Raw genomic sequence first — 125,000 nt, 5'->3', positions numbered from 1 at the left:
ACAATGAGAAAGCAGCAGTTCAATACTAACCATTTTGTTCCACTTTGTATGTGCATGTGAGTGCAGTGATGCATCGTATAAACACCAAAAATCACTTTGCAATGGCTTCTGCACACATCAATGCCCCCCCCATGTGGTAAGCTGTCTGCACTCCTAAATCTGTCATCACTTCTACACCTTATTCTCACTGTTTTGCCTAAGTAGAGCGCACTTTGCTTTTATGTGTGTGTGTGTGTGTGTGTGTGTGTGCGTGTGTATGTGTGTGTGACTGTGCGTGTGCGACACAAAGACTTTTATCCAAGCAGGGACTAGAATGTCTACAGCTGTTTTTACCTATAAAGCTGCCTAAAAATGAGATTACAGCACTTTAAACTTCCTTATGTGGTTCTCTTTATGACCTCTCCCTGGTTTATAAGAACTTTGTGGAATCTATCAAAATACACCGAGGGAGGGGAAGTCACACTCCCTCCTAATCACACAAAGTACGTTTATAGAGCGGATAATTTCATACCCGCGGTTCCACTGAAATACAGCAGCCTACCATTAACGTCCGACAGGCCCGCAGCACAGCATCACACAAATGTCTAGAATGTAGAATCCATTTCATCCATTTATATGTATGGCATAATATTTATCCTTCAATTTGACTTTATATAATAGCATACACAGATCAAATTATTTTAGCAATGAACCAAGGTCTTTATGAACAAATCTAGCAACACTAGAGAATTGGAGAGATTGGAGAAATTCCCTCCATTTTATTTGTGAGATGATTAAATCTAATTGAACACTTCAAATGTTAAAAATATGTTCACTTTATTCTGTGCAAAAGATAATTTTATCTTTCTCTTTTCATTTTTACCTGCTCTGATTTGGGGGTAAAAAGCCCAAATAAGACCCCATTTACTTTGAAGTAGCTATAATGTGCAGCAAATTGTTCTCCACTTGCAGTGTTACGAAGTGTTTGGTGCCAATGCAAATATAGAGGCAATACCCATAATCCAGCACGTCCGGGGCTAAAGTCAGACATTAGCATTTGTTAGCATTCCGGTTTTAGCCTCAGAGGACTGTAATCTGTGTAGTGTGTGCGTGTGAGTATGTGTGTGTGTGTGTGTGTGTGTGAGAGAGCGAGAGAGAAAAGGATGTATACAGGGATAAAAAGAAATAGGCAGAGGAAGACAGTGTGTGTGTAATTATGAATGCAGCTTTTCTTTTAACCTTGAAAGAGGGAAGAAAAGGAGAGAAAAGCGTGTCCAACAACAATAACAGCAGGTTGGGGATGCAAACATAGAAATCATACAGTTTTAACACGGATAAAGCTCTGTGCTTCTGGTTCAATCCCATTACTACAGTCCACAGACTAGCCTCACCGAAACTCACTAAACTGTTTAAAAGTCTCTATGAATATATGTACTGTGTTATGAAAATGAACCACCTCAAAGGTATAATTACAGCCAGTTGAGCGCCAAAGTCCCAGCCTCCACCATTATAAATGCACCTTATTGAGTTACCTTAAAAGTACATTTTCACCCAAAAGATAAACACGTTCCATAGTTACCGGAGACATGATTGATTCAGACACACAGCAGCGCAATGATGGAACACTTTATCACGGTATGAGGAAGGAATCAACAAATGCTTTCACACATAACAACAGGAACAGATGTTGCCTTTAGAGAGAAAAAGATTACACAGCCTTGTATTTTCACACCAAGAGATAAAAACAACCAGAAGCCAAACGTCAATTTCCCTGCTCTTTTTTTTTGTGTATTCTTTCTCACTTTCTCTCTTCCCTCCAGTAAACGGATATTTTAACTAAAGCGGGGAGAAATCATGCCTGTAATGTCTGTGCATGTGTGTGTTTGACCCCATCACTCAAACCGTAATATTTCAGTGGTTGTGTTGCAATAGAAGCTGCTTTTACTGACAGCTTTCCCACACACACTTTCTCTGTATGTTTACATGTGTAGTGATTCCTCACCCGACCTTTAACTCTTAACAGGTGTGAAGACACAGGAGGATAGAGGCTAATTTTTTAGTCAAAAACCCTGTAGGTTAATGCCAGTGGCAAATCTGGCCAACTTGAAATTGTTTTCTGTGTAGGTCCTGATACTGAGTCAATTTGCCTCTGAGAATGGGAAAGAAAACTGAAACGGTGCTTGCAAAATAAACTTTTTGTCTATTTTGTTTTGTTAAACATTATAAATATGAAAAATGGAGGATAATTTTTCATTGCTGTTTCCACCGCTTCGTTGTATATAGAAATGGAAGGAGGCGACTGCAAAAAAGAGCAGGGCAGATGTCAAATAAGGAGAATTTTCCCATCCACGCCAATATTAAAATTCACCTTTTCTGCCTCTTCTTACTCAAGCTGTCATAACTTGTCCTGTATTTTGTCCTCTGTCACATATTTTGTTGTTCTTTTTGAGAAACTAATACATGACCATTAAAATCCAATTGTCCTAAACCACTAAAATGCTAACTGGTTAATGAAGCTACAGCTAATGAAACCTGGTTGCATACTGTGATGTAAGTATATATTTTCTCACACTGTTTTTTAGAGAGTTTGGTGTATTTGCAGTGCAGAAAGGCGCCCAACAGCTTATTTGGCATCTTAAAACTGGCTGCCCAAAGCCAAAGGAGAGGAGACTGACAGCATGTTCCCGGCTGCTAACGTTAGCTAGTTTTGCCTGTTTTGACGTCACTACTGGGTGATGCAACATAATTCCTGGCTTCTTGGCATTTTGTGACCGGAAATCAAGTCACTTATGGTTGTGCTAATGTCTGACAAGAGAAACAGAAATGTAAGTTCAAGACAACATTTGTATTATAAGTTTCACCGAAATTCAAATCAAGTGATGACAGACTGAAGGTGACAGAAAGTGTGCTTCTTAACATTACCGGCCATGGACAGAACTGTGAGTGAAAGGAGAAGAATCCAAAACAAAATATTTAATTTTCACTTCCAAAAACTTTTTTTTCCCCCACTTTCAAAATAAAGATACAAAAGTAACTCATTTACCCTTCACCGTATTTACAGTTTGGACCTCTATCTGTATGCCTGCTGTCCAGACCAAGCTAGGAGGAGAGCTCCGGTGGAAAGGCACATGCTGCCCCCTGGTGTTTATATGGTGGCAGTGCATCGTCACTACAGCAGTTTCAGTAGTTTATGTGGCCGGACATAATAAAAACTTCATGGGGCCTGAATTGAGGCCACCAGTAAACAACTACAGATTAATAATCAACATAATACAGACTATGGGTATCATTTTTAATCCTGCAACACATTTATGTAAGAAACAAAATACATTAAACTGCATTGACTTTAAGAGGGCAAGTATAAGAATAGGATGATTTCAGTTGATGGAGTTTGTAATATTTTAGTTTGGACATTTTCTTTAGATTTGAGCAAATCTCACTATAGCACACCACCGTAAACCAATGATGTTATCTGTGGCAACTCTTCATAAAATCACTATAAATTAATTCCAGTAATTTGTATAAAAGTCAGGCCACAATTTGCAGACATTATAGAAATAGGTGAGAAGATGGGAAATATACATACAAGTATTTTTTTTTGTACAATAATGAAATTTAATAGTATTTAAAATTAATAGTAACAGCACAATGCACAAATACATTGTTACATTATACGTACTGTCAAGCAGTTCTGTTGAAATTGTAGCAGTTTGGACACACAACATAAAAAGGTGGTTCAGTGCTTCTGTAAAAATGATTACAAATTGTTTTTAAAAGGCTTACACAAAAAATAGCCAATATTAACTCTGAGAAACTGCATTACAGAGCATACCACACAAATACTGAGTTATTTCAGCTTTGACATTTTTAAAACAAGTATTGCTCAAATCCAGATCCAATATGGACCAGTTCTTGCATAGACAGCAATGTCACACCAACAGACTCACAATTACCCAGTCAACTCAATTTACTTTAGCGTGAATACTCCTTCCTGTCAGACACACCACACAAACCAGAATCATTCCCTTCCTATAATAATAAAAACATAAACTTTCTCTACACATGATTCAGAAATTCAGGTACAACATGTGAAGAATAAGAATCTAAAACGGGAACAGAAAGGAACAAAATATAGGAGAAAAGCCATGAGAAGAGCATGAAGTCCAGTGGCTTATTTGCAATAAAGGCGTGAGCATCAAATACGGATAATCATGAGTATAGTTCTAGTTTGAATCATATGTGTGTTGTGTTGGGGAGAACATAAGCTTTTAAAATGTGCGTCTAGATGATACCCATATGTAAAAACATCTCTATGATGGGAAGGTAGCAAATTAAATGTCATCTCATCAATGGAAAGAGTTGTGAGCGGCTTGTCATGCTCAAAAAATATACATATATGCCATGGTGTAAATGTCTGTATGCCATAATTACCCTGTGTAGAGAAGTCTCTTACACAGAGAGACCCTTGTGAGTGAAGGCGTAGTGTCGCACAACATCCAATCGGAGGGTGTGACAGGGTCAGAAAGTAGACCCCGAAGTTAATGACCCAATACAGCCGCAAGTGATTTGTAGTGCAGACTGAAACACGGTCAGAGAGAGGGAGAGAGAGAGGGAGAGAGAGAGGGAGAGAGAGAGGGAGAGAGAGAGAGAGCTCCGACAAGAGTTGGCTGACCCCTGTAATGAGTCTTGTTCTCCAACTCCTATAAGCATCAGTGTGCTGTATATGCCCAACGTTTCAATAAGTTACACAAGTAAGGAGTATTAGGCGACTGTGTGTGTGTGTGTGTGTGTGTGTGTGTGTGTGTGTGTGTGTGTGTGTGTGTGTATGTGCGTGTGTTAAGTAGACGGATTAAGATTAGAAGGGGATTAAACCAACAACTGGAGCACTGAACCCAATCACATCACGGCTGGTGAGTCATTAACCCCTCAACATCATTTGTGTGTGTGTGTGTGTGTGTGTGTGTGTGTGTGTGTGTGTGTGTGTGTGTGTGTGTGTGTGTGTGGTGCTGGTGGGGCGGGGGTAATGTCAAATCTTGAGTGATGAAGTAGACAGAGGGAAGGGCATTTTTCTAGAAGCATTGAGAATGACAGATCACACACGCTCACTCGCACACATACTGTTCATACACACGCACACACACCATCAATGATAGCCCATGAATCACAAGCCAAGTGAACTGGCATTAAGACTACAACAAGAGCAGCAGAAACATCAAAGGAAGAAGCAGCATTGTGTTTGCACGAGCCCCAGAGTATCATCCCTCCTTCTTGTTCCCCCAGCCGAAGAACTTGGACATCGGAGACTTTTTCTTGGGCTTGTCTTTCTTCATGTCTGAGAGGGAGTGGGGGGTGGGGGGGTCAAGGGGGGTGGAGTGGTGGGGTGTGGAGGGTGGAGGTAGAACAATACAAGATGACACAAAGCTATAGGTAAACAGGAATGCTATAGGTAAACAGGAATGCTCAATAATAGTGATCCTCTGATTTCACTCATTAAACTATGGTTCACACCCTCAGCACAAATGCACAAGCAAAAGGAGTATATAAATATATATATCTAAACTATCAAATCTACTCAGAGTGGGAATGAACTGTGAAACTTTGGTATTAACTTTATGAATACATTAAATTGAAATGGCTAGTCTTTAGCCCACGGTCGACATTCGCGCGCTGTAACATAATGACCTTTCACTGAAGTTCAATAAATCTCCTCGATTTCAGCCCTGCTTTCCCAGTCATGAATTGCAAATGAAGCCGACTTTAACTCCATTCTATCAGAAGGTCAAATTAACACAGCTACATTATCCATTTGTCTAATAGGAACTCCGCTGACAAAAAAGAGGGGGAACATTTTGTTTGATGCTTTTTCCATTAGTAGTCATTAGATCAAATGAAATGAAAACATCACCCAGTGGCACCCTCAAAAGGCAGCGCGCGCACACACACACACACACACACTTCCATAAACCACAATATGAGAATTCTATCTACTTCAATTAGAGGGGTCCATGATGGAAATCCTCAATTGGATAATTTATAGGCCTACTAAGTTGCGGTGACAGAGAGGTTGTAATAACTAATGAACACAATGGAGGGGGTCAGACGGCCTGTGGAGGAGGTGGCGAGACTCACCGAAATTCATCATCATCTTGTTTAGTTGCTCATCCTCCTCTTCCTCCCTGGGAAAATGAAGCGCGAGAACACAAAAACGAACATGGATGAACAACAGTACATATATGAATACATACATACAGTACATACAACACAATGCATACACAGTACACACACATAAAATACGTGATTTTCAGTGTTATCTGACATTATGTAAGTACAGTCAAGAAATATTGGAGCGTTACCTCTTTAAAAAACAAAACTTGAGTTGTACACACACCTGAGTCTATCCTCATCCAGACCATCTACGATAGCGTTTCTGTCGTTGACAATCTCTACCAGTTTGGACATCAGCTGCTCTTCTCTCTTCTTGTCCCAGAATGTCTTCAGATGTTCTGCAGGGACACACATTTTAGTCCCAGATTTTGGTTCTGTTTCATAACTCATGTGTTGTGTGGATTATACCACGTGTTTCTCCCCCCCAGCACCACAAGTCCTCACCTGGCTTTTCCATTAGTCTTCTAAGCTCCTGTTCAACACTGGGCTGCTGTTCCTCTAGGTCCTGGGTTTTTGCTCTACACACACACACACACACACACACACACACACACGTAAACACAGAAAAAAATGAAATACAGAACTGTGGATTCCATTAATTTTTAACCTTCATTTATCTAGGGAATGTTTCTGGTGCATGCATTCTCCTTTTCAGCAATGTCCTGCATTTGTACAGTTACACACTAACCAGATGCCTGGGTCCAGGGAGTGGGGGGCAGGAATTCAAACTGTCAACCGTCTGGCCACTAGTCTGTTTCACTGACCTTAGGCTGCCGTCATCTTTGGAAATAGTGGTATGCCCCTTGTCTAAGTGTGTGCGTGTGTGTGTGTGTGTGTGTGTGTGTGTGTGTGTGTGTGTGTGTGTGTACTCACATGTAGACCAGTTCAGACTCACGGCGCATGGCCACCTGCTTGTTCCTGATCAGGTTGAACCACTCAACCATCAGCTCATCCATGACAGAGTCATCTTCTCCCTCTGACACATAAAGACACACAGTTAATTCCATATCCACTCCTTCCTCTGATTCTATTCTTTTTTAGTCCTGACTAGAAGGGAGGGTTGCATGTGTGTGCATTTCACCTCCTTCTCTATGGCGAAGCCGCACTTCCAGATCGACTCCTCTCTTCTCCAACTCGTTCAGATTGTCTTCAATCTCCTGCAGCTCCTGCATAATCTTGTCCTTGGGGATGTAGTCTGGCTTGGTCTACCGATGTGCATAGATGCACACACACATAAACAAATGGAGGATGCAAATCAAAACACAGCCAACATCACAAAAACACTGAGGTGAACGTAACTGATCTCAGTGCCTTTAATGAATGACATACTACTTATATCCTACAAATTCCCTTTCAGACATTTTAATAAAAAAATAATTCAAAGCTACCAAACCATATTCATTTTCCTTATGTTCTTAGCTACCTTGGAGGTCTTTGGCTCTGGCTTGGTACCATTTGCACTTAGTGAGCTCTTTCCATTCAGAAAGCCTGAGAAAGAGACAGGGATAAAATAGAGCAAATAGACAAAGAGATAAAGTAAAGAGTGAAGACAAAAGCCAGAGGAAACCCTGAGATGTTGTGGATTTTATTGTTTCATCTCAGCCCGTTTCATATTTAAATGGAAGATGGTGACAATACAGGAGTCAGTGTGTTATTTCTTACCCTTTGACCCCGGTGCAGTGACAGTAATGCTTGGGCTGGGAAGATGAACGGAGGAAAGGCCCACTGCAGGATCTGAAGCCTGGGACTTTCCTGCTTCATTAGCCCATGGCTTAGAGGAAGCTTCTGTTGGCTTACTATTGTAGGGGAGAGGGGATGCAGTAGGTCTGGAGAGAGAGAGAGAGAGCGAGAGAGAGAGGTAGTGTAGGTAGAGAGGAAGTGAAATTATTTAGTTAGGATTTTAATTCTTTCACAGGTCCTTTATGTGGTGCTCAAATTACTCTTGCTCCCTTTTTTCTCTTGCCACGTTCTCTAGTTTTGATTCATGAGAGCAGGAGGAAAGGTCATCTGGGGAGAGGAGCTGTGAGCACTGAGCATATGCCGCACCGTGGAGGACTCTACCCATTCTTGACACCATTTGGGTCTCACATGCATGTGGCGGAAGGGGAGAGTCTGAAATGTCTGACCACAAATCATGGCTGAGCCATTTGGAGGAGCAGCAGGTACAGACTTCCTGTGGGATGAATGGTTGGTTGGATAGATGGATGAAAGACTGGATGGAAGAATGGATGGAGGGATAGGACATTAGGGGGAAAAAAAGGGAAAAAAAAAAAAGCGCTATCTCTTGAGATTCTCTAGAGAACACAGACCATTTCCAATGCATATTCAGGGTTTTGTTGACATTTACAATATCTAGTCAAATATGGACTACACCTTTAGGACATATCTTTGGATGGGACATAGATAATTAATGTCTATTGTTTGTTGTCCGCAAAGTACCTGGATTTAGTATCTCCAGCTTCTAAAGTGTGAAAAGTTCAGATCGGAGTTCAGATATTCTCTGGATATGAAGTTTGAAAAAGACATGATCAGAGAGTATCACTTTGGATTTCATCACAACCGTAACATATTAGGCAATATACAGGCAAGGATATCTTTGAGTTCAACCAATGAGGACTAGTTGGAATACTGTAACAAAAGGTGGGATAAGAACAATACAGGAACAAAAACTAAAGAAAAGGTAGATTCACTGAGGTAGACAGCAAAATCTTACTTTGTTTCTTTGGAGACAGGTTTGAGTTTAGATCTCCAATCTGCAGGAGAATCGCTGTTCTCTGATGCTGCTGAGAAGGAGGAAATTAAGGAAAGCATTAGTGCTTTTCACTTTTTGGTTCAGTTCCTTCATCGCACCTGTATTTCATATTACCCATATGCCATTTCCTATTATATGGCTTTGTTGTTATGCCATTTGCTACTGCCAGCAAGGTCAAACACCTAGGAGAGAACAATATAATCAAGGTCAAAATTACATTTATCCTGCTGTGTGCTTTGATTCCAACAACACTTGCCAATGTTATAACTAGAAAGGAACATGGGAGCTCTTTCGTTACACAGAAGTGATACTGTAGAATGTGAAGTAATAGACTGACTTTACATTGGCCAGGAGGTTTGTCAGTGGGGCATCTGATGTAGTTTCATGCTGAATTAAATCCGATGAGCCATAGAAAGTAATGTGGTCAAGTCACAGATAAATTTGGGTAAAAAAAAAACCTGGCAGTGTTATTTTTTATGCTTGTCAGAGGGGCAAGCATCTGCATGTGCCGATGTGGTTAACAGATTGTGGATTTTCAGGAGGTCTTTGTTGAACTGCTGTGTCTGAAATGCCTGTGGTAGCAACCTTTAGCTGATGACCCAAGTTACCGCTCCTGCTGCAGCTATTTTTCAGTGCAGTACATTGGAAGATTGCTTTTTCCATTTCACATTTCTCTGCAGTTCAAACTGTTTGTGGAAACCTTTCACTAGCTAGTAGAACATTCATTTAAAAGGTTCCTGGTTTCTTGCTGAGGTAAGTTGTGTCATTTTACATTAGATTGTTTGGTTTACATTTGTTTGTTGGACTACTTAAATTACCGCAGGCCTTGCTAAGTAGCAGTTGTTCATTTGTAGTAGTGAGCTACTATTAGTCATTATTATTAGTAATTTGATTTGATTTTTCATAGTTATATTATATTATAATTTGCCAGCTGACAAGTATGTAACTAGTGCTATGGTAGTTTTCATTTCTTTTCTTTTCTTTTTTTTTTTAAACAAACACTATCAACAGTATCTCACACTATCCCCCACATCCCACCTTTTCCAAACATGCATTATAGGAGGACAAGCCACTCTTTGTACAGTTATGGAAGTGTTTCAGTTTAACCTGCAGTGTTGGATGATGCACTGGTAGGCTTAGCGGACCCTTTGTCTGGAGTTCTGGCACCCAGTCCACTCCTGCTGGGTGGGGTTGGAGTAGCGTTGGAAGTGTCCATGAATGGAGTCTGCATGTCAGCTAGGATCGAAGGATCCACTTTAAGCTTCACTCTTCCTCTGACAACCTCTGTCTCCTTCTTAGGAGGCTCAACCTGAGAAGGTCTGACAAAAGTGATTAAGTATTAAATACCATTCTTCACCAGTAGAGGTCAGGCTCAAGCTATGATAACAGCTACTCTAGTCAGGTGTGTGTGTGTGTGTGTGTGTGTTTAGATTACTTACTTGTCAGTCTTCTTCAGCGCTACAGTGGTCCACATTGGCTTATTGGTGTTATTGTTCTTCTCCTCAGCCAGTTTCTTGGAGATGAAGGCTGCTGCCTCGGTCTTACTACTATTACTGTTCTCTTCTTTCGACCAGACCTTTCCTGAAGCCCCGCCCAAACCGGTTGCTTTAGCTCCCTCCCCACCTGTGACCCCGCTCACACACACATCCCTACTGCCCACACCAGCAACATTTACAACCACAGTCACACCCTGACCAGCCCTGACTTCCTGGCCCTGACTGACCACATTCAACCCTCTATTTGTGTCCAGGTTCTTGGTTGGAGTCTTGTTCTCTGCGTCAGTAGCAGTTTGGAAGAACCTGAGCTTGTTTTGCTGTGTCTTGGCTGCGATGATGGAGGTCCGTGGGGCTGCAGTGGGCCTGGTAGTGATGGAGGTGGTGGTGACTGTGGGGTCGGAAGTAGTCCGTGGGGCTGCATTCATGAAAGTGGGTTTGTGGACAACAGCGGTCTGACTCCCTCCACCCGAGGGAAAGAAACCTGAAGCAGGCCGCAAAGGAGATGTGGAGAGACTGCTGGAGGTGGTGGCTGGTTGGCTGGATTTCTCTGTCTTTGAGGTCAACCATGAAGGTCCCAGCTTGGAAGGAGCAGGGGTCGGGGTAGCCGTTTTGGCTTTAAAGGGGTCCGAATGTGGAGTGAATTTAGAAACAGGGGTGTTTTTGGGTAAGTCTAGGAGAGGAGTGTTTGTGTTCAAAGGCGACAGAGACCTGAAGGACAGAAAACACAAAGGAACTCAACTTCAATCAGGACAGGCTTAATAGAGACAACAACTGTACATAAATCTTTGAATGAAGGGAGTTAAAGTAATCTGCAAAATCTATTGAACATTTCATAGCAAGGACTGTCAACAGGATTATAATTATAAAGATTAGCTACGATTAAACTAACTTAAGCTAAGATTACTGTCGTATTAGTAAGGGCCTTACTTTGCACAGTTTCTGTGATAGAGCTTCCCATCCACTAGATGTCGCTGTACCAAGTGAACATGCTTGTTACAGGACACACATTTATTACTCAGGGTGCCTGTCTGATGACGGGGTTTCTCAACCAGCACTTCCTTCTGACAGAGGGAGATAGCAGAGGGGGAGAGAGAAAGTGTGTGTGTGGGGGGGGGTCAGTTACGCAACTCCAACAAAGACATTTTAAATTTATGGAGGCTTTAAAAAGTAAATTTGATTTATAACTAGAAATGCTTATGCAAATTAGTGGGGCTCAAGTGATATGAGAAATGAGACAGGAGAGGTTACCTGTGCTGCCTTGCTGGCTGGTTTTGGGGAGGATGTGGGGTTTATGATCTGGGAGGAGGGGGGAGGCCGGTTCTCCATGGTGGGTTTGGAAGCGGGGAACATCTTAGAGACCACAGGCTGGTTCTTCTTCCCAGATGGTTCCTCTGTAGAGCCCTCTGCTGGGCGCTTCACCCCTGCCATACCACCAACTACATGCAAACACGTAGGCGTGCACACACACACACACACACACACACACACACACACACACACACACAGATCAGAGGGAGAGAGAGAGACAGAGGCAGAGACGGAGACAGAGGGAGACTGAGACTCACTGGGGGAGCGTCCATGGAAGTAGTTGTAGTACTGGGAGACATATGTCAGGATACTGAGGCGGTCAGGAACCTTAAGAGCCACCATGTCTTCCGCATCCAACAGGGCAGGAATTCCCAACTCCTCCTCTGCAACCCCGAAAGCCTGGAAATAACATTGGATTCATCCAACAAAATAAAAGACGCTCAGCTTTGATTTTAGAATCTAGAGTGGACAGGAATGGAACTGCATGTAAAAACTAAATAAAAAGCAGACTGTCTGACTCAGCGAGGTTTCCAAGACAAACTGATAGACACACAGATTTGCTCCGTCTTTACACACCTCTAACTCAAACAAGCCTCTACTGTAGTATATGTGTGTGTGTGTGTGTGTGTGTGTGTGTGTACAAGAGAAAATTGTATGTTATGTGTGCTTCTATCCTACATATCTAAAATAAATTCCCTTGTTCTAAACTATGTTTTCTAGGCCCAAATTATGTCCACAAGATAAATCTGCACATCATGTGTAAGAGGCAGAGAGGAGAGTAATTTAAAACAAGAAATGCTGTGTGCAAGCCAAACCAGGCTTGCATACAGCAATTCCATGGAAGCAGAAAGAAATAACAAGCAGAGGCAAGCCACCAAACAACAAGAGACAAAAACTGGCACAAGCAGAGGCACAACTTTATCAGTAATCAGATGATCAACTGAGCTATAAAACACTTTGCTGTGGACTATGGTTACTGCAGTTTTATTCAGTGCAAGCATTGCAAGTCTTCCTTTTAGCATAGCTGATTGTTACCGTTTGTCTTGTTCCTTTTACTAAAAAAGACTTTATGACTGCTAGATTTAAATTTAATGATGTCAAATGTGTACTATTATTATTATCATATTGTTATAGTTTTAGTATTTCAGTGGCCATGCTTGTAAATGAAAATGATAGTTTCAGTTTTACTTCAGATTTTTCCAGCAAATTGTAGCTTTTATTCTTATTTCAGTTTACCAAAATGCCTGCTATTTTCACTCTTGGTGTCACTGCACAATGGCATTATATAACTTCACTGTGATGAATGTTTCCCTTTTGAAAAAGAGGCCAGCCAAGCAAAGCATGCACACACGCACACACACACACACACACACACACACACACACACACACACACACATAGGTCTTTGTGTGTGAGTGATCTTCCATGGTCTACATTCATTCCCCAACTTTAACTCTTACCCTAACCTTAACCCTAAGACCAAATCCTAATTACAAAACTAGCTCCTCAAAAAAAATGAGGACTGGCTAAAATGACCTCACCTTGCAAAAATGTCCTCACCCCAAATGTCTAAAAGATAATGAATAGAAGTACAACACACACACACACACACACACACACACACACACACACACACACACACACACTGGATAGAAGTACAACACACACACTTTAAAAGAGCAGATGTTTGTGTTGTTATTGTTATTTTGTGAGTCAGTCCCAGACGTCTAACTCCAATGTAAATACTCCAGAGAGAAAGTGAAAGTTATGAACCAAACAATGCAGCCCACCTTAGAAAGCCCTGAATGAAACTCAGTGTATTTGGCATTGACTACTCCTTTCAGCTATGTTTTGAACCCTGCCACTAAATCATACCATTTTTTTGCCAGTTTCTATTTTACACTCCTGCTGGATGAGAACTGCACAATCTCCCAATTCCAGCATCAGGTGGTGCTGTACTATTTTCTATTCAGAAACAGAGACAGGCTGAAACTCTCACAGGCAAAAAAAAAGCTCTGTTGTTAATCTGAGGGTCAGGACTGAGAGACCTAAACGCTGTACGCATTAAGGAAACATGCAGCATCATCAGTCTGTAAGACAAATTGATTCTTCAGGTAATTGATGACCCGATACCTACAGATGCCAGGAACAAATGTGCACAAACCCAACATGCCTTACCAGTTTGTTGTTGTCATAGACATTGTCTTTCTTCAGGGAATCAAAATTGCTGCAAGAGAGAAAGACAGATGACCAGAAAATAGTTGTTACACAGCCAACTTCCCTTCCTCGTTAATTTGCTTACAAGTAGTGTTGGCCAAGTATATGCCTTATTTAGTCATCCATGCACAACCCCCTCCTGACCCTTGACCATATATCATGATATCAACAATGTCACAGGACTTCATTTCATGACCAATTTATCACTTTGATCTGCCTACACTGTCATTTTTTACATGCCAAAGCCTTCATTTCTAAAACTCAAAGTTACACAACCAACATCAAAGCATAGCCTACATTTCTCACTCGATTAAAGTTTGTCTGTTTGAATGGTTTATATTGAGTAAACTTGAGATAAACATTTAACCAATGTTTAGTGCTTGAACCCATGTAAACATGTAATATGCCGCCACGTTGGTCTGGGTGTGGGTAAAAGCTGGAATGGAAAGGAATGGAACAGCTGTGTCTCTTCTTGAAACGAAACTAGATTTTCTGCCTTGAGGCGACCACTGGAATAAAACCAGGCATTCATTTGACTAGTAGCACTTTTCTAAATCAAGACTTAACTTTGAATATGTGAAAAATAGTTCAAAATTAAGACATTTTGGAGCAAGGGCAGATAGTATTCAGAGTCAGACGTCTTGTAGCAAAACACTTTACAGCTGTCAAGTGCAAACACAAACAATTACTCCTGCTGTGCACTTTAACCCAAATGTTACTTCACTGGGAATTCCCTGCTGGCTATCACAAACTAGTGCTGGAAAAGAATGAAGGAGCTATTTTTCCACAGAAACTGAACAAAGCTAAATCCCAAATGATGAATCACGCCTCCAGATTGACAAGCATGTCCATCATATGTGATGGGAGGGGGGGGGAAACTGGATGAGATCCTATGAATAGCAGAAGTTCATGCGACTGAAATACAGCTCTAACAGCACATGCTATGATCTAAATAACAACTTAAATGAATCATAAGGAGTGTAGAGATGAGTAACACACTCAGTCACACTGGTCAGTACACAGTATCACAGTCAGGCTAATGTAAGGACATGAAATAAAATCCAGTCCAGGTGTACAAAAGCAGAATTCACCATCCCAGGCCATGGTTATCTTCATACACCCCCCCCCCCCCCCCGACCTGTTGGGGGGCCACAGCAGTTATTATTGCCCCCCTTTTGGCACCAAGTATTATCATCCATGGAGAGCGCAGTCCTCAACTTTGCTCCTTCCTCCTATTCCTGCTTTCACTCCCGACCCATGTGGCTGACTGCTATTATCATATAACCCAACAGGGCTAGAGAGCAAAACCAACCAGACTTCTATTTAGATGCTGCGACAAAACAAATGAAGACAGTTATTCAGATATGAAAGATGGGTTGTAATAAATCGGGAACTTCATCGGCACAGTTCCCTTTGTTGCCTGTGAACCAGCGGTCTGACAAGTCTGTCCGGTCTGCGTGTTGGTTGCAGCTGGAGTCCTACTTACATGAGGTCGGGTCTGTGTTTGTGTATGAGGGCACAGAACGCCAGTCCGTCCCTGAACGACGTGGTCATGTTGGTGATGGAAACATCCCGGTAGCCGTCGCACTGGATCTTACACCACTGCTGCAGCGCTTTCACAGCCGACATGCCCGAGCCGAACCGACCGAACTGCTGAAGTTAACGTCGCTGTAAACCGTAAACCGTAAACCAAGCTTCCCCCACCCCCCGCGCGGATAAAACGTAGGCTCACAGAACTTTCAAACGTCTTCCCAGAGAAACTCCCGTAAAGCCGTATCCGGGTAGTGACAGTGGGAGTCACCTTTTCTTGTTTGAGAAAGTGGAAAGAACTGGACTTGACACCTGCAAAGGTCTCCAATGACGCGGCATGGGTGGAGTTCAGTAGCCTGCTTTTATGCTCTTTCCCTTTCTGTCTCCCTCTCCACCATGCAAGTGTGTGTGTGTGTGTGTGTGTGTGCAGGTAACTGCTATATAGGCTACAGCAAAATCAGATGGGTATGTCACATTGATATACATATAGGTCACTCCTAACTAAAAATCACTATGATAGCTTATTCCTATAGGGACTTAACCTACATTGTCGTGTATTTTGAAGTCACTTGTTAATTTATAGTGACCTTATTGTACTTTATGGGATTTTTATCTCCTATGGTATCACTATAGGATATCATAGTTAATAGTTTTCCTATGATCTTTGTACAGTGTATTTCTAAAATTGATTTCAGGTTATTGTTGTTCTCTTTGTAAAGGGAAATGTGAAACTATTTAGCCAGGTGTGGCTGCAGCCTGTGCTACCTGTAGCCAACCTGCCCTGTCCTGTCTGCTGGGTGTGTTTAGGGAGGCGGGCGGTGTCTGTTCACAAAGCTACCTGACACCAGATATCATATCAGATATCTTAATGCTGGCAGGCCTACAGAACCTTGTTTTGTTGATTAGGACAAACACACCAAGTGTTTGTCTGGTGAGTGCCCAGAATTTGACAAAGATGATAGAAAATAGTAACATTTTCTTTTAAAGGAAGAGTCTTCCTGATCACTGGGGACTGTGTTAAATTGGCCATGTCCAAGAATTTGATAAAACATTAAACATGTTTTCACAGAAGTACACAAGCATGGTTTAATTATGCTGTCAAAATGTGCTCAGCATCCTCTCAAAGATCAGTATATACATATATAGCCTATGTATTGTAGTCTGTCCATCTATCCCCATGATGACCTCACACCCACACACAAATAGTTAATCCCCCCAAATCCAGACAGGAAATGCCCCAGTCAGTAGAGCAGAATGCGTTTGACAGACCCCTGCTGCTCTGCCTCTCTCTCCCTTGTTGTCGCTCTCTTGCTCTCTTTTTACACTCCTCCCCCGTTAAATGATATATGTGCCCTCCAGAAACTCCCATCTGGAAACAGTTAGCCTGTGAACATTTGCTCTGAGCCAATGAAAACATGTCTATCAGTAGTGGAACTAAACTCAACCCCCGCTATCTAACACGGAATAAGGTAGAACAGTTACTTGCTTTCACTTTCTGGAAATTGGCAGTTGATTGCTCGCTGCTGAGAAGGATATGGTCTGTGTGTGTGTGTGTGTGTGTGTGTGTGTGTGTGTGTGTGTGCTAGGGAAAAGGATTGTTGTCATGACTTATCCACTTAAGTTTGGCTCAGCTTCAGTGTTTCTCTCTCTCTGTTCATTTCTGTCCATCTATTCACTGTAGCATTCTCATCCATTGAGTGTCTGTAGAGAGAGGGAGTTGTGGGAGAGAGGCATGTACTGGAGATGAATTTAAGTTATGAGAGACAAACTAATTTAGCCCAGTGCTCCCGAGACCACACTATCTTAATGACACACATCCTGAGACTCCCCTATCTTAATAAGCACTGGGTTTGAAAAGGCTGGGACAGGGCACCATAGTCAATAATAAGACAAACAGAGAGATAACCTCCTTAGGGATGAAGCAACATTTGACAGAGGAGAGGCTAGTGAAAGCAGAGGAGGTGATAGGAGAGGAGAGTAGATAGAAAAGCCCCTGATGCTGTGAAGACACAGCAGGAGGAAGGAGGTGGATGTGAGGAAGGAGGTGATAAAAGTGTAAGGCAAAGAAAGACGAGTTGAGTGTAAATGTGTCTGTTCATCTGAGCCAACAAACACTGAGATTGCAGCCTGGGTAATGAATTTTAAGACTAAATATACAAATATAGACAAGATAAACCATAACAACACACTGTTTCTCAGTCCACATTGCTTGTAATTCATACTAGAAAACAAGTATGATTTCACAGATAAAACGGCCATGCTGAGATACTACAGTGGAATTGTCAATAGTACTGGACTGACAGTAACCAGGCTTTTTTTTTTTTTTTTTTACAACATACATGATCATTCATACTTGGCAACTGCCAGTACAACCAAAGTAGCATTTCTTATTCACTTTCTCCACTAAGATTTTCTCTTCTCGGGTTCAAACCAGCAAAACCTCTTTAAAGTATTAGGTTACCACAATCAGTGCAGTGTGCTAAACAAGTGTTACACAATACAAACTCTTTTGGATAACACACTGTGTAAGTACACATTTGGGAAATGGTACTTGACTGTTGGCACACCAGCTCTGCAATTAAACTTGACCAACACACAGGATCTGACGTGACCGTCCCTGTGCCATAAAGGAAATGATAATACTGGTTACGCAAAAGAATACAAACAAGTACTTCAACAGTGTGTAATTGTGTCCTCTAGTGGTAGATATACTCCAGTACCTGGGAAACAACACTCTGGATTCAAGATCAAAATGCAGTCAAGATCAAAAGAACATTTATTAAAATATAATCTATTCGTAATAGGGATCAAAATAAGTTGGACATAATTTCATACATTTACAGTTCAAAAAAAGCTCTTTCCCTTAAACCTTTAAGGTGGCAATACACCGGGCAAGACAGCCCAAAATTTAACAATCAACAAGTTTCTTTTATTTTTGTTATCATAACCTGCTCTGAATCTCACCCAATTGCTGGCAAAGCTGGCCTAAAAGATGACCAATCATAATGTTTAGTGTGCTGAGAAAAAAACGACGGTAGAATTCAAATGGTTTTCACACCTTTCAAATAAAATCTGAACAATCACACAAGTAACACACCAGGCTTAACAATAAAATATTGCAAAATAAATTGTCAAAATTTCAGATCTGAACAATCACACCAAAATGTAAACATTCTCAAACAATAAAATACTGCATGATGAAATTAAGTGTTCAGTTACCTCAACTTAATCACATTAAAATATACTGTAATTTCTTAACTTTTCTTTTTTTTTTTTTAACACAGATGCCTACATTGTTTTTACAGACCTTTTCTTCTAAAGCTTCGTTGGGTTTTGTGATTTTAGAGCACACGCATACAAGATTTCTTGAACACACTATACTCCCAAGTTGCCTTGCAATGCAGTAGCATGCCAACTTTTCAAGACTGCGAGAAAGCCTATAAAGAACAATCACTACTATGAGATTCTCACAGCATCATCAGATTTTAGGCAGAATCAACTTCCCTGATCTTGAAAATTTTGCTGGGTTGGCAACTTTACTCAACTGGCTAAAGAAATTTAGTGGGCATCTGACCTCAAGTATTAAATTCATTCTGTTGCCAAAGGTGTCATAAAACCTGTTCTGAGGAAATTCACAGTAAAATGGTTTCTGAACATTTATGTCTGTTCAACGAAAGTTTTGCAATTAAAGCTTTTCCTCAGGCATAGCATGACTATGGCTCGGGAAAACAGGTTTACAACATAAAGTTGATTAAAGAATCTTCAGGAAGCACTCCAGAAACACTCCAGAATAAAAACCTAGATTTATAAGGCACCTGGAACTACCTTCACAATACTGCAATATTCATTAGTGCAAAACAGGCTATAAACAGCAAGCATAAAAAAACCCCAAAAAAACCCCACTATGGCTATCACTGACGCCATTATCATCCTGAACTAGCCTATATTCAGCCTCTAGTCCTGCAGTTAAACATTTGTGGGAAGGTAGAGTATCTTCCCTTAAATTTATTGCACTTAATCTTTCTTCTGAGAAGAATAAAAACATGTAGATTGTGATCTAAGTAGTAAAGACTGTTACACAAGCCCAGCCAAGTATGACTTTTTTTTTTAAGTTAAGCTATATTCACAGACCTTTAAAGCAGTTTGTAGACTAGGACAACAGCAGTGCATTGTGGTTTTATACGTATGCCTTCAGTCTTCACCCTCTCCCCAGAGTTGTTCCACTTTGCGTTATCTATTCCTGTTTTTCTCACTACATGTATCTCAGCTTGTGACTTCATCAGCCAATGGAAAAGAAACCCATCAATGAAAACATCAGACATGTTACATCCAGCTGATGGTGAAGTTCTGACTGAGGTTGAGACCAAGATCTGCAACGGTTAATACCTGTAAGAGGGGCAGGAAAATAAAGATCATTTAAACATAATGAATTTCTCTTATCTGAGGTAAAGCAAATGCCATTCTGTGAAAGACATGCTAACTTTACACAGTATTATTTATGAGAGAGATGCACAAACTCATATATCATTACATAAAAAGGTTCTTTACAGAATTGAACTTCCTGTGTTTGTCTCGTAACCCCTGACGCTTGTCTCACCTGGTTGGTTCTGTAGGTGAACGCTGCATCCTGGGAGTTCACCAGCACCCTGCTCGGCTTCTCCTTTACCCCATAGAAGGAGGCTGACTGCACCGTGATGTATGTGGCCTCCAGGTGGCTATGGAGCACCTGAGACGTCATCACGTTCTGGAAAACAGGCGGACGGACAGATATCACTCACACCTCAATACATGCCTCGATGAGTATTGCTTCAACACTTGAGATTAAAAGGAGAAATTCACACTAAAACACTTTAACAAATGTTAAAAATCAGTATTGGTGATGCATCTTGCATTTCTGGGTCCATTTTGTTTTTTAGTATTAGTTTATGCGTTGCTTTTTTCCGTGGATGACTGGCCAAACTTAGATGATGTGACGTCATATTGATATATTTCCAATGCGGCTACAGTGAAATAACTTTTCTACCATCTAAAACATTAACAGTAAACATCAGGTTTTGGCATCAGACCCTAAGAATCAAAGAGCAAGGGCTTCTTTCTAGACTCACCATTTTGCACCATGTTCAACAATCAAAATCCATCATAGGAGAGACAGATACACCAAGTTTCCACCAACTGTAGCCTCAAAAGTCCATAATGCAATGCAGCCACAAGACTAAGAGTTTTGAGTAAAAAACGTGACTAACTTTTCTTAAAAGGTTTCACCCACTTGCTCTACTGCAATTGCTCTCTCCACCTACTCCTATAACCCACAGCTGAATGGAACAAGTTCAGCCATGTTTGCTGGGGGCTGTCGAAAGGGAAATGTAGGAAATCACTGACTTAAGTAGAAATAGACGAAGCAGGTTGAGGGAAAGTGGATGTGCCAAAAAGGTAAATTATAACACATCATCACAAAATACCTCCTGGAATGCATTGAACATCACAGATTGACGATACATATAACGATAGGTTTTTTTTAGTTAGGATCACATAATTTAAAGTAGCTGATGGGATTTGAGCTTGCACTGGATAGGACTGGATGTTTGTGTACCTGAGCTACATTGAAGATGATGTAAGCATACTGATTGGTCTCATAGGTGTCAATGCTCTCTCCGTCGTCCCAGAACAAATCTCCACTGGCTGAGCCGTCCTCAGAAAGGGCAGAGACTAGATGGAGAGGCTGACCACTGCTTACCCATAGGGTAAGGTTGGGCCTCTACATACACACACACACACACACACACAAAGAGAACAAGGAAATAGTAAACATGTTGTCCCCCACCAGTGATGTAGTTCCACCCTTGGGTCAGTCAGTGATTGCTGAGTGTACTTGAAATATGAGTGAGATTGTATAAGCATTTTCGTATGGGACAATGAAAGGACAGATTGACCATATATTTCTGTTGCCTACTCTCCTCAGAATTAGGCTTACGAGTTATATCTTGAAATGTAGTAACTGTAATTGTCCTGTTTTTACTCAATACAGTGCAAAATATAAGAACTACACTACGCAATAAATACAATCCGTACATTACACAATGTACACTACAATACAATTTATAATACAATATACAATATAACATACAACACCAGGAGCGTGAGTGTTATGAATAATATAAATGCTAAATGATAAGTGATATATGGTATTGCACAGTAGGTAAGTGGTAATATGATATAAGTAGTAGGGCTGGGCGATATAGACCAAAAATCATATCTCGGTATTTTTAGGCTGAATGGCGATACACAATATATATCTCGGTATTTTCTACAAAGTGGGCTAAATGTTCAGTTGTAAGTAGGGCTGGGCGATATGGACAAAATCAAATATCACAATATTTTTGACCAAATACCTCAACATCGATATTGCGACAATATTGTAGGGATGACTATTGGTGCTTTCACAAAATATTTACACAATGAGATTTTTGATAAATAATCATCAGTAATATGGATATAATTACTAAGTGGGTAAAGGCAAATAATAGAACAGCTAGAACAGTCTGGAAAGTTCAGAAAATTACATCACTTTACTGTAATGCAGCCTTTAAAACCAGGAAAAGACAACACTTATGCCATATCACGATATCCAAAATCTAAGACAATATCTAGTCTCATATCACAATATCGATATAATATTGATATATTGCCCAGCCCTAATAAGTAGTCAACACTGACGGCACAGTGGTAGTGCAGTGATGAGTGCAATAACAGTACAACAGTCCAACAACTGTACAATAACTACAGTGTCTTGTGGTTAGAGGTTTGCCCAAAAATTCTCCATTGACTCTCACTTCAACACATCAACCCAGTCTGACTATTGTGTTACCTATGATAACTTTAACTGTATTGCTTTACCACTGAGTCCCCATTCATTGTATGATAACTTTAACTGTATGACCTGCTTTACCACCGAGTCCCCATTCATTGTCAATGCCGCCCCCTAGCGGCACAAAGTCAACGTTGCAGTGTGACTAAGGAACGAAAGAACGGACGGAGACCGATCCATAGTCCCCCCTTTGGTGGGGGACAAAAACACACATTACAAACAATTGATGTAAGGAGTGCAACGGTCAAAGCCACAGCGCTCTTACATTTGTGTGTCCCTAGAAAGATTATGTATGAAAGAGATGTGACGGGTGAAGAAAAAAGAACCAAGGAAAAAAGTTATTTCTTCTTCCAGGTTTCACCCAGTTCACCAAGAGCATCTCTAGAGATACGTTAACTTTTCCCAGAATGTGTTCAAACATAAAGAAAGGTAATTTAGAATTATAGAAAAAGAACAATGTCTGACAAATGCCACAGAGTAAACTGAATTGTCCTTTAAGTAAAATCATATTCACCTGTGTAGGTACAACTGTGCCCTCGCGCAAATGCAGGTTGATCTTATCTAGAGGTGCCTGGAGCCGCAGCTCTTCACCCTTACTGCGCACAGAGTCACCCTGGGAGAGGAGGGATAGAAGAAATGACAAGAGAACTTTAAGCCTTTCTTTCTCTGTCCCGCCTTCTACATCATTTTATACTGAACAAAAATATAAACGCAACACTTTTGGTTTTGCTCCCATTTTTCGTGAGTTGAAATAAAAGATCTAAGACTTTTTCTATGCACACAAAAGGCTTATTTCTCTCAAAGTTTGTTCACAAATTTGTTTAAATCAGTGTTAGTGAGCACTTCTCCTTTGCCAAGATAATCCATCCACCTGACAGGTGTGGCATATCAAGATGCTGATTAAACAGCATGATTATTGCACAGGTGTGCCTTGGGCTGGTCACAATAAAAGGCCACTCTAAAATGTGCAGTTTTATCTTGAAAAAAGACATATATTAGGCACTGAACTATGGATCTCACATGACTAGGGCTACAGATATGCATTTTTTGAAAATCAGTCAGTATCTGGTGTGACCACCATTTGCCTCATGCAGTATATGGATATTGGCAGGAATTGGAACACGCTGTCTCTGTGGCCTTTTATTGTGACCAGCCCAAGGCACACCTGTGCAATAATCATGCTGTTTAATCAGCATCTTGATATGCCACACCTGTCAGGTGGATGGATTATCTTGGCAAAGGAGAAGTGCTCACTAACACGGATTAATTTGTGAACAAAATTTGAGAGAAATAAGCCTTTTGTGTGCATAGAAAAAGTCTTAGATCTTTTATTTCAACTCACGAAAAATGGGAGCAAAACCAAAAGCGTTGCGTTTATATTTTTGTTCAGTATATATCATCTGTGTACTAGTAGCTGCAGAATTGAATTCAGACAATTTAATTGAATGCTATATTGTGCTAGTGTTTGCGAGTGTGTGTGTGTCTTACCATGTAGTAGTCATACCACAGCCCCTCTGGGAAGTAGCCAACCACGTAGTCTACACCAGGATCCAACACTGGTGTCACCAATAAACTCTTCCCCCACATGAACTGTTTGTCAATCCCATATGTTCTTACATCCTTGGGGAACCTAAGGAGAAGATGCAGGATACATGTAGTAGGGCTAGGATAAAAAAACAAACTACTGTGTCATATGCATTACTCACTCAAACATCATGGGTCGTGCAACGGTGTGTCCAAGCACATGTGCGTGATGGAAGAGTGTGTAGAGGACAGGGAAGAGAGAATAGCGCAACAGCAGAGCCTGCTTCATGGCTGTGCAAGCCAGCGGGCTGAAGGCTGTTGGGTCTTGGGGCTGCAGCATGCACAAGAGACAAAGAGAGGACAGACAACTCTAAGAAATACAGTCAGTAGCTTTTCTAGAAGGAGTGAATGGCACATGCTATAAAACAGGAATACAAATAGGGTATGAGTTGATACTACACTGCTTTCATGGTCATTTGTGCATTTTTTTTAGGTTGGAGTGGTGATGTTAAATCCTACCTTCATGTCTATGGCATTGTGGTTGCGTGTGAAGGGATAGAAAGCTCCCAGTTGCGTCCAGCGGACACATAATTCCTCCTGTGGCTCCTCACTGAAGCCACAGACGTCGGCTCCCACCAGTGGAATGCCCAGAAGGTTAAAGGTCAAGATACCTGAAGGAGAGGAAATAGAGGAAGGCAATGTTAGGATGACATGAAAAAGAGCAACTGAAGTGAGACAAAATCACTAAGACCCACAGGTCCATAAGAGACAAGAAAACCAACAAGAGATGTAAAGAATCTAGAAATTCATATATTCATAAATTCAAAAATAAACTTGCATAACCTTCAAATCAGCAGTTTCATGACAATATAATTATGTCACAATATCCGGCAAATATATGCAAACTTGCTATGCATCAGATTTGTTGAACAATACTACAATATTTTGATCATCGCCTTCCCCCTGTCCATCACAGACAGGAAAGCACACCGCATCAGAGGATGTAGATCTAATATTTGATCAGATTTTTCTTCATAAACAAGAACGTTTACAAAAAGCTGTCCTAAGACAGATACAGTGGACCTAGTAACATACTTGCAAGACCTTGGTCAGTTGAACAAGGTGTGTGTCTGTGTGTGTCTGCATGATCTAACCTGCTATAGAAGTATATAGGTCTTTCCACTGGCTCCTGTTGTCTCCCAGCCAGTGACCAGAGTACATCCCCTGACTGGGGAAGGTGGAGCGAGAAATGACAAAAGCTCTCTTCCCTAAAATACTCTTCAGTGCACTGGAGAAAATGAAGGAAAGGGAGAAGAGCAGAGGGAAGGACAGGCAGAATGGAATATTTAGAGGGAATGGGCACAAATTGTTCAAATAACAGAAGAGTCTTGTACAGTATTAAATCTTGTGTGTGTGTGTGTGTGCGTGTGCGTGTGTAGAGTATTTGAGTACTGACCATGCAGAGGCCTTAGCTTCCATGAGTCCATAGAGGCTGTGCATATTATAGTGGAGGGAATGCTTCTGCTGTGCAGATGCGCACACAGTTTTGGCTCTCAGCAAACCACCTAGGATACCTAAAAGATACAAATTAATTTAATGATAATCATGTGTATGTGTCTGTGTGTATGCGTGTGTGATGTGCAGTGATGTGCAGTGTTGGGGGTAACACATTACAAAGTAACAGTAATCAGATTGTGGTAACGAGTAACTTAACGCGTTAGTTTTTCAATTTATGTAATCAGTTATTAGTTACTTTCTCAAAGTTACATTTCACTACTTTTATTTTTCTTTCAAATGGTTAAATGTTTAGTTAGTACAAATAAAAAAAATAAAAAATAAAAAACTGGTATTGTATGCTACATGATGTTATTAAAAGCAGACTATACAGCAGGCTGGCGGTGGAGGCTTGTAGGTTACGACTCGCTTTCAGCATGAACACAACAATAAACTGCAGAACTTGGAAATATTAACATTACTTTGATCTGATCAAAGAAGGAACATTATTGCTAACGGTAAGTTTAGCTTTCACTATCTAACCTGAAGAGTTGAATTGAAAGCACTTCTGAACGCAGTCTGACGTTTATTTTGAGACCAGACCGGATCAGTTCAGGCTCCGTTGATCACCGGGGTGAAGTTAGTTCGAAGTTTGATATTCACCGGTTGATGTGCCTTTTAATGTCAATAGTTCCATGTTGATAGCAAAGTCTCAAATTAGAGACTCTTTTTTATAGAGAGGAACACAGAGCCAATGTTTCACAGTGTTGATAAAGTCAAAGTCACCTGCGGTTGTGATGCAGTGACCATCAGTCAGTCGGTCCAAGCCCCCACTGAGTATTTGGAACCAGGTAGCCTAACTGAAAGCTGCCTTGATGTTTTCTTTAGACAACGGTAGATTGTTACTTAAGGCTCTGTACCAATTAGTGATGATTTCTGTACATTAAGCGTGATGACATCAGCAGAAGCCGCATTTTAAAGGCATGATTTTACGTGGGTAACGTGAAAGTACTCTAACGCATTACTTTTAATAAAGACTAACTTAGTAACGTAACTAGTTACTATTTAGGGCAAGTAACGAAGTAAAATAACTAGTTAGTTTCAAAAGTAACTTTCCCCAACACTGGTGATGTCTGTGTGTCTCCCACCTGGTGTGTAAGGAGGATTTTCAAGATTGTTTGATGGACAGCCTTTAGTCGACCCATCCAGGAAATTCGATGGCTCATTCATATCCTAAAACAGAATGTGACAAAGGTCGAGGGAGACATCTGATCAGAGATGACACAACATTGAGAGCCATTGCATGCTGCATTTTTCCTTTTTTCACTGTCTCTCATACCCATACTTACAATCCACAATCCATCAAACGGCACCTTTTCATGGAACCTCTTGAGGTTGTCATACCACCATTCATGAGTCACATGATCAGAAAAATCGGGATATGCTGTCAGACCAGGCCACACCTGCAGGAAGGAAAGGAGAAATCAAAAATTCTCATCCATCCAATCCATCTGAAAACAAGTAACATTACGGGCCAAAATAAGATATCCCCACACAAATACCATGCTGTAACCAGAGAAAAAAACAAAAAACAAGAACTAAGGGTGTTTTCACACTTGGTCCCTTTCAGCCCTCCAAACGAACTCAGAACGATTAGTCAGCATTTTTTGCGCATATGTGAACACTCCAAAAGAACTCAGACCCCTCTGAAACGAACCGTACTCAGACCTCCTCGGGAGGTGGTCTGAGTACGGTTCACTTCAAGTCCGCGTTGCGGTTCGCTTACCCTGTGCATTGTGAACACAAAGCGCTCCAGGTTCGCTTCGCCCTTTGCCATTGTATTTTAGCCCTCTAGGCTTGCCGTAGACAAATCACATGCTATTGCGCTGGGACGCTTGAAAAAACAAATAGACATAACCATGGCAACCATGGTAACGCTAGCAAGACTAGTGGACGAGGACTAGTTTGGTCCGAGGATGGAACTACTGCACTTCTCCAGATATGGAACGAAGAACACATCAAACGGCAACTGTCTACAACGCACAGAAACACTAAGGTTTTCCTCCAATTTTCAGTTCATATGAAAGCGAGGGGCTTCATTAGGACCGCACTGCAGTGCCGCGTGAAAGTAAAGAAAATAATAAAAATACGTCAAAAGTACTTTACCACATGCGATCAAATGAGAAAAAGCAGAGAATCCTCTGAAATAAAAGATCTCTCTCTCTCTCTCTCTATGTATTTAATCTACTTTTATTGGCATGAAGTACAATTGATTATGTCAGAAAATTTGTGATAATCGAGGATGATGGTAAAAGTAATAAATGAATAGCAAATAAGTAATAACAGTAGGCTAATAATAATACATAGCAGTAAATACATAGGCTACATAGCAGTAAAGGTCTGAGCTCCAGAGGAACTACTATAGTGTGAACAGAAAGAGGACTGAGGCCCCATCAGAGCTGAAGTGAACCAGAAAGAGAACTGAGTCCTCTTTCAAATGAACTGACAATGTGAACGCAAAATGAACTGAGTCCCTTTTCTGTTGGTCCACTTTTTGGTCCACTTTAAGAGGCTCAATGAGGTCTGGCCCCAAGTTACATCTCGGACCTTTTGACCCCTTAGAAGCCTGACATAGCCTGAGATTGGCAGGCAGCGCCCTTGTAGCTGTCCCTAGACCCAGGTTTAAAACTAAAGGCCTCCCTAAGGAACTCAAGCTAACAGAGTCTGTGTTATCTTTTAAATTCCTGCTTAAAACCTAACAGAAAAACATTTTTGTAATAATTTTATTTCACTCTGCTGTTGTGTTTTTGTTGCTCTTACTTCTTTTCTGTTGGCTCTGTTTTTATTTGGCTTTGTTCTAACTGTTGTCACTTTTATCAGCTTTGTTTGATTTTTCTTTCTTTTCTGTGCTTTTGTCTGATTTTATTAACTCTGTTTTCTTTCCTTGTCTCTGTAAAGCACTTTGAGCTTTGTTTTGTGTTATATAAGTAAGTGCTATATAAATAAAAGTTCTTATTAATATTATATTACACTTAAGATAAGATAAGATATACTTTATTGTCCCGCAGGGAAACTTGTCTTGGGCTCCAAGCCACTGCATCACACAACACATTTGTCAACATCATCACATTGCACATGCACGCAAGTACATAGATCATACATACAAACTCATGCAAAACGTGCTTCAATTCACATGTTGAGTGTGAGACAGTAGTTCTTTAAAATAATAAAAGGTAATAAAAAAGACAATAATTTCAAATAATAAAACCAGGTATAATCAACCAGTGGTTCTTTAAAATAATAAAATAATGTAGTACTCCTACTTGTTGCTATTTAATATCTTGATGGAGGATGGAATAAATGAATTCTTGTAACGGTTCAGTCTGCAATTTGGTATCCTGAACCGTCGGCTTGAGGGCAACACCTCGAATTCTGGGTTCAGGATGTGTGTTGGGTCATTCAGAATCTTCTGTGCCTCCCTGAGCACAGATTTTTCATATAAAGACTGAAGATAGTGATGTTCTTTTTTCCCTATGATTTTCATGGCCGCTTGGATGAGACGTGCGAGCTTAGACTTTAACTGTGCTGACAGGTTACCATACCATACTTGTATGCCATATCGAATTACACTCTCTAAAATCATCATCATACTATAAAGCAAGGAATCTCTGTCTGTCTGTGTATCCATCGCATATCTCCGTTCACCCGATCGATCCGATCACTTGGCGAGTGTATTGCTGGGGACCCAAGGACGTGCAGTGTCGGATTTGGTGCAATTTGGACACACGACACGTTCAATATTAATAAACTTTGAATAAACAAGTGAACAGCGCTCTGTGCAGCAGCGGGGTGGGGCAAACAGCGTTCTGTGCAGCAGCGGCGCAAACTGCACTAGTTTGATAAAACAAGAACATAAGTTTACTATTTACACCATAGAGTCTAAGCCTTCTCAAAAAGTACATCCTCTGTTGTAGCCTAGAACAAAGGTTTTCAACATGAACATGCCAAGTGAGCAAACTGTCAATGTGGACACTAAGATATTTATATGAAGGAACCTGATTTATGGGTACATTGTGAATGAGTACTGGACTGTGGTCACCAATTGACTTTGGGTCGAATATATCAGTTTTCTTCACATTCACAATAAGGTAGTGAGCATCACACCAATCCACAAACTGTTTGATTTCGGAGTGGTAAAGTGATGTGTCTTGATCTCTGTATAATAAGCCAAGAATGGCGGTGTCATCAGAGAACAGAAATTGAAAGTTACTCCGCCTCCTACCCATCCACCTAAAGGAAGGAAGGGCAAGGAGTGAGCAAGACAAAGAGAGAATGAGAAGAGTAGGTAAAAAGAAGAAGGGAGTGAGTAGTAGTCAGGTCTTGGAATCGTCTCATCTAAGATATGCCACCAGCTGCTGTGGTACATGTGTCTCACCTTCCCAATAAGCGTGTTTCCATCAGAGTCATTAATAAAAACTCCTCTCCTCAGCCCTTCATCATACGGCCAGTACGCCCCCTCAGCCTGCGTGCTGCTGATACCTGGGTCCTGGACATAGAGAAACAAGGTTCACATATACAGGCAAACTCAGAGACAACACACATGTAAACACAGTACACACTCCTATGTACCAGGATCATGACATAGCGCTGGTCATGGGCGTGCAGGTCCTTGACCAGGTCAGGCAGTGTGGCAAAACTTGCAGGATCAAAGGTGAAGTCCAGAAAATGCTCCATGTAGTCAATATCATTCCACTGGGCATCCTGCAAACACATCAACAACATACACAAACAATTACGTTACACAAAAAGCACATATGAAATCAACACACATAATATTAGTTTATACACAGTGACACACACACAAACACAATTTGTTGAGTCCACTTTACCTGGGGTATCCCATTATTTCTCATATTCTTGACAACCTCCCAGGTAGCATTGCTAGTGCTGTAACCCCAGCGACAGAGATGGTAACCCAACGCCCAGTAGATAGGCATAGCTGGGGAGCCTGTGAGATGATGAAATGATTAGGAGAAAAAGTAAATATGACAGGAGATGGGGTGAAGAGCAAGGAGGGGATATCATTAGAAAAAACTAGATAGCGAGGACAGGCACTCTGGAGCTGAAGGAATATATTAAATTGAAAAAGTCATGCATTATATAATTTATCTTCAAGTAATTCTGTTGGACAACAGCGACCAAACGTTTTGCCATTGTTTATTCACTCACATTATTGCCTTTGCTGCTATGGCGCACTCGTGGGCTACACTGTCACTTAATCCACAAGTTCCTATGCAATGTTCCTATGTTCGAAGCATAGTTGCACACTTTGTATATAAACATCAAGTGATTTTCAGCTCTATTTGAATGTATTTAGCAGGGTCTTCATGAGAAATTTAGTTGGAAGGCCATGCACACAAGTCAACATACTCGGGACGCTAAATGTTAGCATCTGCTCTGGTGTACAGTCACTGGCAAAGCTAGCTAACATCAAAAGGAGGCTATGGTTGCTACAGTCCGACAGAAGTGCCTTGGAGTGATACAGCATGTGGAACTATCTTTTTAAATGAACAAGAGTTGCAGTTAAAGCCTACAATAATTGTATTACATACTACACAGGAATATGTACAGTATGTACACACATCCTCGTGCATATACTGTACACTACATTCTGACATGCCCAGTTCCAAACAGATTCCTAACATACTGACCTATGACTTCGAGGTACTGTCCAATCACTGAACCAGGATCAGGACCGAGGAAAACGTAAAAGTCAAGGATTCCACCAATGGTACGCCAGGTGAGGGCTGGGGCAGGCTGGAGGGCCACATCTGACAAAATAGGAAAACCATTTATATATATATATATATATATATGGGATATAATGAGCAAGTGAGAATAAAATGTAATGGAAATGTTTGTAGTTCTTATATTTTGTACTGTATTGAGTAAAAACAGGACAATTACAGTTACTACATTTCAAGATATAACATGTAAGCCTAATTCTGAGGAGAGTAGGCAACAGAAATATATGGTCAATCTGTCCTTTCATTGTCCCATACAAAAATGCTTATACAATTTCACTCATATTTCAAGTACACTCAGCAATCACTCACTGACCCAAGGGTGGAACTACATCACTGGTGGGGGACAACATGTTTACTATTTGCTTGTTTTATAAGGAACTACTACCTTCACCACTTCTAAATTAACCTTAATCTCAATGCTTCCTTGAAGAGTGACACTACAATCACGCTACTGTAAAACCTGTGACATTGCATAAACAAATCATGGGACATGTCCCATGAGGATCCATTTGGGACTTCTGCTTTTATGAAACTGCTGAATGTTGTCATCCCCATAGCTGTCAGCATCAGCTATTTTTCCATTGTTGCTGTCCACTAATGCCAACACTGTTATGGCACGTGACAAAAACTGAAATGGAATTATCAATGTAACCAGCACACTGACCCATAGCATTGCTATTCAGTAGGAAGAAGCCATGTGAATTCCCTCCCTCCTCCATGGCTAGGTAAAAGGGGTGGGCTCCATATAAGTTTGTCAGTTCCTATAGTAGAGAGGGAGACAAGGCTTTTAGTATCAACTTGGTATCTGCTTGGTATCAAAGGTACACTGTACACTCAATCAGGGAAAGTAGCAAGAGGTTGAATGTAATGCCTCTAATGTTATTTGAGAGCATTTTTTGTCTATGGTTAAAATATTACAACTACAATATTATGCAAGCCAACAGAGTGAGTGTCATCATTACCATAGGGGGCACATCTCTGGCCCACATGGTGAGGGTGTTCCAGTGGATGTCATGCAGAAAGGAGGAGCGGTGCTCCCCCAGGCCATAGATGAACTGGCTGGGCAGAGCACTGGAGAACTGGAGAAACTGATCCGCATAGAACAGAGGAGCCACCGTGGTGTTCAGACTGGCAGGAAATGGATGTGATGAGGTATGGTCAATATACAGCTCAGGTAATTTTGAGAACTGACTGTTGCAGATAGCAGATTTTCTACTGTAAAATATCAATACAATTGTGACCATAACTTACTTAACCTAAATTAACCCAATGTAACCTATTTGAGTCAAACTTACAGTACTGCTCCTGTAGAGCTCCTCTTCACTATGAGACCAAATGGCTCTTTGGACAGCTCTACAATGTAGGCTGGACTTTCTGCCTTCTTGGTGGCGTTGGGAACCGTAATTGGCACCTCAAACCGTGAATTAGAAGGGTCGGTAATCTGGATTGAAAAGAATATATGGGAATAAAGGACTGACAATCTGTAATTGGAGAAATATTGTCAAAATGTCAGAGTAACAGACAAGAGAATATACAGCAGGCCATTGGACAATAGGGATACCGCTTTGTATTGGTTGTGGGCGATTACACAATATGATTTCCTGACACCTCTGCGTAACATATCTGCCAAAAATGCTCCTCAGGCTCTGATTCATATTATCAGACTGAATCAGAGACTGACTGAGCAAGGCACATCATTTAAGTCACGGACACTTCAGGAGGTGCATGGATAATTGAGCATCAAGTCAATTTGGACCAGTGTGTACCACCACTGGATCAATGGGCCAGTGGAGCAATTTCACAAAACACTCAAAAAATGATCCCTAGGTTTGTGCACAAGGAACATGGGTTCACTATAGTTTTACCAATTTACTTGTTTACAAGTCAGTCATAATGTCCAATTCAATTTCATTGCATGCTGAAATGAATGTACACTGGGTTATTTGCCATAGTTTGCCCAAATTTGCTTTGCTAGCCATCTAGCACTCTATTAGCTATGACCACTAGTATGCAGATCAATGAAATTTCTCTCTGTTATTTTCGCAATCTCCCATGTAATGATTTGGGGTTTTTTTTGTTTATGTGATAAGTCGGTTTTCCATGAGACTTGTCTCCCTTGTCAAACTCTGTAGCAATCTTCAATAGTTGGGGGCTTGATCAATGTGCTTACATGTTCCTTAAATTCATGTAAGATTATTTATGACGTTAAAATTCTTGCACACAAAGAAAGAAAGAGCATATGACAGACATGGGGTTCTTATGTGACAGAAGCTGCATACCATACGATTATAAAATATGACTGTAAGCCCATATGAGCACTCCACTCACCCTGACACGTAGCCGTGTCTCTGTCTCGTGACGTATCTCCAGCTCTAGAGTAAGGATGTCTCCAGGGTAGTAGGTCTTCACCTCCTTCACGAGCCTGCCTTTCTGTCCCAGGGAAGTGTCATTCATCGACACAAGCGAGTAGGAAGGGAACTCTGGGGGGTAGAAACACCAAGGAACGCCATTCTTCCCTGATGGGCGGCGGGGAGAGGAGGAGGAAGAGGAGGCAGGGATAAAGCAGCAGTTCCTTGCCTCACACATCTCTCGGGTCACAACTGCCCCTCTTTCAGGGTAGCAGTCGAACCTCAAGGCCTCAGGGATTAAACTGCAAGCCTCAGGGTTGGGAGCGGCTGCAGCGCTGTCTACCCCTGTTCGTCCTCGAGAGTCTGGTGTTCCTGCCGTGGCAGGTGGCGGGGGTCTGTGTGGCTGTTGGTTGGACGGACTGTGCAGCCAGAACATGGTGCCCAGGAGCCAGCCTCCACAGAGGAGCAGCAGCAGGCAGCCAAGCACCAGGAGGCCTGTAGTGGCAGAGCATGGTGGCCTCTGTGGAAGCAAGGGATGCTCACATTCCTCTGGGTCCCTCACCTTGGGATACAGCAAGAAAATCAGATAAACAGAAAAATCAGATAATCAGATAAACACATAAAACGACAATCCATAAAAATGGCCAGAATAGTTCCCTCTCATTGTAAAAATAAAAACAACATGCTGATCCATTCTTAATCTGGGGATTAATCTAAGCTACAACGTGGGAATGTCTGGACACATTAACTCACCGTCACCCCTTCTTGGACAGGAGCAGGTTCCTCTGACAACACTGCACTGGAAAACTGCACATCTTCAGGGTTCAGGCGCTTGTATGACACCATCCTGATGTCGATACCGATAGTGTTTGTCTGAGTGAGTGATATTGAGCATGTGATAGAGAAATACAGACAGAGATAGAGGGACAGAGTACAGTTTCGTTTTATACCTCAGTTCCTGATGTTTGTGGCTAGTGAGACAGAGAAATGCAGAAGTGTGCAAAAGAAATGCTGAAGAGAACGTTATGGGGGCTGTAATGGGAAATCTAATTTTAATAGCAAAAGTAGGGGATTGCATTAGGCCTCATGCACAAACATCTTCTTGAATTTATCTTAATGATCTGTTAAATTGGCTGAGAAATTGTCTATGAAAAGAAATTGTCTATGAAAAAACAATCTAAAGTGAATCTAAAATAAACCAGGCCATAAGCCATATACAGTATATGTATATTATTTACAATCACACAGCCTTATAAACTCAAGTCCACACAAGTCAATCAACTCAAGTATATTCAATTATTTTAACTGGAACATAGGACCATGCAGCACCTTTAGTTACATAAAGCCTAGATTTCCCCATTTTGGCAGATGTTGAGTTTACACACAACACACAGCTTTTTTTTTTTTTTTTTTAAATCAGCCATAACCTTTTGAATAAAAAGTAATTTTGATTTGGTGTGTGCCCTCCAAATAACTTTCCAAAACAAGGCAAAATCCACCTTAAAATTTGTTGAACTTTTATTATGTACATGTTATTCCAATTATCGTGTACAGTTACAGTAGTACCACCGCTCGTGCTACTTTGAAATTGTGTTATAGGGTGGATATTGTGTTTATCGTGATTACATACTGACAACTAATGTAAACTAATAATTCAGGTTACTGGCTTACTTAATGCAAAGAGAGGCATGTTCTGGCTGGCTATGTTGCAGCTAATGTTAGCTAGCCTCGGATATATTCACGTTAATGTCAAAGTTCACCAAAGGAAGCGTTAAACACCTCTTTACGGTTTTGCAGGCTAGCTGACTGTGTCCAGATGACTGCAGAGTTTAACAAAAAAAAAACCCTGATCGCCTGAAATCGACGGAGTGGTAATGCTAGCAAGCTAGTTAGCCAACTTCAGCAGCAGGGTAACTTAAGCTAACGTGGGCTAACGTTAGCTGACAAGGGCATTCAAGTTAACGTTGTTTACCTGAATGAAAGGCGATGTCACTTGAGTTTTACAGCCGCGGTATGAAGTCCAGGACAAAGTGCAACATAGGATAGAGCAAAAGCTTTACCTATGTAATTCGTAACGTTGGCACCTGGCTTGCTGTCTGCGTGGTGTGTCTGTTTATCTCCAAGTTGCATTCCGGACAACTCGTAATCTCGAAAACTTCGGACTGAGCTCGTTGAACATAATGCAATACAGCAATACTAAGAGTTCGGAGAGTTCAGATTTACAGTGGATCTACGCTTTATAACAAACTATTCATGCTATATGCTGTTTTTTAAACGCGATGTTAAAAATGAAAAAAATAAAAATAAAAATAAAAAAGAAGAAATCAAGTCAGGATATTGCGGCTTTATGAAAAGGCCGACTTACTAACTTGGAGGCTGATTATCAGATGGTGTTTTTTCTGAGTTGGAGTCCAAACCCTGTCGTCCCATCTTCCAACACACCTTGAATTAACCAAAGAAGTCATGAGTTACTAATGTGTTGCCTTCAGAACCAACTGCGAAATTCTATCGTCCGACTCAAAAAAACTGTAATTGAACAGCCTACTAATCGGCAACTAGGAAGGATGGGATATTTTTTAGAGGTCATCTTCTTGACGTCACTGTATATACATGTAGCAGCATTTGAAGTCTCAATTTTGGGTAATTTTGTCCCCAAAACCTTGGCTATGTTGTACTTGTTTAACAGTAAGTTGTCCATATACATCTAATGTGCAAATGTTCATCCAATGTAAGCATACTGCAACTATAACTTTAACCCCAAAAAGGTGAACAATATCCCCTATTAATATGCATCATGGGTGATGGCAAAGGAGCTTTAGCACTTAAAGAATCATTGGTGATAATAAAATGATCCAATTATAAAAAAAACACCATGGTTCTATAAATTCATGATCACTTCCCTATAAATTAGCACAGCCCACCTTCAACAGAGGGATGTGTAGATGCATTATTTTCAGACTTGGGTTTTCAAAACTGAAGTGGTGGTGACCAAATGTTCCAGCATGGTCAGTGTTGGAGGTTGACTATTTGTAGATGTAGAATAAAAAAAATGAAGTTCTACAAAGTTTAAAATCTCTTCACGAGCCATTTCCAAAGTCAAGATTAGAAATATGACATTCAACTCAAAGTATTTGAAACAGGCAGAGACAGACTTTTTAAAATGTGATCTAAGCTGGAGGAACTTTTCACAATTGTCAGTTTGAGATTTGATTCAGAATTAAAAATTGACCCCTATGAGACCTCTGTGACCCCCCCCCCCCCTCCCCCCACACATGCAAAAAGGAAACTCCACCCTAACATTACTCATCAGCCTCATTTATGGCTACAGTCTTGGAAAGTTCAGTCAACATTTGTGGACAAATTAAGTGAAGCATCCCAAACAAATATTCAGTCCTCAGTCATTTTTATTTTTTTTATTGTTCAGTATAACACATGTCTCATACAATTAGATGGAGGCAACGGTGGGCAAATTAACCATCTACATTGCTTCAAATTATTCATATTATTGCCTTTGTATCACAGCCTTAAAGGATGATTCCTTTTTTCACAATGGTTCTTTGGCCCTAAGAGTTGTTTAAACCAGGTGAATCTGATTCAGGGTTAGGTTCTCTAGTAATTTCTGCACAAAACATTAGAAAAATTAGCCACCAGTAAGGCTAAAGGATTTTTTTCTTTCAGCACTGGCTAAATTTTGCTGATGTGTGTAGCCATCACCACAGACTCAAACTGTGAATTCCAGTTTCTCCTGTTTGCTAGACTGCTTGTGGGCCGTCTTAAGATCTCATATTAAAAAAACATGATTATTCTTTGAGAATCCAATTTCCACATACACAATTAGTTTGAATGACAAATACTGCAAAAATGAAATCACAGACCTAAAATGAGTAATTTATACTACCATAAATACTCTAAATATGAGTGTGATATTTCAATTCAACTAACATAGATAGTGATAAACAAGAGATAATAGGACCTCTAAATTTGTAATTTTAAGACAGTTTCTAAGGTTTTAGGAAAGCTCTGTTCGTAGTGAATATTGGTCTTTTGTTTTTGGGTGCTTAGTCTTGAAATCATATTTTGAAAGCACAGTGTCAAGGTTCTATGATGGGCTTTTCACAGAGGCAACCCCTTACCGTTCCCTCTTTCAATTCATATTTGAATGCCTAAAATCTTAGAAACAGTAATATTTTTATACTACTACTCCTAGCTCTATGGTTTATATGAATACATAATCAGTCATTATGCTCTGTCATACACAAATCAATTGGAGAGGCATCATCACTCTGTGAGGAATCATCTTCATTCTTCACACTAAGTGCAGACTCGTTCCCAGTCTCAGCCTGCTCATGCTTCCGTTTGTGGAGCCGCAGGCTTTGGGAGCGGCTGAAGCCCCGCCCACATATGTCACAGCCATATGGCCTCTCTCCTGTATGGAGCCTGAAATGGTTCTTGAGGCTCGACGCTCGTGTGAAACTCTTCTCGCATTCAGGACAGTCAAACTTCTCCCCAAAGTGAATTTTCTCATGTTCCCTCAAGCGACCGGACTGGTTGAAGCTCCTCTCGCACACGGAGCAATGGTAGGGCCTCTCCCCTGTATGTGTGAGGCGGTGCCTGTTCATAGCTCCCGAGTGGGCGAAGCTCTTCCCGCAGTCTGGGCAGGAAAACGGTTTCTCTCCTGTGTGCACTTTCTGGTGACCTTTCAGCTGACCTTTCTGGGTGAACTGCTTCCCACAAAGTGTGCACTGATAAGGTTTCTCTCCCGAGTGAATTCTCATGTGTATTTGTAGCGCAGATAGCTTGTGACAGTCTCTTCCACAGAGTCCACAGCAGTAGGAGCTCTTTGTCAAATTGTTGTTCAGCTGCTGCTGCAGTGGCGATGTTGGAGGACTCTCATCTTCAGTGTCAGCAACATGATCAGGATCCTCACCTGAGACTATGGAAACAGAAATATGACTGAGTGGAAACATGTCATCAAGCAACATTTACAGACCAGCAGTGTAACAAGGGCCTATATGAGTTAATGTTTATGTTTGTAAAGTAATATGTAAACTGCACTAAATGCCTCATCTCACTGATGATGCACCTGCCCATAGACTTAACACTATATTATGGTCAGATCACACACCAGCAATATTAACTTCACGACAGCTGTTTCTTAGCCAGTTCTACAGGTGGCATTTAGGCCTATGTAGCCATAATATATGGAGTATTCCCATGAGTTGGAACAGGTACATACAATGTCCTTGGCAGATGGTGCAATTCTAAACAGTTTGTTAGTCGGTCCCTAAAGGAATTTGTGCTTTTGATATTTACATTAAACGTTTTGTCACATTAATCACAGGAAATTCTGTGAAATCACAAAGGAGCCGAAGAAACTAGATACCCTGATTAATGACATTTTCCTAATGCGACAAGTGCTTTTTTTTCCCGTCTCTAAAAATAGATATTTAACCTACCACAGTACTTTCAGAAAGCAACATATCAACTGTTGTTAGGCAATACTGCCAGCACCTGTACATAGTAGGGTTGCGAATTGATACGATTTTATCAAAGAGGATTCCTTAACAATTCCTTCTTAACAATCTAATTTGTTATCGTTTCCTTTCTTTTATATGTATACACATGGGAGCAGTTGTCTTGTACCTGAAGCACATAGCAACAAAGACTCTTTGAAAGTGTAGCCACTTCCCATTATCCACAAATTGCTAATGGGAATTGATACCGCAAACATGTTTCAATCCAGTCAGTTCTGGAAACCACTTCTAGTTCCTCAATGGAACTGGGTCTCAGTTCAGACAACATTTTACAGTATCTGAGGGGTATTTGATTAGTATGAGCATTATCTTGAGCATCATTTTAAATTTACAATCAACATTTGCACTCCTGTAATGGATTTTTCCTCAGCTTACTGTTAACAAGTTCCTCTTCCTCCTCCTTAACTGTAATCCGAATTTCTGTGTTGTTCTCCTGGTGTTGTTCAACTCCCTCTGACATGGAACAATCCTCACTACCAGAGACTCGGTCCAGACTTTCTGCTGTTACGGAAAATACAACACATGAAATAGTTCAGGAAAGACAAAATCATCATTCCAATGTGAAGAGAAGCATTTTTATACTACTACTCCTAGCTCTATGAATATTGTATGAATACATAATCAGTCATTATGCTCTGTCATACACAAATCAATTGGAGAGGCATCATCACTCTGCGAGGAATCATCTTCATTCTTCACACTAAGTGCAGACTTGTCCCCAGTCTCAGCCTGCTCATGATTCCGTTTGTGGAGCCGCAGGCTTTTAGAGCGGTTGAAGCCCCGCCCACATATGTCACAGCTGTAAGGCCACTTTCCTGTGTGGAGCCTGAAATGGTTCCTGAGGCTCGACGCTCGTGTGAAACTCTTCTCACATTCAGGACAGTCAAACTTCTCCCCAAAGTGAATTTTCTCATGTTCCCTCAAGCGACAGGACTGGTTGAAGCTCTTCTCGCACACGGAGCAGTGGTAGGGCCTCTCCCCTGTATGTGTGAGGCGGTGCCTGTTCATAGCTCCCGAGTGGGCGAAGCTCTTCCCGCAGTCTGGGCAGGAAAACGGTTTCTCTCCTGTGTGCACTTTCTGGTGACCTTTCAGCTGACCTTTCTGGGTGAACTGCTTCCCACAAAGTGTGCACTGATAAGGTTTCTCTCCCGAGTGAATTCTCATGTGTATTTGCAGTGCAGATAGCTTGTGACAGTCTCTTCCACAGAGCCTGCAGCAGTAGGAGCTGTTGTTCAGCTGCTGCTGCAGTGGCGATGTTGGAGGACTCTCATCTTCAGTGTCAGCAGCATGATCAGGATCCTCACCTGAGACTATGCAAACAAAAATAGGACTGAGTGGAAACATGTCATCAAGCAACATGCAAAAAAAAAAAAAAACTGATTTAAAGGTGTTAAAAACATCAAAGATATTCTGTTTCCATTGAAAATTTGGTTCTTAGGCAAGTAAATATTGCCAGCACCAGTAGAGACTAAGGTTGGGAATTGATCAAATTTTATCAAAGAAGATGGGGCTAACCCTAACCCAAACATGTCAGTTCTGGAAACCACTTCTAGTTCCTCAATGGAACTGGGTCTCAGCTCAGACAACATTTCACAGTAACTGTAGGGTATTTGATTATTATGAGCATTATCTTGAGCATCTTTTTTAATTTACAATTAACATTTGCACTCCTGTAATGGATTTTTCCTCAGCTTACTGTTGACAACTTCCTCTTCCTCCTCCTTAACTGTAATTCGAATTTCTGTGTTGCTCTCCTGGTGTTGTTCAACTCCCTCTGACATGGAGCAATCCTCACTACCAGAGACTTGCTCCAGACTTTCTGCTGTTACGGGGGGAAAAAACACATGAAATAGTTCAGGAAAGACAAAATCATCATTCCACTGTGAAGAGAAGCATTCCTACAGTATATAACAGAGAAATCTAGTAATCTCATGTTTATGTACTACACAAAGGTTCTTCTTCCTCCTCTTCTTTCACGATGACATTCATATGTGGACTGGAACCGCCATCCTCTAGTCTGTATTCTGATTCTTTCAAGTCAGTTTCACACTGGGATGCTTTGTCGCAGTTAGGTCCCTCTGAGGTATGGGCCTCAACATCACTTGGCGTATCCTGACTGGCAGAAACCTATTTAAACAAATTGGAATTAGGAATCAAGAGCTCAGTTCTACCACTTTAACCAGAACAAATGGATACAACTCAGCTGAGTGTTCCCATCTGGACGTGACTGTGATGTTATGAGGTTTGAAAGCATCGTTTAAAAATGTTTAGTTGCAGAAGAAATACATCAACTGAAACAATTTACCAAAAAAAGTAAACTGAAACTGAGAAACACACATTCTACTTCTTTTCTGAGATTGACTTGTATTTGCAGTACCTCAGAGCTGATGTTGTTGGCCAGGTCCTGCTGGGATGATTCCCCAGCTGTAGCTTGAATTGAGCCTGAGATGAGGCTTGTGGCAGATCCATTCTTGGTGTAACTACATGACCGTTTGTGGTTTCTCAGAGTTCCTGCCAAAGAGAAGTGCCTCCCGCAGTCAGCGCAGGTGTACGGCTTTTCCCCAGTGTGGATCCTGGTGTGCCTCCGCAGCTCTCCTGGGGCAATGAAAGATTTGTCGCACTGTGTGCAGCTGTATGGTTTTTCTCCTGTGTGAGTCCGCATGTGTGTCGTTAGGGTCCACTGCTGCGCAAACGTCTTCCCGCAGTCAGAGCAGCGGTAGGGCGTAATGCCAGTATGGAGACGCTCGTGTCTCACCAGTGTACCTGACAAGGCGAACCTTTTGTCACAGAATGAGCACTGGTAGGGCCTCTCTCCAGTATGAGTTCTCTGATGATCTCTCAGCTCTGCTGCTGAGTTGCAGCTCTTCTCGCACTCAGAACAAGGAAACTTTTTCCTCGAAAAGCCGGCAACGACTTCAGAGTGCATTGCCTCTAGGTGCGTTTTCAGGTGCCAGTGGCGAGAGAAGCTCTTTAAACAAATGGAGCAGTGATATGGCCTCTCGCCAGTGTGTGTCCGCCGGTGTAGTCTCAGCTCCCCCTGGCTAGCAAATCTTTTCTCACAGAAAGTGCAAGGGAATGGCTTTTCCCCAGTATGAACCCTTTCATGAATCATGAGCAGTCCCTTCTCCGGAAATCTCTTCTCACACATAGAGCAGGGGAAGGGCCTCTCGCCTGAGTGGGTTCGTAGGTGGCGCTGAAGTTTAGAGGCATAGGGGAAATCTTTTCCGCACACTGAGCAGCTGTGAGTCGACTGCGGTTTTTCATTCTCACTCTGATCAAATGTCTTTGATGGAGTCTCCTCATCTCCAATAGTAGGGCTACCACTCTCTCCTATGTGAATAACAAAATGAGAACAACAGCATTATCTTTTGGAAAAAAAAGTTGAAGAAACATTTTCAAAATAATCAATCTCTGACCATGCCTTCCACACCTGTCCGTCAGCTTAATCTTAGTGCTACGATTTCAGTCTTGATCTTCAATTCTCATTTATGTGTGGATGTGCATACGATATGATTAAGTTTCTACCTAGCCTGAGTGTTGTTTACTTGATATTTAATTGTAGTACTAAGTTTCTGTTTCTAGTTACTGATGTCTATAGAAACACTTTAAGTTTTCATAATTATCAATACTTGTCTGATGTGTGTGCCACACCAGGGGTCTTAAACCATGTGTCATGGAGGGAAGAGAGACTGCAGGTTTACAATCCAACCACCAATCTTTACATCAGCTTTTTTCAGTAATTAACATTCCTTCAACCAGAGAGAGGGAACTAATCAGTGAAATCACCTGGGGCCTCATGTATAAACGTCTGTGTGGATTTCATACTGAAAGATGGAGTAACTTGTACGCCAGGTTGTGCGCACCTTTCCTTTGTACATCCCAATCAATGTGAAATTGACCACACATGCACAAGCCTCAGTCTTGGTGGTATAGAGGGTTTTTATGCAAATTGCAAAAAGTACCTGTATCTATTTCCTAAGTTCCTAACTAAAATTACAAAAACACAGTTATATAAAACCCTCATATTTAAGAAAACTTATGGAAGGAGGAAGAAATAGCATTTTCAGTGTTTTCATAGACTACTTAGACAGAGCACAGTGAATTGAGTGAGAATGTGATTTTAAATGGGATGTGATTTTCACTGTGGTGTTACCGGTGGCATACGGTCTCGGAGTCCACACCAGTGGCATTAGCCCCACACCGGGAATACCGTTATTTTGTATTTTGTAAAATAAAAGCACATATTCAGAGCTTCCATGTTCAAGTTAGGCTACAAAATGATAAATGGACATACTAACAACATACTGATCACTAAATCTGGTCACTAACATGACAGATTAGGATGAATAGGATGAATTATTTGTCCTTACCTAGTGACAGTAATGTGTCCAGTACAATCCAATGGTAGCGTAAAGAAGGGCAATATGCCAGAATCTGCACTGCACTCACATTAACTACCCGAGTGTTGAGCAGTGTTATAAATCGCTGATTAAAAAGTGTTACCGTTTACAAATGCCGTTAACGTGGGTTTGGAGAGGAATTTTAAGTTTCACTTTCATTGACAGGCGGTATAACTGGTATGGCCGGTGTTGAGGAGGGAAACGACACTCTAGTTGGTAACTGACAAAACCAGAAGAATGTGCGTACGCATGTCTAAAGTTTGTGGGACGGCACACATTCTCACGTCAAATTTATTTTTATACATCCCGATGTGTGCGTGAAAACTGGTGTACGCAACCTTTTTGTGCCTACTCAACATTTACACGAGGCCCCTGGTGTAGTTTCACATCTGTATGACAAGACTTCAAGGGCATATTATATGCTGCTTTTCCACGGTATGGTACCGGCTCGGCTCGACTCGACTCGACTCGCCTTTTTTGGTTTTCCACTGGGCAAGTACCAGGTACCAGGTACCATACTACCTAGTACCTGGTACTTTTTTTTGTAGCACCTCCGTCGAGGTTCCAAGCGAGCTGAGGCGATACCAAAAGGCATTGTGACCCCACAGAACTTGAATGGATAGAACGGTCATTCCCATTCAAATCAATGCTCCTGGATGGTCAGAGCGGCGGCCATTTTTATGTGTACCGTTCCATAATATAAAACCTCCTTGTTACCGTTGGCCTAGCATCCGCATAAACCGACTTACGCCAAGTCGCAGAGGTGAGAGGTTTTGCAGTAAGGACCAAGCAGTGGAAAACTGCCATCTTGTGCTATCTCCGTCGGTTTGCTGTCAGCGGGGAGCTACTCAAGGATTTTTGGACCAACTGGGTTAATTGCTCTATATTACTGTTGGTAAGTCATCACATTTTATTCATTTAATGTTAGTCTTGTAACATTACAAAGCTAACCCACGCTGTGTGGCAGCCAGTGTGACACACTTGGCCTTAATGGCTAAACCTCCGTTGTCACCATAGCAACTAACCACAGACGGCATTTTATGGTGTACTAGCCAAAATACCCTAGAAAAAAGTGGAAAGACCGTTCAATCCATTCAAATTCTGTGAGTGCCCCTGTGGGCCAATCAGCACCATTCTTTGTATCCAAATAGTGAATAAACAGAACTACCGGTATGTGCCAAATGAAAAAGTTACCGATGTATGCCTGAGTTATTGGACTGAATACAGAGTAATAATAATAATAATAATAATATACAGAATTCCCTCGTCGCACAACATACTCTGCCCCTTTAAGTCCTCAATCAACCCTCCTTGAGTACAGTTTGTGTCTCTCTATATGGCGGCCATGTTGTGAGCGAGCAGGGGAGAATGATCAGTTCAGCACTTCTGGTCACATCTCTCCCTCAATGTTCTTGTTTGTCAGTATGCCTCCATGACGAAGTAAGTTTGTCAAGCCAACTACTTGACTACCTTTATTGGATAAAGGGGGAAGAATGTGATGTTTGTAATGTGCCAATAGTATTGAATTAGTACTGAAGTACTGTTTCATTAGTTGTTTGTATACTTTCTTTAACTGGTGGTTGTTAATTATTTGAGTAAGGCCATATTAAGGTGAATGTGTGATGTATATTTCTTAAATCATGTTAATCTAATGGCCTTTAACGCTGTTTCTTTGTTAGGTTAAATATCTCCATACAATCACTGATTTATTAATCTTTGTTCTTCATGCTACTAGGTGTTAAGTTTATGTTAATTAATTTATTGACTCGATGATCAGTAATAATGTGTTCCAGCAAGTTTGTGCAAGAATTCTACAGCTGGCATTTTCAATACTTAATCCCACCCCTCCAAAAAACACATAATATTACACTGTGCTGCTACACTTCATTTACTTACTGATATCTGAGAAATCCACCTCTTCTCCATCAGAGTTGATCAGGCCTCCTATTTCTTGCTGATCTTCCTCAGCCAGGATCACAGCTGGGCTGAAGTCCACTGGGTTTTCAGAGCCCATCTTTCAATTGATGAATAACCTTGTAGTGCATAACGATAGAGGTGAATACTCAAGTGGCAGTGAGTGGAAATTTAAATAAAAAAGTCACAGCGTGGGCCTGAATATCTTGGGCAAAAAATGTGCATAGAGGCTTTGTAGTTGCACCAGAAATCTCTGAACAACCACGGCTGGTGCCATCTTGGGAGAACTCTTTGGAGAATTTGTGCATTCTGCTGACAGTTCACTAATACTAATCCAACTCTGATTTTAATTCAAATGTTGATGAACAAGTTAAAGGGGTTGTCCAATCTTGCTTTTATCAGTTTAGAAATATTAGCTATGGCGAGGAGTTAAAGTATTAGAAGGGACAACCACTTCCATGTAGGCTGAGTCTTCTGATCTCAAACCCAAACACCCCGTGCTTACGACTCTAAAAGTCCCAACTAAATGGGGTTTTTTCTGACCTCCTAAAGGAAAATTGGAAAAATGCCAGTTACACAATGGCATGCAAAATACTTTATCTTTTCACTGCATAAGGCCACTGAATGACGACTTCTTGTGGCTTTGCCTTGCAAATGTGTTAGCAAGGTGGCATAGTAAGTAGGAGAGAGGCCTTCAATTCCTGGACCTGGGTTCACGCCCCCCATGTCAGCAAGCATACTCCCTGCTGACGTGTCCTTGAGTAAGACACTGAATCCCAACCAGCTCCATGGGTGCCGTTTTGTAGCTGACCCAGCGCTCTGCCCTCCCTGTGGAAGGGGGGCAAGCGTAAAGAGAATTTTTCTATGGGGACCAGTGAAGTATCACATTCCTATTATTATAGGACTGTGTTTCCAATCACTCTGCAGGAGAGCTGTCCCAAGTTACTACATCAACAAGCACCAGCTTTAAGTGTCACTATGTTTACATGCACACAGTGTTATGGATAATGGCTTAGACAGTATGCCTATCATGGTCTTATTCCAGATACATTGGTTATATGCATCCTCATATCCCCATCACAAATATCCCTGTGTGCATGTATATATTACATTATATTATATGATATTACATTATATAGGCCTATAATTTTTGAATTGTATTGAGGTGCACATTCTATAATGTAAAATTGTCAGTGGACACCAAGAAGAGAATTACAAGGAAACCAACAGCAAAAAGGGATAAAGATTTTAGATTCCCATTTCCTGAATATCAGCATATTCAGCTATTATATTCATAACTGTGATATCATCTTATCAGGATTAGGCTATTTCAAACCAGATTTGCTGTGTACTGGGGGTGGGTGATATGGGAAAAATATCATACCATAATATTTTCTGATATTTTCACAACACACAATATGCATCACTATATTTTGAATTTTGCTTGCTTTTAACACAGATGTGCTTTATTAGTGGTCTTGTCAGCTATGCACCAGCCCCCCACCCCTAGACACACTGATTGATTTCGATCTTTTTCAATCCGTTCTCTAGCAGCTTTAGACTTTACATCTTCATAACATTAGTTCAAACCATGGTTTTTCTGTGATACTTTATCGATCCACATGGGGAAATTCTCTTTTCACAGGGAGGTTAGTGCAGGGTCAGCTGCAGAACAGCGCCTCCATGCTGGTAGGCATCCAGTGCCTGCTCAAGGACACTTCAGCAGGGCGGATGCTTCGCTGTGTCGGGGGCTTGAACCTGGGCCTTCCAGCTGAAGGACAGTCTCTCTGCCCTTAAGAACTAGTTGTCCTTAAGATGTTGTTACATAACGAACGACTCCTCGGGGGTTGCGTTACTGGTTATGTAATTACATTTTTATACTAACATAACGTAAAATGTGTCCAAATATGTTTTTTTCCCAGAGGCTTGGATGTTTATGGCAAGCCCTCCGGGAAACCTCTCATCGGGCATCTGCACTGTGTAGCCTAGCTATGTAGCGTTAGCTAGCTAGGACTCATATTTGCACCATCCATTAAAATCCCAATTAGTCGTGGTTAAATGTAGCTACTTGCCTAACCTGTTGGCATTCATCGCATCATAATAATCCACGTTACACCAGAAGCAATCAAGTGCGCACTGCAATAAACCACTGCATGACCTCTCAATGAGATGTCTCATGTGGAAATGCAGTGGTCAGTGACTGTCCACTGCCTTTGAGAAAACGGCATTAGCTGCTAACATGGCGTTAACTAGCTCACTTAGCTGATCTTAGTAATTAACTTTCTTAGCCTTCTACGCCCCTGCTGGCTATCAAAAATCAGAGCTCCAACAGAGATTTACCGTTGAGTCCGAAGTGAAAATCACGATAACATCACTAACGCTAACGATGCTGCAAAATTCGCCGCCGACTAAGTAACATTAGCTAAGTTAGCTAGCTAACGTTTAACAAGAGACAATAGATTTTTGACCAACCTCAGCATGGATTTCCCCTTAGGTAAAAAGAATTCGCTCGATATAAATTCACTTTAATGAATTGGCAATATTTCTACTGCTTTCTCATTTGTCTGCTCAATATGATCAAACAAAACGTGTGTGCGCTGATCACCATCAACTAACGAGTTACCTAACAAGCGTTGGGAGCTGAGCTGATACACCTAACTAGCCTTTGCTGTTAGCCAAGTTGCACTCGTGTAGGAACTTCCGGTTCACTTTTTTTAAATTCACAATAAAAGCCTCACTAAAATAAATTTGGAAAGCACGTAAAGTCTAATGTATATTGCATTCTACAACTTTTTAGCAGTCATAGAGGCAGCACATGCAATGTTTCAAAATACTTTATAACTGTGGATTTAAACAATACGAAACCAAATGTGGGGGAAGCACAAACACTCCAGCAACAACCCTCCAACTGAAGGACAGACCAGAGTTTACAGTTTCTTCAATTTCAGGAGCAAAATTAGCCCAACCTCCCATGACTACAAAAACAAATCTACAGGAAACACTATGTAGCTAATTTGTAACTGATGTTTTCATAACATCATCAAATGTTCTTTTTTATTCAAAGAAATTCCAATTTTTAAGTGGACTTTTTTGACATGCCTGCTCCACCTCTTTGACACAAACAACCTTAATGGAAAAGCCACATTTGTACTAGTTTAAACAGGGATGTGGTCACTAAGTGTGAACAGGCCTGTTTGACACAAATACAATGAAGCTATTATTTCCAAATTATACATGTCACGTCTTTATATAGTTGGAGTAGTAGAAAGAAGAGAAAAATTAGGAGTTGTTGTAGGAGAAGTAGGAATATTAGTAACAGTAGGAGTGGAAGGAGGAGCAGCAGGAGTAGAGGCAGTGATTAGGCGGAGTAGAAGGAGTAGTAGTAGGAGCAGTACTAGTGGAAGTGTGAAGTGCATAGGCCCTTGTTTCTTTTTGCGACGTATTGATAAACCTATCCAACAACAACAACAAAATTGTAATGGTTACTAGCACTAGATACATAATCTAACAAATAAAAAATTTGGGGCAGGTTGTGGAGCGATTTAGTGAAGGCCATAGCTGGCAACAGGAAGTTGTAATGCAATGCCGAAGCATTGAGAAACAGAACGTGAAAAGGGCCCATTGACCTGAACTGAATAGGTACAGTGAATTGTTGAATCGCCAGCCGATGATGCAACAATAGACTAACATTTCTGAACATCCCACCATTCATATCTATGGGGAAAAAAATTAACAGAAAAGTTTAATATTTATATAGAGAATCAAAAAGTTGAATACATCACATAATTGATTGTGTAGATCACTAGCTCACTATTAAAATAGATCTGTTATACTTGTCAAGAGCTCAATCAAAATATTCTCATAATCAAAGTAAGGGGAATAATTACATTTGTGTGTGCATGTAAACAAAGTCAACTGAAAAAGGTTAGATGCACTCTTCTTCATCTTTTTATTGTTGCTGCTGTTGAAGTAATATTTAAGTTAGTCTCTTGGAGGGGGAAAAAGAACATGGGGGATCCATTAAGCTTAGTTAATTTTAAAGGAAGCAGGTAGGTCACCAACAAGACAGATCTCTCAATGTGGAAGCCAATGACCTTAAGCTACTGTAAAACATTGGTAAAGTAATATTTTACAATAACCATTTTGGATGATGTTCAGAAACTAAAAACATTTGGGTATTACAATAAGTTTCCAACAATGCTGAAGCTAATATTTCATTATTATCCTGTAGTATGATGTTCATAAATAATAACCCAATAAATTAAGCAGATTATATAATAAATAACTTTCAAGTTATTTTACTGTAATAGTCCAGGATATAAAATAATAAACAAGTAATCATATGGAAAAGGAATATATTTTAAAGTATATTCAACCTTTTTTTTCCCCCGAGAATATATTAGAAGCATTTTCTCTGTATAACTAGCACTCCAGTTCAGACATGTTCTTACTATGGTCCGTGAGTTTGTGGATAAACTGAACTCAGCCAAGACTAGGTGAATCATAGATATAAATAAAGATAATTTAAAATGATTCTAAATTGTTTCATTTTGTGAAATACCATTTCCTGATATGTTACATGAAGCTAATTGTATACATTGCATTACATTGTATATACACTATTATATTTGAATACCATGATATACTATAAATTCTCAATCTAATTTAATAACTTTAAGTTCATTTATTTCACAAATTAAAAGATGGTAAACTGTGTTTAAATACATTTACTTTCCACTATATCCACTGACCTAGGCAGCTGATTTGCTAATATTACTGTGAACTTCCAGGTGACTGTGTGTGTTAATCACTTGCCATTACCAGCTGTTGTTTTGGTCTTCCCAGCGGTTTCGTTGGCTTTTTTGGCTTCTTGTCATGAGTCTTGAGATGCGCTCGATAACCTTGAGAGTAATAGAAGCACTTCCCACATTTCTCACAAGTATATGGTTTCTCTCCGGTGTGAACTCGCAGATGAACTTTAAGGTCACATGCTTTGGAGTAACTTTTACCGCAGATTGAGCACAGGTGAGGCCGCTCTCCGGAGTGCGTTTTGAGGTGCACGTTCAAGTGGGAAGATTGGATGAATGCCCTCCCACACTGCTCACAGCGGAAATTCTTTTCTCCAGTGTGTGTTAACTCGTGTTTTTTAAGTGAATCTGCTGTGACACAACTCTTTCCGCACTCTGAACAGAGGAAAGGTGAATCCCCTGAGTGAATGCGCTTGTGTATTTTGAAATAATATTCATTTTTGAACCTCTTGCTGCAGTCAGGACATGCGTAAGGTTTCTTGTGATTCTTGTGGTGTTCTTCCAGCTGTTGTTTTTGAGGGAAGTCCATTCCACACTCTCCACACACGTGGATTGTTATGGGAGGTTCTTCAGGGGGATGCTTCTCCTGAACTGCTGCCCCACTGGGCAACTCTCCTGTAGGAAACACAAAGACATTTATAGTCATTCATTGTGGGATAGTTCTTCATTTATAAGGGTATAGCCTATAGAACTTGCAAAATCATTTGGTCATTTATATATAGTATGCATACAAACACAGCATGGCAAAACAACACTTTTAAGCATGAGAAGGCTGTAGTGGAAGCACAAGGTCTGATCTACATAACGAGTTATCTTTGTACTTAAAAATGAGGAAGCTACAACTTGTTGAATGTTGCTCTGCTGCAAGAGAGGTTAAGTAGTTACTATACTATTAGCCTTTAATCACTGGTAGTTGTTACACATCAAGCTGTGCCCTACAAACAACATGGAGTACCTACATACTAACAGGAAACTGAAATTAACTTTATGGTTTACCTGCAAAGGGCTGTAAACTAAAAATTACTTGCCAATAAATATTTTTACCGGCCAATATAATCAATATATACTTTTTAGCCCCGCGGGAGCAGGGGCTCTGTGGATCGCACTGTCAGCGGTCGCTCTGTTCACCACTTTATGGGTCACGTGGGTGAAAGTGTGCCGCAGGGAGTTAGACTGCAGACTCGCCCGAGTTCGATTCCCGTCAGGAACAAAAATTCAATGTCACGGGGCTGTTCGACTCTTAAGTCTTATTATAGAAATACCTAATCCTGCCCGTTTTCAATGCTATTTAATGTATAGAATCCTGTACTGTCTTAATTTAACACTTGTTCAATCACTTAAACAATGGATCAATTTTGTAATTCATCATGAAGTGCAGCAGAATTCAAATTACTAGAGCAGTTTGTAGTTTCAAAGTTTGAACAGGCAAAGACTAAAGAGTGTATATAACCAAGGCATTCATATGTTACTGTCCAGTGTTACCGGCCAGTGTGGCAGGTGACCCTTATTGATTTATCCGCCAAATACAAATGTTACTGGCATTTGGTGTTTGGCGGATGGTAATTTTGGACCCTGGATGAGTGCAGTGTGTAGGCACGTTTAAGTTATGTGTCCAGCGGGAACATCTCTTCATTTCACTGCCTTCTTTTTCTGTCAGCATTATTTTAAAGATCACAGTGCCAAGAGGTAGGAGTTAAAAACACTGAATGGGTTTTCAGTGTTCGCACAGTAACAGCAATAGCCATGACCAGCACTTCCCACAAGCATCTGTTAAAATAATTTACTCAAATAAAATTATTTATTTTTGCTTCTGACCTCTGTGAACTTTCATGTGTGTTTTGAGGTTTCCACTCTGGGTGAATCCTCTTCCACATATGGAGCACTTGAAAGGTCTTTTCCCTGAGTGAATTACAAGGTGTCGTCGCAGGGCAGTGTTGTGAGAGAAAACTCTTCCACAGGTTGGACAATCATAGTTCTTCTTGGGTTTGCGTGTCCCCTGGAACTGTTTTGGCTCCTCAGACTGTTTTTCCTGAGGTTGGTCACGTGTGTTTGATTCCTCAACAGTTGCTGTCCCGCTGCAAGCTTCTCCTATGCAACAAAAGACGTGAGTTAGTGTGAATATGGCAAAGCTCTGAGTGAAACATTGTCTGATTTAACTATGCTTTCTAGTAAGACTGCAATACAAACTTGATCTGCATTAAAATAAAATAATTTGTAGTCATAGACATTTCATTTTGTCTCTTTATTAATATGTTTTAATATGTTTATTGCTTTATCCTCTTTTACTTTGAGAAAGTTTTTAAGATATCACAGGTTCACAAACAAAACCCTTGAATGTTGACAGGTTTTGATCCAGGTACTCAGGATGATTATCTGTGAATGTACTGTATAAAATGATAGCTCTGAATTTTTTTTTTATATAGCTCAAGTGCAGTGCATTTTGATTACATGACAGATTAGAGTCTTGGCTATCTATCTCAGATTTGTGAGTTGTTCATGTTTACAAAATGGAAATAACTGAATTCTGAAATGTAATGATATTACCATTTAAGTCAAAGTCATCTGTGGATAGTGTGCTGTGATCCTGCTCCTGTGTAGTGGGTCTCTGTTCATCATGGTGGTTCGTCTCTGCACCCCTCTTGTTGACCTGTGTTTTCTGTGATGTGGTGTTGTGTGGGTGAGGTGGCTCCAGCCCCAGCTCTAAGGGCGCTGGTACAAGAGGAAGCCCAGAAGGCCAAGTGGGATGCTCTGCTATACAGCTCTCCTGAAGGGGCTCATCATCCTATAATCACAAGCAGTTTTGTATTATCCTTGAATGTCTACTGATATTATTTAATTTTACTGTCAATTAAGTGTACACTGTATAATGCTACTTGTACAAAATAAACAACATGATTTTTTTTTCCAAACTTAATTGCAGTTAATCTGGCTCTTTCGCTGACATGAACGTTTTCTTTCAGCTAATTTTTGAAGAAACTGTAACTTATAAACAAAGGCATCTTGTGATGCTAACAAGAAAAAAATCTGGTATTATACAGTATATTCTAGTGATTGACACTGACAATGAGGCACACATCTACTTCATCACTTAAGTATTGTTTTAATCCTTAATTTCTTGTAATATTGAAATCAAACCTGAGAATGCACCAACTGACAGTTTTCAATTCTGCCCAATTCAATCCCTATTATCTTGCGTTTGTGCTGTGCCTTCTGAATCCATTAACAAGTGAGGCCAAAAAGTATGGGCTCTCTTGTCCACTCAATGTCAAGGTAACAAAGAATGTTGTAATGTAGCATCACTTACCGTTGTGCCCCTGAGCAGGGCACTGAAACTCATGCTCTGTCCTGCTGGACCGAAGTATGGCTGGTGGCCCTCTGCTGCTCTCCAGTAAGATGTATTGGGGTTTTGGCCCCATGGGTTAAATGCTGTGTGGTGACCAAAGTTCCACCCAGGCATCTGGAAAATATGGAGTAATAATGACCATGAGGGCTTTAAATGGGAAATACATGTTATGTAATATTATCTATAGGATGCCATTCCTCTCACCTGGCTGTGGTCAGCTGCAGCATGATTTTCTTGGTTACCAAGGTGATGGTTAGGCCTGTGTCCTGCATATACCAATGATTAGATTAGTTACATTATATCCATTAGTTAGGTTACATAACAAGTAGCTCATGCTTTAAAGCGGGATCTTTTAAACATATCACCAGTTGTGGCATTTTCAACTCCAACTCCACTTACAACCAGAATTTACAGTGATCATCTCTACTAAACGTAAGTTAAAATACAGTCCTGAATGTGCTCTGATACTGTAATGAATAAAGGATAAAAAATTTCCATATAGAATGTTTGATAAGATTATGTTGGCAACAAATACAACATGCATATCATTTAATCCCACCAAAATCTACAGTTTATATGAATGAAATTATTGGAGAAATACTTAACAAAATGTCTTTGTTAAATATTTCTCCAATAATTTAATTTCACATTCTATACACCATACATTTATATGACTTAATACAGTGATATAAATAATTAAAGTAAAAGTTATTGATATAGATTATTAACATACTGTATATCTATTTCTATATCCAAGTCAAATTAAGATACAATACTTAAGCTTTTTGATCAGAATGGTTCTGATTTAGGTTAGCAGGTCGGTCAATCAGCACACCTACCAAGGTTAGGAGGATCCCAGGTCAGGTCTTCTCCATCCGAGTCATGCAGATCCCTCTGTGAAACCCTCTTGGGCTTGCTTGCCTTCCTGGGACTGCCCAGCTGTCTGGGCCTGCCAAGCTGCCTGGTGGGCCCAATGGGTTTGGCATTGTGAGTCTTCTTATGGTTGTTAAAGCCTTGCCTGTAGTAGAAACTCTTGCCACACTCATCACACTGGTACGGCTTCTCTCCGGTATGAACTCTTAGGTGGACTTTTAGCTCTTCGGCTCTCGCGTAACGTTTACCGCAGATGGAGCAGAGGTGAGGCCGCTCTCCAGAGTGTGTTACATAATGTGCTCTTAGAGTAGAGGCTTGCTTGAACCTTTTTCCACATATACTGCACGGGAAAGGTTTTTCTCCTGTGTGATCTCGCATATGGTTCTCAAGTCCCTTTGGTGTGTGGAAACCTTTATCACACTGCGAGCACTGGTAGGGCTTCAGACCCTCGTGCCCAGCCTGGTGTTCTTTCAATTTCTGGATATACATGAATCTCTTGCCGCACTCTGTGCAGGCGTATGGTTTCTTTGATTCATGGACCTGCTTCAAGTGTTGTTCCAATAGTTTTTTTTCTGAAAACTGTGTCCAGCACAAATGACAGAAGCAGATTTCCACTGATGACTGAGCCTCTTCAGGTTGAGAGGAACCTTTCTCAATCACTGCCACATTGGTGGGTTTCCCTTCTGCAAGAAAGACACAATGAAGTTCATGCTCCCACCAAACAGCTCTCTCAAGGTGCTTTGTAGCTGCTTGTATCTTATCTTTATGGAAAGAGTCAACTAGTTCAGAGATTTAGAAAATTCTTCATGTGAACATATCCAGTATATAGTGTTTCAAATTACTTTCAGCACACACTGCACCACCTGACAAGGGAGTTTAAAATTTGGATGATACTATGCTTTGCTACCTTATTTTCCAACTACCTCCACTGCACTGTAGAACCTGAAAATGTAAAATACTGGAGGTGGAGGATGAATCGCCCAATCAACAGACAAAGACAGACAGAAACAAACTTTCTCAACAATCAAAAAAGGGCCAAGACAAATAATGTCAACCTCACGGCTCTCACCTTTATGAACTTTCTGGTGTGTTTTAAGGTTTCCAATCTGTGTGAAACCCCTTCCACACAAAGTGCACTTGTATGGTTTCCTTCCTGAGTGAATGATAAGGTGTCTATTTAGAGAAGCACTAGTAGGGAACTCTTTCCCACATGTTGAACAGAGGTACGTCTTTGGAACCCTGTGTTCCTCATGAGGTTCCACAGGTACTCCTGGCGCTGGATGGTAGATTCGCCGGTGAACTATCAAGCTTCGATTAGCTCTAAATGTCTGTCCGCAGTCACAGCACTTGTGAAGCAGGTGTTTGCCATGCTTCTCTCTCATGTGCCGGTCTCTGGCATACATGCTCTGGAATTCCTTATTGCAGTCTGTACAACTGAAGAGCTCCTCGGCCTCATCTTTCTTTCGACGTTTCTTGGATATTGTTTTCACAGAATGTTGTTTGGCTGGTGTAGCAATATGCTTGTCACCAGGCAATTCAACATTAGGAACCTTTCCTGCATGTATGAAAGACAGAAGTCAGCAGGTGTACAGATCAACAACACCGGTGCCCTAAAAATGACTGTGACTCTTTAACTTTTACTGAATGTGACGAACTTTAACTCAATTTTGAGCATCATTTGTTGAAAGTAAGTTCTAAATTGACAACATCCCCTTTTACATCTCATCTTTTTTTATACATCTTGGGACTATGTCATCATCAAGCCACTTGATTGTGGCACATGTGACAACGTTTACTGCCCTGAAAGCTGAGGTATAATATAAATTGAGGAGTTGTAGACTTGTATGTATGTAATCATCATACAACTAGAAGCACTATTAATACCATATTAGCACCACTGTTAAAAACAGGCTTGAAGCTACTTTTCACCAAACCAGTCCACCAGACCACTGACCCCCAGATCAAAGATCCAAAACCTCTTATGACTCAGGTCTGATACCCAATACACAACATTTTTTTTCTTATGCTGTATCTACTTACCCTCAGGATTCCATTCCATGTGCGCTCCTTCTGAAGTGATCAGACTACTGGCAGCCTCCTCTCCATCCAAAGCTTCAGCAATCTCCTTGGCTTCAGCCGACCAGCCGTTATGTGTGCTGAGGTGTTCCTTCAGCCTGTCCTTGCGAGAGAATCTCTTGTCACATACAGGACAGAGGAAAGGCTTCTCTTTGGTGTGGATTAAATGGTGTCTCTTCAGTCTGTTCAGGAAATTGAACCCTTTCCCACACTGGGAACATTTATGAGGCTTGGCTCCAATGTGAGTCTTCTGATGTCGTTGTAGCGCTCTGCTATTATTGAATTCCTTACCACACACTTGGCAGCAAGAAAGGTCCGTGCTTCCCTCCAATTGTTGACCACCAGTTTGGTTAGTGTCAGGAGAAACCCCTACATGATTCATAAAGACAGAAATTAGGATTCCACATGTTCTCTTCGTTCGTTGGCAGGGCCAAGACAAATCATGTTGGCATTAAGCTGTTTCCTAAACACATGTAGAAGGTTGACAGACACAAAGAGGGTGACAAATAACTAAATGTTGCTGGTTCAACCCTCAACACTGACAGGAGTGGGTATTCAAGCTGTGAGATGGTGATGGTGACTGGTGGCTGGAATGACACATATGGTGAAAACCATCACTGCTATGGTGCCTTTGAGCAAGGCACTGAACCTGTAACTGCTCCCGGGGCTTTTGGCAGCAGCTGTCCCATTTTCTAACCTCTCTGAAGAAATGAAGGGCATTTTTGTGTGTGTATCCAAGAAGGGTAGGTTCAAAAATAAAAGATTTGAGGTTATTTTAGGTACTGTTAATTGTTCATTTTATTGTTTCTAATACTTTTATTTTATTTCACTGTTTCTAGACATATTATTGCTGGCATTATAAAACTCTGTAACAGTAGATTTGGCAACAGTATGTCAATGAAAGAACAATAACAGTATTTCAACTCACCACAACTAGCGGGATCCCATTCAACTTCCTCTCCGTCTGAGTTGATTAGACCACCAACTACTTCTTCTCCCTCCTCCTCCCCACTTGTTACACCAGTGGATTTTTTGGTGTGTGTTTTCATATGAGACCTTGCTTTGCCCAACCGAGAGGACCTCTTGCCACACGCAGGGCAAGGAAATGGTTTCTCTTTGCTGTGGGTTTGCAAGTGAGCTTCCAAAGGGTTACGATAAGCAAACCTTTTTCCACAATGGACACATTCGTCAGGTTTGACTCCTGTGTGATTCTTCTTATGTTGGCAAAGTCCACCTCGAGTACTTAAGTTTTTCCCACACACTTTACAGCGATGTTTGCCGGCTGCCTGGTTCTCCTGGTGTTGTTCACATTCTTCTGACGCAGTATGGTGTTTCTTATCCCCAGAGTATAGTTTTTGTCCTTCCCCTATGGGAAAAACAGTGTGGATTCGTAACTCTACTTGAGTAGTAAGGTAAACAAGTTAATTTTGTCAACACCCTTCCAAAAAATTGAGACACAGTGGTCTCTTAAAAGATTTTTAAGCTAGACACAGCAATGAGAAAAAAAAAAGGAAATAGGTCAGTCTCCACTCACCAAGATTGACAGGATCCCATTCAAACTCTTCTCCATCTGAGTTGATCAGACCACCAACTGCCTCTTTTTCCACTTGCATGCTGGTCTTTTTAGTGTGCATTTTCATATGAGACTTCATATGGCCCATCAGAGAAAAGTTCTTGTCACACACGGGGCTGAGGAAAGGCTTCTCTTTAGTGTGGGTTCGTAGGTGAACAATCAAAGGGTTTCGATAGGCAAACCTCTTCCAACAATAAACACATTTATGAGGTTTGACTCCTCCATGGTGATTTTTTGTATGTTGGCACAGACCACTTGGTGTACTGAATGCTCTTCCACAAATTTGACAGCAGTGTTTCCTGTCTGTGTGGGTCTCCTGGTTTTGTTCAGGTTTTTCTGATGCAGCCTGATTTTCCTCATCACCAGAGTACAGATGGAATCCTTCTATAGGAAAAAACAAAATCACAGCATGAATTGCATATAGTATATGGACAATAGTATTTTTAAACAAGATATTTTTTTATGACCCTATAAAGTTGTGTTTCCCCCTCTAGTCTTCTACTCACCTTGTTGATTGGGATTCCAGGGAACTTTGGCTACTATCTCAGAAGCTGCCCCACACTCCTCCTCAGTTTTTATCCGTAATGAAAATGTTTCATATTTAGTATTGGTCGGGCTTCGGTCACTGTCCTGGCTTTTGTCACCATCACTGGGTAGGCTTCCATGACCATAGTTAACACTGCTGGCAGGGCTGTGCTGTCCATGGCTGACCTCAGGTAAATGATCAGATGTGGTTGCACAGTGACAGGGGAGAGCTCGGCCAGGGAATTTACAAGAAGAACCCTAAAAGGGAGACAGTAATAAATAAAGTAAAAAATAAGCAACTTTTTCTTACAGTCATACTGTCCCCACCGTCAATGTCCACAATCTCATGTTTTGGATTCCTGTGGAAGAGTTACTTTTACCAAGTGAATTATGGAAATCATAAGCCTTTTCGCCCATTCACATCCTTTTCGTAAAAAATAATAACAAAATGGACCCTGTAATAACAGAAATCAAGTTACACAGAGCTACTTCGTGCTGCAGCAGCAGAACGAAGCAAGAGCTCAAGAGTAGAAAATGTGCATTACCGATAACGACCAGTGAGCAAGATGTATCGTTTTGGTTCTTGAAAAATACTTTAGACAATGGTTTACTACAGAGGAAAACTACAGAGGTATATTTTGTTAGATTAGCCTACACGATAGACGGCAAGTTTGAGTAACACATTTTAAAAAGTAGGGTCCCCAAAGAAAAAGTGTGAAAATCCTAGTGACAGTGATTTACATGATCTAACGCGAGCGGCGTTGTGCTGACCAAAACAAGCAGCAGAGTTGCAAACCTGACAACCTGCTAGTTATGAGTTTAACACATAACAAGTCTCTCCTCTGCTAACGAGTCCTGCCTGCTTCCAGCCAGCCACCCCTGCTATAGCCAGCATATCAACAGCAGGCAGTAACATTAAAGTTCAGTAGCTAACATTGCAGCAAGATCATTAGTTGCATTCTTTATCATTAGCCAGTTAGCTAACTGCTAGCTTGTTGCACTGATTCAGCCTTCCAGGACAGATTTAAAACTCACCTCATTCATTGTGGATCTAATTCGCGAGGTTAGCTTTAGCTAAAGACGAAGAGTCTTCATGTTGATATTATCCAAATGCCAAAAGGTTGTTTAATTCCTTATCTAAGCAATCCTAACACACCAGCATCCAGTTAGGATCTAACGCTAATAGAGTAACAGGCGAGCTAGAGTCGGGGTTGCCAGATATGATTGAAACAGCAGCCTCAGCTGTCAAATGAAGCCCAGAACTAGTCTCAAAGCATTTCGTGTTTCTTCCTACCACAGTAGGGTCAAAACTGATCCGAGTTTACCATGTAAGTTTTTATCCGATTCACACGAGGCTAAATAGAAAAACATTAGTTTCAGAAACTAAAGTGTGACTGTGGCTATGTGTTTTATTTACATAGGCCGAAATGGTTCAATGCACCACTGATGGCACTATCATGGCAATTCACGCTAGAACTATATTATCTATTGCCAATCTTTTGAGGATGGACCCTTGGCTTCATCAATAGAATAAATGAAATATGTCTTTTTCATTTAAATTGATGGACCAAAATGCAAAAGAAATGTAGATTATTTTAATAAACTGGTCATGAGATAAAACACTAAAGTGGGGGATAATTTGTTATTTTATGTTTGAAGAGTTTCTTCTGCAATGCTAAATTATGAATATGCATTGATGAGTTTACACATAATATTTTGCACACTACAAACTATACATGTTCCGAAGGCTCGTACCTCCTGTGGACTCTCCTTATGTTGTCCGTTTGTCCTGACTGTGTTTACAAAGCAGACATTTCTTTCATCAGCTCTCCATCGCAGGCCTACTTGGGTCATTTTCGTTGCGAAGTTGGAACACTGCAGTGCACACCGCCACTGCCTCACGCTCCTTGGTGCCTGGGATTAATGGGAAACCTACCAGATTCCGTGTGCATTATCGCTGTAGAGAATTTTGATACATTTCCTGTAAATCATCAAACATAAAGGAAAATGTTTTATGGTGGACAGTTTAAGGAAAACATGAGTCTGGAAAGGATTTCTCCTCATAAAAGCCTATGGTTGCTGCAAGGGGTTAGTGTTTATACAGACAGGTCATGAATGAAGCCACAGGCTGATCCATCCAAGTGAGCCATCTTTACCCAAATGCTGCACTGGAGTAGGTGTCATGGAAATGTATGTGTCTGACGATAAAACAAAAAAGCTTGTTTTTCAGCAGAGATGTTGAAACATTCACAATCATCGATGATAGCAATCACATAATGAAGCCTTGCTTCACCCTGTAGAAGATAGTAAACTGAGTTGATACAGATCGGCTGTAATCAGCAATAGAATGAAGTTGGACTAAGTGGCTAACATGGGAAAATCAATTGTTGAAACTTTTTTTTTTTTTTTACAGTCTATGGTTGAACCATAGTACCATGTGACCAGCCAGCTCTATACAACAGAAGCTGTCAGTGAAAGATGGTCACAAAACTTCATAATGTATACAATTTGAATTATCAGGTGAAAAAAAAAACAGCAAGACAAGTTTCTGTAAAATCCCTCTATTCCATCAACATGGATTTTAAAATAACAAGGATATTGTGCATAATTGTTAACATTGAATATTAGTATTTGGCATGCAGGATACAAAGGCACTCAAATTGTACAGATGGGCTTCTAGAGAATAGTGAACTTAAGAACATGGGTACAATAACAACAAGATAGTAATCTTCCAATCCACCCTTAGTGATTAACACTGACACTGTAGTGGCAATTTTCAGACAGAAACTGTCTCTGCTATAGGAGGGAGCCAAGAGACACAGGAGTGGATATAGATAGGAAAAAAGACACGGTAGAGAAACAGTCTTCTACACTATTATCAAAAACAGTTCACAAAACAAAACACACTGCATGTTGTGAGACTGTTAGTTTTCCAGCCTGGGCTGTTGCTTGGGTCTGCCGAGCTGCCTGGTGGGCCCCATGCGCCTGCCAGCATGTGTGCGTTGATGCTGCCTCAGACCCTGGCGATAAATGAAGCTCTTCCCACATTCTCCACACTGGTAGGGTCTCTCTCCGGTGTGAAGCCTGTGGTGCACCTTCAGCTCCTCGGCTCTGGCGTAGCCCTTCCCACAGATACTACAAAGGAAAGGTCTGTCCTTGATGTGGGTTTGATAATGTGCCGTCAGGTAGGAGTTTATTCGAAACCTCTTCCCACAGAGGGAGCAGGCAAACGGCCGGTCCCCGGAGTGCTGCATTTCATGCAGTTTGAGAGAGGATGCTGTATGGTAGCCTTTGCCGCACTCCGAGCAGAGGAAAGGTTTCTCGCCAGTATGGATGCGCTGGTGAACTTGTATGTAACTCTCATTGATGAACCTCTTACCACAGTCAGGGCAGGAGTAGGGTTTCTCCTTGATGTGGCTTTTCATATGCTCTTCCAGCTGTTTTTTGTCACTGAACTGAATGCCACACCGGCGGCAGAAATGTAGCTGTAATGCAATGGGTGCAACTGCGTTTGTGTCAGCGGTTGTTTGTGTGTGCATTGTAATATGGTGTGCCTGTAAAGCTGAGAGACTTTCGCAGTCTTTGTCACATTCCAGGCACCGTAATGATGAGCCAATCCTAGACTCGCCTGGCAGAGCCTCAAAGTATTCTGGGAGTCCTGACGCTATGGGATTCACCTCACTATCCCAATCCACAACACCCTTGCGTCCTACACATAGACAAAGGAGAGAGAAATCATGTTTTAGTCTTTGTCCTCTTCAAGTATAACAATCTTTGCACTGCCTTGAACTGAAGTTTCACTTTACTTGCATTTTTTCATGGGGCTTCACAAGCATAGCATGAAAATCATATTTTACCATGAATTAAATATATACTGCTCCAAATAAAGAGTTGTGAGTAACTGTAGGCACTTATCCATATGGTATATGCACTGTGTGGTGCATCCATACAGTGCATGTACTCCATTTGGACACATTAAAAAAATGCCGCACTCATTTTAATAAGACAGACCACTCTGAGACCACTTGTTTGCAATGTGACATTAAGACTTTGAATCTTGAATCTTTGGAAAAAATTACGAGACCACATCAAAATTTTCAGTTCCACAGTTTATGGGTGTGTAAAATCTAATTTGATTGTAATTTCAAACCAAAATATTCTCATTCAGAGTATTTTTTGCAGAAAATAACTGGTCAAAATACAAAAACACACAATGTCATTATACATTGAATAATGTAAACTAAACAGGTTTATACCCATAAATAAATAGTAAAAGTAACAGTTTCTTTGCTTAGGGAGGGTGCAACAAGCAATATTTGGTGGAGTAACCCTGATTCCACAGCTTTCATGTGTATTGGCATGCTCAACCAATACCTAATGAATGCTGCATTAAGTTGAATCAGGTGTGCCGGTGGTGGAATTTAACAAATACATGGAATGGCTGGGGTGCCTCAAAGAACAGTATGGGAACCACTGCCATACAAAATGGTGATGGTCTCTTAATTTTTTCCACAGATTTACAGTGGTAACACTTTACAGTAAGGGTACATTAATTAAGGGTTAGTTAATGCTTAATAAGCATTAACTAACCCTTAATTAACAGTTAACTAATGTGTCTGGTAATCATTTACTAATGGTGTTCATGTTAACTAAGGCGGTGTTTCTCAACCACTGGGCCGCAGCCCATGTGTGGGCCGTGAGTGCCCTCTAGTAGGCTGCGAAATGTTTTCAAGTTGAAGCTCACTTTTTGCGAGGAAAATTATTCTTTTAGTAAAGTATTATTAAGTAGTTTTAGTAAAGAATATTAATCTAATAATATGATGGATATTAGATGTTTAAACCATATAAAGTTTATAAACAATTATTAAAATAATAAATTATTAGTTCTATAAAATCCATCCATCCTTCAAACAATGTCATCAATTTGAGACGCTCAGTTTGCTGACAGATAAGGCAAGCTAACCGGTAGGCTGCAGTGTGGCGAATAATGGAAAAGTTCCTGAAGCGAAAAAACAACAACGGTAGCGTTACTATTTCACCCGAAAAATATAAAATTTGTTCTCAAATGAGGCGCTAAAGCCTTCCAAACTGAGGCGGCATCTTGAGACAAGACACCCAACTCTTGTTGGAAAGCCGGTTGACTACTTCAAAAGAAAAGAAAATGGACTACAATTACAGAAAAGGTCTATCGTTTCTTTGACTACACAATCTAAATGTGCACTGAAAGCCAGCTACTTGGTAGCGAGACGTGTGGCACAGACCAAGAAAGCCTTCACGATAGCAGAGGAATTGGTGCGGCCAGCCGCTGTGGATATGTGCTGCGAGATGATTGGGGAGGCTGCTGTGAAGAAACTGTTGAAAATCCCACTGTCAAACGACACTGTGAGTCGGTGAATTTCAGAAATGGCCTCGGACATACAGACCCAGGTTCTGGAAGGAATAAAAGGTAGCCCATTTTTTTCTTTACAACTGGTTGAATCCACGGACGTCAGCAATGCCGCATTACTGCTGGTTTTTGTTCGTTATCATTAGGACAGTAGTCTGCATAAAGACATGCTTTTCTCTGGAGAGCTACCAACGCGAACTACGGCTCAGGAATGTTTTCGTTGCCTGGATGAGTACTTCACCCAGAATGGACTGGAGTGGAAGAACTGCGTTGGTGTCTGCAGTGACGGTGCAGCGTCGATGACTGGGAGACATAGCGGCGTCATCCGGCAGATACTCGATCGGGCACCCGAGGCTAAATGGACACACTGTTTTCTCCATCGTGAAAGCATTGCATCGAAAAGGTTGTCACCGGAGTTCCATGAAGTGACGGATGTGGTCGTGAAAACCGTTAACTTCATTAAAAAGAATGCCGTGAACTCAAGATGTTTTTCTCAGTTGTGTGAGCGCATGGAGGCAGATCATGTCCAGCTGCTGTACCACAGTGAGGTGAGATGGCTCTCAAGAGGACTGGTTCTCAATCGCCTGTTTGAACTGAGGAATGAAGTCTACTCTTTTCTTACAGAGAAAACATCCACACTCTCACACCACTATGTGGATTTGAAGTTCCAGGCTAAGCTTGCTTACCTCACTGTCATCTTTTCACTGCTGAACCAGTTGAACCTCCCACTCCAAGGGAGGAATAGCAGCATATTTTTGGTTGCTGACAAAGTCGAAGCTTTCAAACAAAAACTGGCACTGTGGACCAAGAGGGCCCAGGAGGAGAGGATGGACATGTTTCCACTCTTGAAACATGTCCAAACATGAAACATTGGAGAACTCCCCACACATGAACATTACTGATGTAGTGTCCCAGCACCTTTCACAGCTGACAGAGAAATTTGCTGAATACTTCCCCGAGGATCCCAGAGAAGGAAATCTGTGGATTTTGGACCCATTTTCTGTGGACCCCACTGCAAATGACATTGCCCTGCCCACAGATTTGAAATCCCAGCTCCTGGAAGTTTCAGCAGACAGCAGCTTGAAGTTGCAGTGGGACAAAGTAGACCTGGGCTCTTTCTGGATCACTGTTTCAAATGAGTACCCTTGCCTAGCATTGAGAGCTGTGAAGTTCCTTCTCCCATTCACAACTACATACCTGTGTGAATCAGGATTCTCAATTGTGGCCACAACCAAGCCCAAGGCCCGGAACAGACTAAGAGCAACCCTGGAGGCCACCCTCAGAGTCAGCCTCTCCCCCATCCCACCCAGAGTGGATCTTCTGGTGTCTGAGAGGCAAGCTCAAGCGTCTCATTGACTGCTGCCAACATGCATGAAAGTAAGTAATAACTTGGTTAAATAAATAGGATTATACAGTTATATTATGAAAATCTTTCAATGGGAATATTAAATTCTTGGTATGTGCTATGTGTTTATGTTTATCACAGATATGGGGAATAACTACTGGTATTGCCACACCAAAGATGAAGACTGCTGCAACACCTGTTCTTCATTTTTAACTCTCCTGCCATAGAAATTTAATCATCCTTATTCTATTGATTGACACAACTAACTATTCTTCATTTTGTTCATTCTATTATTTTATTTATTATTTTGAATTATTAATTGATTGACAGTGATCTTATTTATGCATGTTTCTTTGAGTGGTTTTCTATCCACTTGCTTTGAGTGCACTTCCTGGTTTTAATTACTTCCTTGTTTGCTGTGGCAATTATTGAATCGTTAGTTCTTGTTGTGTTAATAGGCCAGACTCCACTTTTGTATAATAAATCCCTTTTGACTGAGAATGCCCTGCTTTTATGGTTTTATGTTGGCTTCTGGCACACCCATACAATTTTAAACCTGTTTGTTTTTACTGTATTTATTTAATTCGAGGGCTCCTGCCATACAGGCGGGAGCCCTCGAACTATTAATGTAGTTCATTAATACACTTAGAATAGATTATTAGATTAGATTATTCGAATAGAATAGGTTAGCCAAAATAATTTGGGATCTTTTTTTTTATGGGCCCTGGCCCGTTAAAAGTATGAATAGGTGGGCCTTAAACTACAAAAGGTTGAGAACCCCTGAACTAAGGTATTAATTTATACATTACGGTATTTAATAGTTTATAAAGATGACTATTAAATAATGTATAAATTAATACCTTAGTTAACATGAACACCATTAGTAAATGACACATTAGTTAACTGTTAATTAAGGGTTAGTTAATGCTTATTAAGCATTAACTAACCCTTAATTAATGTACCCATATTGTAAAGTGTTACCTTTACGGTAATCGCTTAAAATATTAGGCATACTAAGCGTGCAAAACAGCATAGCAAACACTAGGTATAAAAAATAAGTGAGGTGAAAATACTGTTAATGGTAAAGTAATACTGTGTACAGTACAACTGTACAATACCAGTTGTACTGTGATGACAGTTCAGTTCTCACCTGTGTGAACTTTGTAGTGCGTTTTGAGGTTTCCCTTCTGGTTGAAACCCCTCCCACAGATGGAACAGCAGTAAGGTTTCTCTCCTGTGTGCGTCAGTTCATGCCTCTCTAGTTTATACGCATGCGGGAATTCTTTGCCACACACTGAACAGTGGTAGTCTATCTTCTCTTTGGGCTTCTTCAGGAGCTCAGGAGGTATTTCTATTGGTGTACGAGTCATCTTTCTGCCAGGACGCCGCTTCACTATGCAGGGACAAAGAATGTGAAATTACACAATTATTTTGTTAATTTAATACTTACAAAGAATGAGCTCATAAATAATGTAATCAAATAGCAACCAGATAATATGTTGTAATATGTTAACGTTATTAATAATTTGTTCACTGAAATAACACTAGTCAATTCACTCTGCTCTTACCAGGGATGGAAGTAACTGTATTGCTGCCTTTTTGTCCCTCAGCGGGTGGAAGGGTAGCTCTCCTTTTTCTGTAACGCCTCTTCCCTGTGTTGGATAAACGTTGGAGGAAATGAAACAACTATGGTTATAAATAAGAGTGTTGAATAAACGTTGGAGGAAATGAAACAACTATGGTTATAACTAAAGCTATGGCCTGAGAGAATACTCGATTCTGAGTGGCTGGAGGGTGTCCATTAATTTAGTTTAACACACAGTGTAACTGTGTGTTGATCACCATTCCAAATTTGTGTGTGCAATCTTTAGACACAAGCAGCAACACAGCACAATAGAATAATAATAACACTATTAATGTTATCAAAGTTCTCTGTACTTCACAGTTACTTTCCCCATTACATGTCTTACCATGCTGTACCTGGTGGTACCTGTAGCCTACAATCTGTTGGGGAAAATAATGTTGATATTGTTTTGGGCACGACAAAGTGATTAGCATGCTCTCAGACCAGATTTACTGATTAAACAACTAGAGCTGCAACGATTAATCGATTAATCGATTAGTTGTCAACTATTAAATTAATCGCCAACTATTTTGATAATCGATTAATCGGTTTGAGTAATTTTTTAAGAAAAATAAGTCAAAATTCTCTGATACCAGCTTCTTAAATGTGAATATTTCCTGGTTTCTTTACTCCTCTATGACAGTAAACTGAATATCTTTGGGTTGTGGACAAAACAAGACATTTGAGGACGTCATCTTGGGCTTTGGGAAACACTGATCCACATTTTTCACCATTTTCTGCCATTTTATAGACCAAACAACTAATCGATTAATCGAGAAAATAATCGACAGATTAATCGACAATGAAAATAATCGTTAGTTGCAGCCCTATAAACAACCATAGGCAACATCGGTGACTGAAAGGCTTGGAAGCATAATGTTAGCTTGCAGGCTCATAGCCATTTTGGGATGAAGAGACTCCATATCCCATTACTAGGCTATTAGTAGGAATTGTCCTATCTGCTGGATAGTGAAGTATCATTTCCATTTCATTCTATTCTGATTATGGGGACTGACCGTGCTCCAGGTATCTGCCAGACCCTCGCATGTTACCAGGGGAGGTAAGGTGCCAGTTATAAGCTCTTGTGGACCCTTTTATCTGCTCTTACCAGGAACAGGTGAAACAGTCGTGGCTTCTCCTCCTTCGGCAGATGGATTGGTAACTTTCCTCTTTCTGTAAGATCGCTTTGCTGGTGAAAAAAAAGCTTATTGTGTGAATCCAAAACACAACAACAAACACAACAAACAAGTTAAACTGAAGTTATCCTGTCCCATTTTTTCTTCTCTTACCTGATGTAGAACGGAGTGTTTTTGAGCTTGATTCTTCTGATGCCACTGTGGTAGGGAAAACTCTCTTTGTTCGGGTACGCCTTTTTACTACGAGATGAAAAGTATGACTTCAAATAACAAATAAAACAGTAAGATGTGTATAGTTTCCTTTTTTAGATATATTAAGGTACACTCACTATATTCAAGGGGAGCACTTTCACTTCCAGGCTCTCCCTCTAAGTCTCCACCAGACAACACTGGAGTATCTGAAATCTTTTTTCTACCCCTTTTCTTGCCTTTGTGACAAAGGAAAGGAGTAGATTATTATTATAACACAGAGAGAATAAGGGGAAAATAAGGGGACAATTATATAGTGTTTAGTAAGACCAAAATTGATGCTGAATTGTGAATAAATCACTAACTCCCTACTAGAGGAACTAGTCTCAGAAAAAGTAGTAATTATCAGTTGTCATGGCAACAACATGACCCCTCTTCTTACAACCTTACCTGTTTGTATAACACTGTGTAATTGTGATGTAGGTTTGGATGAGTGGACAACTGCACTGGGGATCAAAAGGGGATACTTGCCCGTCACTGACAAAAAATATGGCTAACATGTCCAAGTAATATAAAGACTATTGTATATTTAATTTAAATGATCTGTTGAATGCTGACATAATTGATATAGTATCATAGTACATGGTCTGAATTTGGCACTTTCTTGAACTTGCACTTGATGTCCTTTATCGATCACCCAAATGATGCTTTTTCTAATGTTTTTACATGCTTATGTTTTATGTTATATTATGTGCTGTCATGTATGTTTGTTGATGTTTTTGATATTCTTTTATGCTCTTTGTGCAAAGCAAATTCCCCCAAGGGGCAATAAAGGTTTCATTCATTCATTCATTCATTCATATTATTATTCATATTGTTAAACCAAGCGTAATTCCAACTACCTGTTAAATCATCTATTCAGCAAAAGTCTCTTTGAGGAGGCTTCAAAGTGAAATGATGGGTTTGTTTTCACATTACTGAATGCTTAGCACCATTTACATTATTATATTTCCATTAGATGCCATGCATCTGAAAATGCATTGTTTACTGACAGCAACAGAAAAAGTAGATTCCTTTAGGGCCAACTCAAGATTTGTAATGAGCAAAGTCTTCTTCTAGATCTAAAACGCATGTTCGATAGAGGAAGCAGGGCCCTCTTGACCCTGACCAAATGCTTAAGGCTGAGGACTGAAGGTGGCCGGGCCTTTGCTGTGTGGCCCTCGGGCTACCAGCAGCAACATCTAATCACCTCTCAAACCACATGTTTACAACACATGCTGTTATTGTTATATATTTTGCTTCCAGCTATTTTATTATTTGTTTTTACTGCATGTAACCTTGTTCTAATTTATGTATAGCATTATTATTTGTTGCCTTATTGACTTATCATTTTCTTGTTTGCTAAGAACTTTATAACATTATGAAACAACCATATTAAATGGAATAAAAAAAAAAAAAAGGTCACCCCAACAATTCACTCACCAGTATTAGCAGGAACTTCTTTCTCTCCCTCTGGGAGGTCCAGTGACACCACTGGTGCCTCTGGAACCTTCCTCTTTCTACCGCGTCTCTTTCCTGCTAAAAATGGGGGAAAAGAGATCAACTCAAAGTTGTGTCAGAAGTGATATTTACAACCACTACTGTTTTGACTTTTTTTTTTTTTTACCATGACAAGAGGGAGAAACAGTTGTGATCTTTACTACTCTTTCTTTTTCCTCCTCTCCTTCCCTTTCGTCATCTTCCCCCACACTCACGACTTCCATCATGAGTGTTGGACTGCTGCTCTCCCTCGGGTTTTGGCGTTGCACCTGAGACTCTGTCAGGACACCACCAGCCTATGATCAAAACATAACCATTACAAACATAGCCGAAAGCCCTCTCCGATTAACACAAGTTTAACCTGAGATCACAAAATAATAATTGCATCCAGTAATCTTAGAGGTTGATAGTAACTGCTTTAACATTACCAGAGGTGCCAGAGGAGACTTTGGACTTGTCACTTTGTCAACACCCACATAATGACACACACACCCGTACCTCTCCATTGTAACAGATTAATGATTACAAATAAAACGCAAATGGTTATGCCACAATCTAGGTATTCTTAAAATGTACTAAATTTCACCTCATATTATTACATTATTATTACCATTATTATGTCTGCAAAATAGCTTTCAATAAGACAGATTCAAAAATCATGATTCCTTCAACAATAAACTGCCAGTAATAACTGTAATGTGGCTCAAATTACTGACAGGTCTCCTAATTAAAATAAATAAAAAATCCTATCCTGAACATTTATTGAAAAACAAAAAATAAAAGAATTACTGACATTCTGAACTGGATCAAATTGGTGGAGGTATTCTAGAGAAAAATTACCAGACCTCCCCTGTTAACAATAATGCCACCCAAAGATGTATTTTTTTTTTTATTATAATAAATAGAAATCAATTATTTTTATTTGAAGAAATCTGAGTTTATATAGTCATAGGGATACTATTTCCAAAAGCATAACTAACAAATTACCTTGCTGGAAGTATGTGCTGTTTGGGGACCTCCTGTGTTATCAGAGCCACAGTCAAGACTGCCTCCTGTCAAAATCAGATAGTTGGTTCAGATTCAGAGACACCTGACAGACAGTAATGACATGAAACACATTCATGCGTTTCATGTCATTACTGTCTGTCATGTCATGAAACACATTCACATTCAAGATTGATTTTAAAATGCTGTTTATGTATTCAGGCCTAATTCAAATGGCAATTGTAGAGTTTTTAACCACTTACTGGCATCCCAGTCAACCGCTTCACCATCAGAGTTGATTAAACCGCCAATTTCTTCTTGTTCCTCCTCTTCCTCCTGTTGCAGCCTGACAGTCAGGTGGAGTGTTTGGTCCCTCAAGTTTGCAGATGCCATATTGAGGCCATGTGACAGTAGTGGCTTGGTTTCACCAGAATCCTAATTACAAAACACATATAGTGCTGTGAAAACGTATTTGCTTGCTATTTTATTTTCAGCATCTTTGGGTTGTAGTTATTCACAGAGGGAGTCTGACAAAAAATGACACCTGATTTTGATGTTTCTCTCATTTGTTTGGTGTTCAAGGTACATGCGTGTCTCATCAAACATGCGTGTCTCACTGACAAATCTTGCAAAGCTAAGGTATGTGGCTACAAATATATTCTCCTTTTGCATTTTTGTGGAGCCAAGATAGATGAGTCTGTGTCATCCATGACCTGGGTCCTGTCCCACTGAAAGCCATATAGCAGGGTCAGGGACAAGTCACTTTCACATGTCTCAATTAAAAATGCAAAGATTATAGATTATAAAAACCTTGTTTTGCAAAAGAGTTCCATGCTTTGAATTTTGAAGAAAACATTTTGTTTCCTAAATTGTCTGAAAGTACACTGACCTTTCCATGCAGAGTGGATGTGGTGGCCTATGGTACTGGTACTTCAATAGTTTTTCTAAAACAATGACCCAAAATGTGTTGGTATTTGATTGTGGAGTGTGGGGAGCCCACCCCCTTCTTGTGAAACTTTGTTTGGGGGCCAGTCTGTGATAAGATTTTGCTCATTCAGAATTGATTTATCACAGAATGGTTTATCACAGTCTAGATGATGACAGGGGTGACAACAGTTGGGAGGGTAAAACCTATACGCATTCAGATCACTCTTCTCACACTCTGTCTCATTTGCTAATTAATGAATGGAGCCAAGTGAAATTCAGCTTGTTGGAGACTACCTTTGATGACACTTTTGTAAACAAAACGATATGTTATAGGATACAACCCTTGTGGGTTCCTTCAAGAGCCCACACACTACAGGAACTGTGGTCAGGGTAACAGTGCACAGACTCAACTAAACAAACTGCTTTTTACTTCTAAAACCCAGCCTCAATGAAAATGCTACAATGCATTTACAATCAACAAATCTATAAAATGGCTGGAGACAAAAGTCAGTCAGACAATTTAGTACTTTGGCTGACGCTCTTACCCAGAGCAACTTATAATGTGCGCAATAATAAAATAAGTTTTGATTTTTAGATCACCAAAATTACAAGTACCCGGTAGTAAGGAATGCAACGATCAGAGCCACATTGCCCTGACAATACTGCTCTCACCATAGAATGATCATATAAGAGAGAAGTGCTAGGAAAAGAAATAAAATAAGAGCTGATAAGGGAGATATGAGATTTTTTTTCTTTATGAATTGTTAATGTGTGCATAATTTTGTATATTATGTATTTCTTAAAAAGAAAATAGACATACTGGTTGGCCAGGTGCTGTTTTTCTGTTCTGATCCGTGTGATGTTGTTCAGATTCTTCTGGCAAAGGTGTGCTTCGCTCCCCACTCTTGTTCTGGTCCAGAGCGTAACACTGTAGATGGGATGGCAGGTCAACTTTGGGGTTAATGCTGTCAGGTAAGCCCTTTCCATGGACAGCACATTGTTCCCCTACATGTGGTCTCTCATTGGCTTTCATGTTCTCTCTGTGGCTGAGGGTCTTCTCACATGCAGGGCAGGAGACGGGTTTCTCTCCTGTGTTATTGCACTGATGCACAGTCACATTTCCTAGCTGGGAGAAGCTCTTTCCGCAGAGACATGGTTTCTCAGCAGAGTGCGCGAGCATGTGTCTCTCCAACGCCTCTCTGGCAGAACAGCTCTGACCACAGAAAGTGTGGCTGCATTGTTTCTCCCTGGGGCCTCCAGACTCCCCACAGCATTTACACTGGTGGGACTTAAAACTGTCGGCATGGAGATGGCACTTCCCACCCTGTGAACAGTCGCAGCCTTTCTCCGCAGTGTGTGCTCGATGGTGTCTCTTTACTCCATGTGAGATGGAGTTCTCCTTCCCACACTCTGGGCAGTGGTGTAGACAAGTGTCTGTGGTGGTATCCTCAGGGGCTCCTGATAACCCTTTTTCTCTTTCTGGGCAATAACTGAAACCCTCACCTGTGTTGTAAATTATGAGGTAAAACAAAAATATGTGATAAATCAAAATCAAGCCGTTATGTGCATTTCCTCTGGTAAGATGATGTTGATGTTAAATGTTTGGGATTTAATCTCTTACTCACTATTATCACTCACAGACCAGCCTTCCTCTTCCTCTTTGATGATTACCCTAATCTCTGGTGTCTCACAGCTATAGTCAGGGCTCGCTGGTGCTTTTCTTGAATCATGAAATGGTGAATTCTGCTCACCATAGTTATCATTAAGACCCAGTGACAAAGAATCTTGGAATTCAGGATCCTATCAAGAGATAAAGAGACAGGAAGTGATGCTGATGCAGCAGTGGTCAAGTTGTGCAAGGTATACACTGCATGCACAGCAAAAAAAACAACTACCCACTTAAGAGTTCAGAAACCTCAAAGATAAGACTTGCAGTGACCACAACTTTAGACAGACATAGTGAAGAGTGCTGCACAATAATGTATCATCTGTCAGAACAAATCCCATGTATTCAAGCCATCATAGGCTATTGCAGCCTTGCTATGTTAACACATAGTAAAATGTAGCAAAAACATTAACTTGGAACTGTGATGAAGCATAATGCGAGAAAAGCGGCAGCCTGTGTTTATGTGAAATTGCCAGTTTTTTCTTCACTCCAGACACCGTTGAGGTAAATTTGCCGAGGCATTAGGTGCCACATACGGCTGAGATTGCTGGCCATATTTCCAGTACAAGTGGAGAAAAAACGTCTGAGGCCCTGGATCCATGATGAAACGGGCTGCTAGGCACTAAGGTGAAGACATCAATAAACTTGTCAACTTTATCACACTAGCATTGTCTTTAGCACAATAATAGCTACCCTGTCTCATATTTTCTTGACATAAACATTTGAGCCCAAACATAAAACCATACAGTTCCGCAGGAGAGCCATCTATCTATAATTTCCGGATTTCCAAGTTCTGTTTAATGCATCACTAGGTTAGTTAGGTTGACAACATAACGTCACTAGCTAACTAGCTAGCTAAAGCTAGTGGCGGGGTGTGTTGGTTGAGACTGTTATTCGAGACTGAAGCTAACTAACGTTAACGAATGAACCTGTGCCACTTCAGTCGACCAAAGCCTAACGTTGTATTTGTTGGTCTGCTTGGTAGCTAACGTTATCGGACGGGAGTTAGCTAGTTAGCTGTAGGATAACTAACTGATATCAAGCAGTTTAGTAATGCAATCTCAATGTAGCGAACGCCAAGAAGCTTGATAATAACTTGAATGGTACCTCAAACATAGTGTGATTTGGTCGCCGTGTTTGAATGATCTTATTGTTGTAAGAAATCGCAATGACAGAGTGAACAGTAAACCAAGCTAACTTCTATGCTACAAATAACGTTACATGTAGCTGTAAAAAAAAAAATAAAAAAAATCTGGCTAACTGTGTTGTGCTACCTTCTTCTTCTTCTTTCAATATAAGCGGGTCACAAGCCAATGGAAAGTTGTGTACCGCCACCTACTTTATCGGAGTGTGCACAGGATGGGGAAATTAGCACCAGCCACCAGTGCCACTGCCTACTGTTAAAATTAGGATGATTAACTTCTACACCAGGTGATTTCACTGATTAGCACGCCTTCCATCAGAGAGAAGGAACTAGACCCACTGACAACTTTAAACACACTCTAAAGTACATTCTACTTCAATATGTCTACAGGTGGGGTATTTATGTAGGTCAAGATTATGAGACATATGCATTTATGCATTCATTTACTGATAGAATAGTCCAACCTGTCGATGAAAGTGGAAATTTAAATTACTGAATACCAACATAGCTATTTTGTGTAAACCAAGGAACATAATCTAGAAATACTAACAGTGAATGGGTGCTTTCTTATCTTGTATGTAAATTTATTTTTTCTAGTTTCTGGAAAATGGAAATGGAAACTATCTTGCTAAACAAAGAAACTACTTCCTATTTGGTATTTAAACGTTCAATTTCATATTGCATTTCATTTTAAATGTCTAATTTTAGATTGGATTACATACTTATCTCGGTGAGAGGTCAGAATGCAGATATATCGCATTTTCTCTCTTGAAATGGTACATGCCACTGTACAAAACTCAATAGAAATTAGTTATTACAAACAGACTTTAAAAAATGTCTCCCTGAAGAGAGCTTACTCTCAGACCTCCCATCTGGGGAAGTCCACTTTAATGGCATTCCTGCTTCATTAGATTAGACAGTTAACAGTGAAAAGATATAGAAAAGATGAGGGTAAAGGGGATTAAGCAACAAAGATTCCAGGTCAGTTTTGGAACCAAGACATTCATTTACATGGTAGTGTAGTCAACTGAACCACCACTGGGACAGTCCAGAAGTTGCCCTTTTAGATAATTTTTTCCCCTGCCCCTGTCAGGAGTCTGCACACGCCCCTGGTTATAAGATACTACAGTATCACAACTGTCAGTAATTCAGGACCATTGGAGAAAAATTAGGATATAGCTTACTATTAAACACTGCAACATTTTAGTGTATACCAACTTGTAAATGAATAGTTACTGTTTTATTATCGTGATGAGGAATTATGAGCTAAACCTCGAGCCAGAACCGAGGCTTACTGACAGGAGGTGATTTGAACTTTGAACTGGACGGGGTTTGAACAGCAACAAGGTTGACATCTCTCATTTCGAAGTCGTGCCTTAGGCTTTCGTACATCTTTGAAGACGAAGAACTACGTATTTCCACCTAGTCCTCTCTGTTCTCCAGAATGGCATACCCACTTTGATAGGTGAGTGTCCGACCAATGAGGAGTGTTATTTGCTACCCGCATGACAGACAGACGTGCATGTGTGCGTGCGTGGGGCTTTCCAAAGCGGAGCTATGTCGGGCAGATTATTTTTCCATTACCGCAAACAGAGCGTTTTAAGTTAATTTAACGATCAGCAGACGTGGTTTGCCAGGTATGTGATGTGATCTTCCAGCTAGTCATCTTCACAAAGGCCATTCCTGAGGCAAGATAAGGTGGGAAAGGGAAGGGGGAGTTGGTTAGTCGAATGACGTTGGCTAGCAGATATGTTACTAATTTAGCAAGGCTAATCGTTAGCTAGCATATCCAGCTTCAAGCTAAAGAGGGTACATTTTGGCATCTACATTGTTATTGACAACTATTCTTCTTGCTTCATATAAGACCTGTAAATGTTGCTGTTGCACGAAACTCAGCTAGCTAGTTGCCAATGACTAACGTTAGCTAGCCAGTGATAGGGAAGCTAACATGCAGATCAAGATGTGGCACCTGCGATTGTTTTTGTTTAAACTAACGTTACTTCTTACGTACTGTCCTATGGTTTAGTGCCGACCAGGTCGTCTTTTGCTTTTCTTTGTGTACACAGTACACATTTATCGTGTTTTATTGACCCGTCTCCTCCATAGTAGCACTGCTATACAAACCCTTTTGACCAAATATAAGATATAAGATGCAGGTAAACGTATGCCGATTAACAATAAAGCCAAGTTCATTATTAAACAAATTCACATGTGCAGTTTGTCTACGAGGAGCTTTTACAGTCTGTGATCATCTTTTACCTAATCACTCTTGCATCACTTTCCGTTTCTGTTTCTTCTTTGTGACATTGTTTATCTTGTCTTTCAGACTTGAAATGCTACACCATCTACAGATGGAGAGGGATTCATTGGGTGGTGGTCTTGGAGTGCTGATGGATGACACTCCTCACTCAACTGAATCCCCCCTATTCCCTGCCAGCAGCAGCAGCATCTCAGAACACGAGTTCTCATGTCACTGTTGCTATGACATCCTGGTGAACCCCACCACTTTAAACTGCGGGCATAACTTCTGCCGCCATTGTCTGGCTCTGTGGTGGGAGTCTTCGCACAAGAATGAGTGCCCCGAGTGCCGGGAGAAGTGGGAGGGCTTCCCTAAAGTCAACATAATGCTGAGGTATGCTATACGCAACCAGGTCATTTCAACAGATAAATGTTTGATTTTTGACGATGTACGTTATGTTTCACTCACCTACAGGCCGGCTGACGGCCTCTGAGAAAGTTGGTGCTTGTGACAGGTGTGGTCAAATGGTACACCTCCAGTGGAAGCATCCTTGCTGCTACCAAAATAGGGTTGTTGTATAAATGGTACCAATGGTACCAAAAGTAGTTGTTTAATAAGGAGCTAAATCATCCCCCAAATGACTCCTTATGTGTGTGTCTGTTATTTCTGTCCTTATGTTTTGCATATATTACGGCCTGTAACTGTTTTGTATCCATGCTAGTTTTTGGTTTGTTGGATATATTTCTCTATTGAATTTATATCCCTATTGAATTTTTGAAGCCTATGGTGGCTCAGCTATGAAGCAGGAGATTATGAAAAAGCTGGTGGTTGGTTTGCATGAGCTTATATCCATCTGTGAAATGATGTATGGCAGCACACTTGATACAATGCGTATTACAGAACCAAAAGACTTGAAGCACTTTTATCTCATGGCATCAGACATGCTGTTTTATGGAAATTCCAATCAATCTACTTCTTAACAACTTTCAAACTTGGATTACACAAACACCAGTCCATTACCTATACAAATTATCTTATTTAAATGTTCTTGTGCGCTATTCAACAATTCCTCTGAACAACATAATGGGTGCTTTCTCATGTAATGGTCTGTTTGCTTAGTCTGACCCAGTATGACTGTGATACATTGTTTACTTTTTCAATTGGTCTGATTTGCTTTTACACTGCTCCAAACCAAGTGGACTACAGTTTGTAAACAAAAGCCATGTGCTTGCAAATGTCCTCCGTTCATTGGTCAGGAATTTAGTGGGTAAAAGGAAAAAACAACCTACCTAAGGGATTTACACACCAAAAATCATGCAGCCCTAAATCATGCAGCCCTGTATTATAATCACACTGATGGCAATGATCAGGGTTGGAAATTACCACCCACCATGCTCCAAATGCCAGTAAAATGTGTCTTTGGTGAATAAATCAGTAAGGGTCACCTGGCTCACTAGCTGGTGATGACATTTAAATGCCTTGGTTATACTGAGTTCTCTTTCACTTCATGATTACAAACTTGATCCATTGTATAAGGGAGTGAGCAAGTTTTTAATGAACATGCAGAACTTGAAACACATACATATATGAATACATGAAACAGCATTGAAAATAGGTAGGGTGTGGAAGAGGATTACGGCCACATGAAACACATTTGAGTTTTGATAATCTCCGAATTCTGACATTGAATTCAGAATTCAGACATCCTCAGAATTCTGTCTTTAAACTCACAATTCTTAGATTAATCTGATACTCAAGTACATTTTTCACATGGCCCTAATCGTCTTCCGTCATAGGGTGACATATTTCTATGAAAACTGTATGTTAATTTTTTTTGGCCAGTAAAAATTATACTTGGCAGAATATTTTTTCTCACATACCCAAACAAACCACACCAAGGAGGTAAACGCTCCAGAGTTTGATTCAACCGCTCCCAACAGCAGGTGTGAAAGCGCTCTCAGGCTGGCTGAAGGTTGACATAGACAAGCAGATCAAATTCAACACAAACCATTACAGTTTACGCACTTAGGCCTCACATTGTGATACTGTCTGAAACACCAAGATCTCAAAATATCCCTTTATTTCTCTTCCATTTCCTTTTTAAAATACTCTTTCATCCACAAATTCCATGTACTTACTTATCTCTCTTCTTCCTAGGGATGCAGCAGACAAGCTGTTCAGTGACGTAGTGCAACGGAGGAGAGCAGAGATCCAGGCTAACCCCAAAATCTCCCGTAGCTTGCTGGCATTCCAGAGGTAGAGTATATGATATAAGTTGTTTTGCTATCTGCTAGGTATATTGAAATTCAAGAGCTTTGAAAGAGGGTGTCAGCTTAGTGTAGGTAGACAGTGATTTTATCTAGTTGAACTCATCAGTCATTTGTGATGTGTACAGATGTCTTATCTATGTTAATATCGTAATCCCATTGTCTTCTGAAGCAACGTGTCTGGCTTAGATAATGTACTGTATCTATATATCTTTAGGTATGGGGATACCATAGGTAGATCCAGGACCAACCAGCACAAAGGAGCAGGCTTCTTCTTCTCTGGAGTCCTCACTGCACTCACATGTGTGGCTGTAAGTATACAGTGGCAATAAAACATATTCACCCTTGACTTTTGGCACGGTATCTTGTGCAGCAAAATGATTTAAAATGCATTTCTTTTGCCAAAATTGAAGAAATTGATGCTACGGTACCTAGCTACCTTTCTTGCTAATACATTTTATATCAGGTCCCATTGCCATTGCAACATGGTTACCATAGAAATTGCACCTGCAATTTTTGAGCTTTACCAAAACAGAAGATTTTACAGATTTTGAAGGGTACTTTTAATAGGGACAACTTCCTTCCTTTTTGCTAGATTATCATCTTTACACAGAATTTGAACCTACATCTGTATTGCCAGTGTCCTCACATATGTGCTGTCTGTAAAGATTGTGCAAAATTGACCTGTGAAAATTTTCAAATTGTCAAAACAATTTGTGATTGTGATTTTTTTTTTAATGCAGTTTGAAGATAGAAAACATCTTGTGAAGCACTGTGGTAGATATACAGAACCACTGGTTCTGAAAAACCTGTTGCACTCATTGTAAGTTGTTCTGGATAAGAGCGCTGGTTAAATGCCTACAATGTAAAATTGAATTCCAGTTTACTCTTAGTAACCACAATTAAAGTAAGGATTGCTGAACTTCTAATCAATTTACATAATTGGTTAAGTAAATAACATTCATATTTTCTGACATCTAATCTAGGGGTTGAGACCAATATCAGACACTGATGCTGATCCTCAGTATCAAACTGGTACATTCTTAGTCTGCAATTGATGCATCCCTAATCAATGAATGCTAGTCTGTAATACATAATGTCCCACCAAAGACAATTTTTGTAGTTCCAGTGCCCCATCCCTCCTCTCCCCTCCTTTGGGGGAAATTACAGCAAGTCTAAAACAGTATTAGCTAACGTAGAACATCTATGCTCTACTGTTTATACTGATGATAACATTTAAAATAGTTTGACATTTACGTTAAAATGTTTATGAGGTTGGAACAGATTTCAGTAAAACTCTTGGGTTTTTAACAACAGTAGTCTGTAACATTTGAGGGTGCTGCAACAGTGGATGAAGAGATCGGTTGTACATGTCATGTAGACTGTTGATTTTGTCCATGTGGCAGTCGGGAGCAACGTCTCTGTGTGTCTTGCTGCGTGGCAGTGAAATGTGTGTGTGCGCTACTGTTTGCATGAGTATGTAAATAGATTACAGCATTTTGTCTCAATGTCATGGCCTGACACTCATCCTGAATTTGCATTTCATCTCAACAGGTTTTTAGAAAGAGGACATACTGTAGGTACCGATTGATTGCTGGGGTCACAAATAGCAGGAGCAGTAGAACCACTATTATGATATTATGATATTTATCACTGTTTAATGCTGTGCTGCCTGTCTTATTCTCTGTTTTTGTGCCCAGTTTAGGGATGGACATTATTAGTAAATTTTTCAGGTCATTAAAGGATAATTCTGGGTATTTTCGGCCTTGGCCTAGTTTTAGCCATCATGCCGATCGATTCTGATCAAAATTTCCTCAATTACTTCACTGAAGATTTATGTAGCTTTCAGTTTACAGGGAGCACTGTTCTCTGATACAATCCAATGGGGCAAAGGAAATCTCAAGCAGTCAAACCCAAAAAGCACGCCCTTTCAACACAACAACATAATTGCAATTATGCAATTTTATATATCACATTACACCCAAGGAAATTGTGGCCAACCTAACTGGTCGCTTGATGGCTCACCCTAAGCTGATCACATACTTAAAGTTCGCCACTGTGTGGAAGTGTTGGAAGGCTGGCCCTGGTCCTGACTATGAAAAATTCGAATCACAATGCAAGCCTGTTCATCTCCTAATCTTGAAGATCAGCAGCAGTTGTCATGTAATGCATCCTGGTGTGATCGTTTGACAAAAGTCATATCCAAGTGCTAAGTGAAACCGGGGCTCATGATACCTTTCTTGTCCATGTTTGTGTGTGTTGCCAGGTGATGCTGCTGGTGTATCACTGGAGCGGTGGTGAGGCAGAGCAGCATGACCTGCTGATCAGTAAGCCTGTGTCTCGCTGGACGCCGGAGGAAGTCGTGTCCTGGCTGGAACACTTGGGGCCCTGGGCCCAGCTCTACAGAGAACCCTTCGAGCAGGAGAAGGTGAATGGACGGTAAGGATAAATTAGACTGAATTTGAAAGCAAATGCAATTTTATGTATTTTTTTTTGTTTTTAATTTTTTTTCCTTGTCATGCTTTTGAAATGCAGGTACATTCCCATACATCCTTCCTTCATCATACAGAATGAAAACTGAACTGAGACATATTTACCAAACATAGTTTCACTTATCTAACATTAGCAATTAACATGTTTCTGTTTCACTTTTTAGAGCGAAACACAAGTTTAAGTTTCAGGTCATGGTTCCGTTATGGTCATGCCATATGCTATTGTGGTTTGATCTCCTTAGGTTACTGTTGATGCTGGGTGACGAAGAGTTGTCCAAGCCTCCCTACACCATTGAAAATCAGGCTCACAGACGAGCTGTTCTGGCTGAGCTGGACAGAGTTAAAGCCTTGGGAGTCAAACCACCCCAGAACCTCTGGGAGTATAAGGTAAACAGTCGAATTGCTCTGCCCCAATACTCCTATTATACCATGTAGATTCTATTGATCTTTAGCCTTGTTTAGTGTACTGAATTTTAAAATTGTTTGGTTTGCAAATATGTATCCAAAATCAGTATAATTCACCCTCACACCTCTCAGTGAGTAGACATTATGAAAATAATATCCAGGAAGTTGTATGATGATATGATAAAATGTTACAGTTTACATCATCTGACAGTGAGTGATGGTAAAATAACATATCAGGGGAAACAACAATAATGTGATGGGTTATGTTTCATAAAGAGACCAGAGAACTATCACAAGACTTTGGAACAATTCCAACATTTGGCGAAGATGCAAATGAGTATGACAAGCTGTCATGATTAGCAGGACTGCACACCAAGCAGATTCATAACAATATCAAAGAGACCTTGCTGACCTATTTCATATACTGTACCTCTGAGCACCTTTTGAGTAGACTACCTGGCTTCACTTCCAGTTGGGTGCTTTAGTATGGGTCAAAGTAATTCCAGTGTGGTTTGCAATGGCATGCAGGAGTAGATGCTGTGTGTTAGTATTATACAACAGTCCTTTCATTTGAGAAAAGATTCCATAATTAAGATTTTATGGACTGGTTTTAACAACCAAAATGTTTGTCATACGCGCACAACCAAATGATTGTCTTCTAACTTTGTGTTTCTCTCCCTTTCTGCCAGGCGGTTAATGCAGGCAAGGCTCTGTTCTTGCTGTATGCACTGAAGAGCTCCCCTCGTCTCACACTCTTCTACTTGTATCTGTTTGACTATTCGGAAACCTTCCTGCCCTTCCTGCACACCTGCTGTCCCGCCATCACACAGACTGACCAATCACTGGAGAACAGCTTCCTCCGCGACACACAGGTGCCATTTTCCGCAACCAAACAAATTATCATCTTAAAGGCCAGCTAATATAGTATTGTAAAGTTGGAGTAAAGGCTAAAGCAGTGGGTACATTTACATGCACATAATACCCTAGTTACTGTAAATAATCACGTTAAGGTGAGAGTGCGATTGACGCGTTAATGGTTTGAAGTAATGTTTCCTCTAAGTAACTATACGTGGATTTATTTGGTCGTCAGGTTAGTTTACAAAGAAAAGAATGTGACAGAATGAGATCCAGCCCAGAGCCATCTCCGTATCCCACACAAAATGTCTGAACATTTTGTCAGATTTTTTTGGTATTCAATGTTGTGGGCATTGATGCACTTACAGAACATCATTTCACCAAAGTGAACAGAAGGAGGGAGAGGAGCACTACTTGGGTGTCTCTGGTATCTTCCACTGGTGTTCTTTGGTGACAGAGATTGAAGTCTACTTTCACCATTTCAGTGTTGAAGCCCATCTTTAGCCGGTTGATTTCTTTCATTTGGTTCAGTATGAAAAGGGGCTCGGAGATGTTCCCAAATTTGGGGATTTTGTCATTTATTTGTTTTTTCTGCTGCTGCATCCAGTTGCATCCAATTTCCTCTGTGCCCTTTTTGACTCATGCACACGTTTAAAAAACTGAATGGAGTCAGACCAAGATGTGACATTACTCAGACTAATTGGATAAAAATGGGATTATTACTGTGCATACCCAGTGAGGTTGCAGCTTTATGTCGTATGGGAGAAAGATGTTGGATCTCACTATAACAATAAGTTCTGTTGTAGTCTTACTTGCATTAATATCTATTTTAATGGCTGAAAGTGCCACATTCCTTTGTTTCATTAATTTCACAGTTGTTTTCTCTTGTTTTCTATGCTCTTTTTGCCAGATGGAACCCAGCTGGCGGCAGTGGGCAGAGTTTCTAGTGAAGTACCTCCTGCTTCCATACCAGCTGATTGCAGAGTTTGCTTGGAATTGGCTAGCGGTCCACTACTGGACATCTCGCTTCATCATTGTTAATGCCATGCTGCTGTCCGTGCTGGAAGGCTGCGCTCTGTGGAGGCTCTGGACAAGGGCCAGGATCAGGTACACACACTGGGGGGAAAAAAAGCTTTCTACTTTGCGACACAAACACACACACAATCATATACACTAACCTATAACTCCCACTTTCCCTAGGACACTGCCAAGCAGGATGTGGAGCCACATGTGGAAGATATTATCTCAGGGGTTTGCCTTTGCCCTCCTGTGGCCTTTTGTCCCTCAGTTTGTGTGCAACTGCCTGTTCTACTGGGCTCTCTACTTCAACCCCATCATTAATATAGACTTGGTGGTGCAGCAGCTAATGCACCCAGAAACACAGGCACTGTAAGGAAATGCAAATGCTCTGTGGCCCAGTTGATGCCATGCAGTTGGCACACATTAAATACAATAACTGGTCAGAAATACAGTCGCTGAAGAGGACAAGTATTTACTTTCAGCAGTATCCCACATGGCGTATCCTCATATGAGACTGGCTTACGTACTGCTGGAAAGAGAGTTCTTCTCACATCTTGCTTCTTATCTTGCTTCTCTACTGGATGGCTGCAATGGGGAACAAGAGCCGCACTGTGCTATAGCAGAAGAAGCGAAACCAAAAAAAGATTAGAAACAGTAAGTAAAATATCTGTGATGTTATTCACTAGAAGAGATAAACAATCTACCGCAGTGATCTCTGTGCATAATGCATTCACAAGCCACATAGCCAAATGTTCTATAGGGTCGTTATGCAAAAGATAATTCATGTTACAGACACTTGAGGTAGTGAAGACCGGCTAAATAAGGAGAGTGTGTTTCCTGAAAGCTGATAGCTTTGTAGCATTAAGATAATGGTTTTACTCCAGTGAAAGTTAAGCTTTTTTTTAATGCATTTATAGACTTCTCACTTGGGGTACAGTGCTAGGTGTAACAAAAGAATTATGGATACCTTCCTTTTCTGTTCACTTCTTTATTAACTGTCTTATGACATGTAATCCGCAATCAGTCAAATAACACAACTGCTGCTTTACAAGTAACATTTTCAGTAACAGGATAGAAGTTCTGAGCGAAGCAGTATCATTACATGTGTATATAAATCTGTATTCCGTATGAATGCCTATGCAATTATATTTTAGGTCTTCAGTGTGGCTCTGGGCTGTGACTTAAGTGGAATGCAATCTTGGTGCTACACAGCTTTCAGAAAACACACTCTACCAGTTTTGGTAACATGATTGTGAAACATGTCAGATGGCGTGTCAAGGTTCGTAGTTTGTTCTGCATCCTGCTGTGATCCTAGGGCTTTATAGTTGATTCAAGGGAAAACAAACAATGCAGTCTTGGAGACCAATTTACAATATTGAAGTGTGTTGCAGGAATTGTACTGTTTCCTTTCACAAGAGGTGTGGCACTTGGATTTGAAATAAAACCTATGTTCTTAAATCAAAAAAGAATTTAGACGCTGACACTGATCTTTTCTAATCTTTATGATTTTAAGGAGAATCCATTTGTAGCAAAGTTCATTTGCTTATACTGCTCTGACAAATATTGCATTGCACATTTTTTTAATTGTTCAGATTTTGTTTGCAATGTCTTTCCATTTGATGGGTAGTTGAGCTGATCAAAGACTTTTTTTTATTTTTGCATTATTTCTTTGCACTTATAGTACTACACTGTGATTCTGTTCTGCAGATGGGATCTTTGATGTTGTTGTGTTAATGACAAAGAAAAAAATAAAGATTTTTAAATTATATGATTATTTATTGTACATTTGTATTTGTTGGGCCGTCAATTGCCACATTTTATTTGAAATGTAATGAAGATGTACACACTTTTTTAAGTAGAGTAGAAACAGAATCTGAGGATGGATTATGTGGCGATCAGAAATTATGAAATAGAATTTCACCTGTTGAACAAATGCCTGTCATCTAAAATACTGTAGGCCCATGTAGGTGTCTGCTATACAGTATATCCCAAAAATCCTCATTTCTCTGTCCTAATAGTGGAGGACATGAGAGAGGTCATTTACACATTTTGCCAAATCTGTCAGCTGAGAATGCTTATTTACCAATACACACCATCTGATATAACGCCCTTGTGCTATATTAAACTATGGTGAGCACCTATGTAGAAATCTGGGTTTGGATGTTAGAGGAAAAGGTGGGGTGGGTGAGAGTGGGTATGTTATTGCTGTTGTCAAATGGGGACTTCTCATCAACAGATGTTTAATTAGGTCCATGACACCTCTAGAAGGATCAGCATAACTCCTGGCATCCCGAATCTACTCCCACCACACCAGGCTACTAAATTTAGGCTTCTCTGAGCAACTATAGTGCTTCATAACAGAATTCTTAATGAATCCCGACTCATGCCTCATTTGTGTAATAAAGGATAAAGTAAGGGTAAAGGGAACAATGAAAGGAAGAATTAATTGAAAGAATCTTTGTATAGATTTTTTGATCTAGGCTAGCAGTTCTCAAAGTGGAGTCAGGGGACCCTAATGGTCCTTGAGAAGGTTCCTGAAGGTCCATGGCCAAATGAAGACTAGTTTAATTTCACTATTGCTTTATTCGTTAGAAACTGTAGCACAATAAGAACATGTAAAATAACGACTATTTTGATAAGAAGTTTCACTCCCCCCACCTTTATCTTCCACCTACAGTACAAACAGACAACAAACAAAAACAAAACCCTTCTCAGATGGGGGTTCCTGTGATAAAACGTTAATCAGATGGATCGTCTCTGGTTTAAAGCCTTTGATCTCTGGGTCCTTGACATAAAAACTGTTTGGGAACCCCTGGTCTCGGCCATTGTTTGGGTCTGCTCTGGTTAAAAGAGCGTATTTGTGCTCCCCACTTTGAGATGAGAGGTGTCTATTCCTGTCACAGAGGAGAACGATCGCCACCTAGCGTCCAAAAACCTTCATGGCAACAGCAACAGCTTTTCTGTCGTTACAACGTAGGGACAGTCTCAAAAGAGTATCCCGGTTCAACACGCCTAACTACAAACACATTGATGAAGGATAAAACATAACTTGACGATTATTTGGACCGCTGCCATTCATATTTAGCCTAGGCTCTAGTTAATGTCTCTTTTTATCCTGATTGCTGTAATACGGCTAATATTACTGCGCGTTTTAAACCAGCAGCAGCAATTTCAGACTTCCCCTGGCGTCATTATTGCGGAAGTAGAAAGTCTACGTGGGGAAGAAAGGTTGGTCTGACCGTGTTTGAAACCCTTGTTCACAAACAGGACCGATGTCCAATCCAGGATAACCTTGTCGCCTGTCGCCCTGTCTTCCTCCCCACCCCGTTAGGCAAATGGACGTGTTTAGCACCACCCGGGGCGTATAAATGGGACGGAGAGCCGACAGCCTGTAATGCTGCGCCGGGTGCGGCAGTCTCTCCGGCAGGTGCTGTTTCTGATGGCCCGGAGACCAGATCTTGTCTGCGGGGCTATCGTGCTCAGTGTCCTTCTCATACTGGCCGTCAAGTTCACATGCAGGTAACGTAAACATAGAGACGAGCCTCAGTTCAGTTAGCCTGTTCGTGTTATAATACACTGAGCTTTTTAGGCGGATAGGCTTGCACGAGACTCACTGAGCAATGTGTGATCACTTCGCTGAGAGATAAACATTGCTCTGTAGTAGTAGTAGTATGCCATTAATTAACTACCTCTAATAATAGCCCAGTAATGTGTAGTGCATCAGGGTGGTTGTTAAATTCATCATGTTGTGCAGCTGATCTAGAGAAACTGACGTGTACTTCAGGAAGAGGATTATTGCTTTAAACCGTTTAAAGGCTATTAGACAGTGCCATAATACACACAGTCATTATTGCTCCTTCAATTTAGAGCTCTTGTTGTGGTCTTTTTGATTAAGTTTTATTTTATTTATAAAGGATATCTTCCTGCTCACCCAACTGTCCCTATTTAGGCAGGATGATTCAGACTTCAGGCAAATTACAGACAAATTATCTCAGCCATGTCCTACTTATCCTGTCCTCTTCAGCAACAATCCCCCCAGTTTGCTCCAACAGTTTTCTACTGAGCTCCTAGTAGAAAACCCAATTTGTGTGTAATCATTAACCCCGATTCACACTGAAATCATCTCTTTCTAGCCGTGCCAAGAATGTGGTGGCAGCAGCGCGGCCTCCCGTCCGGTTCTTCTCTGCCGAGGCTCCAGTGGTGGATCTCTACCTGGGCCAGCTGGACCAGGTGAGACCCAAACACACAGACACGTGATGCAGACATTTTGTGATGAGTCAGGGATTATCCTAAGTCTTCAAAAGCATAACAGCAACAAAGCTTAATTCATGGTGGTAACGCTTAAAGATTGTACTTCCAACATATGAACACAAACAGACCTACTGGGACAGATATTGTACAACTTATATCATACAAATTATATATTTTCAGTAACATGTACACTCTTTCACCAGGTGGAGCGTCTGAGGGGTGTGGCAGAAGTGTCTCTCATTTTCTTCTATGCACCCTGGTGTGCTCACTCCATGGCTGCCCGACAGGAGGTGCAGCAAGTGGCCAAGAAGCTGGCGAAGCAGGTACGGGACACCTGAGAACAGAATAGGCCCTCTGCAGAAGCATTTTAAATACCATAGCAACCATACCAGACACCCTATTGGAAGATCACTGATAAACTAGACCAGCATGTTGTTGTTATAGAGGCCAGCAGCTGAAGCTACAGAGACACATGAAAAACTTTTTCACAATCATGTGAAAAAGAAGAAGAACATGTTATCTGATAAGTGTATAAGAAAAAAATAGCAGTTGTAGCCAAAGTTTAGTGAAGTAACATTATAGTCATGCTAATACCTTAGACTTAGTTACTGACAGTCAGTAGCAGACTGCTCAATTTACAAACAATGGAAATTTGACAGGATTATGAAATCAAACAACTTCTTTCATTCACAGTGAAAACGCTATTAACTTGAATGTCTAAGTTTGTTGATGTCAGCACATGGCAACTCTGTTGGGATGTAATGAGTCAGGTAGAAATGTTTTTGGTTCTATTTGTTGTGTAAATGGCAGTGGGGCTGGGCCTGACCTGTGTTCATGACTCCATGTCAACTGTTCCAGACATGAGTCAAAATGATAGCAACACACCATGTTGAAACCGGTCTGTGGTGTAAAAAGAGTTTGTATTTTACTCTTACACACACACACACACACACACACAAACAGGTGCAGTTTGTGGCTGTGAACTGCTGGTGGAGTCAGGGAAAATGCCGGAAACAGAATCGTTTCTATCAGTACCCAGTCATCCATCTGTTCTACAGAAGGTAAGACAGAGAAGCCCTTCCTCCTTTATAGTGGATAGTGCAACTCCTCCTGAAGTTATTTGTATTTAAATGGAATAGTCGACAGTGAAGAATTGGATACAGAAAAAAACATGAGAAGAATGGCCTTGCATGGCCTTGTATTTTAATCCATCTTGCCACAGTGCTTATGATTGCAGTGGCATATTAAACTAATACAGCCCAACTACCCAAAATCAAGGGCTGCAACCCATAAAAATCATGGGTGAAAATATTGTAGGGGAAATCATTCACCTCCATTGAAATTAATCGTTAACTCTTATCTATCATTCATCAAATTGGCAAAACTAAAATTAGACGGAAACCTTTTGAAATATCTCCCAATAACTAAACTAGGTTAGAGTACTCAAAGCAGTGTTTTTGTTTTAATATTCATCGCAGATTAGGTGAGCAGCCTGCATTCACTTTACTACTGGCTAAATGTTTAGCCATAGTCTAGTGTGCAAGCTTTGTCTAACCTTGTTTTTACAACAATTTGAAATTATATGACATTCTACTAGGAGATTTGTAAACTGATTGAATAGATGGGATGACTTGGAATCAGCTTTTATGAAATCTCTATGCACTATGTGAGAAATATAAAATGGGAATAAAATCTTCTATTGGCGGCGGGTTGGGAAAAGGAATTCTCTGCTGTGTTGTATAAAACACTGCAGTGTCATGCCATGAGGTGGCTGCCATGGTCTTTGCACAAGTAAAACAAACAAGCCAGTGCTCACCTCGAGATTGTTAATAAACTGAGAATAAATCCTAAACTCCGATTGATTAGGGGGGAAAAGTGAATTTTGGAATGTTTGATGATCTTACATTGCTGTTTTGAAGCCCCATTGCAAAGCTGTATATGCTTTAAAAAGTGGAGCATAGATCAGTACGCTAACTGTTGTCATTTGTAACATTTGAGTCGATGGACATGTCATTGGAGTTAAATCGTATAGAGACCCCATGATGTTGCATGTCAAAAAGAGAAGATGTATAAACGTATCGCAGCGGGTACAAGCTAATGCAGTTGTTAGTAAAGGATCTTCAAATTGAACTTATGTCTTATTATGTATTTTGTATCTGTTGTTCTGTGCTCTAGATTTGGGCCTATAGAGTACAAGGGTCCGTTCATGGCTCCCTATGTGGAAAGTTTTGTCCGCCGAGTCATCACACCACTCACTTACCTGCCATCAAGAGCCACACTTCAAGATTTTCTCTCCTACCATGAGGTTGGTTTTGGGGTCAGGGCCATCTGAGGGAGGGGTAGCAGACATGTGGCTAGGTCCAAGATGGGGATTACAGTGATCGCTCACCCTGTATGCTGGTTGATGACAACTGTGTGTAGCTCTCTTTCTCACTATAAAGAGTTACAGTTATGCAATTTGCTATTATTAGCCATTCATTAAGGCACCAGAAATGACCTGAAAGTTTTAATTTCTTTGTTGAAATGAAAATGTGGTGCATGTATCTGTATCTTTACTGAAGTGCCTTCTTTGTATCACTGAAGTGTTTTTTCCATATGATATATTCTGATTCTCTGTCTCTTCTGTTATCCTAGCCAGGAGTGGTGGGTTTCTTTCAGTTTAACTCGTCTCCTCAGCCGCCGGGGTACATCACATACCTGTCCTCTGCCCTGCAGGCCCTCAAGAGGGGTAAGCTGAACTGATAGGCAGTCGCTCTGATTATGCAGCAGTGAGGCCATTTCTTTCTAAATCAATAAAAGTCTCTGGTCATGCTGAATATGTTAGATCAGATTGGAATTAATGATCCCCGTGGGGAAATTTGGCCATTGCAGCAGCAAAGATAGCAGTGGGTAAGATATAAATAAGAATATACGTATAATATCATACATAGGATAACCCTATAAGAATATATTAATACTATTGAAATATTAATATAGAAAATATAGGGTATAAAAGAAAGCATGACTAATACTAACAACCAAAAGAGCATATTGAGGAAAATGAAAATCTATGAATTTTCAGTACATTTGCTCTCTGTGTTATTAGATTTGGTTAGATTGAAAGTGTCCATCATTAACCATTCACATTTCAGGTATACTGAAGGTTGGACTTATTTACATACACATTACATGTGTCTAACCATGCAGATGTGCATTGTCTAAAACTACTTGACATTATCAAATATATCAAATTTACAGATGTAGGTAACATAGAATGTGCAGAAGTGCATCTGTGTTTTGTTTACTGTTATCAAATGTAAGTGAAAGATGCAAACAGGTTTCAGTCTTCATTCTTAAGTCTTTGTTCTTTTCTGGTGCAGATTTCCGTGGTGCTGTTCGTTTCGGGGTGGTGACCAATAAGCAGGTGGCAGAGGCCATCTCTGTAAAAGAAGATGAAACCGTTTACCTCCACAGAAGATTTAACTCTTCTTTGGTAAGTGATGTTATCAGGCCATGATGGACAGCATGTAGAACACTGGTTAGAAAATACAATTTAATGCTGAATACATTTCACTACAATGTTGGATATACACTAGAGCATAATGAGAAGTGAATCTACAGTTGAAACATTAGACAAACGGTAACAGCATAGTCAGACAACAATGAGAGGCAACAGCATTGTCGATAGTATGTATTGTATATTCCCTTCTTTCAGATTTTCCCTCGCAGGGAACGCAACTTCACCTCAGCGGGCATCTGCAGCTGGGTGTTTGAGCACCGCGAGACCGTCCTCCAGTGGCTGCAACCACCAGGAACAAAGTCCCGCATCCTGGAACATGAACTCACCAAAGGCCCTGCCCTCCTGCTGTTCCTGCCGCACAATCCACTTGGGTCTAAGCCCAATCCCATACTGCAGCAGGTGAGTATTGATGAAAAAGTTACATAGACTGCAATTGAAAATTAAGTTTCTAAATGCCCTTTAATATCTCTGTGATCCGTCTGTTGTGTTTAACTCTGTACTCTATTTCTTTGTTTCTCAGATTGCAGACGTTGTTGTGCGTTATCATTCCTGTGGCAGTAATTACAGCTCCAGCTTGGACAAAAGAGGCACCTCTCTGTCCCACTCGGTGTGCTGCCAGTCAGTGGTTCTTCCTGGGTCCAGTGCAGCCCCCGGTACCAGTGTGTGCGAGCTGTGCCTCAACTTGTCACGATCCGACTTGACCGGCTCTTCTATACGCTGCGCTTTCCCCTCCGCGGCTCAGGGGGAATCTGTGTTGGAGTCTCATCTCAGACACTGCTGCCTGCGCAGACTGCCTACCCCTGTGTCCGTAAAAACTGCGACCTCAGTGGTCTGTAGCAACTTTGTGAGTAGCTACAGCCCGTTTGGTCAATACAGTGCCTGCTGCAGAAAAGTAGAACCTCAACTCAATGAATCTTCCTCACAAGCCAACAAGGGGCCAGACTCAAAGAGAATTCCCCTCGCGCCTCCCTCCTCCTCTGTCCCTTACCAGGAAGGAGGCGGCATCACTGGGCTCCGCTGTCGGACCAATAAAACACTGAGGTTCTATGTGCTTGATGTCGGCCTGAACTGGCCTCTGGCAGTGAGGCTTGGGGCACCAAGCAACAGAAGTGCTTCCCATCAGCGGGAGCCCGGATTACATGATGATGAGAGCGGAGATTGGTTGTTTGCAACCATTGTGAACCTTAAGGATGAGGCTCATTATGTTCTTCACCGCAGCCCAGCAACCACACTTGCAGAGTCTCTGGGTAAGACTAGGACAATATTTTGTTGATATCAGATTAATTTATTATAGTTGTAACTCTTGTATTACTGGTATAGGCAACTGATGTCAGATGCTACTACTACTACAACTACTACTACTACTACTACATCTACTACTACTACCAGTATTAGTACTACTACACTGCAAACAAAGCATCACCGTATCAAAACGGAATGAAACAAAAACTGCCAAAGCCATAAAAAGGAATCAAAAACATTTCTGTCACATATTGACATATTGACAGGAGCAATGCTGTATAGCGATCCAAGCAGTTATGTTTTCATAATCAATTTTGCTCCAGGACTTGTATCCATGGCAATGAGATAAACATATCAGGGTTTTCCACTACATGCAACGTCTCTTTTTGGTGATATATTTTGTGGAATTTTAGTCATTTGTTTTAGACTAGAAGTATTGTATGAACTTGGACTCCTTTTTGGCAATTCTGCCATATTATATTTTTTTGCCCGGCTTTTATTGTGAACCGACCTTTATTTGCACACAGAACACACCTCAGTTACTGTTAGAGATCAGGCCATTATTTGAGACCCGGTCTTCATTATAAGTTTTACGGTACACCTGATTTTCATTTTGAGACAATAATGTTGCTTGTCCAAACGGATCACTTAATATTATAATTAGTGTGCCTGCTTTGCAAGGCAAAGGAGCACACTCTTAATATTGCTCATACTTATTATTATTAGTGTGCCTGCTTTGCAAGGCAAAGGAGCACACTCTTATTATTGCTCATACTTAATTAGTGTGCCTGCTTTGCAATGCAAAGGAGCACACTCTTATTATTGCTCATACTTATTATTATTCTTCCTTGCAAAACTTCGGCGTGTAACTAGTCTCGGGGCGTAGCCGCGACACCCCTCAAAATACATCAAAACGTGCGCCTTGAACGGGAATCAAGTGCTATGACTTTTCTTAGAGATTGTACGTAAAGTTTTCGCACGAAGTGCGAAAACGTGCGATTTTCGGCCCATTGAAATGAATGGAGAATCGGAAAAAAAATCGCACAAATTCATCAAATCGGCCCCTCTTTGGAGCCACGCCACTCGGTCATACTTTGTCGCAGAAACATGATTAAAAGTTTACACGGGTCACACTTTTCAATAGCTACTACGGTTTTTACGCAATCGCAGTTTACGTTTTATACGACTTTTGGACAGTTTCAGATTTTATAATGGGTGTGTATTGCGCGGAATGTTCAGACCTAGAGCACGTGATGTCGTCACACACTCTAGCTCCACGCCTTCAAGTTTGATCAGAAATCTTCCAAACATTATCATCTTAGTCCCACAGCTTCCACTCTACAAGCAAGATTTATACACCAAATTGTAGGCATTTTTGTCCTCTCTCACCCAACGTTACTTCCATTGAAATAGGACCCACGGTTTTTGAATAAGTCGCCCGAAAGGGCAGGGAGTGCCGTCCGACACTCCCATCCGCTTCCATGTAATTTGACCGCTCAAACCCAGAGTGAGAAGAAGAAAAGGAGGTGATTTATATTTTATCACAGCTCCTTTAGTTTAAATCATACAGACACATGTCATACATCAGTGTCGCCGGTGAAGTCTTGGGACGCTCAAAGTGAAAAAACATTTTCGATGCGAGCTTTACTTTTCGAGATACAGGGATTTGTTCGGGGACAGTCTTGGCTTATTGTGAGTGCTAATGAAACATTAGTTCAAAGTTTCCCGCCACAGGGGGGCCTGTATCCATAGCAACTAGTGACTCAGTCTCTGGGCAGAAATTCTCACACCTGCCCGTGATTGGCTAGGTCGACAGTTAATACTGTTTAATACTGTCATACTGTTTGTGTTTGTATGTGTGCGAGGGATGGAGATGCGCACCAAGCAGCAGGCACACTCAAAATTTCCTGAAATTTTCTAGTATTATTATTATTCTTCCTTGCAAAACTTCGGTATGTAACTAGTCTCGCAGCGTAGCCGCGACACCCCTCAAAATACATCAAAACGTGCGCCTTGAACGGGAATCAAGTGCTATGACTTTTCTTAGAGATTGTACGTAAAGTTTTCGCACGAAGTGCGAAAACGTGCGATTTTCGGCCCATTGAAATGAATGGAGAATCGGGAAAAAAATCGCACAAATTCATCAAATCGGCCCCTCTTTGGAGCCACGCCACTCGGTCATACTTTGTCGCAGAAACATGATTAAAAGTTTACACGGGTCACAACACTTTGAACTCTGTTGGTCTAAAGACACTTTTCAATAGCTACTACGGTTTCTACGCAATCGCAGATTACGTTTTATACGACTTTTGGACAGTTTCAGATTTTATAATGGGTGTGTATTGCGCGGAATGTTCAGACCTAGAGCACGTGATGTCGTCACACACTCTAGCTCCACGCCTTCAAGTTTGATCAGAAATCTTCCAAACATTATCATCTTAGTCCCACAGCTTCCACTCTACAAGCAAGATTTATACACCAAATTGTAGGCATTTTTGTCCTCTCTCACCCAATGTTACTTCCATTGATATAGGACCCACGGTTTTTGAATAAATCGCCCGAAAGGGCAGGGAGTGCCGTCCGACACTCCCATCCGCTTCAATGTAATTTGACCGCTCAAACCCAGAGTGAGAAGAAGAAAAGGAGGTGATTTATATTTTATCACAGCTCCTTTAGTTTAAATCATACAGACACATGTCATACATCAGTGTCGCCGGTGAAGTCTCGGGACGCTCAAAGTGAAAAAACATTTTCGATGCGAGCTTTACTTTTCGAGATACAGGGATTTGTTCGGGGACAGTCTTGGCTTATTGTGAGTGCTAATGAAACATTAGTTCAAAGTTTCCCGCCACAGGGGGGCCTGTATCCATAGCAACTAGTGACTCGGTCTCTGGGCAGAAATTGTCACACCTGCCCGTGAATGGCTAGGTGGACAGTTAATACTGTTTAATACTGTCATACTGTTTGTGTTTGTGTGTGTGCGAGGGATGGAGATGCGCACCAAGCGGCAGGCACACTCAAAATTTCCTGAAATTTTCTAGTTATTAGTGTGCCTGCTTTGCAAAGCAAAGGAGCACATTCTTATTATTGCTCATACTTATTATTATTTTTATTTTTCTTTTTATTATTCTTCCTTGCAAAACTTCGGCGCGTAACTAGTCTCGCAGCGTAGCCGCGACACCCCTCAAAATACATCAAAACGTGCGCCTTGAACGGGAATCAAGTGCTATGACTTTTCTTAGAGATTGTACGTAAAGTTTTCGCACGAAGTGCGAAAACGTGCGATTTTCGGCCCATTGAAATGAATGGAGAATCGGAAAAAAAATCGCACAAATTCATCAAATCGGCCCCTCTTTGGAGCCACGCCACTCGGTCATACTTTGTCGCAGAAACATGATTAAAAGTTTACACGGGTCACAAGACTTTGAACTCTGTTGGTCTAAAGACACTTTTCAATAGCTACTACGGTTTTTACGCAATCGCAGATTACGTTTTATACGACTTTTGGACAGTTTCAGATTTTATAATGGGTGTGTATTGCGCGGAATGTTCAGACCTAGAGCACGTGATGTCGTCACACACTCTAGCTCCACGCCTTCAAGTTTGATCAGAAATCTTCCAAACATTATCATCTAAGTCCCACAGCTTCCACTCTACAAGCATGATTTATACACCAAATTGTAGGCATTTTTGTCCTCTCTCACCCAATGTTACTTCCACTGAAATAGGACCCACGGTTTTTGAATAAATCGCCCAAAAGGGCAGGGAGTGCCGTCCGACACTCCCATCCGCTTCCATGTAATTTGACCGCTCAAACCCAGAGTGAGAAGACGAAAAGAAGGTGATTTATATTTTATCACAGCTCCTTTAGTTTAAATCATACAGACACATGTCATACATCAGTGTCGCCAGTGAAGTCTTGGGACGCTCAAAGTGAAAAAACATTTTCGATGCGAGCTTTACTTTTCGAGATACAGGGATTTGTTCGGGGACAGTCTTGGCTTATTGTGAGTGCTAATGAAACATTAGTTCAAAGTTTCCCGCCACAGGGGGGCCTGTATCCATAGCAACTAGTGACTCTGTCTCTGGGCAGAAATTGTCACACCTGCCCGTGATTGGCTAGGTCGACAGTTAATACTGTTTAATACTGTCATACTGTTTGTGTTTGTGTGTGTGCGAGGGATGGAGATGCGCACCAAGCAGCAGGCACACTCAAAATTTCCTGAAATTTTCTAGTTAGTGTGCCTGCTTTGCAAGGCAAAGGAGCACACTCTTATTATTGCTCATACTTATTAGTGTGCCTGCTTTGCAAGGCAAAGGAGCACACTCTTATTATTGCTCATACTTATTAGTGTGCCTGCTTTGCAAAGCAAAGGAGCACATTCTTATTATTGCTCATACTTATTATTATTTTTATTATTTTTCTTTTTATTATTCTTCCTTGCAAAACTTCGGCGCGTAACTAGTCTCGGGGCGTTGTTGCGACACCCCTCAAAATACATCAAAACGTGCGCCTTGATCGGGAATCAAGTGCTATGACTTTTCTTAGAGATTGTACGTAAAGTTTTCGCACGAAGTGCGAAAACGTGCGATTTTCGGCCCATTGAAATGAATGGAGAATCGGAAAAAAAATCGCACAAATTCATCAAATCGGCCCCTCTTTGGAGCCACGCCACTTGGTCATACTTTGTCGCAGAAACATGATTAAAAGTTTACACGGGTCACAAGACTTTGAACTCTGTTGGTCTAAAGACACTTTTCAATAGCTACTACGGTTTTTACGCAATCGCAGATTACGTTTTATACGACTTTTGGACAGTTTCAGATTTTATATTGGGTGTGTATTGCGCGGAATGTTCAGACCTAGAGCACGTGATGTCGTCACACACTCTAGCTCCACGCCTTCAAATTTTATCAGAAATCTTCCAAACATTATCATCTTAGTCCCACAGCTTCCACTCTACAAGCAAGATTTATACACCAAATTGTAGGCATTTTTGTCCTCTCTCACCCAATGTTACTTCCATTGAAATAGGACCCACGGTTTTTGAATAAATCGCCCAAAAGGGCAGGGAGTGCTGTCCGACACTCCCATCCGCTTCCATGTAATTTGACCGCTCAAACCCAGAGTGAGAAGAAGAAAAGAAGGTGATTTATATTTTATCACAGCTCCTTTAGTTTAAATCATACAGACACATGTCATACATCAGTGTCGCCGGTGAAGTCTTGGGACGCTCAAAGTGAAAAAACATTTTCGATGCGAGCTTTACTTTTCGAGATACAGGGATTTGTTCGGGGACAGTCTTGGCTTATTGTGAGTGCTAATGAAACATTAGTTCAAAGTTTCCCGCCACAGGGGGGCCTGTATCCATAGCAACTAGTGACTCGGTCTCTGGGCAGAAATTCTCACACCTGCCCGTGATTGGCTAGGTCGACAGTTAATACTGTTTAATACTGTTTAATACTGTCATACTGTTTGTGTTTGTGTGTGTGCGAGGGATGGAGATGCACACCAAGCAGCAGGCACACTCAAAATTTCCTGAAATTTTCTAGTTATTATTATTTTTCTTTTTATTCTTCCTTGCAAAACTTCGGCGTGTAACTAGTCTCGGGGCGTAGTTGCGACACCCCTCAAAATACATCAAAACGTGCGCCTTGAACGGGAATCAAGTGCTATGACTTTTCTTAGAGATTGTACGTAAAGTTTTCGCACGAAGTGCGAAAACGTGCGATTTTCGGCCCATTGAAATGAATGGAGAATCGGAAAAAAAATCGCACAAATTCATCAAATCGGCCCCTCTTTGGAGCCACGCCACTCGGTCATACTTTGTCGCAGAAACATGATTCAAAGTTTACACGGGTCACAAGACTTTGAACTCTGTTGGTCTGAAGAAACTTTTCAATAGCTACTACGGTTTTTACGCAATCGCAGTTTACGTTTTATAAGACTTTTGGACAGTTTCAGATTTTATAATGGGTGTGTATTGCGCGGAATGTTCAGACCTAGAGCACGTGATGTCGTCACACACTCTAGCTCCACGCCTTCAAGTTTGATCAGAAATCTTCCAAACATTATCATCTTAGTCCCACAGTTTCCACTCTACAAGCAAGCTTTATACACCAAATTGTAGGCATTTTTGTCCTCTCTCACCCAACGTTACTTCCATTGAAAAAGGACCCACGGTTTTTTAATAAATCGCCCGAAAGGGCAGGGAGTGCCATCCAACACTCCCATCCGCTTCCATGCAATTTGACCGCTCAAACCCAGAGTGAGAAGAAGAAAAGGAGGTGATTTATATTTTATCACAGCTCCTTTAATTTAAATCATACAGACACATGTCATACATCAGTGTCGCCAGTGAAGTCTCGGGACGCTCAAAGTGAAAAAAAAATTCCGATGTGAGCTTTACTTTTCGAGATACAGGGATTTGTTCGGGGACAGTCTTGGCTTATTGTGAGTGCTAATGAAACATTAGTTCAAAGTTTCCCGCCACAGGGGGGCCTGTATCCATAGCAACTAGTGACTCGGTCTCTAGGCAGAAATTGTCACACCTGCCCGTGATTGGCTAGGTGGACAGTTAGGTTACTGTTTAATACTGTTTAATACTGTCATGCTGTTTGTGTTTGTGTGTGTGTGACGGATGGAGATGCGCACCAAGCAGCAGGCACACTCAAAATTTCCTGAAATTTTCTAGTTATTATTATTTTTCTTTTTATTCTTCCTTGCAAAACTTCGGCGTGTAACTAGTCTCGGGGCGTAGTTGCGACACCCCTCAAAATACATCAAAACGTGCGCCTTGAACGGGAATCAAGTGCTATGACTTTTCTTAGAGATTGTACGTAAAGTTTTCGCACGAAGTGCGAAAACGTGCGATTTTCGGCCCATTGAAATGAATGGAGAATCGGAAAAAAAATCGCACAAATTCATCAAATCGGCCCCTCTTTGGAGCCACGCCACTTGGTCATACTTTGTCGCAGAAACATGATTAAAAGTTTACACGAGTCACAAGACTTTGAACTCTGTTGGTCTAAAGACACTTTTCAATAGCTACTACGGTTTTTACGCAATCGCAGATTACGTTTTATACGACTTTTGGACAGTTTCAGATTTTATAATGGGTGTGTATTGCGCGGAATGTTCAGACCTAGAGCACGTGATGTCGTCACACACTCTAGCTCCACGCCTTCAAGTTTGATCAGAAATCTTCCAAACATTATCATCTTAGTCCCACAGCTTCCACTCTACAAGCAAGCTTTATACACCAAATTGTAGGCATTTTTGTCCTCTCTCACCCAATGTTACTTCCATTGAAATAGGACCCACGGTTTTTGAATAAATCGCCCGAAAGGGCAGGGAGTGCCATCCAACACTCCCATCCGCTTCCATGCAATTTGACCGCTCAAACCCAGAGTGAGAAGAAGAAAAGGAGGTGATTTATATTTTATCACAGCTCCTTTAGTTTAAATCATACAGACACATGTCATACATCAGTGTCGCCAGTGAAGTCTCGGGACGCTCAAAGTGAAAAAATTTTTCCAATGTGAGCTTTACTTTTCGAGATACAGGGATTTGTTCGGGGACAGTCTTGGCTTATTGTGAGTGCTAATGAAACATTAGTTCAAAGTTTCCCGCCACAGGGGGGCCTGTATCCATAGCAACTAGTGACTCAGTCTCTTGGCGGAAATTGTCACAGCTGCCCGTGATTGGCTAGGTGGACAGTTAATACTGTTTAATACTGTTTAATACTGTTTAATACTGTCATACTGTTTGTGTTTGTGTGTGTGCGAGGGATGGAGATGCGCACCAAGCAGCAGGCACACTCAAAATTTCCTGAAATTTTCTAGTTAGTGTGCCTGCTTTGCAAGGCAAAGGAGCACACTCTTATTATTGCTCATACTTATTATTATTATTATTAGTGTGCCTGCTTTGCAAGGCAAAGGAGCACACTCTTATTATTGCTCATACTTAATTAGTGTGCCTGCTTTGCAAGGCAAAGGAGCACACTCTTAATATTGCTCATACTTATTATTATTATTATTAGTGTGCCTGCTTTGCAAAGCAAAGGAGCACATTCTTATTATTGCTCATACTTATTATTATTTTTATTATTTTTCTTTTTATTATTCTTCCTTGCAAAACTTCGGCGCGTAACTAGTCTCGGGGGGTTGTTGCGACACCCCTCAAAATACATCAAAACGTGCGCCTTGAACGGGAATCAAGTGCTATGACTTTTCTTAGAGATTGTACGTAAAGTTTTCGCACGAAGTGCGAAAACGTGCGATTTTCGGCCCATTGAAATGAATGGAGAATCGGAAAAAAAAACGCACAAATTCATCAAATCGGCCCCTCTTTGGAGCCACGCCACTCGGTCATACTTTGTCGCAGAAACATGATTAAAAGTTTACACGGGTCACAAGACTTTGAACTCTGTTGGTCTAAAGACACTTTTCAATAGCTACTACGGTTTTTACGCAATCGCAGATTACGTTTTATACGACTTTTGGACAGTTTCAGATTTTATAATGGGTGTGTATTGCGCGGAATGTTCAGACCTAGAGCACGTGACGTCGTCACACACTCTAGCTCCGCGCCTTCAAGTTTGATCAGAAATCTTCCAAACATTATCATCTTAGTCCCACAGCTTCCACTCTACAAGCAAGATTTATACACCAAATTGTAGGCATTTTTGTCCTCTCTCACCCAATGTTACTTCCACTGAAATAGGACCCACGGTTTTTGAATAAATCGCCCAAAAGGGCAGGGAGTGCCGTCCGACACTCCCATCCGCTTCCATGTAATTTGACCGCTCAAACCCAGAGTGAGAAGACGAAAAGAAGGTGATTTATATTTTATCACAGCTCCTTTAGTTTAAATCATACAGACACATGTCATACATCAGTGTCGCCAGTGAAGTCTTGGGACGCTCAAAGTGAAAAAACATTTTCGATGCGAGCTTTACTTTTCGAGATACAGGGATTTGTTCGGGGACAGTCTTGGCTTATTGTGAGTGCTAATGAAACATTAGTTCAAAGTTTCCCGCCACAGGGGGGCCTGTATCCGTAGCAACTAGTGACTCGGTCTCTGGGCAGAAATTGTCACACCTGCCCGTGATTGGCTAGGTCGACAGTTAATACTGTTTAATACTGTCATACTGTTTGTGTTTGTGTGTGTGCGAGGGATGGAGATGCGCACCAAGCAGCAGGCACACTCAAAATTTCCTGAAATTTTCTAGTTATTATTATTATTCTTCCTTGCAAAACTTCGGTATGTAACTAGTGTCGCGGCGTAGCCGCGACACTAGTCAAAATACATCAAAACGTGCGCCTTGAACGGGAATCAAGTGCTATGACTTTTCTTAGAGATTGTACGTAAAGTTTTCGCACGAAGTCCGAAAACGTGCGATTTTCGGCCCATTGAAATGAATGGAGAATCGGAAAAAAAATCGCAGAAATTCATCAAACCGGCCCCTCTTTGGAGCCACGCCACTTGGTCATACTTTGTCGCAGAAACATGATTAAAAGTTTACACAGGTCACAAGACTTTGAACTCTGTTGGTCTAAAGACACTTTTCAATAGCTACTACGGTTTTTACGCAATCGCAGATTACGTTTTATACGACTTTTGGACAGTTTCAGATTTTATAATGGGTGTGTATTGCGCGGAATGTTCAGACCTAGAGCACGTGATGTCGTCACACACTCTAGCTCCACGCCTTCAAGTTTGATCAGAAATCTTCCAAACATTATCATCTTAGTCCCACAGCTTCCACTCTACAAGCAAGATTTATACACCAAATTGTAGGCATTTTTGTCCTCTCTCACCCAATGTTACTTCCACTGAAATAGGACCCACGGTTTTTGAATAAATCGCCCAAAAGGGCAGGGAGTGCCGTCCGACACTCCCATCCGCTTCCATGTAATTTGACCGCTCAAACCCAGAGTGAGAAGACGAAAAGAAGGTGATTTATATTTTATCACAGCTCCTTTAGTTTAAATCATACAGACACATGTCATACATCAGTGTCGCCAGTGAAGTCTTGGGACGCTCAAAGTGAAAAAACATTTTCGATGCGAGCTTTACTTTTCGAGATACAGGGATTTGTTCGGGGACAGTCTTGGCTTATTGTGAGTGCTAATGAAACATTAGTTCAAAGTTTCCCGCCACAGGGGGGCTTGTATCCATAGCAACTAGTGACTCAGTCTCTGGGCAGAGTGTCGCGGCCCCTCTTTGGAACCACGCCACTTGGTCATACTTTGTCACAGATACATGATAAAAAGTTTACACGGGTCACAAGACTTTGAACTCTGTTGGTCTAAAGACACTTTTCAATAGCTATTATGGTTTTTACGCAATCGCAGATTACGTTTTATAAGACTTTTGGACAGTTTCAGATTTTATAATGGGTGTGTATTGCGCGGTATGTTCAGACCTAGAGCACGCGACGTCGTCACACACTCTAGCTCCACGCCTTCAAGTTTGATCAGAAATCTTCCAAACATTATCATCTTAGTCCCACAGCTTCCACTCTACAAGCAAGATTTATACACCACATTGTAGGCATTTTTGTCCTCTCTCACCCAATGTTACTTCCATTGAAATAGGACCCACGGTTTTTGAATAAATCGCCCAAAAGGGCAGGGAGTGCCGTCCGACACTCCCATCCGCTTCCATGTAATTTGACCGCTCAAACCCAGAGTGAGAAGAAGAAAAGGAGGTGATTTATATTTTATCACAGCTCCTTTAGTTTAAATCATACAGACACATGTCATACATCAGTGTCGCCAGTGAAGTCTTGGGACGCTCAAAGTGAAAAAACATTTTCGATGCGAGCTTTACTTTTCGAGATACAGGGATTTGTTCGGGGACAGTCTTGGCTTATTGTGAGTGCTAATGAAACATTAGTTCAAAGTTTCCCGCCACAGGGGGGCCTGTATCCATAGCAACTAGTGACTCAGTCTCTGGCCAGAAATTCTCACACCTGCCCGTGATTGGCTAGGTGGACAGTTAATACTGTTTAATACTGTTTAATACTGTCATACTGTTTGTGTTTGTGTGTGTGCGAGGGATGGAGATGCGCACCAAGCAGCAGGCACACTCAAAATTTCCTGAAATTTTCTAGTTAGTGTGCCTGCTTTGCAAGGCAAAGGAGCACACTCTTAATATTGCTCATACTTATTATTATTATTATTTTTTTTTTTCTTTTTATTATTCTTCCTTGCAAAACTTTGGCGCGTAACTAGTCTCGGGGCGTTGTTGCGACACCCCTCAAAATACATCAAAACGTGCGCCTTGAACGGGAATCAAGTGCTATGACTTTTCTTAGAGATTGTACGTAAAGTTTTCGCACGAAGTGCGAAAACGTGCGATTTTCGGCCCATTGAAATGAATGGAGAATCGGAAAAAAAATCGCAGACATGTATCAAACCGGCCCCTCTTTGGAGCCACGCCACTTGGTCATACTTTGTCGCAGAAACATGATTAAAAGTTTACACGGGTCACAAGACTTTGAACTCTGTTGGTCTAAAGACACTTTTCAATAACTACTATGGTTTTTACGCAATCGCAGTTTACGTTTTATACGACTTTTGGACAGTTTCAGATTTTATAATGGGTGTGTATTGCGCGGAATGTTCAGACCTAGAGCACGTGATGTCGTCACACACTCTAGCTCCACGCCTTCAAGTTTGATCAGAAATCTTCCAAACATTATCATCTTAGTCCCACAGCTTCCACTCTACAAGCAAGATTTATACACCAAATTGTAGGCATTTTTGTCCTCTCTCACCCAATGTTACTTCTATTGAAATAGGACCCACGGTTTTTGAATAAATCGCCCAAAAGGGCAGGGAGTGCTGTCCGACACTCCCATCCGCTTCAATGTAATTTGACCGCTCAAACCCAGAGTGAGAAGAAGAAAAGGAGGTGATTTATATTTTATCACAGCTCCTTTAGTTTAAATCATACAGACACATGTCATACATCAGTGTCGCCGGTGAAGTCTTGGGACGCTCAAAGTGAAAAAACATTTTCGATGCGAGCTTTACTTTTCGAGATACAGGGATTTGTTCGGGGACAGTCTTGGCTTATTGTGAGTGCTAATGAAACATTAGTTCAAAGTTTCCCGCCACAGGGGGGCCTGTATCCATAGCAACTAGTGACTCGGTCTCTGGGCAGAAATTCTCACACCTGCCCGTGATTGGCTAGGTCGACAGTTAATACTGTTTAATACTGTCATACTGTTTGTGTTTGTGTGTGTGCGAGGGATGGAGATGCGCACCAAGCAGCAGGCACACTCAAAATTTCCTGAAATTTTCTAGTATTATTATTATTCTTCCTTGCAAAACTTCGGTATGTAACTAGTCTCGGGGCGTAGTTGCGACACCCCTCAAAATACATCAAAACGTGCGCCTTGATCGGGAATCAAGTGCTATGACTTTTCTTAGAGATTGTACGTAAAGTTTTCGCACGAAGTGCGAAAACGTGCGATTTTCGGCCCATTGAAATGAATGGAGAATCGGAAAAAAAATCGCACAAATTCATCAAATCGGCCCCTCTTTGGAGCCACGCCACTTGGTCATACTTTGTCGCAGAAACATGATTAAAAGTTTACACGGGTCACAAGACTTTGAACTCTGTTGGTCTAAAGACACTTTTCAATAGCTACTACGGTTTTTATGCAATCGCAGATTACGTTTTATACGACTTTTGGACAGTTTCAGATTTTATAATGGGTGTGTATTGCGCGGAATGTTCAGACCTAGAGCACGTGATGTCGTCACACACTCTAGCTCCACGCCTTCAAATTTTATCAGAAATCTTCCAAACATTATCATCTTAGTCCCACAGCTTCCACTCTACAAGCAAGCTTTATACACCAAATTGTAGGCATTTTTGTCCTCTCTCACCCAATGTTACTTCCATTGAAATAGGACCCACGGTTTTTGAATAAATCGCCCGAAAGGGCAGGGAGTGCCGTCCGACACTCCCATCCGCTTCAATGTAATTTGACCGCTCAAACCCAGAGTGAGAAGAAGAAAAGGAGGTGATTTATATTTTATCACAGCTCCTTTAGTTTAAATCATACAGACACATGTCATACATCAGTGTCGCCGGTGAAGTCTTGGGACGCTCAAAGTGAAAAAACATTTTCGATGTGAGCTTTACTTTTCGAGATACAGGGATTTGTTCGGGGACAGTCTTGGCTTATTGTGAGTGCTAATGAAACATTAGTTCAAAGTTTCCCGCCACAGGGGGGCCTGTATCCATAGCAACTAGTGACTCGGTCTCTGGGCAGAAATTGTCACACCTGCCCGTGATTGGCTAGGTCGACAGTTAATACTGTTTAATACTGTCATACTGTTTGTGTTTGTGTGTGTGCGAGGGATGGAGATGCGCACCAAGCAGCAGGCACACTCAAAATTTCCTGAAATTTTCTAGTTAGTGTGCCTGCTTTGCAAGGCAAAGGAGCACACTCTTAATATTGCTCATACTTATTATTTTTATTAGTGTGCCTGCTTTGCAAGGCAAAGGAGCACACTCTTAATATTGCTCATACTTATTATTATTATTATTATTATTATTATTCTTCCTTGCAAAACTTCGGTATGTAACTAGTGTCGCGGCGTAGCCGCGACACTAGTCAAAATACATCAAAACGTGCGCCTTGAACGGGAATCAAGTGCTATGACTTTTCTTAGAGATTGTACGTAAAGTTTTCGCACGAAGTCCGAAAACGTGCGATTTTCGGCCCATTGAAATGAATGGAGAATCGGAAAAAAAATCGCAGAAATTCATCAAACCGGCCCCTCTTTGGAGCCACGCCACTTGGTCATACTTTGTCGCAGAAACATGATTAAAAGTTTACACAGGTCACAAGACTTTGAACTCTGTTGGTCTAAAGACACTTTTCAATAGCTACTACGGTTTTTACGCAATCGCAGATTACGTTTTATACGACTTTTGGACAGTTTCAGATTTTATAATGGGTGTGTATTGCGCGGAATGTTCAGACCTAGAGCACGTGATGTCGTCACACACTCTAGCTCCACGCCTTCAAGTTTGATCAGAAATCTTCCAAACATTATCATCTTAGTCCCACAGCTTCCACTCTACAAGCAAGATTTATACACCAAATTGTAGGCATTTTTGTCCTCTCTCACCCAATGTTACTTCCACTGAAATAGGACCCACGGTTTTTGAATAAATCGCCCAAAAGGGCAGGGAGTGCCGTCCGACACTCCCATCCGCTTCCATGTAATTTGACCGCTCAAACCCAGAGTGAGAAGACGAAAAGAAGGTGATTTATATTTTATCACAGCTCCTTTAGTTTAAATCATACAGACACATGTCATACATCAGTGTCGCCAGTGAAGTCTTGGGACGCTCAAAGTGAAAAAACATTTTCGATGCGAGCTTTACTTTTCGAGATACAGGGATTTGTTCGGGGACAGTCTTGGCTTATTGTGAGTGCTAATGAAACATTAGTTCAAAGTTTCCCGCCACAGGGGGGCTTGTATCCATAGCAACTAGTGACTCAGTCTCTGGGCAGAGTGTCGCGGCCCCTCTTTGGAACCACGCCACTTGGTCATACTTTGTCACAGATACATGATAAAAAGTTTACACGGGTCACAAGACTTTGAACTCTGTTGGTCTAAAGACACTTTTCAATAGCTATTATGGTTTTTACGCAATCGCAGATTACGTTTTATAAGACTTTTGGACAGTTTCAGATTTTATAATGGGTGTGTATTGCGCGGTATGTTCAGACCTAGAGCACGCGACGTCGTCACACACTCTAGCTCCACGCCTTCAAGTTTGATCAGAAATCTTCCAAACATTATCATCTTAGTCCCACAGCTTCCACTCTACAAGCAAGATTTATACACCACATTGTAGGCATTTTTGTCCTCTCTCACCCAATGTTACTTCCATTGAAATAGGACCCACGGTTTTTGAATAAATCGCCCAAAAGGGCAGGGAGTGCCGTCCGACACTCCCATCCGCTTCCATGTAATTTGACCGCTCAAACCCAGAGTGAGAAGAAGAAAAGGAGGTGATTTATATTTTATCACAGCTCCTTTAGTTTAAATCATACAGACACATGTCATACATCAGTGTCGCCAGTGAAGTCTTGGGACGCTCAAAGTGAAAAAACATTTTCGATGCGAGCTTTACTTTTCGAGATACAGGGATTTGTTCGGGGACAGTCTTGGCTTATTGTGAGTGCTAATGAAACATTAGTTCAAAGTTTCCCGCCACAGGGGGGCCTGTATCCATAGCAACTAGTGACTCAGTCTCTGGCCAGAAATTCTCACACCTGCCCGTGATTGGCTAGGTGGACAGTTAATACTGTTTAATACTGTTTAATACTGTCATACTGTTTGTGTTTGTGTGTGTGCGAGGGATGGAGATGCGCACCAAGCAGCAGGCACACTCAAAATTTCCTGAAATTTTCTAGTTATTATTATTAGTGTGCCTGCTTTGCAAGGCAAAGGAGCACACTCTTAATATTGCTCATACTTATTATTATTATTATTATTTTTTTTCTTTTTATTATTCTTCCTTGCAAAACTTCGGCGTGTAACTAGTCTCGGGGCGTAGCTGCGACACCCCTCAAAATACATCAAAACGTGCGCCTTGAACGGGAATCAAGTGCTATGACTTTTCTTAGAGATTGTACGTAAAGTTTTCGCACGAAGTGCGAAAACGTGCGATTTTCGGCCCATTGAAATGAATGGAGAATCGGAAAAAAAATCGCACAAATTCATCAAATCGGCCCCTCTTTGGAGCCACGCCACTCGGTCATACTTTGTCACAGAAACATGATTAAAAGTTTACACGGGTCACAAGACTTTGAACTCTGTTGGTCTAAAGACACTTTTCAATAGCTACTACGGTTTTTACGCAATCGCAGATTACGTTTTATACGACTTTTGGACAGTTTCAGATTTTATAATGGGTGTGTATTGCGCGGAATGTTCAGACCTAGAGCACGTGATGTCGTCACACACTCTAGCTCCACGCCTTCAAGTTTGATCAGAAATCTTCCAAACATTATCATCTTAGTCCCACAGCTTCCACTCTACAAGCAAGCTTTATACACCAAATTGTAGGCATTTTTGTCCTCTCTCACCCAATGTTACTTCCATTGAAATAGGACCCACGGTTTTTGAATAAATCGCCCAAAAGGGCAGGGAGTGCCGTCCGACACTCCCATCCGCTTCCATGTAATTTGACCGCTCAAACCCAGAGTGAGAAGAAGAAAAGAAGGTGATTTATATTTCATCACAGCTCCTTTTTTTAAAATCATACAGACACATGTCATACATCAGTGTCGCCGATGAAGTCTTGGGACGCTCAAAGTGAAAAAACATTTTCGATGCGAGCTTTACTTTTCGAGATACAGGGATTTGTTCGGGGACAGTCTTGGCTTATTGTGAGTGCTAATGAAACATTAGTTCAAAGTTTCCCGCCACAGGGGGGCCTGTATCCATAGCAACTAGTGACTCGGTCTCTAGGCAGAAATTGTCACACCTGCCCGTGATTGGCTAGGTGGACAGTTAGGTTACTGTTTAATACTGTTTAATACTGTCATGCTGTTTGTGTTTGTGTGTGTGCGCGGGATCGAGATGCGCACCAAGCAGCAGGCACACTCAAAATTTCCTGAAATTTTCTAGTTATTATTATTCTTCCTTGCAAAACTTCGGTATGTAACTAGTCTCGCAGCGTAGCCGCGACACCCCTCAAAATACATCAAAACGTGCGCCTTGAACGGGAATCAAGTGCTATGACTTTTCTTAGAGATTGTACGTAAAGTTTTCGCACGAAGTGTGAAAACGTGCGATTTTCGGCCCATTGAAATGAATGGAGAATCGGAAAAAAAATCGCACAAATTCATCAAATCGGCCCCTCTTTGGAGCCACGCCACTCGGTCATACTTTGTCGCAGAAACATGATTAAAAGTTTACACGGGTCACAAGACTTTGAACTCTGTTGGTCTAAAGACACTTTTCAATAGCTACTACGGTTTTTACGCAATCGCAGATTACGTTTTATACGACTTTTGGACAGTTTCAGATTTTATAATGGGTGTGTATTGCGCGGAATGTTCAGACCTAGAGCACGTGATGTCGTCACACACTCTAGCTCCATGCCTTCAAGTTTGATCAGAAATCTTCCAAACATTATCATCTTAGTCCCACAGCTTCCACTCTACAAGCAAGCTTTATACACCAAATTGTAGGCATTTTTGTCCTCTCTCACCCAATGTTACTTCCATTGAAATAGGACCTACGGTTTTTGATTAAATCGCCCGAAAGGGCAGGGAGTGCCACCCGACACTCCCATCCGCTTCCATGTAATTTGACCGCTCAAACCCAGAGTGAGAAGAAGAAAAGGAGGTGATTTATATTTTATCACAGCTCCTTTAGTTTAAATCATACAGACACATGTCATACATCAGTGTCGCCAGTGAAGTCTTGGGACGCTCAAAGTGAAAAAACATTTTCGATGCGAGCTTTACTTTTCGAGATACAGGGATTTGTTCGGGGACAGTCTTGGCTTATTGTGAGTGCTAATGAAACATTAGTTCAAAGTTTCCCGCCACAGGGGGGCCTGTATCCATGGCAACTAGTGACTCGGTCTCTGGGCAGAAATTCTCACACCTGCCCGTGATTGGCTAGGTCGACAGTTAATACTGTTTAATACTGTTTAATACTGTCATACTGTTTGCGTTTGTGTGTGTGCGAGGGATGGAGATGCGCACCAAGCAGCAGGCACACTCAAAATTTCCTGAAATTTTCTAGTTAGTGTGCCTGCTTTGCAAAGCAAAGGAGCACACTCTTAATATTGCTCATACTTATTAGTGTGCCTGCTTTGCAAGGCAAAGGAGCACACTCTTAATATTGCTCATACTTATTATTATTATTATTATTATTATTATTCTTCCTTGCAAAACTTCGGTATGTAACTAGTGTCGCGGCGTAGCCGCGACACTAGTCAAAATACATCAAAACGTGCGCCTTGAACGGGAATCAAGTGCTATGACTTTTCTTAGAGATTGTACGTAAAGTTTTCGCACGAAGTCCGAAAACGTGCGATTTTCGGCCCATTGAAATGAATGGAGAATCGGAAAAAAAATCGCAGAAATTCATCAAACCGGCCCCTCTTTGGAGCCACGCCACTTGGTCATACTTTGTCGCAGAAACATGATTAAAAGTTTACACAGGTCACAAGACTTTGAACTCTGTTGGTCTAAAGACACTTTTCAATAGCTACTACGGTTTTTACGCAATCGCAGATTACGTTTTATACGACTTTTGGACAGTTTCAGATTTTATAATGGGTGTGTATTGCGCGGAATGTTCAGACCTAGAGCACGTGATGTCGTCACACACTCTAGCTCCACGCCTTCAAGTTTGATCAGAAATCTTCCAAACATTATCATCTTAGTCCCACAGCTTCCACTCTACAAGCAAGATTTATACACCAAATTGTAGGCATTTTTGTCCTCTCTCACCCAATGTTACTTCCACTGAAATAGGACCCACGGTTTTTGAATAAATCGCCCAAAAGGGCAGGGAGTGCCGTCCGACACTCCCATCCGCTTCCATGTAATTTGACCGCTCAAACCCAGAGTGAGAAGACGAAAAGAAGGTGATTTATATTTTATCACAGCTCCTTTAGTTTAAATCATACAGACACATGTCATACATCAGTGTCGCCAGTGAAGTCTTGGGACGCTCAAAGTGAAAAAACATTTTCGATGCGAGCTTTACTTTTCGAGATACAGGGATTTGTTCGGGGACAGTCTTGGCTTATTGTGAGTGCTAATGAAACATTAGTTCAAAGTTTCCCGCCACAGGGGGGCTTGTATCCATAGCAACTAGTGACTCAGTCTCTGGGCAGAGTGTCGCGGCCCCTCTTTGGAACCACGCCACTTGGTCATACTTTGTCACAGATACATGATAAAAAGTTTACACGGGTCACAAGACTTTGAACTCTGTTGGTCTAAAGACACTTTTCAATAGCTATTATGGTTTTTACGCAATCGCAGATTACGTTTTATAAGACTTTTGGACAGTTTCAGATTTTATAATGGGTGTGTATTGCGCGGTATGTTCAGACCTAGAGCACGCGACGTCGTCACACACTCTAGCTCCACGCCTTCAAGTTTGATCAGAAATCTTCCAAACATTATCATCTTAGTCCCACAGCTTCCACTCTACAAGCAAGATTTATACACCACATTGTAGGCATTTTTGTCCTCTCTCACCCAATGTTACTTCCATTGAAATAGGACCCACGGTTTTTGAATAAATCGCCCAAAAGGGCAGGGAGTGCCGTCCGACACTCCCATCCGCTTCCATGTAATTTGACCGCTCAAACCCAGAGTGAGAAGAAGAAAAGGAGGTGATTTATATTTTATCACAGCTCCTTTAGTTTAAATCATACAGACACATGTCATACATCAGTGTCGCCAGTGAAGTCTTGGGACGCTCAAAGTGAAAAAACATTTTCGATGCGAGCTTTACTTTTCGAGATACAGGGATTTGTTCGGGGACAGTCTTGGCTTATTGTGAGTGCTAATGAAACATTAGTTCAAAGTTTCCCGCCACAGGGGGGCCTGTATCCATAGCAACTAGTGACTCAGTCTCTGGCCAGAAATTCTCACACCTGCCCGTGATTGGCTAGGTGGACAGTTAATACTGTTTAATACTGTTTAATACTGTCATACTGTTTGTGTTTGTGTGTGTGCGAGGGATGGAGATGCGCACCAAGCAGCAGGCACACTCAAAATTTCCTGAAATTTTCTAGTTATTATTATTAGTGTGCCTGCTTTGCAAGGCAAAGGAGCACACTCTTAATATTGCTCATACTTATTATTATTATTATTATTTTTTTTCTTTTTATTATTCTTCCTTGCAAAACTTCGGCGTGTAACTAGTCTCGGGGCGTAGCTGCGACACCCCTCAAAATACATCAAAACGTGCGCCTTGAACGGGAATCAAGTGCTATGACTTTTCTTAGAGATTGTACGTAAAGTTTTCGCACGAAGTGCGAAAACGTGCGATTTTCGGCCCATTGAAATGAATGGAGAATCGGAAAAAAATCGCACAAATTCATCAAATCGGCCCCTCTTTGGAGCCACGCCACTCGGTCATACTTTGTCACAGAAACATGATTAAAAGTTTACACGGGTCACAAGACTTTGAACTCTGTTGGTCTAAAGACACTTTTCAATAGCTACTACGGTTTTTACGCAATCGCAGATTACGTTTTATACGACTTTTGGACAGTTTCAGATTTTATAATGGGTGTGTATTGCGCGGAATGTTCAGACCTAGAGCACGTGATGTCGTCACACACTCTAGCTCCACGCCTTCAAGTTTGATCAGAAATCTTCCAAACATTATCATCTTAGTCCCACAGCTTCCACTCTACAAGCAAGCTTTATACACCAAATTGTAGGCATTTTTGTCCTCTCTCACCCAATGTTACTTCCATTGAAATAGGACCCACGGTTTTTGAATAAATCGCCCAAAAGGGCAGGGAGTGCCGTCCGACACTCCCATCCGCTTCCATGTAATTTGACCGCTCAAACCCAGAGTGAGAAGAAGAAAAGAAGGTGATTTATATTTCATCACAGCTCCTTTTTTAAAATCATACAGACACATGTCATACATCAGTGTCGCCGATGAAGTCTTGGGACGCTCAAAGTGAAAAAACATTTTCGATGCGAGCTTTACTTTTCGAGATACAGGGATTTGTTCGGGGACAGTCTTGGCTTATTGTGAGTGCTAATGAAACATTAGTTCAAAGTTTCCCGCCACAGGGGGGCCTGTATCCATAGCAACTAGTGACTCGGTCTCTAGGCAGAAATTGTCACACCTGCCCGTGATTGGCTAGGTGGACAGTTAGGTTACTGTTTAATACTGTTTAATACTGTCATGCTGTTTGTGTTTGTGTGTGTGCGCGGGATCGAGATGCGCACCAAGCAGCAGGCACACTCAAAATTTCCTGAAATTTTCTAGTTATTATTATTATTCTTCCTTGCAAAACTTCGGTATGTAACTAGTCTCGGGGCGTTGTTGCGACACCCCTCAAAATACATCAAAACGTGCGCCTTGATCGGGAATCAAGTGCTATGACTTTTCTTAGAGATTGTACGTAAAGTTTTCGCACGAAGTGCGAAAACGTGCGATTTTCGGCCCATTGAAATGAATGGAGAATCGGAAAAAAAATCGCACAAATTCATCAAATCGGCCCCTCTTTGGAGCCACGCCACTCGGTCATACTTTGTCGCAGAAACATGATTAAAAGTTTACACGGGTCACAAGACTGTGAACTCTGATGGTCTAAAGACACTTTTCAATAGCTACTACGGTTTTTACGCAATCGCAGATTACGTTTTATGCGACTTTTGGACAGTTTCAGATTTTATAATGGGTGTGTATTGCGCGGAATGTTCAGACCTAGAGCACGTGATGTCGTCACACACTCTAGCTCCACGCCTTCAAGTTTGATCAGAAATCTTCCAAACATTATCATCTTAGTCCCACAGCTTCCACTCTACAAGCAAGATTTATACACCAAATTGTAGGCATTTTTGTCCTCTCTCACCCAATGTTACTTCCATTGATATAGGACCCACGGTTTTTGAATAAATCGCCCGAAAGGGCAGGGAGTGCCGTCCGACACTCCCATCCGCTTCAATGTAATTTGACCGCTCAAACCCAGAGTGAGAAGAAGAAAAGGAGGTGATTTATATTTTATCACAGCTCCTTTAGTTTAAATCATACAGACACATGTCATACATCAGTGTCGCCGGTGAAGTCTCGGGACGCTCAAAGTGAAAAAACATTTTCGATGCGAGCTTTACTTTTCGAGATACAGGGATTTGTTCGGGGACAGTCTTGGCTTATTGTGAGTGCTAATGAAACATTAGTTCAAAGTTTCCCGCCACAGGGGGGCCTGTATCCATAGCAACTAGTGACTCGGTCTCTGGGCAGAAATTGTCACACCTGCCCGTGATTGGCTAGGTGGACAGTTAATACTGTTTAATACTGTCATACTGTTTGTGTTTGTGTGTGTGCGAGGGATGGAGATGCGCACCAAGCGGCAGGCACACTCAAAATTTCCTGAAATTTTCTAGTTAGTGTGCCTGCTTTGCAAGGCAAAGGAGCACACTCTTAATATTGCTCATACTTATTATTTTTATTAGTGTGCCTGCTTTGCAATGCAAAGGAGCACACTCTTATTATTGCTCATACTTAATATTATTATTCTTCCTTGCAAAACTTCGGTATGTAACTAGTCTCGCAGCGTAGCCGCGACACCCCTCAAAATACATCAAAACGTGCGCCTTGAACGGGAATCAAGTGCTATGACTTTTCTTAGAGATTGTACGTAAAGTTTTCGCACGAAGTGCGAAAACGTGCGATTTTCGGCCCATTGAAATGAATGGAGAATCGGAAAAAAAATCGCACAAATTCATCAAATCGGCCCCTCTTTGGAGCCACGCCACTCGGTCATACTTTGTCGCAGAAACATGATTAAAAGTTTACACGGGTCACAAGACTTTGAACTCTGTTGGTCTAAAGACACTTTTCAATAGCTACTACGGTTTTTACGCAATCGCAGATTACGTTTTATACGACTTTTGGACAGTTTCAGATTTTATAATGGGTGTGTATTGCGCGGAATGTTCAGACCTAGAGCACGTGATGTCGTCACACACTCTAGCTCCACGCCTTCAAGTTTGATCAGAAATCTTCCAAACATTATCATCTTAGTCCCACAGCTTCCACTCTACAAGCAAGATTTATACACCAAATTGTAGGCATTTTTGTCCTCTCTCACCCAATGTTACTTCCATTGAAAAAGGACCCACGGTTTTTGAATAAATCGCCCGAAAGGGCAGGGAGTGCCATCCAACACTCCCATCCGCTTCCATGCAATTTGACCGCTCAAACCCAGAGTGAGAAGAAGAAAAGGATGTGATTTATATTTTATCACAGCTCCTTTAGTTTAAATCATACAGACACATGTCATACATCAGTGTCGCCAGTGAAGTCTTGGGACGCTCAAAGTGAAAAAACATTTTCGATGCGAGCTTTACTTTTCGAGATACAGGGATTTGTTCGGGGACAGTCTTGGCTTATTGTGAGTGCTAATGAAACATTAGTTCAAAGTTTCCCGCCACAGGGGGGCCTGTATCCATAGCAACTAGTGACTCGGTCTCTGGGCAGAAATTGTCACACCTGCCCGTGATTGGCTAGGTCGACAGTTAATACTGTTTAATACTGTCATACTGTTTGTGTTTGTGTGTGTGCGAGGGACGGAGATGCGCACCAAGCAGCAGGCACACTCAAAATTTCCTGAAATTTTCTAGTTAGTGTGCCTGCTTTGCAAAGCAAAGGAGCACACTCTTAATATTGCTCATACTTATTATTATTATTATTAGTGTGCCTGCTTTGCAAAGCAAAGGAGCACATTCTTATTATTGCTCATACTTATTATTATTTTTATTATTTTTCTTTTTATTATTCTTCCTTGCAAAACTTCGGCGCGTAACTAGTCTCGCAGCGTAGCCGCGACACCCCTCAAAATACATCAAAACGTGCGCCTTGAACGGGAATCAAGTGCTATGACTTTTCTTAGAGATTGTACGTAAAGTTTTCGCACGAAGTGCGAAAACGTGCGATTTTCGGCCCATTGAAATGAATGGAGAATCGGAAAAAAAATCGCACAAATTCATCAAATCGGCCCCTCTTTGGAGCCACGCCACTCGGTCATACTTTGTCGCAGAAACATGATTAAAAGTTTACACGGGTCACAAGACTGTGAACTCTGTTGGTCTAAAGACACTTTTCAATAGCTACTACGGTTTTTACGCAATCGCAGATTACGTTTTATACGACTTTTGGACAGTTTCAGATTTTATAATGGGTGTGTATTGCGCGGAATGTTCAGACCTAGAGCACGTGATGTCGTCACACACTCTAGCTCCACGCCTTCAAGTTTGATCAGAAATCTTCCAAACATTATCATCTTAGTCCCACAGCTTCCACTCTACAAGGACAATTTATACACCAAATTGTAGGCATTTTTGTCCTCTCTCACCCAATGTTACTTCCATTGAAATAGGACCCACGGTTTTTGAATAAATCGCCCAAAAGTGCAGGGAGTGCCGTCCGACACTCCCATCCGCTTCCATGTAATTTGACCGCTCAAACCCAGAGTGAGAAGAAGAAAAGGAGGTGATTTATATTTTATCACAGCTCCTTTTTTAAAAATCATACAGACACATGTCATACATCAGTGTCGCCGGTGAAGTCTTGGGACGCTCAAAGTGAAAAAACATTTTCGATGTGAGCTTTACTTTTCGAGATACAGGGATTTGTTCGGGGACAGTCTTGGCTTACTGTGAGTGCTAATGAAACATTAGTTCAAAGTTTCCCGCCACAGGGGGGCCTGTATCCATAGCAACTAGTGACTCGGTCTCTGGGCAGAAATTGTCACACCTGCCCGTGATTGGCTAGGTCGACAGTTAATACTGTTTAATACTGTTTAATACTGTCATACTGTTTGTGTTTGTGTGTGTGCGAGGGATGGAGATGCGCACCAAGCGGCAGGCACACTCAAAATTTCCTGAAATTTTCTAGTTAGTGTGCCTGCTTTGCAAGGCAAAGGAGCACACTCTTATTATTGCTCATACTTAATATTATTATTATTCTTCCTTGCAAAACTTCGGTATGTAACTAGTCTCGGGGCGTAGTTGCGACACCCCTCAAAATACATCAAAACGTGCGCCTTGATCGGGAATCAAGTGCTATGACTTTTCTTAGAGATTGTACGTAAAGTTTTCGCACGAAGTGCGAAAACGTGCGATTTTCGGTCCATTGAAATGAATGGAGAATCGGAAAAAAAATCACACAAATTCATCAAATCGGCCCCTCTTTGGAGCCACGCCACTTGGTCATACTTTGTCGCAGAAACATGATTAAAAGTTTACACGGGTCACAAGACTTTGAACTCTGTTGGTCTAAAGACACTTTTCAATAGCTACTACGGTTTTTACGCAATCGCAGTTTACGTTTTATAAGATTTTTGGACAGTTTCAGATTTTATAATGGGTGTCTATTGTGCGGAATGTTCAGACCTAGAACACGCGATGTCGTCACACACTCTAGCTCCACGCCTTCAAGTTTGATCAGAAATCTTCCAAACATTATCATCTTAGTCCCACAGCTTCCACTCTACAAGCAAGATTTATACACCAAATTGTAGGCATTTTTGTCCTCTCTCACCCAATGTTACTTCCATTGATATAGGACCCACGGTTTTTGAATAAATCACCCAAAAGGGCAGGGAGTGCCGTCCGACACTCCCATCCGCTTCCATGTAATTTGACCGCTCAAACCCAGAGTGAGAAGAAGAAAAGAAGGTGATTTATATTTTATCACAGCTCCTTTTTTTAAAATCATACAGACACATGTCATACATCAGTGTCGCCAGTGAAGTCTTGAGACGCTCAAAGTGAAAAAACATTTTCGATGCAAGCTTTACTTTTCGAGATACAGGGATTTGTTCGGGGACAGTCTTGGCTTATTGTGAGTGCTAATGAAACATTAGTTCAAAGTTTCCCGCCACAGGGGGGCCTGTATCCATAGCAACTAGGGACTCTCTGGGCAGAAATTGTCACACCTGCCCGTGATTGGCTAGGTCGACAGTTAATACTGTTTAATACTGTCATACTGTTTGTGTTTGTGTGTGTGCGAAGGATGGAGATGCGCACCAAGCAGCAGGCACACTCAAAATTTCCTGAAATTTTCTAGTTAGTGTGCCTGCTTTGCAAGGCAAAGGAGCACACTCTTAATATTGCTCATACTTATTATTATTATTATTAGTGTGCCTGCTTTGCAAGGCAAAGGAGCACACTCTTATTATTGCTCATACTTATTATTATTATTATTATTATTATTCTTCCTTGCAAAACTTCGGTATGTAACTAGTCTCAGGGCGTAGTTGCGACACCCCTCAAAATACATCAAAACGTGCGCCTTGAACGGGAATCAAGTGCTATGACTTTTCTTAGAGATTGTACGTAAAGTTTTCGCACGAAGTGCGAAAACGTGCGATTTTCGGCCCATTGAAATGAATGGAGAATCGGAAAAAAAATCGCACAAATTCATCAAATCGGCCCCTCTTTGGAGCCACGCCACTCGGTCATACTTTGTCGCAGAAACATGATTAAACGTTTACACGGGTCACAAGACTTTGAACTCTGTTGGTCTAAAGACACTTTTCAATAGCTACTACGGTTTTTACGCAATCGCAGATTACGTTTTATACGACTTTTGGACAGTTTCAGATTTTATAATGGGTGTGTATTGCGCGGAATGTTCAGACCTAGAGCACGTGATGTCGTCACACACTCTAGCTCCACGCCTTCAAGTTTTATCAGAAATCTTCCAAACATTATCATCTTAGTCCCACAGCTTCCACTCTACAAGCAAGATTTATACACCACATTGTAGGCATTTTTGTCCTCTCTCACCCAATGTTACTTCCATTGAAATAGGACCCACGGTTTTTGAATAAATCGCCCAAAAGGGCAGGGAGTGCCGTCCGACACTCCCATCCGCTTCCATGTAATTTGACCGCTCAAACCCAGAGTGAGAAGAAGAAAAGAAGGTGATTTATATTTTATCACAGCTCCTTTAGTTTAAATCATACAGACACATGTCATACATCAGTGTCGCCAGTGAAGTCTCGGGACGCTCAAAGTGAAAAAAAATTTCCGATGCGAGCTTTACTTTTCGAGATACAGGGATTTGTTCGGGGACAGTCTTGGCTTATTGTGAGTGCTAATGAAACATTAGTTCAAAGTTTCCCGCCACAGGGGGGCCTGTATCCATAGCAACTAGTGACTCGGTCTCTGGGCAGAAATTGTCACACCTGCCCGTGAATGGCAAGGTCGACAGCTAATACTGTTTAATACTGTTTAATACTGTCATACTGTTTGTGTTTGTGTGTGTGCGAGGGATGGGAGATGCGCACCAAGCAGCAGGCACACTCAAAATTTCCTGAAATTTTCTAGTTATTATTATTATTCTTCCTTGCAAAACTTCGGTATGTAACTAGTGTCGCGGCGTAGCCGCGACACTAGTCAAAATACATCAAAACGTGCGCCTTGAACGGGAATCAAGTGCTATGACTTTTCTTAGAGATTGTACGTAAAGTTTTCGCACGAAGTCCGAAAACGTGCGATTTTCGGCCCATTGAAATGAATGGAGAATCGGAAAAAAAATCGCAGAAATTCATCAAACCGGCCCCTCTTTGGAGCCACGCCACTTGGTCATACTTTGTCGCAGAAACATGATTAAAAGTTTACACAGGTCACAAGACTTTGAACTCTGTTGGTCTAAAGACACTTTTCAATAGCTACTACGGTTTTTACGCAATCGCAGATTACGTTTTATACGACTTTTGGACAGTTTCAGATTTTATAATGGGTGTGTATTGCGCGGAATGTTCAGACCTAGAGCACGTGATGTCGTCACACACTCTAGCTCCACGCCTTCAAGTTTGATCAGAAATCTTCCAAACATTATCATCTTAGTCCCACAGCTTCCACTCTACAAGCAAGATTTATACACCAAATTGTAGGCATTTTTGTCCTCTCTCACCCAATGTTACTTCCACTGAAATAGGACCCACGGTTTTTGAATAAATCGCCCAAAAGGGCAGGGAGTGCCGTCCGACACTCCCATCCGCTTCCATGTAATTTGACCGCTCAAACCCAGAGTGAGAAGACGAAAAGAAGGTGATTTATATTTTATCACAGCTCCTTTAGTTTAAATCATACAGACACATGTCATACATCAGTGTCGCCAGTGAAGTCTTGGGACGCTCAAAGTGAAAAAACATTTTCGATGCGAGCTTTACTTTTCGAGATACAGGGATTTGTTCGGGGACAGTCTTGGCTTATTGTGAGTGCTAATGAAACATTAGTTCAAAGTTTCCCGCCACAGGGGGGCTTGTATCCATAGCAACTAGTGACTCAGTCTCTGGGCAGAGTGTCGCGGCCCCTCTTTGGAACCACGCCACTTGGTCATACTTTGTCACAGATACATGATAAAAAGTTTACACGGGTCACAAGACTTTGAACTCTGTTGGTCTAAAGACACTTTTCAATAGCTATTATGGTTTTTACGCAATCGCAGATTACGTTTTATAAGACTTTTGGACAGTTTCAGATTTTATAATGGGTGTGTATTGCGCGGTATGTTCAGACCTAGAGCACGCGACGTCGTCACACACTCTAGCTCCACGCCTTCAAGTTTGATCAGAAATCTTCCAAACATTATCATCTTAGTCCCACAGCTTCCACTCTACAAGCAAGATTTATACACCACATTGTAGGCATTTTTGTCCTCTCTCACCCAATGTTACTTCCATTGAAATAGGACCCACGGTTTTTGAATAAATCGCCCAAAAGGGCAGGGAGTGCCGTCCGACACTCCCATCCGCTTCCATGTAATTTGACCGCTCAAACCCAGAGTGAGAAGAAGAAAAGGAGGTGATTTATATTTTATCACAGCTCCTTTAGTTTAAATCATACAGACACATGTCATACATCAGTGTCGCCAGTGAAGTCTTGGGACGCTCAAAGTGAAAAAACATTTTCGATGCGAGCTTTACTTTTCGAGATACAGGGATTTGTTCGGGGACAGTCTTGGCTTATTGTGAGTGCTAATGAAACATTAGTTCAAAGTTTCCCGCCACAGGGGGGCCTGTATCCATAGCAACTAGTGACTCAGTCTCTGGCCAGAAATTCTCACACCTGCCCGTGATTGGCTAGGTGGACAGTTAATACTGTTTAATACTGTTTAATACTGTCATACTGTTTGTGTTTGTGTGTGTGCGAGGGATGGAGATGCGCACCAAGCAGCAGGCACACTCAAAATTTCCTGAAATTTTCTAGTTAGTGTGCCTGCTTTGCAAGGCAAAGGAGCACACTCTTATTATTGCTCATACTTAATATTATTATTATTCTTCCTTGCAAAACTTCGGTATGTAACTAGTCTCGCAGCGTAGCCGCGACACCCCTCAAAATACATCAAAACGTGCGCCTTGAACGGGAATCAAGTGCTATGACTTTTCTTAGAGATTGTACGTAAAGTTTTCGCACGAAGTGCGAAAACGTGCGATTTTCGGCCCATTGAAATGAATGGAGAATCGGGAAAAAAATCGCACAAATTCATCAAATCGGCCCCTCTTTGGAGCCACGCCACTCGGTCATACTTTGTCGCAGAAACATGATTAAAAGTTTACACGGGTCACAAGACTTTGAACTCTGTTGGTCTAAAGACACTTTTCAATAGCTACTACGGTTTCTACGCAATCGCAGATTACGTTTTATACGACTTTTGGACAGTTTCAGATTTTATAATGGGTGTGTATTGCGCGGAATGTTCAGACCTAGAGCACGTGATGTCGTCACACACTCTAGCTCCACGCCTTCAAGTTTGATCAGAAATCTTCCAAACATTATCATCTTAGTCCCACAGCTTCCACTCTACAAGCAAGATTTATACACCAAATTGTAGGCATTTTTGTCCTCTCTCACCCAATGTTACTTCCATTGATATAGGACCCACGGTTTTTGAATAAATCGCCCGAAAGGGCAGGGAGTGCCGTCCGACACTCCCATCCGCTTCAATGTAATTTGACCGCTCAAACCCAGAGTGAGAAGAAGAAAAGGAGGTGATTTATATTTTATCACAGCTCCTTTAGTTTAAATCATACAGACACATGTCATACATCAGTGTCGCCGGTGAAGTCTCGGGACGCTCAAAGTGAAAAAACATTTTCGATGCGAGCTTTACTTTTCGAGATACAGGATTTGTTCGGGGACAGTCTTGGCTTATTGTGAGTGCTAATGAAACATTAGTTCAAAGTTTCCCGCCACAGGGGGGCCTGTATCCATAGCAACTAGTGACTCGGTCTCTGGGCAGAAATTGTCACACCTGCCCGTGATTGGCTAGGTGGACAGTTAATACTGTTTAATACTGTCATACTGTTTGTGTTTGTGTGTGTGCGAGGGATGGAGATGCGCACCAAGCGGCAGGCACACTCAAAATTTCCTGAAATTTTCTAGTTAGTGTGCCTGCTTTGCAAGGCAAAGGAGCACACTCTTAATATTGCTCATACTTATTATTATTATTATTATTCTTCCTTGCAAAACTTCGGTATGTAACTAGTCTCGGGGCGTAGTTGCGACACCCCTCAAAATACATCAAAACGTGCGCCTTGAACGGGAATCAAGTGCTATGACTTTTCTTAGAGATTGTACGTAAAGTTTTCGCACGAAGTGCGAAAACGTGCGATTTTCGGCCCATTGAAATGAATGGAGAATCGGAAAAAAAATCGCACAAATTCATCAAATCGGCCCCTCTTTGGAGCCACGCCACTTGGTCATACTTTGTCGCAGAAACATGATTAAAAGTTTACACGGGTCACAAGACTTTGAACTCTGTTGGTCTAAAGACACTTTTCAATAGCTACTACGGTTTTTACGCAATCGCAGATTACGTTTTATACGACTTTTGGCCACTTTCAGATTTTATAATGGGTGTGTATTGCGCGGAATGTTCAGACCTAGAGCACGTGATGTCGTCACACACTCTAGCTCCACGCCTTCAAGTTTGATCAGAAATCTTCCAAACATTATCATCTAAGTCCCACAGCTTCCACTTTACAAACTAGATTTATACACCAAATTGTAGGCATTTTTGTCCTCTCTCACCCAATGTTACTTCCATTGAAATAGGACCCACAGTTTTTGAATAAATCGCCCGAAAGGGCAGGGAGTGCCGTCCGACACTCCCATCCGCTTCCATGTAATTTGACCGCTCAAACCCAGAGTGAAGAAGAAGAAAAGGAGGTGATTTATATTTTATCACAGCTCCTTTAGTTTAAATCATACAGACACATGTCATACATCAGTGTCGCCGGTGAAGTCTCGGGACGCTCAAAGTGAAAAAACATTTCGATGCGAGCTTTTACTTTTCGAGATACAGGGATTTGTTCGGGGACAGTCTTGGCTTATTGTGAGTGCTAATGAAACATTAGTTCAAAGTTTCCCGCCACAGGGGGGCCTGTATCCATAGCAACTAGTGACTCGGTCTCTGGGCAGAAATTGTCACACCTGCCCGTGATTGGCTAGGTGGACAGTTAATACTATTTAATACTGTCATACTGTTTGTGTTTGTGTGTGTGCGAGGGATGGAGATGCGCACCAAGCGGCAGGCACACTCAAAATTTCCTGAAATTTTCTAGTTATTATTATTCTTCCTTGCAAAACTTCGGTATGTAACTAGTCTCGGGGCGTTGTTGCGACACCCCTCAAAATACATCAAAACGTGCGCCTTGATCGGGAATCAAGTGCTATGACTTTTCTTAGAGATTGTACGTAAAGTTTTCGCACGAAGTGCGAAAACGTGCGATTTTCGGCCCATTGAAATGAATGGAGAATCGGAAAAAAAATCGCACAAATTCATCAAATCGGCCCCTCTTTGGAGCCACGCCACTCGGTCATACTTTGTCGCAGAAACATGATTAAAAGTTTACACGGGTCACAAGACTGTGAACTCTGATGGTCTAAAGACACTTTTCAATAGCTACTACGGTTTTTACGCAATCGCAGATTACGTTTTATGCGACTTTTGGACAGTTTCAGATTTTATAATGGGTGTGTATTGCGCGGAATGTTCAGACCTAGAGCACGTGATGTCGTCACACACTCTAGCTCCACGCCTTCAAGTTTGATCAGAAATCTTCCAAACATTATCATCTTAGTCCCACAGCTTCCACTCTACAAGCAAGATTTATACACCAAATTGTAGGCATTTTTGTCCTCTCTCACCCAATGTTACTTCCATTGATATAGGACCCACGGTTTTTGAATAAATCGCCCGAAAGGGCAGGGAGTGCCGTCCGACACTCCCATCCGCTTCAATGTAATTTGACCGCTCAAACCCAGAGTGAGAAGAAGAAAAGGAGGTGATTTATATTTTATCACAGCTCCTTTAGTTTAAATCATACAGACACATGTCATACATCAGTGTCGCCGGTGAAGTCTCGGGACGCTCAAAGTGAAAAAACATTTTCGATGCGAGCTTTACTTTTCGAGATACAGGGATTTGTTCGGGGACAGTCTTGGCTTATTGTGAGTGCTAATGAAACATTAG

General features: G+C 41.2%; 6 protein-coding genes across 12 annotated transcripts; 2 read left to right on the top strand and 4 right to left on the bottom strand.

The window, feature by feature from the left end:
- Positions 1–3,584: 3,584 nt before the first annotated feature.
- On the bottom strand, positions 3,585–15,715 carry micall2b (mical-like 2b). Of its 3 annotated transcripts, none has more exons than XM_071513154.1 (16): positions 15,404–15,715; positions 13,879–13,927; positions 11,958–12,099; positions 11,641–11,828; positions 11,320–11,453; positions 10,336–11,100; positions 10,004–10,215; positions 8,858–8,927; positions 7,807–7,970; positions 7,568–7,632; positions 7,226–7,349; positions 7,018–7,120; positions 6,589–6,662; positions 6,368–6,482; positions 6,109–6,155; positions 3,585–5,311 (listed from the first exon to the last, which is right to left on the bottom strand). In XM_071513154.1, exons 1-16 carry the CDS (start codon positions 15,544–15,546, stop codon positions 5,235–5,237), a joined length of 2,472 nt encoding a protein of 823 aa, XP_071369255.1. In that variant the 5' UTR covers positions 15,547–15,715; the 3' UTR covers positions 3,585–5,234. The 3 variants fall into 3 exon arrangements, with proteins under 3 accessions (XP_071369255.1, XP_071369272.1, XP_071369264.1); XM_071513171.1 differs by having other exon boundaries at positions 8,858–8,924; XM_071513163.1 differs by having other exon boundaries at positions 11,320–11,450.
- A 2,275-nt stretch (positions 15,716–17,990) lies between these two features.
- gaa2 (alpha glucosidase 2) lies at positions 17,991–35,594 on the bottom strand. Its single transcript, XM_071513142.1, has 21 exons — positions 35,458–35,594; positions 34,239–34,358; positions 33,466–34,047; positions 32,433–32,578; positions 32,100–32,265; positions 31,802–31,898; positions 31,042–31,161; positions 30,220–30,338; positions 29,960–30,091; positions 29,766–29,876; positions 26,680–26,793; positions 26,479–26,563; positions 25,293–25,410; positions 24,991–25,124; positions 24,356–24,507; positions 24,019–24,167; positions 23,801–23,942; positions 22,827–22,925; positions 21,038–21,202; positions 20,045–20,191; positions 17,991–19,833 (listed from the first exon to the last, which is right to left on the bottom strand). The coding sequence occupies exons 2-21, from the start codon at positions 34,329–34,331 to the stop codon at positions 19,771–19,773; spliced, it is 2,934 nt and encodes a 977-aa protein (XP_071369243.1). The 5' UTR covers positions 34,332–34,358; positions 35,458–35,594; the 3' UTR covers positions 17,991–19,770.
- Positions 35,595–36,883: 1,289 nt separating this feature from the next.
- On the bottom strand, positions 36,884–47,958 carry LOC139639047 (zinc finger protein 271-like). Of its 4 annotated transcripts, none has more exons than XM_071513108.1 (8): positions 47,806–47,958; positions 45,316–45,452; positions 41,397–42,349; positions 40,963–41,146; positions 40,716–40,841; positions 39,664–40,329; positions 39,395–39,520; positions 36,884–38,418 (listed from the first exon to the last, which is right to left on the bottom strand). In XM_071513108.1, the coding sequence occupies exons 2-8, from the start codon at positions 45,431–45,433 to the stop codon at positions 37,718–37,720; spliced, it is 2,874 nt and encodes a 957-aa protein (XP_071369209.1). In that variant the 5' UTR covers positions 45,434–45,452; positions 47,806–47,958; the 3' UTR covers positions 36,884–37,717. The 4 variants fall into 4 exon arrangements, with proteins under 4 accessions (XP_071369209.1, XP_071369233.1, XP_071369226.1 ...); XM_071513132.1 differs by having other exon boundaries at positions 40,716–40,838; XM_071513125.1 differs by having other exon boundaries at positions 40,966–41,146.
- A 1,339-nt stretch (positions 47,959–49,297) lies between these two features.
- LOC139639042 (zinc finger protein 208-like) lies at positions 49,298–74,549 on the bottom strand. The gene is made up of 22 exons (XM_071513097.1): positions 74,435–74,549; positions 73,287–73,461; positions 72,482–73,164; positions 70,998–71,169; positions 70,738–70,802; positions 69,878–70,046; positions 69,694–69,789; positions 68,352–68,450; positions 68,176–68,262; positions 67,995–68,075; positions 66,831–66,914; positions 66,413–66,655; positions 61,460–62,240; positions 57,362–57,597; positions 56,398–56,802; positions 55,427–55,912; positions 54,324–55,040; positions 53,689–53,750; positions 53,446–53,598; positions 52,686–52,923; positions 51,957–52,229; positions 49,298–50,756 (listed from the first exon to the last, which is right to left on the bottom strand). The coding sequence occupies exons 1-22, from the start codon at positions 74,441–74,443 to the stop codon at positions 50,137–50,139; spliced, it is 5,934 nt and encodes a 1,977-aa protein (XP_071369198.1). The 5' UTR covers positions 74,444–74,549; the 3' UTR covers positions 49,298–50,136.
- A 1,443-nt stretch (positions 74,550–75,992) lies between these two features.
- LOC139639103 (bifunctional apoptosis regulator-like) lies at positions 75,993–85,458 on the top strand. 2 transcript variants are annotated; one of them, XM_071513182.1, is made up of 9 exons: positions 75,993–76,108; positions 76,798–77,103; positions 78,868–78,966; positions 79,195–79,288; positions 81,244–81,416; positions 81,712–81,856; positions 82,564–82,746; positions 83,640–83,836; positions 83,930–85,458. In XM_071513182.1, the coding sequence occupies exons 2-9, from the start codon at positions 76,805–76,807 to the stop codon at positions 84,120–84,122; spliced, it is 1,383 nt and encodes a 460-aa protein (XP_071369283.1). In that variant the 5' UTR covers positions 75,993–76,108; positions 76,798–76,804; the 3' UTR covers positions 84,123–85,458. The 2 variants fall into 2 exon arrangements, with proteins under 2 accessions (XP_071369283.1, XP_071369290.1); XM_071513189.1 differs by having other exon boundaries at positions 76,015–76,169.
- Positions 85,459–86,961: 1,503 nt separating this feature from the next.
- LOC139639120 (thioredoxin domain-containing protein 11-like) lies at positions 86,962–93,124 on the top strand. The gene is made up of 9 exons (XM_071513198.1): positions 86,962–87,268; positions 87,883–87,979; positions 88,204–88,323; positions 88,964–89,061; positions 90,176–90,305; positions 90,635–90,728; positions 91,360–91,472; positions 91,695–91,898; positions 92,020–93,124. The coding sequence occupies exons 1-9, from the start codon at positions 87,144–87,146 to the stop codon at positions 92,770–92,772; spliced, it is 1,734 nt and encodes a 577-aa protein (XP_071369299.1). The 5' UTR covers positions 86,962–87,143; the 3' UTR covers positions 92,773–93,124.
- Positions 93,125–125,000: the final 31,876 nt, after the last annotated feature.

This window comes from Centroberyx affinis, unplaced genomic scaffold (assembly GCF_046629955.1).
Source record: "Centroberyx affinis isolate AG114_WGS23_722 - 3 ecotype Tasmania unplaced genomic scaffold, CSIRO-AGI_Caff_v1 ptg000280l_1, whole genome shotgun sequence".
In the NCBI taxonomy this organism is placed as follows: Eukaryota; Metazoa; Chordata; class Actinopteri; order Beryciformes; family Berycidae; genus Centroberyx; species Centroberyx affinis.
Note: the sequence above shows the minus strand (reverse complement) of the source record. Positions and strands in the feature narration are given on the sequence as shown.

What these genes read in the sequence shown, in the direction of transcription:
- LOC139639042 (XM_071513097.1), bottom strand. An exon ending in AGATGACTTTGACTTAAATG is followed by an intron (nt 52,230 to 52,685) that starts GTAATATCATTA and finishes TTTGTTGCATAG; the next exon opens with GAGAAGCTTGCAGCGGGACA. An exon ending in ACACATGAAAGTTCACAGAG is followed by an intron (nt 50,757 to 51,956) that starts GTCAGAAGCAAA and finishes TGTTTCCTACAG; the next exon opens with GAGAGTTGCCCAGTGGGGCA.
- LOC139639103 (XM_071513182.1), top strand. Translation starts at nt 76,805, where the DNA reads ATGCTACACCATCTACAGATGGAGAGGGATTCATTGGGTGGTGGTCTT. An exon ending in AGCTTGCTGGCATTCCAGAG is followed by an intron (nt 78,967 to 79,194) that starts GTAGAGTATATG and finishes ATATATCTTTAG; the next exon opens with GTATGGGGATACCATAGGTA. An exon ending in TGGACAAGGGCCAGGATCAG is followed by an intron (nt 83,837 to 83,929) that starts GTACACACACTG and finishes CACTTTCCCTAG; the next exon opens with GACACTGCCAAGCAGGATGT.
- gaa2 (XM_071513142.1), bottom strand. Translation starts at nt 34,331, where the DNA reads ATGGTGTCATACAAGCGCCTGAACCCTGAAGATGTGCAGTTTTCCAGT. An exon ending in CGTTTGATGGATTGTGGATT is followed by an intron (nt 26,564 to 26,679) that starts GTAAGTATGGGT and finishes ATTCTGTTTTAG; the next exon opens with GATATGAATGAGCCATCGAA. An exon ending in ACAATGCCATAGACATGAAG is followed by an intron (nt 24,168 to 24,355) that starts GTAGGATTTAAC and finishes TGCATGCTGCAG; the next exon opens with CCCCAAGACCCAACAGCCTT.
- micall2b (XM_071513154.1), bottom strand. Translation starts at nt 15,546, where the DNA reads ATGTCGGCTGTGAAAGCGCTGCAGCAGTGGTGTAAGATCCAGTGCGAC. An exon ending in CAGCCAGCAAGGCAGCACAG is followed by an intron (nt 11,454 to 11,640) that starts GTAACCTCTCCT and finishes TCCCTCTGTCAG; the next exon opens with AAGGAAGTGCTGGTTGAGAA. An exon ending in TATCACAGAAACTGTGCAAA is followed by an intron (nt 11,101 to 11,319) that starts GTAAGGCCCTTA and finishes TCTGTCCTTCAG; the next exon opens with GTCTCTGTCGCCTTTGAACA.
- LOC139639120 (XM_071513198.1), top strand. Translation starts at nt 87,144, where the DNA reads ATGCTGCGCCGGGTGCGGCAGTCTCTCCGGCAGGTGCTGTTTCTGATG. An exon ending in CCAAGAAGCTGGCGAAGCAG is followed by an intron (nt 88,324 to 88,963) that starts GTACGGGACACC and finishes ACACACAAACAG; the next exon opens with GTGCAGTTTGTGGCTGTGAA. An exon ending in GAAGATTTAACTCTTCTTTG is followed by an intron (nt 91,473 to 91,694) that starts GTAAGTGATGTT and finishes CCCTTCTTTCAG; the next exon opens with ATTTTCCCTCGCAGGGAACG.
- LOC139639047 (XM_071513108.1), bottom strand. Translation starts at nt 45,433, where the DNA reads ATGGGCTCTGAAAACCCAGTGGACTTCAGCCCAGCTGTGATCCTGGCT. An exon ending in CCAACAACATCAGCTCTGAG is followed by an intron (nt 41,147 to 41,396) that starts GTACTGCAAATA and finishes TTGTTTAAATAG; the next exon opens with GTTTCTGCCAGTCAGGATAC. An exon ending in TGCCTCTCCAATTGATTTGT is followed by an intron (nt 39,521 to 39,663) that starts GTATGACAGAGC and finishes TTTCCGTAACAG; the next exon opens with CAGAAAGTCTGGACCGAGTC.